Here is a 109,049-nt window from a genome sequence, read left to right as displayed (position 1 = left end):
AAGAGCTGGATTTCTGTGATTGTGTTTAGAGTCGATTAAACTTCCTGAGCAGCAATCTGTAAAAAATAATGAATTGTCCTGCACTGTTTCTAATGTAAGCTTGACTAAAGAGTACTAACAAACTCGTGGCTTAATTTTCTGAATGAACTGTACATTACGTATTTCAACAGGATGCATTCACACGCAAAGGCATCACTTTGTATATTATTTAAAGAATTCTAGCATAGTTTAGTCTTTTAATATCATTTTTAATATTTAATAATTTGCTTAATGTGTTACTCTGGTCAAAAGACATGATGTGGAGTGAATATATTGTGCCATCTGCTGGTCATGTCTAATGTCCAGAGATATCATTAAGACTAACTAGTCATCCAATCATACCATATAGAGGAGGCGCAAAAATGAATAAAACATATGTTCTAATGCCCCAGAACAGCATTCTTTAAGAATATCTAGAGATATATATATATTATATATAAGTAATAGTGAGCTACAGAGAAGTTTTGTCAATGAGATATCAGATGCGCAGAAGATTAATAAATTATCCAGCAAATTGGAAAAAACACACAACGAGCTTTGTGTATAAATTCCCTTTTTTATTAAGTTTCCCTTTTTGTTTAGAATTTTCTTCAACATACGTTTTTCTGAAATACACATGCATTACCCTCTTTTACAAACCCCTTTCAATATACATCACTTTACAAAGGGAAATATTAAAACTAATTGCATTGCTACCTACAGTATATCTTAAACAACTGAAAATCCCCAAAATATCTGATTGTCATAGAGCCAGATAGTGCAAGAGATTGACTTGAAATGGACCAACCCCAAGTGTCTTTTGGTGTTCCCTTTGTCTCAGGAGTTCAAAATACAACATACATATTTTTGGTTGTTGCATGCCTGACCTAATGACGGCTGTAAATGAGCTTCTCATAAAGCGTTAATAACAAATAATATACAGAACAAAACATCATGGCACCAGACCATTTCACAAGTACATAAGAAACCCCAGGCCTTTCTGCACTGTTGTGAAATACTACATGTGAAAGCCTCAAGTTTTGAGGTTCATGCAAGAGCATCAGGCTTTTCACATTGCAATCTTTCAAAGCCACATACAGCTAGAACAGTAGAGCTACATACAGTCTCTCAAAATCAAAAATAGCAAATTGACTGCAATGTCTAAAACAATTATAATTCAACACATTAGTGAGATTGTTTTGTTATCCTTTTTTTATCTCATTGCATGTCAATAATAAAAAGAAACGAAAAGGGTGAAAGGAAAAAAAGAAGAAAAGGGAAAAGGAAAAAAATAGAAAAGAAAAGGAAAAGAAAAAGAAATGAGAATGACAAAGAAAAGGAAAGCAAATAGAAAACAAAACAAAAAATGAAAAGAATTGTGAGAAAATAATAAAAAAATCAAAAGAAACAAGAACAAAAGTAAACTGGTCCATTGGTAAGCTGTTACTGCAAATAAAATATAAAACACTGATTTGTTTTAGACCAAAACCAAAGGTATTTAAAAAAAAAAAATGCATCAATACTTTCCACTATGGGCAAATGCTAAAAAATAGAAAAATGTAATAAAACATTAAAACAAAACAAAAGAAAATAAAATAAAAAATTTGACTTTGTTTCACTGGACAAAATACTGTTGAAGGTTAGCTAATTAAAAGCAACAGAATCATACTTTGGCATTAACACAGGTTAAACAAACAGATATTGGGATATTCCCATTTCAAATCTACAATAGCAGGTTCAGTTAAGTATTATTGCACCATCGGTCTTCAGCTTGTCCCTGGGTTACGATACAGTGTAAAAGGTCTGGCTGGTAGCACAGTAGTATTATAATTGCACATTATTAGTGTTGCTGGTTCAACATAAACATTATCACCAAATAGAAACCCATATAATGCTACATTGGTTAAAGACTTGATTTAAAATTCAAAGTCTATAACATGAATCTTCCCATAGTCATGCATAACTTTGAGAGATCATTTGGCTTTCCAAACACATTACATACACAAAATTGGACACTCTTAACTTTAGCTTGTATACTTCACCAAAGAATTACGTCTTTCTGAGAAAAGTGTAACATTAAACTAGTTCTGTATATTCCTTATGCTTTTTAGGGTTAATTAATCTGAAACCTCATGAGGACACAGCAGCACCAAGTCTTGAGTCTGTTTTGCAGGACACCTCTAGGAGACGCTGTCTATCACTCCTCATCATTTTATATTGATCTTGAGCGTGAGTCATGCTATTCCAACCAAGAGAGGGGGCATGATTGCTGGAGCCTCCTGTGACCTCACCTGGGCATAGAATGACAGGAAGAGTTAAATAAAGAATCACTAATTCTTCACTGTGTCTGGTCATTTGAGATCATAACAATGTGTTCCATTATTTAGATTAGAGACAAAACAAGAAAATCAAGTTGTTTACTTTCACGCTGGGCAAAGAGAGGACATAATTTTACATCATGATTACAATACTGTCAGCTTTAACTAATCACAGCATCAGACCGTATAGGCTGTGCACAATCCATCTGGTGTATGTTTCATGCAAAAATGGCTAAAATACTCAGTTCCAATCTGATTTGGCTAGCTTCTCTGCAGTTTCCAGAATTCAGAGAGGACAAGGTTTTATTTAGATGGTGGATTTTGACAATACCGATCACTAAGGTAGTGGAAAGGATTAATCATATGATAGTAAAAAAAATAAATAAAAATGTTTATAGAATGTTAATAGAATATGACGGGCACAGACATAGAGGCTACAAGATTCCAAATGTATAAAATCCCAGTTTATTATTCAACCAAAACACACCTGGGACAAACACTTGGCTCCATTACATGCTCTGTATTTAAGATATATCGGTCTACCTCTACCTCTAAGTCTCCTGGGAAAAGTTTGTGAGGTTCAAAACATTGAATGTTTGAAAGATATTCAAGAGTTTGAGACACTTGGAAGTGATAGTGACTTGAGCACACCTGTGTATTGCATTTTTCTTTAGGTCCCAAGGTCATGAAAAACCTGGAAATATCAGGACATTTAGAAAATATGTTTTCTAGTTCTGGAAAAGTCATGGAAATGAATAAAATCTCAAAAATGGTAGAAAGTTCTAGAATGAATAATAGAAATAGAGCTAGCTATTGCTCTTGTGTAGAGAAAAACTTGATAGCAAGCAATAGTAGTGTCCGATTTGTCAGTGAATCATTCTTTTAGGTCCATTCTTTTCCAATGAATTAGTCGAAAGGGGTTACAAATGATTAATTAGATACATTAGATTCGATTAGATACATGATTCATTAGCCAATTACCGGTAGTCAGAATCAGATTTTTTAAAATCTGTATCCAGTAATACAAATGCCTGGACAGGTCATAGAAAATTAATGGTCATAGAAAATGAATTGTTTTCCTTGTAAGTTACATCCCTGGAAGACAACTCCTTCCAATCTAAGTGGGTGGTTTTTGGCCAGAATAGGTTGCAATGTGGACCAGTCAAGCTCTGCGAGGAAATGCAAGCTCTGCATGCGCACATTGCTAGACAAACACATGCATCCACACTAACACTCAGGTAACAGGCACACACTTATGCCCAGACAAAGCAGGTCTGAGTGGTACCTCTATCAGATCAGGAAGGAGTGGAGAAGGAATAGAAGGATGAAGGGAGAGAGGTGCAGCCTAGAGAGGCAATCTTGAGTTCATTCTTCTGGAATAACTCAGAAGACATAGAGATAAAGGAAAGAGAAGGAATAACACGAATAACACGGTGAAAAAAAATATGACAATATTTGAATGTATGACTGTGGGAACAAACTGACATGAGGTTGTATAAGAAGCAATAAATGAATGGAGAGTAAAACCAGCATGCATACTACATTGGACTCACCTCTAGATTTGTGCGAGCCTGTTTCAGCACATCTCGTGTTCTTGAGACTAAAAATAAAAAAAGGAACTTTAAATATAGTTTTTTTATGCTTTATTTACTGTGTAGGATACAACGAGTCTAAAGACACCCCTTAAAGAAATGTAGCTTTTTTTATGGTCACAAAATGTATCAAGGTAAACAAAAATATATATATTTTTATTGAATATTGATGGAGCAACATCAAAAAAAACACACTTGGGTTAAAGGCTCCCTCCCTTGGGGTAAATGCCCCTAGTTATATAATAGTTATAGGGCACAATTTGTCAACTAATGCAAATAATTTTGAGACAGCAAGATCAAAAAAGATACTTTTTTGAGTAATAAATTAAGATGATGCTTACTCAAAATAACTACTTCAGAAAAAAGTCAACCATTTCCTGTTAATTTCAAACAAATTTGGCATTTTAATACATCTCAAGTATTCAATGAACAAAATAATCTCTATTATGATTGGATGAGTCAATGTGAGCCCACTTTGAACATTTTAATAACAAATATATTCGCCCCACTTAAGAAAAACAATGTGTTTATTAGGGGCGTTTAGCCCCTGCAACAGGGGGGCTTTTTACCCCAAAAACTATCCTTACACTTAAAGAAAATTTAGATTTAATGATCTTAAACAAAACTGAAAATAATATTTTGTCTCAAAAGAAAGGTGTTAATTTCAGGGATTTTCATTTGCTAAATAAATGTGCAACATTTAAAAAAATTATAAAAATTTGATAAAATTGCCTCAGAATCAATCTTTAGACACCACACGCAAAGATCTCATGTAAGGGGAACATTTTCCAATGTATATTGAGAAAAGGGTGTTTAGGAAAGTGCTGTGGTAGATTTATTGTTATTTAGTGTTTTGGGATATAATAAAATCAATGAAGCCTTTTACCCCAAGGAGCATTTAGCCCCGTTGTACCCAATATAGCCATCCGCAAAAAAAGCTTTGTCACAAGCGACAGCTCTATGAGGCCATTTAAGCAATTAATTGAAAAAAGCTGAAATGAAAGGGGAGTGGAAGGAGGCATCACTCACGCTGACCAACGATGAATTGCTCCATGCTGTCTTTAGTGAGACTGGAGGCTCTCAGATTCTCCATAGTGTCCCTGAGAAGCTGCTCTTGTTTGGACAGCTTACGCCTTAATGAAACAACTTCCTTTCTCAGAGACTGCTCCTATAGAAACACATAGAAACATTAATTAAACATGTCCCTTCCTGCCAATTGGCTACTAACTTATGTTCCAAAACCTCAATATAAGTGACTTGTTTACATTCTATGTGCCCTCTGACCTTTTTAAGCTGCTGGGCAGAGGCGTCACTACTGGGCAGAGCTGCCCTCCAGAACATTCTTAAGAGAGAGCAAGTCTCCTCCAGAATCTGCTTCAATGTCTTAGTGCTGGCGAGCAAGTTTCTCACATAGCCCTTCAGAGAGAGAGAGAAAAGTGTACAAAAAGTATTCAAATCTTTTAATAAGATGACCAGTACCAAAATATGAAAGTAGAGGAAATAACAATTTCAGATATTTTCAGATTCAAACTATGTCCACATGCAGCTTTTCAATGCAGCTTTTCCAACATATATACATGAATTAAAGGAATATTCTAGGTTCGATACAAGTTCACCTCGATCGACAGCATTTGCGGCATAATGTTAATTATCATAAAAATGTATTTCGACTTGTCTGACCTTTTCTTTAAAAAAAAAAGGAAAAACCTTGTTACAGTGAGGCCCTTACAATGGAAATGAATAGAGCCAGTCTGTTAATGTTAAAATACTCACTGTTTCAACTATAAAGCCAGTTGACGCAAACCTTATGCGCATTAACGTAATTTTTATGTTACAAAATCGCTAACTAACGTTTTCTGTGTAAAGTTATATTTAATTTGACAACTTTGCCATGACAAAGTAATGCTGTAAACCTTGTAATCCTGGTAAATGATGATTTGAACAATTTAGCAGCTCAAATAATACACAAGTTTTAACAGAAGAATCAATATTAGTGCTTTCAAAAATCACAAGCTTCACATTTCTGCCGTTAAACCTGCCAACAATTGGCCCCATTCACTTCCATTGTAAGTACCACACTGTAAACTCAAATTTGGCTTTTTTCTAAAGAAAATGAGGGATGAGTCGCATTTTTTTGATAATCAGCATCATGCCATAAATGTGGTTCATTGATCTTAGCTTGTATTGAACCAGGAATATTCCACTAACTTAAAATACAGCAATAACACATTTATTTATTCATTAAAACATTTATTACAAGTCATTAATAAAAATGATATTATGCTTAAGAAATCACAAGTTGATTCAGAGTGTGAACTTCAACATTTCTATTTTCTATATCTGAATGTACATCAACTATTGTTCTGTTAAAAATAAGTATTTTTTGCTGAAGACTAATTAATGAAAGCCATTATAAAGTGTCACCAATGCATTTATTTCATTAGAAAATTGTGGCATAAGGACATTTAATAATCTAAGTAAGTGTAGCCAAACTCAAATAACAGGAAATATTTTTAAAACAGACATTGTTTAAAGGCTTTTTTTTAACAGTTCCGCCTTACATCAGATAACAGTCAGTATACTGACCTGTGGTAGGTCATGTTCTGGGCTTGATTGCAGTGCTGATTCCATCTTGCGGATTACCACTTTCCCTTCTAGTAGCTGCTGCTGTAGAACACTAAAATCATCCATGTGGCCAATCACATGACGTCCAGTTCTGGAGGCGAAGGAGCCGTCAGGGGCCTCACACTTCAGACCTTCAGAGCCAGGCTTAGATGAGTCTAATCAGGAGATTGTATGTTTACATTAGAGGTGCATGTTTTTACATGACACAAATTGATAATCAGTATTTTGTGACTTTTTCTTTTTTTTCTACTATTGTGGCCACTTAATAGCAGCATTTTATATGAGTCTTACCACAAGCAGAAGTCTTCAGGTCATCTGGTTCCACAGCTGGTGAAGCAGGACTGGAGAACCCTGTATCTCGAATGGGAGGAGATGAAGACTGGTCTACAAAAGACAGAGAGACCAAGGTCAAAGCAGATGTCAAAGATTTGCAGGGGTGTTGCAACTATTATAACTGCAGGATATATGTACTTTATGTATTTCAAGAATTTAACTTTTTTCTTGGCAATGGTGCAGAGAAAATGAATAGCCCGCTGCTAAAACAATAGCTTCATTACGAAGCTGAAACATCTGCCAACCGGTTGCATTGGCAGTGCACTGATTGAACACGCAAACAGTAAACGGTCCTACAATGGATAGCTCCAACTTACCAGCCTTTCAGCAAATCAGCACAGCTGGTGGAACAGTTCATCACCTAATTAATATTCATGAGCCATGCTGATATGGTTTATAATACCCCCTCACTTTTACAATCATTCCTATGCCCCTTATGTTGGCCAATTCATGTAAACCAGTTAAAGGTACAGTTAAGTCATGCTTTCTCTTTCACTGAAAAAACAGTGGAAAGCGACAGTGTGTTTGAAAGTTATAAAACTTATGATTGATTATATGATAAGTTGTCTCACTATGGAAGAGCTGTTGCTTGGCTGAGGGGCGGGGCATACGCTGATCCAACCTCTCTCTCAACTGCTGCTCCAACAAATGTATGTTAGACTCCTGCAGGTCGAAGGTCAAACTCAGCCCTGAGCCTTAGATAGAAGTAAAAGAGTAAGATATGAGTGCATCAATCGATTATCTTTCTTAATACTCTGTTTATACAATCAGCAATTTAGGCTACCTATCCTACATCAAAGATAGGTTTAAGATAGATGTGTTTCTTTCTTACCTGTGCTGCTCTCAGTAGTGCCGCAGACTCTCTGGTATACCTGTAGTTCACACTGCAGAATGTGCACTAGTCGCTGACTCTCACCTAACTGCTGCTGGAGAACATTCACCTCATGCTGTAGCCTGTTAACAGATGATTAATCATACACATTGTCCAACACTGTCTGCCATAATCATGGTTAACGAGAGGGCACAAAAACACATTGTACAGTCACACTGTACCTGGTGTTGTTGTCCAGGCTGTTTTGATTCTCTTTTTTGAGTTGCAGTTTTGACTGAGTCTGCTCACTGATTTGAGCCTGCAGTCTTCTGCATTCATCCGCCCACGTTTCCGCCTCTAGCTCTGCCTGCTTCAACTGGCCACGCCCATATAGAACCGCCTCTCTCAGCCGCTCCAACTCTTTACTGCCATCTGAAGGTAAATAGTAAACTTCTTTTTTTTGTCTGTTCTCACCCATAATTGACTGTATCACTTCAGAAGACACTGAGTAAACCACTGGAGTCATATGAATTACTTTTATGATGCCTTTATTTGCTTTTTGGAGCTTTAAAGTTCTGTTCACCATTCACTTGCATTGTTTGGACCTACAAAGCTGAGATATTCTTCTAAAATCTTTTATTGTGTTCAGCAGAAGAGAGAAAGACATACACATCTGGGATGACATGAGTGTGAGTAAATGATGAAAGAATTCTCATCTTTGGGTAAACTACAACTTTCATATAAATATTAAAGCTGGTGTATAGTACAGCTGCTAAAGTTCCTTATGAACACAACTTACCTGTCCTGGCCTGCCGGAGTTGATTCTGTAGGGCATGATTGTCCTCTTTCAGCACTCGAATCTCATTGGACAGCTGATTGACTGAATCAAGCCCCTGGATGTAGATGTTAGTGGGTGCTCCACCAGCTAGTGCATTGCAAGAGAAAGTAAAGATAAAATGTAAACTTTTAAAGGTAATAGTAATAATAATAATAATAATAAAGATGCCCACATGCAAACATATACAATATACAAGTACAAATATTATAGCTTATTGCCTAAGGGTAGTTAACACAAAACTTTCTTATTTAATCAAAACTTTTAGGTTGAAATGTACATGAACGTATTAGTGAAAGTTTAGATTTTAGGTGCTCTAACTGGTCACCATTTAATTTTTTAAATTTTCAAAATTTTTAAACACCTTTTTATGTTCACGATTTTAAATGGTCCTGCACTGTAACGTGATTATTAAAAACACAAATATTACATACATTTTTTAATAAATATGAGGGCATAAAAACTGCGAGCATAATATTAATAATGACAATAATAATAATAAGCATGTAACACTGCAGAACATATCAACTTTCCAAAATACAGTATTTCAAGTTAACTACCCATAAACACTGACTAGATATATTTGATATTTATAAGACATCCTTTTGTGAGTTTCTAACCTCCATTTCGTGCAGAAGAGGCCAGTCTCTCCTCCAGCTGTTGTCTCAGACGGTCGTTGGTCTGGATAGAGTCTTCTAGATGCCGTCTGAGAGTGCGAATCTCCCTAAGGTGCTCCTCCATTAAGTCAGCACCTACAGCAGAGTATAAAAGAGCAGGAGAAAAGGGCTTAACAAAACTTATATCATATCTAATTTTTTTTACACACTCTACAAAGACAGAGCTGATTTATCAGAAATTAATAGCCTTTAATAGCATTTACTACATTCCAAAGCAAAAATCATATATTGTATTAGTCTATTGACAACAATCTTTAAGCAAGGAACTTTAGGCTGAGGTATCAAATATTGCAGTACCTGTATGGCCAGACTGATATCCTGAGGAACCAGAGGACACATCTCCATACGTGCCTGGTCTTAACTGTCTTGGGCCATACATTATATCACACATCGCACTGCTCTCGAGGAAGCTTGCCCCTGATTTCATAGCAGGACTGGCCTGGTGGCTGCTTATAGGTGACTGTTCAAAGGCATGATGGGATGTGTGTATGATGCTATGGTCTGGCTGAGTGTGGGAGCTCAGTGTAAACCCAGGCAGAGGCTTGACTTGAGGACCATGGTAGCCTATATAGGGATAAGAAAACGTAATATTAATTGACAAGAGTGTAAAAGTGAGAGTATGCTGTATAAACTGAAACATAGCAACAACCTAAATACTGGTTAAAAAAAGAATAATGGAGCGGCAAAGAAGGGGTTGAAGTTGCAAATGCAAGCAAATATATTTCATAATGACTGTTCACTCAGTCTAAAATAAAAGTCTGATCTATGAAATGATAGATCAATTCTAGTAATATTAGCATATTGACCAAATATTTAGTCTAATATTTAGAGCTAAGATTTATTCTTTCGACTTAAGATTTATTGTATACTTTAACTATTCTGATTTATCTCAGTTTATCACAAATTTGAAATGTTTCCTTAAGCTATAACTTTGCCAGTAGGTGTCATTGAAATTGAAGATAATTGTTCATATTATGAGTAGTTCACCCAAAAATGAAAATTCTCTTAACATTTCCTGACCCTCATGCCATCCCAGATGTGTATGACCTTTTTTCTGCTGAACACAAACAAAGATTTTAAGAAGAATATCTCAGCTCTGTTGGTCTTTACAATGCAAGTGACTGGGTATCAACATTTTTAAGCTCCAAAAGCACATAAAGCACACTAAATGTAATCCCTAAATGTAATTTCTTCAGAAGCAATATGAGAAGTGTGGGTGAGAAACCGATCAATATTATATATATTTTTACTATAAATCTTAACTTTCACTTTCTTCTTCTTTTGTATTTCTTCTTCTTTTGTATTTAGTTGATTCAAATTCTTTATGCATATTGCCACCAAATGGGCAGGGAGGAGAATTTATAGTAAAAAAAAAGGACTTAATATTGATCTGTTTCTCACCCACACCTATCATATTGCTTCTGAACATAAAGTTTTACCACTGGAGTCATATGGATTACTTTTACGCTGCCTTTATGTGCTTATAGGAGCTTGAAAATTTTAGTAATAACTCAATCTTGCATTGAATGAACTGAAACATTCTTCTAAAAATCTTTGTTTGTGTTCTGTAGAAGAAAGTAAGTCTGGGATGGCATGAGTAAATTAAAGAATTCTCATGTTGGGATGAACTATCCCTTTCACAGACTTTTCATTTGTGTGTTTGAGTTTGAGTTAAAAATTGTGAGTTGTGGAAAAAATTGCCAGTCATTTACAATACGCAGTAATGGCTGCTTCATAATAAACGAAAAGGTTGAGCCTCACTTCCTTTTAAAAATACACAGACAGTCACATTCAAAATATTATGATTATCCAAATCACTTTAGATCAAACTCTTCATCATGCACACAAAGAAGTTATGTATATTAGTGATATAATATCTATATGAAATGATTTGTTTAATGCATTCATAACTTCTAAGGTTTAACTTGACAAGATTATCCATGAAGTCAGTGTTAGTTTTTGCCTGAAGTACTAAACTTCACTCAGTGGTTCACACTCAAATGCATGCTCACTGTTTCCTAGCTGTCTCTGAAGCATTTGAAGCTCTTGGTGAACCTCTGCCAGTGAGAATCCCTCACCACAGTGGTTACGGGTTCTCAAGGGATGATTTTGAGGATCAAACACAGGTTGAGGGGGCATTTGAGATGAAGGGTGGAGGAGACAGTGGGGGGAGGTTGAGAAGGAAATGGAGCTGGACAGAGGTCCAGCAGAGAGGCCTGATGGGACGACACATAGAGAAAGAGCCAAATATGTTTCATTAGACACACCTGCCTAAAAACAGCCAAAATATAGCTGGTCTATGGCAAAATAAAAATAAAAAACAAAAACAAAAATAAAAAAACTTTCTATTCGTAGAATATTAATTTAATTAAAGTATAGATACTGATAAAATATCCAAAAGGAATAATTCACCCCTAATAGAAAATTTGGTCATTATTTACATTATTTACATTATGTTGTTCTTAACCCATATGTTGTTATTTTTAAAAGTTGCATGGACTGCTAAAATGGCCAAACGAGAGGGTGAACATATAATGACAAATTTAAACACTTATGAGAAATGTCTCATATCTGTGTAAAAACTGACTGAACTATGATTTAGTTCCTCACTCTATTTTCTACCTGTCTGTGTTTGGGTTTCCATTGGTCTTTGAGGTGTACAGTGCATCCTGGGACACGTGCTAGAGGACTGATGGCTGTGAGAGGACATGATGGAAGGAGGGATGGATGCATGTAATGCAGCTGGGCCTCTATGACTTTGTGAGTCTGAAAAAAAAAAACAGATGGAGAACGAAGATGAATGATGTGAATGTACTCACACATGACACACAAATCTGAAAATAAACTGTGTATATATGTATGTATATATATATATGATTATGTGGTTAAAAACCTGTGCCATTTCTTGTAGCCTCCTCTCGGTCATATTCACTGGCAGCATCCAGTTCAGAGCACAACTCAAGATCCTCATTGGTCGAGCCATGGTCATCTGACACAAAAGAAGTCCTGTCTGATTGATCTGTAGCTTCTGACAGGGCGTGGCTGCTGGTAGGTGTTTCTGATCGTGGTTGTTGCTGGTCGAGTTTGGAGCATAGCGAATCGATGAGTTTGTCTTTCTGTTGTAGCTCCTTACTCAGCCTGTGAAGACAGGACAGATGACATTTAGCATTGTAATCATGATTTATATGCCATAGGATGCCAATAAGGGACAATATTATGTCATAGTATATGTACATATATGTGTGAAAGAGAAAGATCAGAGAGACAGGTTTTTAGAGTTTCATGAATATATTGTGCACCTAAAAAGTGAATCCTTGAGCCGTTAATTACCATTAATGTAAACAGAAAATGCTCAAGTCCCACTAGTGTCTACATAAAAATTTGCTCTCAATTAGATGCACACACGGACATATGCACCAAGATTTAGCAACAACAGTAGCTGCACAGGTATCTAAAAGTCCTTTTTAACCACATTGAATATCAGGGAAGATTTGCGATTAAAACAAATAATTTTTTTTTATATAGAAATACAATAAATATTTAAGATTGTGCTATATTTCTAGGTCATTAATCAAATGTAAGCAAATTCATGGTATTGACCATGAGGTTCATTGTACCTAAATTTCACAAAACACACAGAAGCAGGGACATGGGATGTGGGGTTGCTGGGGGTGCTGCAGCACAGCCTGTTGACATGGGACTGTAAATGCAACACAAACATAGGGCTGGGCAATAGGACAATGTTAATCAAGAGGCTGAATCCAGCTTCTTATTCGACGACATGAAATGAGAAAACAATCAGGAAATGGCAAAACCCTTGAGCTGGGAACTCGCCAAATATATTAAATAGTAGCCCAGTGTTTGAAATTAGCACACGTGGCCATAAGTCGTGACCCGCCAAATGCGGGTTGTCTAATTCATGCAGTGGTTTGTAATTTACCCATCTTCCAATCACTGTGGTGGGTGACCTGCAAGATGTCTCAAAGTGACACATGACAAGATATGCTGTTAAACATAAGACACACGCTAGAAGAAACACTCCTTATTGAATTATTTCAAGAATAGATGATAGAAATGCTGTCTATGCATACATTTCTGATTCGCATAAAAGTAATCCTTAAAACTCCAGTGGTTAAAAACATATCTTCAATAGTGATATGATAAGTGTGGGTGAGAAAAAGGTAACTATTTAAGTCCTTTTTTCTATAAATCTCCACCTTTGACCAGTAGGTGGCAATATGTACGAAGAATGCAATCACCAATAAACAAAAGAAGAAGAAGAATGTGGACATGAAAGTGGAGATTTATAAAAAATCAAATATATATAATATAAAAAAAAGATTTAAATATTGATCTGTTTCTCACCCACACCTGTCATTTTGCTTCTGAAGTTGTATGGATTACTTCTAGGATTCCTTTGTGTGCTTTTTGGACCTTCTGAGTTCTGGTCACCTTTCACTTGCATTGTATGGACCTGTAAAGCTGATATATTCTTCTAAAAATCTTAATTTGTGTTCAGCAGAAGAAAGAAAGTCTGGGATGGGATGAGGGTGAGAAATGCTGCAAGAATTTTCATTTTTGGGTGAACTATCCCTTTAAGATATTTTGAAATTCATGCACTGTACTTTCATGTAATATTTTCACTCAAATTGTCATATATAAATTAGAATAGATTTTGTTTTATTAAATTATATATATATATATATATATATATATATATATATATATATATATATATATATATATATATATATATATATATATATATATATATATAGAAGCATTTTCACATGTGGTCTTAGACTTTTGGACCCCTAAATAATATTTTGCAAATATCACAGAAACAAGATACATAGATGCATCAATGTCACAGCTGTTTTACCATACACATTGATGAACCAAGTAAATAGTTTCTCTTTCTTCTACACTTTTTATTCATACACAATGGAACACAGAAGTAACTTTCTTAGTTCTCCTTTACATTGTGTAACCAACACCTGAAAAAAACATTTAGCAATTCTTACTTCTCCAACTGCCTGTGCAGGGCTCTTATCTCCCTTTCTGTCTGCTTCTTGAGAATAGCCAACTCTCTCTTCTTCACCTGCCATTCCCACAAAGAGAAGGAGAAGAGCGAGTCACGGTACAGGGGGCTGCTTTTGGACAGCATGGACCTCCAAAGAGGGGCCATGGCCCCACGTCCTGCCTGCCCACCTACGTTAAGTTGAGACCTGATTACAGACACTTCATCTTGACTTCCCAAACTCACGGCTGGCTGGAAAACACAGAGCAGCTGGTCAGGGGCCGCAGAACCGTTTGTCAGCTGGGTATCCGTGGTAACTGGGTTGTGATCATTTGTGTGACGAAAGCTGGGGGTTTGCTGGGATTGCAGGTAGTGGTGGGGGAGGAGTAGGGAATCTCCAGCAGGCAATCGTGTGAAGAGCAATGCAAATCCCGAGATTACACAGAGTGCTAATGCCGAGAGACCAATCTGTTTACTCTCAACCTCAACTAAGAGTTTTAATATGTATAAATATGCATTACTAATAGCAACAATCTGAGAATGGGAGTATACAAACTGTTGTGATATCCAGCATGATCTTGACCAAAGTCCAAGACCCTTCCACCAAGAACCACTCTGACAAATCCTTGAAGAACATTAGCGAAGCCTTTCTGAGAGTCTTCATTTTAAAGAAACAAAAAAACTCTGCTGTTGAATGCAGCTTCTGTATATCATTTCTCTTAGAGACCAGTCCCACTGGACTCTTCTGTTTATTCCCAAAGGAGGAAAAGACTTATCAGAGTGCCTTCCTGAAACATACTGTCCTTCCCCATGAGCTCCCAAACACAACAATCCCTCATGCTGAATTGTATGCATGTGTGGGACATCGGAAGTGGTGGAGTCCTTGCCGTTGGGCTGATGTGCTCCTCAGTGCATAAATACGGTACTTCAGTCATCCGACCTCTGGTAATTAAACACAGCATGTACAACCATTACATGCTTATAAAATCAGCCACGCTGGAAAAACCTGAATACATTTGCACACTGTCACATAGCTAGACAAACGTTCAGTCCAAAAATGTCTTCACGCACTCAGTCAACCTAAAAAACCTTTAGAGAAAAAAACTTGGCAAAACACAACCCGTCCTTTTTGTTAATTTTGTAAAAGTCTTTTCTGATGAACAACAGACATATCCATATTTCATCGTATCCATCCAAACGAAAGCATGTACGAAAAACGAAAACCAAAGAGGAATCCTCTTCCACAGGCTCTTCCTCTCGCTTTCTGGCATTCAGTCACACGTCTTCCACATGGTCTCTCTTGCTGTCCTCTGCTTCCACTGTCTTTTCATCACTCTTTCTTTCTCTCATGTGCCTTTATCTCTCTTTCTCTCCCTGCTATGTCTCCCTCTGACCTATTTCACTCATGAGGATTTAATAACTTAACCTGATTAGTACTGAAGTCAGCACCCAATCCAAAGCCTGGTGGTCACAGCACAGCTACCAGACCAGCTCTGTCCCAGGGCAAATGTTCACAAGAGGACACAGAAACACACATAAACACATAGGACATCAAACCAATACAAATCCCCTCCGTTTTTCACTCAATTACAGGCTCCACTAAATGAGCCGACTGGCAACAAAATACGGTTAAGTCCAGCTGTGTGGCCATCTGTGCACTCTTTCAACTCATTAACGGCTGCGATCCCAGAGAAAAACAGAGATGTTTTCAAAAGGAAATTACACACTGGAAATCATCCTTGTCTGACTGTGAACTTCCATTATGATGGAGTTGTATAAGGAAATATGAGAAGATGAAGTCACTTATAATACCAGAAAAAGCTCTATTCTGTAATTAAAGCCATTAATAAGATGGTAGATGAATTTTGAGAATTATCTTATTGGTTAAAGGGTTCTTAGAAATTATCCATGGTTTGGAGAAGTTCTCTCATCAGTATCTTTCTCAAATTTAATTTAAATTGAGTGTGTTCTCTCCTTCGATTATTCTCCACCTTGTTAAGATACCCAACATAGGTTTTCTGGAAGTATAATTTTTCTACAGATCATCAATCTTTGATGCAAATAATATCTCCAGGCACTGTGATGTCTTGTGTTTCTCCATTATGTTCAACACTTGATCAAAAGATGGTTAGATGATAGTAAGAATATGAGACTGCCAGCAAACCAACAAACCAATCCATCCCAGCTTTGCATGATTCAGACTGCCTCCAGACAGTGGGCTCCAAATGTATACAAAAAATAATTTGGAAGATCACAACCAACGTTTCAAGAGATGAGTGCAATGGGCAGTTCCATCTTAAAATCAGGAACGTTCTTGAAGTAAAGCCATTTATAGTGGTAAAAACAGGAGTAAAGTACCATGTTCTTGTTGCTGTAGAATATACAGTAATTTAGCTTAATACATAAAAACAAACAAGTGTTCTCAGGCAGACAGCGGCAGAGTGTTCACATTGCTCGCATGCTCAACTGCTGACTGCCTCCCAACAGAATGTATTATAGGGTGGAAATATTAGGGGCATCTCCCGCAGGGGTTCTGACTGAGGCTGCTGCCACAGAGACCATAGAAAGCTAGGGGGGTTGGAATGGGGGCATGAATTCTGTTAAAATGTCCTGTGAGTTCTAAACATGCTCGGGACACCCTAGAACCAGAGGTGACATTATGTAGCAAGCGCCTGACAGTTCACATTAGCATTAGCTCATAGCATTGCTCAACATGGCCCGCAGGCAAAGTCAAATAAGTGCACTTCATTGCATGAAGGGACAGAAATAAAGAGAGTGAATAACAGATGGAGAAAAGATTATGAAAGAAAAACCTAAAATAAAATATAAAATAACCTAATTACATCATATACTACCATATAATATAAATATTATTAATCTGCTTAAAACAGAGCAGAACTAAAGTGAATTATATGAAGAATAGTACTATACAGTTTAAGAACTGTATAGATTAGATGAAGGAACCCATATAAGGCTCAGTGATGGCTGGTATACCTACAGTGGCCTTAAAAAGTATTTTGGGTACTTAAGCCACACTAACAATGTATGAATTTAATTTAACTATCAAAAAAAAGAAGAAAAAAGGGGGGCATTTGCAAGCAAATGATGCAAGATGTTTCTCAGAACTAACACTTTTCTTAACAGTTTTTGCAATTAATTTTAACCAACTGGACTCATGGTCATTTTTAGTAGATGTGTGAGGTCAGATCCCCTCAAGTTCACAACAGGTCTCAATAACCACAGGGGTAGTACATCACATTAATTACAGTATGTTCTACTAAGTTTGACAACTGCAATGTGCCCATATACATTTTGCTGAATAGCAAATATATTGTTCTATAATTTATAAAGCGTGTTAGTACAATTTTTCTTTAAAATGAATGCCAATTGGTTTTATATTTTGTTATCAAATGCAATGACATTTATACATGTATAAGTATGGCTATAATAAATGTACAAATACTTTTTGGAGCCACTGTATATCAAAGCATGATTTATTCATCCATTAGAAATCTAACAACATTAACTAAAGGTACTATCAGATTATTGGGATTCTGTATAGAGCTATCTTTATAATGTATGCTAGATCTGAGAACTGCAATTTAACACAATTTGAAGGTGCTGTATAAAGCATGACTTATTACTGTAATGATCTGTGATGTTGATAAGAGATTCCTAACATAGACCAAATGTTTCCATGATGCTTCCAGAGTGAGAAACTCATCACAGTTGGTGTCCAAATCAATAGGATGCCACAAGGCACATTGGTCATTCTACCAAAAACATGCACTGCCAAAACTAGTCAATACATATCTGCTGATTACACTCAAAACATGTTCTTACTGTACAAAGAAAAAACAAATCATCATTGAAAAAATGCTGAGCTTAGACTCTGAATTACTCTTGATTGCGAAATTCTGAAAAGGTGTGTCAGTACAGCAGGTCTATTAAAATCAAACGTCAAAAAAATCAATACGGCTCATTTGCTGTGGACATCACATGTTCTAGCTGATTTGGCATTGAGACAACAAAAGAAAATCCTATTCAGTTTTGAATGGGTATAATGACATGGGGTGATCCATAACATCTAAAACCTTATTAAAAAGAACATGAAGGGCCCTATTTTAAGAGCGCTAGCATTAAGTGCTATGCAATAATTCATAAGGGCAAATCAGTGGCCATGAAGTTTTGGTATTTTCGTGAAATAATGCACTAAGTCTATGCGTAAGTAGGTTTGGCAAAATCACACGCACGACTCGCAAATGGGCTGTATAAAGTGCAATTTAATTCTGAGGCTTTCTCCGGTTTTTATTCCACCATCTGCATCCTATTATTTAGTTAATTCTCTCCAGCACCAGCAATATAAACCAAGACAGCACATTCATAAGAAGTTGGCACTGTAAATGGACTGTATGCAATTAATTAAAAAATTAAATTACGTTTCACATTAACTGTGTCCTTGATGATTGTCGGGCATATTTCTATGACAGAGACACGCTCTTTTCATACGCATGGAAAATGTGATTCTCATCATAATTTTTATGTATGCTCCGTTAAATTACAGTGATAGTATTGGCACTCACTTCAATTCCACCGGTCGGTTTTGATCAATTAAATTAATTAATTGAAACACAATAAAAATAAACAAACCAAAAATATTTCTTAATTGAAATTACACTTCAAACAAAATGATAATATAATCAAAATAATGAAGTGGTCGAAATATCATAGCCAACCAATTTCAAACATTTTACTCTTTCCAACTTCTTCCACTTCTTTTGCAGTGACTTAAAAATCACTCTACGACAACGGTGGAAAAATACCTTTAGACTTACAAATTAGAACATAAATACAATTTTAAATTTAAACAATAATAATCATTGAAAAGTAAACCATGACCTTTAGATAATTTAACACAACTACTACTACAACTCTGATCGTAAGGGACATCATTTCATATTCCAATATATTTTCATAGTTTGGCATGAACTTTATTACCACCAGCTGGTGAATCACCAAATTGAGTTTAAACTTTGCGCTAAGTTAACGTCTTAGCACAACAACCTATCCATCCATCCATCCATCCATCCATCCATCCACCCATCCATCCATCCATCCATCTTCAACCGCTTATCCAAAGTCGGGTCGCGGGGACAGCTGCTCCAGCAGGGGGCCCCAAACTTCCCTATCCCGAGCCACATTAACCAGCTCTGAATGGGGACCCGAGGCGTTCCCAGGCCAGTGTGGTGATGTAATCTCTCCACCTAATCCTGGGTCTTCCCCGAGGCCTCCTCCCAGCTAGACGTCCCTGAAACACCTCCCTAGGGAGGCGGCCAGGGGGCATCCTTACCAGATGCCCAAACCACCTCAACTGACTCCTTTCGACGCAAAGGAGCAGCGGCTCTACTCCGAGCTCCTCACGGATGACTGAGCTCCTCACCCTATCTCTAAGGGAGAAGCCCGCCACCCTTCTGAGGAAGCCCATTTCGGCCGCTTGTACTCGCGACCTAGTTCTTTCGGTCATGACCCAGCCTTCATGACCATAGGTGAGGGTAGGAACAACAACCTACAGTATTTCTCATGAAAATATCAAACTGCACTTTGCACCACTTCATTACCATAAAATACACCCACAGTTTGCGTGCATTCGCCCATAATAGAGCGAATACTCCCACCCACGGCCACTTGCAATTTGCGCTGGCAAGAAAATTGTGATTAGAATTAGCACTATCATGACAATTGTACAAGATATTGTGCCCGGTCATTGCGCGTAGCGCTACACTTTGTGCACTCACGAAAATAGAGTCCGAAATGTGTGTGCGTGGGTCTGGTTTTGATTACATTGTAGGTCCAAATGTCTCTACAATAACCTACATTATGGGGACCAGCCAACAGTTCCCACAAGGAAAACCCCTTAATAAATATACTAAATAATTATTTAATAAAAATGTATAAATACAGAAAGGTTTCTGTGAGGGTTAGGTTAAAGGGTAGGGTTAGGATTTGGGGATAGGAAATATAAATAGCTCAGTATAAAAAGAATAGAAATCACACTGCAAAACATATTCTTAATGATTATTTTTCTCTTATTTTGAGGTAAAAATGTCTATAAAATAAAAATGTATACTTATAAAATATTAAATCTTGTTTTCAGAGAAATTTCTTGTTTGGCAAATAGTTTTTTGTTATAAGCAAAAACATTCCTAAATTTTGTATGTGAAAACACAAAGACACTTTGTTACTTGTTTCTCAAGTAATTTTTTCTTCTTTTAAGAATGTTTATATATTTTACAGGAAAACAAGACAAAAATATCCTGTAAGAAAATGTTTTTTTGCAGTGCAATAGAAAGTCCCCATCATGATAGAAAAATACACAGCTATAGTAAAAAAAAAATAATTATTATGTTTATGGTTTCCATAAAACAATGGAAATATTTAAATTGTTATTTAATTCTATGGTATGTCCCCATTTAGTTGTGTGTGTGTGTGTGTGTGTGAGCGTGTATTTATCACTTTGTGGGGACCAAATGTCCCCATAAGGATAGTAAAACCCGAAATTTTTGACCTTGTGGGGACATTTTGTTGGTCCCCATGAGGAAAACAGCTTATAAATCATTCTAAATTATGTTTTTTGAAAATGTAAAAATGCAGAAAGTTTTCTGTGAGGGTTAGGTTTAAGGGTAGGGTTAGGTTTAGGGGATAGAATATAAAGTTTGTACAGTATAAAAACCATTATATCTATGGAAAGTCCCCATAAAACATGGAAACACAACATGTGTTTGTGTGTGTGTGTGTGTGTGTGTGTGTGTGTGTGTGTGTGTGTGTGTGTGTTCAGGCGACTAACCGAATTGCAAGCAGCTCATGGTCTGATTTATCATCTGAAACTTCAGTGTGATCACCTGTAATGACAATATAATTGAATGCAATGTCTTGTTAAAGAAAGGTCTTCAGAGATATTGTCAAATGCATGCAGAGATGTTTGCATATGTCAGTGCACTCACGGCCGCTGATCTTGGAGCTGACTCTCTGGGTGAGTGAAAGGCTTTGAGAGAGCTGGTCTCTGAAGCTCTGGCCCATGTAGTAATCAATGTCATTGGAGCGCAGCAACTCTTCAAAGGCCTTGGTGGTGTCTCTCAGATGCTGAATCAGAATGTGGCACACACCACGGCCCTCACGCACCCTCTGACGCAGATGAGACAGCTCGCGGGCCTGCGCTTGAATCAGCATGTCAAACTTACTGCATGGAGGGCAGAGAAAGAGGCATTTTTCTATCAATCTCATTACAGTGACAATGAATCCATAGGATTGCTTTAGTTTAAGGTAGTTTATATCTGATACTGTATATTAAAGCTGGTGTGTAATTTTTATGTTAGAAGTCATTCTTGAATCCCAGCTTGATATGCAAAGTCAACTATAAGTAAGCCGTTTGTAGGTTGATTCCATCTAAAATCGGTAATGTGATATGACTTTGGGATGTGTTTGAAACAACTATGAGCATTTGTTCTATTACAATGGTGAAATGTGTTCAAAGAGATATCAGTGATTCTACTCTATACTCTATTACTCACCCTGGCCAGTTTACAGTTTTGCCATCCTCTGTATGGCCTTTACCCTTCCTGAGCTGATCCTCCAGTGAAGTCACTCGGGAAACAAGCTCTTGCAGCTCTCGGTCTTGTTTGGGCTTGCGGGGAAGTGAGCCAAAGCCATCAGACGACTGCCAGCCCTCGTCTTCCTCAGTTGCACTCTGTGTCTCACAGTTATCCAAGCCCCAGTTGACCTTACGGGAAGTGCTGGCTGGGGTATGATCACGCGTTTGGGCCTGTGAGCTGCGAATCAGAGCCTGAGATTGGGACAGCTGACTGCGCAGGTCCTCCACTAGTCGCTGCAGGTAGGTCACGTCATTTTCAGTCTTGCCAGAGTTCAGTGAGCTGGGAGCACCCCACCACTGAGAGCCCCCGTCATGATAGGAGAGAGATGTGCACAGCTCCAGATCATCAAACTCTACAGTGGAGACAGACACATGTTTGGTTTAAGATATTTTTAGCTTGTTAGTTGTGAGTTAATGAATTATCAGGGTATAACTGATGACATTGTGATGGTTTGATAGTGATGTGTTCCAATGACTTAAAGTAAATGTGAATTGCAGTTTGCAACCCATATCCAAAGACATATTTTTGGGGTGAAATAGGATATTCTAAATAGGGTGGGATGCTTTTATCCTTAGACATTGATTGGATCTTTAAAAGTGGGTTTTACATACTGTCTCAGAATGAAGTCAGACCAAATGTGAGTTTGCTAAAACAATGCTCACAAAAGTATTTGGCAATTGGTTAACATTATCCAATTGCCTCTACAAAAATGACATAAGCTGAAAAGGGAAAGCTGTTTCAGGGCAAGTTATTATGCTTTGATTAAAGACTACATAAATGACAAACAATTTGTTTCTTTGGAATAACATTCACAGAATCATTTTAAGATGCTAATGCTCCCTTGTGGTAACATCTAATTGTCACCTGGACTGCTGGTGTCTTCTCTCTCTGCCTCGTTCTCACTTCGGCCACATGTCTCATAGCCCAGATCTTGGATGTCCACCTGGACCTGCTTACTATCCTGCTGCACTGATGTTTCCGCTAAATGAATAACCAGACAGAATGGCATTTTAGGAACTGAAACTAATCTTAAAAGTACAAAAATTCCATGTATTCTCTCAATCAATGAACTCATCAAAACTGCATGCATAATAATAATAATGTACATTATTAATAACAGCACAATAAAATAATATAAAAATGTATTCCTCATTTGTAAGTCACTTTGGATATAAGCGTCTGCTAAATGAATATATGTAACTCTAATAACAGATACAGAATTAGTTAAATGCTGTTTAAAATTAGTATAGCATGTGAAATCGCAGGAGAAGTAACTTTCTCAAAGCATTTCATTTCAACAACCCATTATTTGTGAAGGTTTACTCACTAAGCAGTTCTCTGTAGTCTTTGAGTTGCTCGGCCTGAGCATGAACTGTGGCCTCTGACACCATGAGTCTCTCCTGAAGCTCTCTACTCTCTTGCTGCACCTGCTCAAGATTAGTTTTCAGATGCACCGTCTGCTCTCTCAATGGCTCCCCTACAGACACACTCTCACCTGCCTAAAAAGTAAATTAGGACAAATTAAGCTTTGAGCATTCAATGAAATACTGAGATGCTCTATCCTGTGTAGACTGGGACAACAGAACCAAAATCCCAAATGTGGTGCACCTCCACCTGATTTAACATTGAGGGTGCAGTGTTTATCTACAGATGCAATGTGAAGGCCAACTCACCTTCATACCAGCTGAATCCACAAGTTGTCCATCAGCCCTATCTGCTGTGATCTTCTGTCCATCATTATTTGCCTTTCTTGCAGTCAGCATAATCTTGAGCTCATCATTCTCAGTGTGGAGTGCAAAGAAAGCCTTTCTGTTTCAGAATTGCACCAAAGAAGAAAATATATATATATTTTTTACATTATATTGCCTGTAAAACAGCAAATTTGGAACTCTATTCTACAATCCCCTCTTTGCTGAAAGTTTTACCTCATCTGAGAGAGAGATGAAAAACCAGCTATCTTTAGTTGAGACTTGAGCTCCATCAGCTCTCTCTCTACCACCCTTTTCTGTTCCACCAGTAGCTTGACCTCTGCCAGCCCCTGACCCTCAGCCACTGCATCCTGGCAGCCCCTGAATCCTCTATGCAGCTCACAACTCTGTATAAGAGGAAGGACTGTGATTAAGCAAACAGGAATCTTTCCAAAAGGAAAAGATAATATACGAGTGTAGCGACAGTATATTGGGATTAGAATTTGACATTTTATAAAAAACATATCTTTTTTTTACCTGTTGTTGTAGAATTTAGATATTTTACACTATGGGCCTTATGAATAAAACACAAGCAGAACACATTTCTGTGTAAATCGTTCCGAAATCCATTCGTATGTATGATGTCACATTTAATTCAGTGTACAATGATTTGTATGTACAATCTACGTAGAACTTTTTTGGGGGTGGATGTCTTCCACCTATAAAATGGGTAAAAGTTTAATCCACCTTGTGCCGCCAAAACAGTGCCAAACCGCATCTCAGAATAGCATTCACCACAATTGTAAAGATGGGTTATCTGAGTTACAGTAGACTTTGTCAGTTCGAACCGGTCTGGCCAGTCTCTGTTGACTGCTCTCATCAACAAGGCATTTCCATCCACAGAACTGCCCCTCACTGGATGTTTTTTGTTTTTGGCACCATTCTGAGTAAATAGAAGAGACTGTTGCGTGTGAAAATCCCAGGAGATCAGCAGTTACTGAAATAATCAAACCAGCCCATCTGGCACCAACAATCATCCATGCGATTATCTAATCAGCCAATCGTGTGGCAGCAGTACAGTGCATAAAATCATGCAGCTAAACATGGCATGATTATTAGTGCCAGATGTGCTGGTTTGAGTATTTCTGTAACTGCTGATCTCCTGGGATTTTCACCCACAACAGTCTCTACAATTTACTCTGAATGGTGCCAAAAACAAAAAAACATCCAGTGAGCGGCAGTTCTGTGGACAGAAATGCCTTATTGAAAAGAGAAGTCAACAGAGAATGGCCAGACTGCTTTGAACTGACAAAGTATACGGTAACTCAGATAACCACTCTGTACAATTGTGGTGAGAAGAATATAATATCAGAATGCTATTCTTAGATGAAGGTTGGCGCTGTTTTAACGGCATGAGGGGGAGCTACACAATATTAGGCAGGTGGGTTTAATGTTGTAGCTGAATGGTGTGGCATAGTATAATATAGTATAGTATAGTACAGTATAGTGCAACACATATAGTATAGTTTGTATAGTATAGTATAGTATATTTTGTGTATAGACAGTTTGTGTACTACAGTATAGTTTAGTATCGTACAATAGGTATATAGCATATTATAGTAGTACATAATACGTTTATATTGTATAGTTTAGTATAGTATAGCACAGTATAGTACAATACAGTATAGCATAGCATAGCATAGTATAGATCAGTATAGTATAGTTGACGGGAATTTTAGAAACAGGGAATAAAATGAAATGGTTTTTATTTCGGTTCGTTCTGAGCAGAAACAGTCGCCGCAGCCTCTTTTCCAACTAATTACCAGTTAAAAGAACAGTTAGTAGCATTCTTTTTTAAATGACAGTACTCTGTGGTAAAGGTGGGGGATTTACCAGTTGCAGTGTTTCAAGAACTCACAAGAGAATAGCATATACTGTATAAATTAATGTCTTTTCAATAAATAAATAAGCAGGAGGTGGTGTAATTCCAACAAATTACTGTTATAAACTCTTTTATCTTTGGTTTCACCAAAAAATTATCAGAACAAAATTAACCTGTTATTAACTGGTTACTAGTATTTAAAAATAATGTTTTCACTCCGGAACAATTGAAAGGGATTTCGATCCCATTTTCTGTTATGTTCTGCAAAAAATTAAGTTCATTTTTGGTTTTCATTTATTGAACCATAGTTAAAACCCCTGGTTTTAAGTCCCTGGTTAAAACCTTAAGAGTGTACTATATATATATATATATATATATATATATATATATATATATATATATATATATATAGATATATTTTATATGTGATTATATAATAAAAACTACTATGACCAAAAGACTTATAGTACCTTTATGTTTACATCATGTTGTCTTACTTACCTGCATGCTGACCAAAGACTGAGCAGTCAGTTTGGAGTGCTCCTCGTCTTCGGCACTGTCTGCAAACTCACTATTGCAGTCTTCATCATCCTCTTCTCCATCATCTGAGATGAAACCTAAAGAAAAAGTATTGCATTGTTAATACAGATATATAGGCAGCCGCAGTCACACATACACATAGACACTGTGCATTGACTGTTGCATGTACTGTATCGCTATGGAAACAAGTGAACATAATACTCTAATGAGGCTCATCTTACTCACAGTGGACTTCTCTCTCTCTCTGATTAGGCTTATGTATGCAAACTTTTCACAAACTATCCCACCCTAAAATTAAGCTAATCCAGGATAATTTTGACTCTTAGTTACAAAGAACGTTTCATGTCAGTATGCACAGAAAAGAAGGCACAGAAAGACAGGAAGAGCAAAAGTAAATAGATAAAAATACTCATTTCCTGAATGGCAGCACTGCCCCGTTACTGGTTGTCCTTGCCTTGTGTGGCATTCTATTAATGTTCAAGTTTATATGTTTAGAGTTATAGTTTGTTCTGAGAGCCAAATAGAAAATTGTACAATATTAATAATTTCTGCTGATTCTGTTAAATAGATTAGAAAATAAGAAAGTGTAAGATAAGAGTTCAAATCTTTAGCATTCTCCCACAATTGTGAACTAGATGACAAATAGAGATACTGAATTTATTTGTGTTTTGTTGTAATGTAACTGCAGTGCAGCTGGACTGAGGACAGAGGTGTAGACAGTTTTAGCTGAGATTTGACTATTAAATATCAAAATGGGATCATTTAAAAATTGAAAACTACTATACACACTATTAATACAGGAACACTCAAGGTAAAGCTAAGTAATGGTATGTTTTGCTTTTATTTACTAATGATGAGCAGAAAAATGTGAATGTATATAGGTAGAAATAAATCATCTACTGGCTTCTAATATGGTTTAAAATCCTTGAATGTTGAACATTAGTGACTGACAAGCTCTTCTGGCCTGTGCCTTCACAGGACTATCATAGCAATTATCTCTGATATGTACTGCTGTGTATTATATTACAACAGTATCTCTATTGCTTTCATCTAATAGTCTAACTACATACTATATGGATCTGTCACCTTAAGACACATACACAAACACATTCATCCTACAAAGGGCATGTGTTTTATCAGCAAAACTGTGTAGAATTTAAGCTTGGGCATAGATTGTGCTTATGACTTTGAGAAACGGAAAAGAAGAGAGAAAGATGATAGAAATAGAGCAGATCACCCAAGAGGCCCAATAGCTCATCATTAAAAGGAAAAGACAGGTTTTTATATCTCAACCATATCTCAACAGGGGAAGGAGTTTTGTTTGGTATTTTTCATCAAATAATTTACTGAGAGTCAAAATTACAATGGAATAAGACAACTTTCAAAGAAAGCACACATTCAAACAAACACTTTACTCATTTATAAAACGTCCATAAAGGCATCTGTTAGGTAGTCCCATGATGTATGCAACTCTAAATAAATGCAAACAGTCTACATATTACATGCTACAAACATCAGTTCTTGTTATTTTTGCATGCAGAGACATACTTATGTTATATCATCTATTTACATAAGGCTGAGATGCGCTCTAAACTTATACTTGTTCTAAAATGAAGACTGCAGTAAAGCACTTACTGTGAATACAAAGAAACGGTCATTTAAAAATCAAACAGTCATGCACACAAGCATTCTAGAGTCTATAGATTTCTACTGTTTTAAAGGTTAGTTCACACAAAATTTTAAATCCTGCCATTATTTAATCACACTCTTGTTGTTTCAAAGCCGTACAACTTTCTTCCACTGAACACAGGAAACGTTAGGAAGAATGAAAGCTTCAGTCACCATTCACTTTCAATGCATTTTTGCTTTTAATACAATGACAGTATACTGTGTCTGCAGCTTTTATTCTGCCTCATTTTCTATTTTACAGAAACAATTCATACGACTTTGAAACGACATGAATTTGAGTAAATGATGACAGAATTTACATTTTTGGTTGAACTATCCATTTAAGTTTACACAGTGACTGAAAGAATATAAGCCTTTCTTTAGCTCAAAATGAATATATTAAGTTAGTTTTTGCTTTAAAATCTTAAATTACAGTTAAACAAGTAACAACAATGACAAAAAAAGTGCAAAATGGTTAGCTCAATTACAGTTGATGTTACAAACAAAGTAAAATATATTTTTAAACATAAAAAAACCTCATGCTTGTGCACTCAGTACACACGTAAAACAGAAAATAAACAAGTAAACATCATTGTTAGAATCCTAAGACAATTGCAAAAGTGTCTACAAGACACTATAGTGACTTCAAATAGTTGAAAACGTATGGGTTTTTAACTATTACTAATTAAAATTTGTTAATCTCAGAGCATTCTTATCTACCTAGTAATAATGAGTATTTGATGCAAAGATAAATATTATTCTGCGCAATACACAATGCATCAATTGTCCTCTGAAGCTTGGGAGGCCACATTACAGACCAAACTCCAATCCATCCCCACCTCCAAAATCAGCATGAGGTTTGGCATCCAGTCCTGTTTCCATGGGCACCAATGTATCGAGGGCAGCCTGCTTTAAAAAAAACAACAACAAACATGCAGTACATGCATAAACTGTACAGTAAGAGATATGTCATAAAGTTAAATCATTTGCCACTATTTGCACTCGGGTATGTTTTTAGGCACACATACTAACCTTGTGATTAATGCAAGTGGGATCCTGATGTCCCAAACACTCTCTCAGCTCATGCAGCTCTTGGGTTAGTCGCTCGACTAGAGGCAAACCAGATGGCTCCACCAATTGCATCTGCAAGTCCTGACAAATAAATGTGACTAAATATACATATCCAATACAAGATACAATTAAACTCTCAGACTTACTCACAAACCTTGATTATTTCTTCTTTAATAATCAAAGTTCTGGTCAAGGCTTCCAGATCTGAGGCCTGGGCCTGGAGTTGGTCTTGGTGGCTGGACAGGTTGGACCGCAAGGCAGACAGCTGGTTCTGGGCTTCCATTTCTCTGCGCAGAGCCAGCTGGAGATCATCCTGGAGTGTCTGTGTGTCAGAAGAAGACTCTGCTGTGGTCTGCTGAGGGTCTGTTGACTCAAGCTGTCTGCGTAGCTCCTGCAATCGAGCAGTCTGTTCAGCCATCACCTGACCCACACGCTCTGCAGAATCCTAGGAAATTCAAGTAAAAGAACATATATGTTTGAAAGCCATATATTATTGGATAGTATGATGCATGAAGGTTCAAAATCAGTGGTAGAGAGTTACCTTGATGTACTGTTCTCTTTTGTTGATGGTGTTGAGCAGGTCCTGGACCTGTGAGTGGTGCTCTTGAGTCTGTCTGCTGTGGTCCGATAGCAGCTCCTGGAACAAACGCTCCTTCAGTTGCAGCCGAGACTTGAGTTCCTCAACCACCTCATTGGACCCGACCGACACCTTACTGAGTAGAATTGCAGTCATCTCCTGCAGAGACAAAACAGCACAGAGAAAAAGTTACAATAATGAAGATCGAGACAAAATCAGAACACATATATGTTGTAAAGTGGTGGTAAAAAGTTCGGTAACACATTAAAATGTATGAATGTTATTGCATTATGAAACCATGTGGTGCTAAACAAATTATGCTAAACCTTTTCCTGTAAAATGTTTTGCTTGAAAAGTGTGTTTGTGATATCTTTTCTTAAAATAAATTCCACTTGGTTTGATATTTTGTTATCTAATGCAACTATATTCATACATATTAAGTGTGATTTAAAGGGATAGTTCACCCAAAAATGAGGATTTTCTCATTATTTACTCGCCCTCATGATATCCCAGGTGTGTTTGACTTTTATCTTCACCAGAATACATTTGAAGGAAACAAAATATTCTTGGCTCAGTAGGTCCTTAAAATGCAAGAAAATGGCAATTTCTCTTTTGAAGCTCTAAAAGTCCAAGTCAGTATAAACGTTATCCATACGACATCAGCTGTTAAATTGATGTCTTCTAAAGTGACTCGATCATTTTTGGTGCGAAAAAGATAAATATTTAAGGTTTTTTTTTACTCTAAATCATGCTTCCGGTCAGCGGCATTAAGCGTGTGTGACGTAAATGCACTGGCATTTGAAACATGTGAGAACTGACACACTGCGTCACAGCCGGAAGAGCAGAGCTGTTTACAAGTGAGAAGGAGGAATGCTTTAAAGTAGCTTGGTTGGTTTTGGTTTAGATCAGTATTTACTGGTTTCTTTACAACCAATGGCAGGGTAAAATAAATGTAAGACTTTTTAAGACCTTTTTCAATACCTGAACAAATACAAATTATACCGTATCCCCATACCAAAACAAACCAACACAATCTCAAAATGAATCATGTATCACAGACTCTTCCTTAAACAGGCAGGGGCACACATTCAACATGGCCTTAACGTTGCTGATCAGTAAAACAGGGTAGGATATATAAAAGTTTAAAATGCTCAAGACATGTTTTCCACATATATATCACATTAAAATTGGTTTATGTACCATTATATAAATAAATACAAATTAGAGGTTGACCGATATTGGATTGTGCTGATTCGATAATGTGTTAAAAATTAGCTAGTAATAATATATATACAGTGGGTACGGAAAGTATTCAGACCCCCTTAAATTTTTCACTCTTTGTTATATTGCAGCCATTTGCTAAAATCATTTAAGTTCATTTATTTTCCTCATTATTGTACACACAGCACCCCATATTGACAGGAAAAACACAGAATTGTTGACATTTTTGCACATTTATTAAAAAAGAAAAACTGAAATATCACATGGTCCTAAGTATTCAGACCCTTTGCTGTGACACTCATATATTTAACTCAGGTGCTGTCCATTTCTTCTGATCATCCTTGAGATGGTTCTACACCTTCAATTGAGTCCAGCTGTGTTTGATTATACTGATTGGACTTGATTAGGAAAGCCACACACCTGTCTATATAAGACCTTACAGCTCACAGTGCATGTCAGAGCAAACGAGAATCATGAGGTCAAAGGAACTGCCTGAAGAGCTCAGAGACAGAATTGTGGCAAGGCACAGATCTGGCCAAGGTTACAAAAAGATTTCTGCTGCCCTTAAGGTTCATAAGAGCACAGTGGCCTCCATAATCCTTAAATGGAAGACGTTTGGGACGACCAGAACCCTTCCTAGAGCTGGCCGTCCGACCAAACTGAGCTATCAGGGGAGAAGAGCCTTGGTGAGAGAGGTAAAGAAGAACCCAAAGATCACTGTGGCTGAGCTCCAGAGATGCAGTTGGGAGATGGGAGAAAGTTGTACTAAGTCAACCATCACTGCAGCCATCCACCAGTCGGGGCTTTATGGCAGAGTGGCCCGACGGAAGCCTCTCCTCAGTGCAAGACACATGAAAGCCCGCATGGAATTTGCTAAAAAACACCTGAAGGACTCCAAGATGGTGATAAATAAGATTCTCTGGTCTGATGAGACCAAGATAGAACTTTTTGAACTTTTTGAAAAGGCAGTAGAAAAGAAATTGTACACGGATCTTGTGTGTATTTACACTATTTTTGTCGAATGTGTGAAAGTGAATGTGATTTTAGGGCGGGTCAGTCTTCCGCGCCCTCCTTGCAATACGTCCTATACTCGTAAATTCCTCATATGTTCTGATGATTGTGAACTGCTCTGAAAAGTGCCATGTTTTCTCTCTGAAGAACGCAGAACATACATTTATTTAAATCATATTCTTTTGAAGTTTGATATTCATTAGGTCATATCATGGTTCCTATCTTTCTGCCCGCAAATTTAAGACCTCTTTAAATAAAAAATAAGACTTTTGTTGTATCATTTAAGATATTTAAGACTTTTTATGAATTTATATTTTGGAAAACTGAATTTAAGACTTTTTAAGGAACAGTGGGAACCCTAAACAGTACATTTGTGTGCTTAACCTGGATGTCTCAACCGAGTGGAGAACGTGAGATTATGTCTGTATCATGGCAACGTGAATACGTCACACGAGAGACTGCTTGGACTCCACCCTCTTGATGAAGCTTGCCGGAAGCATTTGTTTATAATTAAAAAGTACTTAAATATTTTTTTTTCCACACCAAAAGTGATCGTATTGCTTTAGAAGACACTAATTTAACCACTGGAGTCGTATCTATGACATTTATGCTGGCTGTCTGTGATATTTGGAGCAAAAGATAAATCTCCATTCACTTGCATTTTAAGGACCTACTGAACAATTTTTTCTTCAAATGTGTTCTGGTGAAGAAAGAAAGTCATACTCACCTGAGATAGCATGAGGGTGAGTAAACAATAAGAGAATTTAAATTTTTGGGTGAACTATCCCTTTAACTGTTTTTGGGGCAACAATATTATACGAAATCTGTGATTTACCTCAGACTCTTTGGTGTGTGTACGGAGTAATGTCTGCAGCTGGCTGATCAGAGTGTCTCTTTCTCGCAGACTACGTGTGTGTGACTCCTCTCTTTCACGCTGAACACACTGAGCACTGCGCCAGGCCTCACATACCTGCTCCAGCTCTAAACCTTTACCACGCAGAAGCAACTCCAGACTCTGTGAAAATACCCACGCAAAAATATATGTCAAACAAAGAATCATAGCTTTGCTATTCACAATAATATTTTATAATAATAATTTTAGCATAAGTCTCTAAGAGTATGTATTTTAAGCATATAAGTGAAATCATTACCGTGATGGTTTCCTTGTTATTGGACAACACACAGCAGAGTTTCTCCAGGTCTCTCTCTTTTTCTCTCAGCACCAGCTGCAGTTTAAGCACCTCGTCTTCTTTCTGTTCCATGCACACAAACTTCTCATCTATTGCTCTCTGAGAAAGAGAGAAAAATCTATCATTAAACAGTTAAATATATTTTATAAATGAGTCTGTGTGTGTGTGTGTGTGTGTGTGTGTGTGTGTGTGTGTGTGTGTGTGTGTATGTGTGTGTGTGCGTGTATTTATCACTTTGTGGGGACCAAATGTCCCCATAAGGATAGTAAAACCCGAAATTTTTGACCTTGTGGGGACATTTTGTCGGTCCCCATGAGGAAAACAGCTTATAAATCATACTAAATGATGTTTTTGAAAATGTAAAAATGCAGAAAGTTTTCTGTGAGGGTTAGGTTTAGGGGTAGGGTTAGGTTTAGGGGATAGAATATAAAGTTTGTACAGTATAAAAACCATTATGTCTATGGAAAGTCCCCATAAAACATGGAAACACAACATGTGTGTGTGTGTGTGTGTGTGTGTGTGTGTGTGTGTGTGTGTGTGTGTGTGTGTGTGTGTGTGTGTGTGCGTGTGTGCATAAGTGTGACAAATTTGTTCCCCCCCAAAAATTATCTAAACCAGACAAAACTTCCCTTTGAAGACAATCGGGATTGGAAAATTGGAAAAGCAATTTCTGATAAAAACAAGTCTATAGCATGTTCTCCTTGGATAGCCCAGGAAATATTTCTATATGTCTGTGTTTATTACAGTACCTCTAGTGCTCTATTTCTTTCCTGAATGCGTTGTTTTAGCTTGTGGATGAGATTGTCTCTATTCCCGGTTGGCTCGCTCTGGCCATCCACCAGTTCACTGTAGTCCTGATCAAAAAGAATAGAGTACTTCAGAGATTAATATCCTTAATGTAAATCTGTAAATTACTGCAACGGCATATTATATATAATCAATGTCTTCAAAGTGTTTCTGTGTTTTACTTGTATCAGGTGCTCTTTGTTCTCTAGTAAGGTCTTCAGCTCTCGGATGGTCTTCTCTCGTTCTTCGACCTCTTTCACTCTCTGTCTCCCTTCATCTATATATTTTTCCTCCATTTGCTGCAACTCAAAGCGAGCCCTCTGGAGAGCAGCCAGCAGATCCTGGTTGTGTCTTGCTGCCTCCTGCCGGTGCTGCAGGGCTCCCTGCACGTCAGCTTGGAGATGCTGGTTCAAGCGGGCCAGGTCATCTTCTCGTCTCTGGCCCTGTTGCCGTGCTCTTTGGAGGCCTTGTATCTCCAGCTGAGCGGTAAACAGAGACCCATGGAGGTCCAACAGATCGGTCTGCAAACGACTCGGAGCCACTCCAGACATCTGCACCAAAAGCAAGAAGAAAAACAGTAAGGCCAGCAGGAGAGAGAATCAGATCAAATTAATTAAAAGGGTTTATCTGAACCATACTTTTGTGGCTATAAAAAAAACTGCAAATAAAGGAATGAGATTTCAATAAAAAATAAGACTAAAATTAGCAAAACATATTACATTCAAATGAACTGATCTGAAACTAAAATGAGACTGTGAAAGAGTGTGATCATCAGCATTCGTGATTTTCCACCTGCTGCTCTTGAAGCTGGTAATGGCTGTTCTGTTGCTTCAGAGAGCACAAAAGCTCCTTCTGTTCCTCAATGAGCCGGTGGAGATCAGTGATCTAACAAGAACAATGAACATGATTCTCATTAACTATCATTTCAATCCCTGCTTTACAAAATAAACTTACATTCAGGGGCGTAGATTTCACCCAATAACCAAAACAAGCAAGTAAAACCTCCCCGATATTTATACCATGATCAATGGAAACATGTAAATGCTTCACGTTGCAACCCCCTCAAAGTTCAAGCCAAATCTACACCCTTACTTACAGTAATTGTAAATTCAGGATTGCAAATTAGTAGGGATGCACTGATATGAACATTTTCAGCCGATACCGATATTTGTCACTTACCTTATTTTGTCATCTGATCACTGACTACATTTACATGGACACTAGAGAGACCCGCTTTTTATTTTTATTGCGAGAAAGCAGCGTATAGCGAGAAAGCAGCGTTCAGGTTTACATACACTGTATAAGTGACACTTGTGTAAATAACAAATATGGTATCTGAGAAAGACTTCACTATTTTATTCTCTGTTGCTTCGCTTTATTTCCAGATATTCCAGAGTTGTTTCTGTGTTTGTTTCCTTAATTTTCTATCGCAACCTGTAGCGGAACTGTGCTTCAATAGTGGAGTTTCCCTTTACGTAAAACTCAAGGATTCTGTCAATGTACGAGAGCATATACGCAAATGTGAGGGACCGTCGATATTTTACAGTGATGTTTATAAATGGGTATAGTTTATAGTTTATGTGCTTTTCCCACTGTACTTCCAGAAATGTTTTATTGACTTGTTGTTGAGCTCCATCCTAAGACGTTTGTTCCCTGGTCTGTTCCACGCACATGCGCACTCCTCAAAAACCTGTTAGAACGCCTCTTATGTGTTTACATGGCCACATAAGCAGTTTTCTCATGGAGAAACCTAGGTGTGTTAAACTGCTTTCTCTTAATCCCTGGAAAAGTGTAAGGAAATTGTCATTCTCGTTTACATGACGTTTCAGAATGCCACTTTCTGCAAAAACCTTGGAATAAACCATTTTCTTAAGTGCATGTAAACGTGGTCACTGTTTTGCTTAGGAATTACACTTTAAAAATGCACAAAGTGGTATAAAAGTTATTGTTAACTGAGATTCGTCCTCCGCAACCCAGATTGAGGCGAGTCACTATGCCACCACAAGGATTTGAAATTGGGCATTCCAAAGTTGGGGAGAAAAATAAAGCTTTCAAATAAGTTTTCTTCCCAAAAATGGAAATTCTGATGAGATTTGAGAGCTTAGGCAAAGTGCAAGATTTTCAGTGAATAGTGACATAAATATAAGTGGGTTCCTTCCACAGAGTTTTTGCATGGCATCATAAGACTTACACAGAGTTTTATGGACTACTTATGGTAAACTTTTTGTGTTATACTAAAGAAAGAAAGTAATCCAGATTTACACGAGGTAAAGTAAATGTTTTTTTATTTTTAGAGCGTTTTGCGATATTATTTCCACAATGACTGATTATGAAAATGTCTTAATATTGACATCCATAGCGCAAGATAATTAAGAGTGATCTTTAGTTGAAGAATGACCATTTGTCCAATGATAGCTATAAGGTACATGTGGCAGCGGGGGCGCTTGACCATGCCCCCCTCTGCCACAGTACATATTAAACTACCTTTTACCATACATGTTTTTACAATCCAAATGCCAAGCAATGTCTCTCAAATCTGTCAGGAATGCCTATTTTCCCCTCACCAATTTTAGCTTTATAGGTGGATGTACCTCAGAGTCTTTAGTGTTCAGTGAGTCACTCAAGGTCTGTATTGTTCTCTCTTGACCACATGCTGCTTCTCTGACTGAACGTAGTTCACTTTCCATTTCCCCGATCCTCTGCTGTAGCTTCTGTGCACACAGACAAATAAATGATCAGTGCCTCCTGAGACATGAATACACCATGGCAACACAAAAAGTAAACAACAGTGCACAAGGATATCATTAGAATAAATTAATAAAGCATAGGACCCTGATAAAACACAAACCCAGTGATTTAGCTTGCACAATGGAGGTTAATTAGGCTATACCTCATTGTTGGCTTCGCTCTCTCTTATCTTGGCCTGTAGAGACTGGACCTGCTGTTGGGCCTTCTGCAGCTCGCTCACACACTGACCAGCTGCATTCTCATACTGCACCAGCTGAGACTGCTGCTCCTGGATCAAACTCTGAAACACAAACAGATCAATATACAAGCATTTTAGGGATTTGTAGATCTCCTAAAAATCCTGTCATCATTTATTCACCATAATACTGTTCCAAACCTATGACTTTCTTTATTTGGTGGAAAAAAGGAGATGTTTGACAGAATGTTGTCTTTAGTCAACACTGAGATTCTGCCTACCATCTACTTGTGTGTTCCTTTTCAAGAAAGTCATTCATGTTTGGAACAACATGAGCATGAGTACATAATGCAAGATGGCCCATACAGTGCTGATCAAACAGATATAACCATAGCCTCACTCTACAACTTCCTCAGAAAGTCCTATTTTTCCAACACACCATGGTGGTGTGTTGTTCATTTCCTTGTTTTTCATTTTCACTCAGTATCACTTCTCTCTGATGTGTCCCCATTTTTCAGCAATCTTTGTGCCTTTTGTTTTCAGTGCAGCCACTTTACTGTAAATAGAGACTTAACTGAGCTTAGTAACAAAAATTCATATATTACAATAGCAGTAGTTGTGCATAGTACAATGCTGCTGCCTGTGACCTCAAAAAATCAGATTACTAATCCTGTCTGTTTATGTTACATACATTATGTGTTCATTAGGCAGCCAGGGAAGCAAGGGAATAAAGATCCTTCTGGAATTGTAATGTAGCACAAATTACTGTTGCTCATAACAACAGTTGCTATGAAATAGTTGCTCAGAAGATGATGAGTATCCTAGTAATGAAATGTGATGAAAGGCTGAAGATCTCTTGGAGGAAAACTGATGAGACTTAAGAGACTTCTTTATCTAGCTTCTTTAATTTTCTCCCCATTTATTCCTCTTATGTGTCTCTTAATACAGTGATATAAACCTTTTTCACTTCAAGGCCCCCCAAATATCCCAGACCATTTTTGAAGGCCACCATCCCCCAGAAACTAAGAGTGTCAATAGATTAAAATACTTTTTTAATTTGGATTTGTATGATTTCAAGAACTTTCATTGTATATGATATAAGCCTGTTTCAGGCTTTTTCAACTGGCAGCCCGCAGGCCAAATCTGGCCTGTTTGAAATTTTCATTTTCAGAATTTCAGATAGACTTTGTTCATTTAAATTATTAAAAAGTCAACTTGTGGCCCCCTTGGAAGTTTGCTGAGGCTAGTGTGTCACTGCCCCCTGGTTGAGAACCACCATCTTAGTACATTATGAACAAACTGACAGAAATGTTCAAGTTCAAATTTTGTCTAAACAACCATATGCACTCATTATTTCCTCATTCTGATCACATTTCAATCCTTCAATACTTCAGATGCGGCACACATGTCCAAGGGTTGTAGGGATCACATGTGTACCTTTTGAATGCCCAATGGCCTGTACTGCATGTAATCATCCAGCCACAGGTCCTCCATTTCTGCCAACTCATGTTGCAGATCCTGTTGAAAGTGGGGAAGTATGGGACACTCCATCCCAGTGGAAGGCACTTGTAACAGAGTATAAGGACCTTCCATGGGTATAGTGTTAGGTTTGATGGGCACCGGAATCCGACTGCCTTGGGGACTCTGGATGGGGTGATATTCAAAGTTTCTAAGTAGACTAAGGGCCAATTCTAGTCCACACACAGAGCCTGGTCTGGAGGTGCTGCCAGAGAGTGACTCAGGTCTCCTGGTAGAACTTGGTTCCTCTTCTGCCTCTGTGTGTGTGATGTTAGGATTGACTTTTGGGCAAGACTCTAGGGTCACATCTACAGCAGTGTCCAATGACTCCACAGATGAAGCAGGACTCACACTGGTGTGCTCTGCATCACTTGGATGTCGAGTCTGGTTGTTCTCAGCAGGCTCAGATTCTAGGGGTTGAGCAGATGGGACGGACTCCTCTGCACTGACCTGAACACTACTGGAGTACCGTGTAGGAGGACCACAGGAGGTGCTCCGGTCTACTTTTCTGGGAATCTTGCAGACCGCTTCATAATCTGAATCAGTCACTCGCAACGCAGCACAAACTCTGCACTTCCTGGGACGGGAGCCAGAACTGGCATCTGCTGCTGCATGGCACTGATGGTGGTGGTGGTGAACAGGGTATTGGTGATCTTGAACCTGCTCTGGAGTGCTTTGCTCAGCCCAGGACTCATATACTGAGTACGTCAGGTCTTCCTGCAGTAGAGCTGTATTTCGCCTCAGCCAAGCCAGAAAAGTCCACTGCTGGAGAGTCTGCGACATCACAGTCCACTCCCGTGACGACCCCAATGTCATCAGCATTATTTTTACGGTAGAGTCCACCGATGCACTGTCTGAGCCTGTCTTTCTCCAACAGGAGCTTCTGCATCCGTTCAACAGAAAGTGCCTCTACCCTGGCGATCACAGTGTCAAAGCGGTACATGCGGTCTAGCATGAAGGCACACTTGCTGCAGGCAAACTCTCCCCGACCATCTCGGATCATCTCCTTGCCCAACGCATAGGACAGTAGCACCTGCAGACTCAGCTTGGCAGTTGGGTGGAAGATCCATCGCCGTTGGTTACCACACAGCTCCCTTGCACATATACGACACAAGTCCTTCATCTTCGAGTCCAACATAATTTATCTTCAATTGAATAATATCTACAGTAGTTTGTGCCAAGATATCAGGGGTAGGCTATGCTAAGGTTAGAAGCCCAGAGAGTGAAAATAATGTCATGCAATTTGAAGTTCTCATATTTCTATCCTTGTTTAGGGCCAAGGATGATGTTTGGGAAGAAAAACGTTTTTGGATATAAAAAATTGTATTATTCAAATTTCAAATCAGTTTGTATATCATAGATGAGCTTTGATTCATTACAAACAATATTGTACTTAAAAGTTGTTCAATTGGCCTTATTCTCGACCTTCACATAGTTCTTTCTATAGATCCGTCGCTGGAGGTAAATCTCCAACCATTAATATAGAGCGATGACAAAATGTTCTTTCCTCCATGGAAATAAGGGCAAGTGTTTTGTCCTTCACTCGTGCTCCAGTTTATGTTTCATTCGCTCTTCTCTGAAGACGCCGACATGACAGGACCGCTGTGACATCATTTAAAACCCACCGCCCGACTCCAGCTCAAAAACAAAGCGTCATTTCCAAATAACCAACGTAACATACACTCAACGCGTTATACAAGAAAATAATGTCATATTCTATCATCAGAGGTGTATCAATTATTTTTGTCTAGCCGGGTTTCAAATGTACAGTCGTTCGGATCAACGATGTAGCAAGAGCGAGGTAAGGAAGAAAATGGCGCATACCACTTTCAAGACAAAGAGGGGCGTCAAAAATCTGCCTTTCTGCCACATATATCAGATGTTTCTACAATCATTTTAACAATTTAATAACGACGAAACGGCTGTCAACGGGGGAATACGTAAATATATTAGGAACAGCTACCATACAAATAATTTATATATTGTAAATTACATGTATATTTCTTTTTTATGGAATTCTCCAAACACCCCTCGATTTATAACAATGGTCTCGGTCGAACACAGGGCAACAATCCAAGTCAAACTGACACTACATTAGACTTATTTTTATCACAGAGAGAGAGAGAGAGAGAGAGAGAGAGAGAGAGAGAGAGAGAGAGAGAGAGAGAGAGAGAGAGAGAGACATGTCTGTCATATTAACTGATTTTGTTTTTCAAATGTCATGGTATTTATTTAATTATTTAATTACATCCATTATAACACATTAACAAGTGTCAATATATTGCAATGGTTCAATGATTGTAAATGAAACTACATAAGTGACAGCAGTTATGTTTGTCACTTGACTGTTTTGCAGAGTTTAAAATAGCCACATTTGTAGTCGTCAACCTAATAGCATCTTTGTGGACAGACTTATGTTGAGACAGAATAATCTCAGTTACACTTCAAAATAAGGATCCATTTTTTATTTTTACATTTGTTAACAACATTAGTTAGCATGAACTAACAATGAACATCACATTTAAAGTATTTAATAATCTTGGTTAATATTAATATCGACATAAACAAGCACATTTTTAAAATGAAAATGTTAGCATTAGTTAATGCACTATGAACAAACAATGAACAATACAAATTTGTATTAACTAACATGAATATTAATAAATACTATAAAAATATATATATTGCTCATTGTTAGTTCAAAATACCTCATTCTTTACTGTTGTTAACAAATGTAACCTCATTATAAAGTGCTAGCATAATCTATTATTTAATTTAATTGATGCAATTGATGAAAGAAAAAAAAACCTGGGAATGAAGTTAAATGTTTTCTGGGGATATCTACACATTTTGGTGGTCTGTTTGGTGTCCCTGTTTGTCATAGGAATGTCTATAGAATGTAGACAAAGTAGACAGAACACTATAACAGCACTGCAACACAAACCACCCTTAATCAAAAACCTATTTATCCTAATCAAGCAAATGCAGCATTATCTCATTGTTTATGTCAAACAGTGACAGAGATGGCAAAAGTTTGTTGAGAGATTTGATAGTTTGCCCCAAAATGAAAATTATTTCATAATTTACTCACCCTCATGCCATGTTTGATGTGTATGACTTTCTTGTACAGAACACAAACTAAGATTTTTAGAATGTCTCATCTCTGTTGGTCCATACAATGCAAGTGAATAATGACCAGACCATTGAAGCCCCAAATATCACATAAAGGCAGTATAAAAGTAATCCATAAGACTTCAGTGTTTAAATCCATATCTTCAGTAGCATTATGATAGTGTGGATGAGAAATAGGACAATATTTAAGTCTTTAAGTCCTTTTTTTTTATTTATTTTTTTACTATAAATCTCCACTTTTACTTCCACTTTCAGAATGTCAAGATAAAGAAAGTAAAAGTTAAGATTTACTTAAATAAATAATTGTAATTAGTTCGGGCCACCATTCACTTGCATTGTAAGGACCTACAGAGCTGAGATTTCTTCTAAAAATATTTGTTTGCGTTCTGCAGAAGAAACAATGTCACACATCTGGGATGGAATGAGGGTGAGTAAATGATAAGATCATTTAAATTTTTTAGGTGAACTATCCCTTTAACTGAAAAGGTTTAAATTGTTATTCTGTTTACATTACCAGTGTTATGTAACTGATTTTTTCAACTGTACAACATTGAAGTTTTTTTTAATTATCATTATTTGATTTTATTAAAGATAACTCTATTCGTTGATGGAATTTTATGAAATTGAAATGCATAAATCTTTCAAATAATGTTTGAGTGTATGAAATAAATGTTTTGGATTATTTGTTGGCATTTTTATGCAACGTTCTTTAAATAATTAACTCTTTTAAATTGTAGTTGTTGTAAATGTGTGCTTGTGTGCAGTAATTGCAATCTGTATCATGGCTTGCTATGACTGTATACTGCCACTAGATGTCTCTATCAGCGCACTGGTGATATTAGCTGTTTGGGCACAACAGAACAAACAATATTGTTGATTCAATAACATGCTCACTCTTGTTTATAGTAATATAATAAAGTGTTCGCACGTTAAAACATGTGCTAAATAATTTTTGATAATAACATCATTTATAACACAATAAAACAATAATACTGTATAAATTATATGCAAATACTTTGATAAAGGATTAATTTGAGATAAAAACAATGCGAGAAGAAAAATATATAATTTGCATACTTGCATATCCTGCTGTGTGCTGCTTTTTCCATATGTCAGTTCTTCTCTTAAGGTCTAAAAAATACAGGGAGAAAATTGTTCAGCCCACTGCTTGAAAAGTCTAGCCGTGTCACACAATCTGAAAACTAATATAAACCTGCATATTTGTTCTATTAATTTGTGTGTTAGTTTACTAAACTGTGTTTGGCTAAATTTGACTGTTTGTTTGTGTATATAGTGTTTAACAGGCACATCTACACAGATGGCTGTAACTGAATTTCATATATCTCAGTTTGCATATCTATATAAGTTAAGGTTACATAAATCTAACTGTTGTATATGCGTTGTGTATGTGATTAATTACAACACTGTAAATATACTAATCTGGGGAAAACAATGATTCACTCTGCATGTGCCATGGTGGCATTGACCTATTTACAATGGTGCATATGTGTGTGTGTGTGTGTGTTTATAAATACAGTCAGATATCTGAACCCATTTTATCTTTGGATGTTGAATAAAGGCCAAAGGCCAAAGTGACCTAGTTAGCTGCTGGCCTTTGGCCAAACAGCCTGAGTTACAGTAGAGCCAGATCTCATCTGCACCTATAACACAGTCCTGGATACTCCTCATTTTGATCTTCACCAGGTCATAAATCAGAGGCATTGATTTAGTGAGAGTCATGAGGGCAAGGTCCCCACCAACATGTGAGGGCCATTAAACAGACATCACCAATAGTTTTGAATGTTTATAAAATAAAAGCATGGCATCATGAATGTTACAACCAAACTCTTAATTAATTATTTTTTTCAACAAAGTCTATGATTTACACTTTATGATCTAAGAAAGTACCTATATTTCAGATTGCCCTAACAACCCTAAATCTGAATGATTAGTACAATGATCAATCTAAATGATTGATCAACTACGTCAGGGCCGTAACATCACAGATATAGAAAGTGACATGTCTCCCCCAATATTCAGATTGGTGCTTGATAAACAGGTTGTTTTAAATGGCAAATTCTTAAACTTGTACATTTGGTCCTCTCCAATTCTCAACATTTAATTAAATCCTTGATCTAGGTCATAAATAATGTGCCAATTAATGGCTGGCACTATTACTTCTGAACAAACATTATCATATCTATTCTTAGTACAATATATCAAATGCATGTTTATGTATGTGAGTTCTAGTTTGTGTGCTGTATGACATAAAAGCACATTGGTTTGACACATAAGGCTGCTGCAGGGGGGACATAGATATAGGTAGGTTACAAATTGTACAGATGTATGTGCTGTGGTGTATTGTAGGTATTGTAGTATACAGTGGCAGCTGAGAGTCTTGTATAGCTACCTGCTTTTCTTTCTGTTGGAGGGAAAAGTTCAGGCTCTGCACTTGTTCTTCCAGCTGAGTTACTTTTGCATTAAGGACGTCCCTATCTGCACTTAAACCAGCTGCCTCTTGCTCTCTTCTGCATAGGTGTTCATTCAGTTCTTCTATCAGCCTGGTAGAAAGAATGAGAGAGGGAAGGGGATTATAGATTATTATGGTCAACATAACTCAGAAACCTTGCTCAAATATTATCATGCTGTAATTAGATATGTGAATGCCTTTCTGTATTAACTGCTTACCTATCTTTCTTAGCCAGAACTTCTTGCTGTGCCTTGGCGGACAAGCTCTCATCTCCGTCCTGCATCTCCATCATCCTCTCTAGAGCCAAACAGCGCTGGGATTCTGAGTCAGCCAGGGAAGCCATTTTTTCTGCTTCACTCCTTGCCAGCTCAGCCTCCTGAGTAATATAATGTATTAAATAAACCTTTGTTATAGTATATAAAAAAAAAATCACAATATAAGATCTTAAATTTACATTTATGCATTTAGCAGACACTTTTATCCAAAGTGATTTACATTGCATACAAGATAAGTGTTTTTTTTTATGTTTTATCAGTTTATGTGTTCACTGGGTATCAAACCCATTACATTGGTGTTGCTAGTGTCATGCTCTACCAGTTGAGCTACAGGAACAATTCTCATTCCCATTTGAATGAATAAAATGATGAATCAGGAATCAATAGCAGCAAAAAAATATATGTCAGGGGAAAAACTTATTTTCAATGTAGTCAATTTATAAAGTGCAACAATCTGGTTCTGGAAGTAAAAATCCCATTCATTTTCTCTAAAGGCAAATAGATTTTTAACAATAAATTATAAATCTTGGCCTTGAGGCTGACCTATAGTTCCGAGGGTGTTAACCTATGGTTCATGCTTCCATAGGCGGAAATCGCGGGGGGGTCGGGGGTGTCAGGACCCCCCCTATCTGAGGGTTGTCCCCCCCTAAAATATCATTAAAATATGTGTATTGTAAATAATATAATGATATATTCTTAAAATAATTGTTTAAGAAATAAAAGAATAGAAATGCAACAACAAAAAACCCCTTCAAAAATTGCTCTTGAGAATTGTTATGTTTATTGTCCCCCCCCCCAATATTTTGATGAAATTTTCGCCCCTGCATGCTTCTGTTTATGAATACAGTCTGTGATATTTAAACTTCCTTGTTTAATAGTGCAATTTCTGGTGACGCACTACAGTTGTTACGATCCCGTGTTGTCCGCCCCGTGTTTTCTGTTTCACTCATCACTATTCACATTCCATGTCACGTTTTCCTTGTTATCCTCCCTGTGTTTCACTAGTCTATTGTCTTAAACTACAATTCCCAGCTTCCCTCACTGCCTGCACTCAACATTGTTCTCACCTGTGTCTCGTTTAGTCATTATTGTGTTTGTGTACTTAAGCCCGTGTGTTTGTTGAGTCTCTGTTGATCGTTGTTTGCTCATGTTGAATTTTGACGTGTCATGTTCTTTGCCGAGGTACCCTGTTATTGCTGTCTTCTACTTTACCCTTCGTGGATGTTTTACCCAACCTGTGTTCTCCTGTGTGTCGTTTTGTATTTGAGTTAGTTTTCCCATCATGGGCTTTTCCTTTGTTCCTGTGTTTTGTATAATTACTATTTGTTTGTTAAATAAACCGCGTTTGGATCCGCACCCCCCCCGTCTGCCTTCTCCTGCTTCCCACACACGCATAACAACTGTACCCATGATCCAGCAGAGAATGATCTACCAATCAGAGAATCGTGGCCAACAATGTGTGGCAAATGAGCTCAGCAGCAACCGCACACTTTCATGGGCAGAATGATGTCATAAACCCTATGCTCTCAAATGACTTAATGTATATATTTATACATATCTGAATATTTTATCTTAACACTTTAAGTCAATAGTTTTATATTTCTCTGTCACATTATTCATTTGATTATATAATTTGCAATGCATTATGGGATTGTAGTTAATTTCCTCATGAAAGACGCTAAGAATGTAGTCTTGCACATTTGTCTTTTTGTCTGATCTTTTTGTGTGATTTACCTCATAGCTGATTGTTTGGTTCATGGCTTAGAACTTTTTTGTGAAGTATTTTATGAAATCCATATGGAAAAATTAATGGAAAAAAATACTTCCAGAACCAGGATGGCTTTAAAAGTGGACGGGAACTGTTGCACTCCATTTTAGAAACATAGAGTGCACCTCCTGCAAAAGCTGGATCTTTGTCTCCAGGATCTCTTGCATGTGTTTGGCCTTCTGCTGTCTTTCCTCAGATTGATGCTGCACCTCCACATCATTCTGATTGGTCAGACTCTCTGATGTGCTTCTGTGAAGGGACAGATTAAACACAAAATAGGTTTAGTGAACAATTCAGAAAGAACAAACCTTCCATGTGCTTCCCTGTTACCTTGTACCTGATGTTTTTAAGCTCTCTAGGTACGTGGCTTGGTCTGAATTCTTCCTCGGATATGCACAGAGGGTAAAACAATAAATAATAGATACCTGCAGACCTTTGAAATACACAAAACCTCTATAGGTTTTCACAAGCATATAATTCACTTTCATTGATTCAATACTTAAATAATAAGAAGCTGAAAAGGAATTAATGGAAAGGAGGACCGGCGAGAACTAAATAATATTTAAATATAAAACTGAAACAAAAAGACAAACACACAGGTGTCGGACAGCTGTCCCTAAATCTCTCTCTCTGTCCCACTGCAGTCTCCATTCGGCCTTTATCACTCTCTGAGGCTTGATTAGCCTGATTAGGGTCCGGGTGCGTAGCATCATGACCCGGCCCCGCCCTTCGCCCTGTCACATTCCTCCCTCATTCTCTCAGGCCAGGGAGCGCCCGGCATGACGTACACCCCCCCCCCCTTTCCCTGGGGAGGGGCATGCCGGCAGGTCATCCCCATCTACCAGGATGAGGGAGGGGACAAGGGGAGGGAAACCAAAAAAAAATTGGCACCTATACCCTGTAACGGCGATGGTGCAAATTAACAAAACATTTTAAAAAAGAGAGGGAAAGGCCAACACGGAGCGGCAGTGGGAGAGAGAGACAGAGAAAAAAAACACACTTCTCGCCGGTTCTCCAATACACCGTAGCTTGGTCCTCGGCCACTCCTCCACCCTCTAATGGATGACAGCCGTGCCTCCACGGACCGATCGGAAGGCAGACCTCCGGCCTGTGGGGGACGGAACGCCCCGCCATGTTTTTGGTGGACGGTAGGGGTCTCCCCCGCCCCTGGCAGCAGTAACCGCTCCAGGCGGTTGATTGGGAGCCCCTCCTCCCCTCGCGGTCGGCAGCCGTTCCTCCACTTCCAGGTGGCCGGGCTCCTCCGTCCTCCGGCAGATGGCCACGGCTGGATCCATGGTCATCCACTCTACTACGTGCATCCCTCCTCCTTCCCGGATTTCGGCACCAGTGTAAAGGAATTAATGGAAAGGAGGAGGCGAGAACCAGCTTGACAATATAAATAATATTTTTATATAAAACTGAAACAAAAAGACAAACAAACAAAGGTGTCAGACAGCTGTCCGTAAATCTCTCTCTCTGTCCCACTGCAGTCTCCAGTCGGTCTTTATCCATCTCTTAGGCTTGATTATCCTGATTAGGGGCCGGGTGTGTAGCATCACAACCCGGCCCCGCACTCCACCCTGTCACAGAAGCTCTCGAGAGGAAGAAAAAATAATGTTTTTGGGTAGATATTACCAAGCAGAACAACCTTAGTTGACTAATATTTATTAGTATATTGTGGAGCGGAGGGGGGCGGGGCCGGTCGGAATATCGCGCGCCCGGTCCCCAATCAGCCTGATGAGGCGCGCGAGGGATAAAGGCGGCCGGTGACGATGGTTCGAGAGAGAGAGAATTACGGACATGTCCGTCATGTGTGTTTGTTTATGTGTTTTTGAGTTTAAGTTTCTCATTAAAATATAATTTATGTTGACAAGCCGGTTCTCGCCTCCTCCTTGCCCATCCTTCAACTGTGTTACATATATTTTAGGGGGAAAATCAAATGAGAAATTACTGCTATACTGCTTGATTTATTTAATGTGTTGTTCCTGAGTATATTCATACTTTGTACTCTGTAAATAGAGCTTATTTCATTTTTCAATTTCCAGAGGAGCTATCATGTATTAAAGCAAAAGATCTATGCTCTCCTACATTATTATATGTGTTTCATAGTTCTTTGTGTGTGCGAAGGGTGTTGCTCTGAAGCTTTAAGTATTCTTGAGTGTCTGTGAAAGCCTTGCACTCAACGAAATGCTGTAGAACTGAAGAGTGGCCCTCCTGAGGGCCTCCTAAAGGCTTCTCCAGACCCTATGCTCCATTGCCACGGAGCTGTTTTTAAAAGTGACGATTGCTGTGGCTCTGACCTTGCTGTAAGTGTTTGATCCAGAGCAAATAGCACCTCTGGGTTTTGGACTGTACCTTGCCAGGACATCCAAGAACTATCGTCCCTGTTAGTGTTAGTAATCACAGCCCACAGATGTAATTTAGATCAATAGGTGATATCATTGAATTCTGTTCAGTTTTAGTCTCTAGAGAATTATTTCTGAGGCTTATAGGAAAGCAGAGAAGAGAAATTGTGAGGGGAATTTTGCTTGGCTGCTAAGATTCAGTCGATCAGCAGACACATCATCAGAGCTTTGTGATGGAAATGACACATAGCAACCAGGGCTTTAACAGACTAATGATGTCACCTGAATAATAGCATAAGCAAAGGGAGTCTCATTTATAGGTGATCCATTTCTAATCCAAGTCCAATGAATCCTACTGTAAATTTAAACACATTCCTGACACACTTGCACCCAACTGGAAAAGAAAAGGCAAAACTTCAGTCATCAAGCAAGGAACTCAACCCTATAGTAGAATGGGACATTGAATGTGTAGAGATAATAAAAATGTCTGGTGTTTTATAGCCAGATGTACTATATAGACAGTTGTGTGTGCAACTAATTATGTACACTCCCTCGTTTAGCGGAAAAAAAAAATGGTGCACATTTCAAAGTGCATCATAGCAACCTCACCAGCTGCCCAATGATCTGGTCTTTGGCATTTGACAGGTCATATAGATTATTGTGACATGCCTGTTGCCTATCGGAAGCAGTTATGCAGATAGTAGAAGGCATTGGGCCAGCATTCTGAGTGTCTGAGTGGTGAACAAGAGCAAGTATCACTAGACTGAAAAGGAGATTTGGCTCCACAGTCTGTGCTCTATATCCCATCAGGACATAACGACTAAATATTATTATTGTATGTTCTGTTCTTATAGCTACATAGTTGAACAACTCTTATTGCAACAGACATGAAGAATGTGTCAACAGTAAAGAGTAGACATAATATAGTTTCTAAAGATGGAATAGATTAGTGGTGCTTGATACTTACAGGGCCTTGTCAAGCTGCTCCTGTTTTTCCTGGAGTTCCTGTTTCAAACTCTCCACTTCAACTTTCAGCTCAATGTTCTAAAAAACAGTTGTGTAAATGTCATTAAATCACATTTTACTGTTTTCTTCAGTCAAAACTGACACAATATTGCAAGATATGGAGAATAAATATGTTTTGGTGTTCTTTTGCATACTATTGTTTGAAGGTTTCTTTAAACACCTGGTGGAAAATGTGATTTTTAAAATGCATGAAGAGTTGGGAGAAACAAATGTCCTCTCAAGGATAGTAAAACCTGAAATTACCTACATGAGGAAAACAGCTTAATAAAAATCCTTAATAATGTCTTATCATGCTAAAAAGACCAGCTTAGCCTGCATGCAATTCAATGCTGGTCTGCTTGGTTAGTGCTGGTTTGGTGCTGGTGAAGCTGTTTGACCAGTATGGATTTTGAGTCATGAGTCTTTCTGATAATGCTGATTAAGCTAGTTTAGAGTTTTTCTTAATATATTTTATCCATTTCTCCAAACTATAGTCAAGGCTCTCAAAACAATTCACACAGCCAACATGTGAAGACTCTTAATTTTGCAGAACATTTCAATTTCACTGCATAATGAAGCGCTGTCTTCTTTTATGATAATGCATTTATTAAAAAGAAATACTTACATCAAAAACTAAATATCTCCTCTGTTAAATTCAAAACATACTCAGCTATACACAACTATATTACTGAAATAAGATAAAGTACCCATAATAAATACATTTTCCGTGTTTTTCTTCTTCTTCTTTTCTCCCCAAAATGGAATGCCCAATTCCCAAACCGTAGTGGCTCAGTGACTCGCCTCAATCTGGGTGGCGGAGGACGAATCTCAGTTGCCTCCGCGACTGAGACCGCCAATCCATGCATCTTATCATGTGGCTTGTTGAGTGCGTTAAAGTGGAGATGTAGCGCACGTAGAGGCCCACACTATTCTCCACCGTATCCAAACAACTCACCACACGCCCCACCGAGTGTGAGGAACACATTATAGCGATCACGATGAGGTTGACCCATGTGACTATACCCTCACTAGCAACCAGGCCAATTTGGTTGCTTAGGAGACCTGGCTGGAGTCACTCAGCACACCCTGGATTTGAACTCATGACTTCAGGGGTGGTAGTTAGCATCTTTACTCGCTGAGCTACCCAGGCCCCTTCCATGGTTTTTTCTAAATGTACATATTCATCAAGCCTCTCTTCTGAAGCTATGTTTCCAAGGAAAGCCTCTTCACTTGGAGAAGAAATCTCCAAGCGGATTCAGAAAAGAAGCATATTGAAGAAAAAACTCTATCACAACTTATCAAATCACCCCTGAAAGAGATGAGAAAACCTTCCCCTTTCCTCATCACATCTTCCTCCTATTTCCTCTTACTCTACCCACTCTACATCTTCTCAGTCTACACCTCTTCTTCATCTTGTTCTTCCAATTCTCCATCTTCTTCCTCATTGTTTGTTTGTTCTGGGTTTTCACATTTGAACCCTTTTAAAGATTGCAAATTCATGATAGTTTTGTGATACATTTTTCTAAAGTTTTTTGCTGTTTGCATTACTAACACATCAGATATCTGACAAACCTGACATGTGCATTTGAGAAAATGGTTTTACTGTAATTCAGTCACCTGAACTTCCATCAGCAAGTACTTCAATCATAATAACCTTTTTAGGCACTTCATCATACGTTCCTGCTACCAGTAGTTTGGCTCCAACATTACATTACTCAGATGTACTCTCTTTGTTATGAACACAATTCACCAACAATTAATATGCTAATAAAAAAAAATGTTAAAGGAATGTTTTAAATATTTTATTGATCTTCTTTGCTGAGTCTGCGCAGTCCAGCGTGAGCTCTTTGCACTCATGAGAGTGAGAAAACCCTAAAATAGAACTGCAGACATGACCACCTGCCTTTTCACTCTCCATGCTGTCTCTCTGATATGTATTCAAACCAGCTACTCTTGCACTGGGCCAGATAATTTTTAAAAACATTCAACATCAGAGACTTGGTGTAACTGTAAATTGTGTATGTATTTAAAATTATATTACACACACACATCCCTTTATAACCATAAGAGAAGTTTGCAAGAGTAAAATTGTGGGCTCAGGAACAGCTCTCATGTATCAGTCCCTGCGTATCTGGGTCAGTGGGACTAATATTTGTTTTATCCTTGCAGGTAAATTGAGAAGGTCAGACAGAAATATCCTTTTCTTGGCACTAACACCGTTTTCTGTCTCTTTGGGCTTTGGGCGCACGCACACACACACACACACACACTTCAGCTGTGAGTATTATTATTACTAATACAGTTAAGCTAAGCTATTGTAAATTCAAGATGCATGTCCATCCATAATCAAAATGATTTTTCATAATACTTTTTCTGCAGAATATGTCGCACCGTAAAATAACACTTATGAAGCATTAATAAACCACAACTATGCTCTTTAGGGATAATGGGCCTTCACACTGTATATGAACTGAACTGTTTGCATAGAAAAAATGACACTACATGTTTAAAGCAATAGCTTACCCAAAAATGAAAATTCTCTCATCATTTACATGGCATCCCAGATGTGGTTAAATCCATATCTTCTGAAGCAATATAATAGGTGTGGGTGAAAAACAGATATTATTCTTTTTCATTACAAATCTTCACTTTCGCATTCTTCTACTTTGTTTTTGGTGATTCACATTCTTCGTGCATATCACCACCTACTGAGCAGGGAGGAGAATTTATAGGAAAAAAAGGACTTAAATATTGATCTGTTTCTCAACCACACCTATCATGTCACATCTGAAGACATAGATTAAGCCACTGGAGTCGTATGGATTACTTTTGCTGCCATTATTTCCTTTTTGGAGCTTCAAAGTTCTGGCCACCATTCACTTGGTGATCAGGCAGGCGGTATCGCAGCATCAGGACCCGCACCAGCCGACTACATGACAGCTTCTTCCCCCAAGCAATCAGACTTTTGAACACTTGATCTATTAGGATCAATAATTAGCACTGCACTTTATTAATCTATAATCTCACACTGGACTGTCAAATATATTCTCCCCAATTCAACTACTGTATATATATTTTATATACCCTCACCCATATTTTTTTATTTGTATTGTATGTGTATTCTATAGTGTGTGTATGGTTTACTGTACATTGTATATTGTGTTGTGTAAGTATGTGTACATTTGTTATGTAAATTGTGTTGTGGAAATATGTTGTTTATTGTAAATGGTACTGCTATGTTATTCGGAACTGCACATTCTAGACTTTCACCTACTGTTGCACTTGTGTACACAGTAGTGTGACAATAAAGTGATTTGATTTGATTTGACTTGTATTGTATGGGCCTAAAGAGCTGAGATATTCTTCTACAAATCTTTGTTTGTGTTCAGCAGAGGTAAGAAAGTCATACACATCTGGGATGGATGTGAGTAAATGATTTGAGAATTAAAATTTGTATGTGAACTTTCACTTTAAATATGGTGATGCATAGTGATTGACTCTCTACTTTTCTTGTGTTCCATATTGGTATAGTACATGGCAGCTGCTAAAGAGTGTCACATTGTCTTCCCCATGGTAACCAGACCCAACCAGAGCCAGCCAGTCAATCACCCATAATCTAGTTTTCCTACTACCAATGGTCAGTTTCAGACAGGTGCAGGAGATCCATATTAATGTTGCTTATTTAAGTAGAGCCTTCGGTACCACATATCCAGGCAGCAGTTGTTCACAATCCAACTCATTTATTATGCTTCTGCTTCTCTATCTATGGGCTATTTTAGGCTCTAACATTTGCCAAGCCAGCAAAACAAATGCTTTTGCATTAGAATATACTTGCGGGAGAGCATATTGTCACTTAAACACACCCTTGAGAAGAATTGTACCAAAACAGAGGAAATTTACAACAACGTAACAGAAATTGATAAAAATGTCTTGCTTCATGTCTGATAAACATATTATGATTATAATATATTACATATTTTTTTCTGGCTAATACTGGTTAAAAATTGGGTTGCTTACTTTTTACCAGGCTTCAATGTTACGTTAACAGCTTTACTCAGTAGCAGATTTACCCATCACCTCTCAAACAACATTACCCCATTGACACTCACCCTGCGGTGGACATCCTCACTGCTGCTGTCCTCAAATTTCTGCTGGAAACGCTCCTCCAGGAAGTAGATGCGAAGCTTGAGGCTGAAGTTTTCTTTCTTCAGGTCATTGAGGTGCTGTGAAATAGTACGGTAGCCGTTAAACATGTCGCTTGCTTCACCTCGGGGGTTCTCAGACCCCTCATTCCTGTGCCATGCTGCTTCCAGTTAATCACACACTCACAACAAATGCAACTTAAAGGTGTCTAAAATAAGCAAACTAAGATTTAGAGGTTTTCTAGCACTAGGACTACAACATCAACATGAATTGAATGAACTGTAAGTGACACAGTGAGGGTCCTCCTCCTAGAGGGGTCTACACCATGCGTTGTGTGGTGAAAGGAGGGGTGTCAGAGTGAATCTTTTTTTTACTTCAGCATACACCAGTAGGATCACAGGCACAAGTAATATGTTAGCTGATATAGATAATGAAATAACAGAGAGAAGGGGGGGCTTACATGCTCAAAATCACAGAATACTCGTCAACAGTAGATGATCCAACTAGATTCAACTGGATCGAAACTGTCCTAAACCTGATGCTCAAGTGTCTCGCAAACCATTTTATTTTTGCTGTATGCTAAAGTGTGCGTGTTTGCTACGTGACTTATAAACACCATCTGTTGAGTTCATGATGTGTGGCTACCTAAAAATGCACAACAAAATGGTCTCAGCAGAGAGAACTCACCTCTGTTCAATTCATTTCAACAATAATTAGATTTTATATGAGTTCTAAACAGACTTTGTTTAGAAAAGAACTTTCACTTTAAAAAGAACTTTCACTTTAAAAATGTTTAACTGCTGCATTAAATGTTTAAGTACAGTCAGAATAGTGCTAAAGTTACAACCTGCAGGAAGTTAATAGCATTTATATCCAAATACTTTGATTGTTAAAATTCTTAAAACTCAAAAAATCAAGTAAAACATTACATAAATTACTATTATAGGTTAAATGGATGGATTTGTTTTTGTTTTTTTACATGGCTCTGCATTATAAATAACAGCTGGTCCATTTTGTGTACTGGTTTTGATGTTTGAGCACATACAACAGTACATCTACTGCTTACAACATTCCACGAGCACATACAACAGTACATCTACTGCTTACAACATTCCACCTCAGTCAATCTAATTAATTCAAGTTTAATTTATGGCATGGTATAACATAAGCCAATTTCAGCTAGCAAAAATATGCTTTGAGATTTGCTTACATGTAAACATGCACACTATGTGTTTATTTGTGATTGTTTAACCATATGAGGGCAGTGTGGCTCTAAACTCTATCTATGTGAAGTGTGTTTTAGTGGAAATCTGAACTGAGCAGGGTTATTTTTGGGATGTATCCTGTACCAGCTGTCACTTTGGAATTCTGGACCGGGATTACTCTCTCATTCTGGTGACAGTCTCCTCCACAACACACATATATCAACAAGACAAACACTTTACATGTGGATCTACCAGTCATATTACCATGATCCCCATGGCCACCACCATTGTGTCCTTGAGCAAGACACTTAACTCCAGGTTGCTCCAGGGATATTGTCCTTGTAACAAGTGCACTGTAAGTCGCTTTGGATAAAAGTGTCTGCCAAATGCATAAATGTAAAATCAGGGTTAGGGAGTAACGGAATATATGTAATGGGATTACGTATTTAAAATAGAAAATATTAGTAACTGTATTTCACTACAGTTACAATTTAAATAATTGGTAATTAGAATACAGTTACATTCAAAAAGTATTTTGATTACTGAAGAGATTACTTTGCATTTTATTGTCATTTGCTTCATTTAATATTTAGTCCTTTCAGATGGAAAACATTTATACATATAAATGATGCGATTCAAAGTGCATTTGAACAGCGTTGAAACAATTTCTTATGATGCGTTTCATTCATACAAGCAAAATTTGGAAGTAAGTTTGGAGCAGAAGAAATAGAATAAAGCTTGTGTAAATTGTCAGTTTTACGCTAAGTTAAAATGCTATTTCTAGCCATTTTACATGCACATGTTACCAGGCACAATCATATTTATTTATCAAGGAAATGAATGTGGGATCATAATTTCTTTTTTTCTAGTAAGACCTTTGATATTAGGGGAAAAATTGTTTTCTTGATAATAATTAAGTTGGCTTGTGAGAGCCAACTTACTGAAATCCTATTTAAACTTATTATTATTATTATTATTAAGTTGGCTTGTGAGAGCCACAATTACTTACTTAAGTACATTACTTAAGTAATGCATTAATTACATTAATTAGTAATTACATTATTTACTTAATTAATCACAATAACTTATTATTCTTCTGAGACTAAAATTACCAAGACTAACTCCTCCTAGAGCTTTTAAGCTACAGGCACCAAACTCGGCACAGACCTTCAGACTAATCCCGAATAGTGTGCTATATCTTTTCTAACTGATCGGACTTACGGTTTTCCTAAAAATGATGATCAAACTCGGAAAAAACTCCCATTGACTTAACATTGCGGAATGTTCAGAAATTCAAATTCCAACTGACATTTTCACACACACAGACAAAAAGGGCCTGTCAGCCCTGCATCTCTCCTCTCTCTCTCCCTCAGAGGATTTCTTTTATCAAGCAGCCAAAAAGTAATGACCTAAAATCTTCCTAGCCACACGCTAAAACATGCTAAAAGCGTGCTAGCATCTATCTGAGGGTCAATATCTATCTACCATCTATCTATCTATCTATCTATCTGAGGGTAAATATCTATCTCTCTCTCTCTATCTATATCTATCTATCTCTCTATATATCTAAGGGTAAATATCTATCTATCTATCTAGCAACTAAGTTAAACTTTTTAAAACTACACTGTAGAACTGGCTCATTAGAGTCATTCATTTGGGAATCAGACTACACTGGTCACACTGTATGTTTCACACTGTAGATTCAAAAGAACTGGCTCATTAGAGTCATTCATTTGGGAATCAGACTACACTGGTCACAATGTATGTTTCACATTGTAGATTCAAAAGAACTGGCTCATTAGAGTCATTAATTTGGGAATCAGACTACACTGGTCACACTGTATGTTTCACACTGTAGATTCAAAAGAACTGGCTCATTAGAGTCATTCATTTGGGAATCAGACTAAACTGGTCACACTGTATGTTTCACACTGTAGATTCAAAAGAACTGGATCATTAGAGTCATTCATTTGGGAATCAGACTACACTGGTCACACTGTATGTTTCACACTGTAGATTCAAAAGAACCGGCTCATTAGAGTCATTAATTTGGGAACACACACAGACAAAAAGGGCCTGTCAGCCCTGCATCTCTCCTCTCTCTCTCCCTCATTGCATAGGGATTTTGTATTGAACATAGCTCTGGATCACAGTGTCATAGAGACAAGGGGCGGGCTCATTTTACTCAGACGACCAATCAGTCTCTCGGGATCATTGTGAAGCTATCAAGCCACGCCCTAGCAACAATTTAAAGCACCTTAGCAACAACTCCCATAGACTTCTAATGAAAGATATCAAAGGGATATCTCCGGATAGAAGTGTCATAGAAACACAAGGGTGGTCTCGTTTGACTCGGGGCAGCAAACAGCCAATCATGAATCACCTCAACACTTCCTAGCCCCTCCCTAGCAACCATTGTCGAGCACCTTAATAACCAAAATCCATAGAGGGATATCTTCCATTCTGAATGCCACAGAGGCATGGGAGTTGGTTTATATCATTCATACTGACAAGCAGCCTTTGGAGTTTCATGATTGGCAGCTGTCAAGCCACTCCCTAGCAACTAAACAGAGTACCCTATCAACCGTTTAGCAATAACTATATCTCTGCACCAGAAAATCAGAGAGACTTCTGGGTTCATTTATTTCAATCAGGATGGCAAGGAGACTTGATAAGTATCACTATGGTAACTGCCTAGCAACCACATGGGGTTACCCTAGCAACCGAGTAACAAATCACATATCTCTGCACCAGAAAATCAGAGAGACTTCTGGGTTGATTTATTTCAATCAGGATGGCAAGGAGACTTGATAAGTATCACTATGGTAACTGCCTAGCAACCACATGGGGTTACCTTAGCAACCGAGTAACAAATCACATATCTCTGCATCAGAAAAGCGTAGAGACTTCCGGATTGACTTATTTCAATCAGGATGGCAAGGAGACTTCATTATTATCACTATGGTAACTGCCTAGCAACCAGATGGGGTTACCCTAGCAACCGAGTAACAAATCACATATCTCTGCACCAGATAATCGTAGAGACTTCTGGGTTGATTTATTTCAATCAGGATGTCAAGGAGACTTGACAAGTATCACTATGGTAACTGCCTAGCAACCACATTGGGTTACCCTAGCAACCGAGTAACAAATCACATATCTCTGGACCAGAAAATCGTAGAGACTTCTGGGTTGGTTTATTTCAATCAGGATGTCAAGAAGACTTGATAAGTATCACTATGGTGACTGCCTAACAACCAGATGGGGTTACCCTAGCAACCGAGTAACAAATCACATATCTCTGCACCAGAAAATCAGAGAGACTTCTGGGTTGATTTATTTCAATCAGGATGGCAAGGAGACTTGATAAGTATCACTATGGTAACTGCCTAGCAACCACATGGGGTTACCTTAGCAACCGAGTAACAAATCACATATCTCTGGACCAGAAAATCGTAGAGACTTCTGGGTTGATTTATTTCAATCAGGATGGCAAGAAGACTTGATAAGTATCACTATGGTAACTGCCTAGCAACCATATGGGGTTACCCTAGCAACCGATTAACAAATCACATATCTCTGCAACAGAACAACATAAAGACTTCTGGCTTTGTTCATGGGACTCAGGGTAGCAAGGATCAATCAATCAATCAATCTATCTATCTGAGGGTCAATATCTATCTATCTATCTATCTATCTATCTATCTATCTATCTGTCTCTCTGTCTGTCTGTTGTCTATCTATCTATCTGAGGGTCAATGTCTATCTATCGATCTATCTATCTATCTGAGGGTAAATATATATCTATCTATCTCTCTATCTATCTGAGTGTCTGTCTATCTATCTATCTATCTAGCAACTAAGTTAAACTTTAAACTACTTTAAACTAATTTAAACTAATTTAAACTATAAACTACTTTAAACTATAAACTAATTTAAACTAATTTAAACTTCAAACTAATTTATACTTCAAACTAATTTAAACTACAAACTAATTTAAACTTCAAACTACTTTAAACTTCAAACTACTTTAAACTTCAAACTACTTTAAACTTCTTCAAACTTTCTGGTCCAAACTTTCACAAGCCAACTTAAAGTTTGTCTCGACGAACTTTTTTTTCTAGTTTTTGTATTGTTTTCCTGTAAAAATATCTAAAATTCCTTAAAAAAAGATACATTTTATTTTTCTTGTTTTAGAAACAACACTGCATAAGATATTTTGGTTTTTCAGAGAATGTATTTTTAACATGTGTATTTTGTCTTACTGAGTTTTTATAGTCAAAACAAGTGAAACAAATCAGTGAAATTCTTCAGTGCTGAAGAAGTAATCCAAAGTATTTAGAATATGATACTGACCTTGAGTAATCTAACGGAATACATTACAAATTACATTTTATGCATGTATTCTGTAACCCTCCCAACCCTGCCTATTACAAAGAAGGAATAAAGACAGATCTAAATGAAGACTAAGCATCGCTGATTTGAGTGCCACTATCTATTCCTGTGATTCACAATTGAACCTTAAAAAAATACTACATTGTGTTTCTGTCTATGTATGACATATTTAGGCAAATAATAGGAATCAGTGAAATAATTGTGTCATCAATCATGGCTGATTTCACTACAAAGGGAAAACTGTATGTGTGCAAAAATAATTGAGAAATAAACCTTATAGTGAATGAATGAACTTCGAAGTGTATAAGTATGTCTAATTCTAAATGAAAATTAAAGGCTTTGACAAAGATAGGACATTTAGTGCAGCGTTTGCTGTGGGTCTGGTGCTGGGTCACAATCCAAAAATGGGTTGCAGGTCTGTACTGATTGGGTTGTAGACATCAGAGAAAAAATAATGCTAAATGCACATAATAAAATGCATATGACCATACACATATGTATGATAGCAAAATAAATAATGCTTATCAACTTTAAAAGGGAGTAGAAAACACTTCCCATATATTTGTTGTTGTTGATGTCAAATTCTGTACATCTAGTCAAACTGTGCCATGTTAATAATTTTAGATGCAGTCAAGTCTACATCTATATTACTGTAATTTGAATACATTTCAATGTTTGGTTTAAGTACATTTTGGTTTACCTCTACCAAAAGGTGCATCGTTCTTGTAATATATGCATAATATAATGTGCTATATTAATTTCATTAGCCCTACCAACACATTTTTACAGCTATAGGTAGTGAAACTTGATTACATAAATGCCATACTTCTGTGAATGTGATTTCCCCAGTGTTTGCTCTCAGTGCCTTATCGCAAGTTGACTGTGCTGCTCTGTCTGTCAGCGAGGAAACCTTGAGTTCTGGAGGTCTGAGGTTTTCCGTTGTGGGAGGAAAATGGGCGTTTTGACAGGCTTGTAAAGAGACACATTGACGTCTGGACACTGTCTTTCTGTCACTGTATGAGGGATACAGTTCTGGCATGAGGAGACCAAAGACATGAATCTTCTGTGTGCCATACTGAGGTACATACACACATTCTCTATTCACCATCAAAGCTGACATGGCTTACTGATAGACCATTTGCTCAGTACTTCTTTGGTACGGAGCAGTTCAAATTGTAGTTCTAAAACCCAGAAGAAAATTTGCATTTTCGATCCACGAGTTCACATTTTGCTCTACAACATAAACATTTTGCTCTAAAACACAATCATATCATACCTCAAATGTGAATTCTGGCTGGATAAGACATTGTATTTATGTTTTGGAAACATACCATGCACCTACATCTCCAAGGTATGCCCACCACTTTGTCGATCTGACCATAATGTTGTTTTACTTCTACCCTCATACAGACAAAAGCTGAAAACCGAAAAAGTACAAATAAGAAACATTCAGGTATGGGATTCTTAATCTATAGAATCATTAAAAGGCTGTTTTGAAGCTACAGATTGGGACATATTCTTTTTGTGGGAATAAACCAGAAGTCACTTAGAATTCATTGCTCTGATCCTTCCAGTTTTGCACACATTTTATGCATGTTTTAATAATACAGACTTAGGACTTAGGTCCACTAGACCCCTCTGAACCCTCTAGCTTTTCCTCACATAAAAGTTCAAGAAGGAACTCTGGCAAATGTTTTGACTCATGTCAAGACCCGCAAGGCACCGGGGCCTGATGGAATACAATTTTGGACTCCCACAGGGCCGATTTATCTCCAGTCCTCTTTTCCATTTAAACCAACAAAATTACCTGCAACAGCAACAATCTGCCACTCATAAAACATGCAAACGATATGACCACTGGTGGGGTGTGTGAAGGATAGACATTGAACAATTATGTTAACTTTTTACACAGCCTGGACTGAGGAAAGCTCCTTGGAGATAAATATCAGCAAAACAAAATAACTGTGCTGTGGTGCTGATAATGGTCACCCACTTTTTAAACCAATCGAGCTTAAGGGAGAGGTTGTTGAGCAGGTGGACCTTGGCACAGAGATCAGTCCCCACCTCACATTTGCCAAGCATGCAGAGACTGTTTTTAAAAAGGCTCAACAATGCCTTCAAATAAAAGGCATTGTTCTTCAAAGGCTGCAGAGTTTTAATATCTGCAAAGACTTTTTAACAGTTGTGTACAAATCACTTGTTGAATCAGTGCTCACCTTCAATATTTCATCCTGGTTTAATTCCCTTTCAGTTTAATGTAAAAACAGGCTTTCAAGGATTACAAATCAGGCAAATAAGATAATAGGCACACAGCAAGCACCTCTTTCAGAATTGTACACACAGGCATAGTGTTGTCACTGTACCAAACTTTCAGTAATTGTTACCGATACCAGTGATATTTTTTAACTGTTCATATTGTACTGTTGCCTTGGTGGTTTTAGTATATGTAAATTATGTATTTTTAATGTAATGTATTGTTTTATTAGTTCAAAGAAAAAGTTCTATCCCTGTGGGATAGACAATACATTTTGTAATTGAACTGAATTGAATTCTTAAACTGTATGATTTTTAAGTTCCTAACAAGAAACTACATTAGGACTAAAACGGATATCAGATTAGTCAAGAACACAAGTTCACATCCTTATGGTAGTTGTAGTCCTCATAAGGCAGCTTCTTGCAACTTAAGTTTTTGAAGAATACACCGGTTTCCAACTAATGTTTGTTGTATGAATGTGTGTAAATTATGTTGTAGAACAAAACATGAAAATCTCCTATTGTTAACCACAGACCTTATTCAACTCATAAATCGAAAACTGCTAATCTAAAAAAAACTTTCAAATTCCATAAGGAACCTAGAGCAGAACATTAGCCTTTTATACAATTACATATGCCTTAAAAACAAATGCAAATCAAAGGATTTGTCAGCCACAATATGCTGCAAGACAAACTGATCCATATGGAGTTTTGGTTAGAAAATAAGAATGGCTTGGAGTCACTTGGAGTAATTAATCATAATATTAACTATATACTTTGTCTTTATACATAATATTAACTAGGCTATGCATAAAGACAAAATAGCAACCAACAGCGATCTCAGCAAGCAGGTCCTACAAGACAGGCATGAAATAGTATGATATATGCCAGGTATCCATTTCAAATCCAAGCTTCATTAATCAAATTCTTCTTGCTATGATTGCAATCTTATCTCAATACACCAGAACAACTAAATAACAAAGCATGGATATTGTAATGAAGCACATCTAGTTACTGAAGCCAGAGCTCGTTCTTGTTTCAGTGCAGGAATGTTTTATAAACAGTTCTGTGGCTCCCTCATTTGCATTTACTGTAGACGGTTTTAATGTTGCTATGGTGCCCTGTATTGGAGGCAGTTGCTTCCTGAGTCACAAATGCTGGTTTTATTTCACTAATCCAACCAGTTTTATGGAATATTGCACTGACGGATTTTAAGGGCTGTAACGTAATGTAATGTAGTGCACTCAATAGAAGAATTTTTAGGTCACAGTTAATGAAACATTCAATGAGAACTCTATTAAGTCTCCTGAGCCATGAAAGATAATCCTCTGAGCAATATCTTTTTCCTCTGGGAAAATATGCTATGATTATATACAAATACACACATAAACATAAAGAGAAAAATAGGACAATAATAGGCATCAATCAGAATCTGCCACCCTTCATGTACTGAAATATTTCATTTATTAGATGATAAATGGGACAGAGGCAAAAGAAAGCACCCCTCGGCCAATATGGTCCTGGAGCTCAGTAGGAATTTTTTTTAGATATGCTGTAAAAACATATTAAACAGCCTGATGTGCTATCAAAAAATCAGAAGGTCGGCAACGTCTCTCATCTGATACAAAATAAATCCAGTACAAATTATTTTAACTACAATTTTACAGTTCAATAAAAATGTCAATTTTATTTGACTATCTGTGTTTATTTAAAATGTCCAATCGTGTAATTATGACTGAAGAGCATGGCTTGTGTGTTTGTGTGAAACTCAGGACCTCAGAGTCTGCACTCTATTTAACACAGACATAAATCAAGCAGAAAATCAACAGTCATGGGCACTGCACACACGGATGGAGACCGTGCACAGCCAAATAACATTGGATTCTATGACTGCCGCTCTGTCGTCTCAAGTAATGGTTGTATTGAGTCACATTACAACAGTTTGTCAGTCTCATGGCCTTTGTTGTCATATGTTTTGTGCCTTACAGAGGGTTTCCTGAAGCTGATCTTGTGGAGGCCTAGATTCATGAGCCAATTCCATGGGACATTATACTTGTGCTGGTTGCCATGGAAACAAAAAAGAGAGGTGGAAATTGAGGAGATCAGGATCCTTCTCTTTTGGGTTAAATTCAAGCCTTTTGTTTTCATGAATATGTAATTGATATCAGTAAAAACAGGATGCTTACACACAAGAGAAAGCTCTAATTGTGTTTGCTGGATAGAAATGTGCAATATGTGTTATAAGGGTTTGGAAAAACAGGGTTTTAAATAAAAGCAGGAAAACAGGGAAAATTGGATTTCCAAATGCACAATTGGGCCCGCCTCTCTGAAATTTGACATTCTACATCAGAGCGTGTTGAAGCAAAAGTTAATATTCTTAAATTTTATGAATGCCTAATTCCCACTATTTGGTAAGTCCTCGTGGTGGCGCAGTTACTCAACTCAGTGTGGGTGGTGGAGGACAAGTCTCAGTTGCCTCAACTTTAGAGACAGTCAATCCAAGCATCTTATCACGTGGCTCGCTCTACATGACACCGCGGAGACTCACAGCATGTGGAGGCTCATACTATTTTCCGTGATCTACGCACAAATTACCACGTTCCCCATTGATAGCGAGAACCCTAATTCATGACCACGAGGAGGTTCCCCCATGTAACTGTACCCTCCCTAGCAACCGGGCCAATTTGGATGCTTAGGAAACCTGGCTGGAGTCACTCAGCACGCCCTGTAGTCGAATTCGTGACTCCAGGGGTGGTAGTCAGTGTCAATACTCACTGTGGTACCCAGGGCCCCCACATAAAGGCAGAATAAAACTTATACATATGACTCCAGTGGTTAAATCCATACCTTCAGATGCATTATGAGAAGTGTGGGTGAGAAACAGATCAATATTTCTTTTTTAACTATACATATCCTCTTTCACTTTCTTCTTTTGTTTATGGGGATTCACATTTTTTCTGTGGGGTTATTCAATGTCAAATCAACCAAATTTCAGAAAATTCCCAAGCTGAAATTTGTGATTGTGTTAGTTACATTTTGTAATTGAAATCACCACCTCTTGTTGCATTAAAAAACATTTTAAATTTTACTGTTACATTTTACTTTTCCAAAGTTAAAGTACCTAAACTCAGCAAAAAAAGAAACATCCTCTCACTTTCAACTGCTTTTATTTTCAGCAAACTTAACATATGTAAATATCTGTATGAAGGATGTCTTCCCTGTAACACACAGTGTTGCTTCCAAAGTTGCTTGCAATGACAACACGCTCAGTCCAATGATGCTGTGACACACCTCCCCAGACCATGATGGACCCTCCATCTCCAAATCGATCTCACTCCAGAGTACAGGCCTCGGTGTAACGCTCATTCCTTCAATGATAAACGCAAGTCCGACCATCACTCCTGTTTAAACATAGCCGCAACTCTCCAGTAAAGAGCACTTTTTGCCAGTCCTGTCCAGCGAAGTTGGGTTTGTGCCCATAGGAGATGTTGTTGCCGATGATGTCTGGTAAGGACATGCCTTACAACAGGCCTACAAGCCCTCAGTCCAGCCTCTCTCAGCCTATTGCAGACAGTCTGAGCACAGATGGAGGGATTGTGTGTTCCTGGTATAACTCGGGCAGTTGTTGCTGCCATCCTGTACTTGTCCCGCAGGTGTTATATTCGGATGTACTGATCCTGTGCTGGTGTTGTAACACGTGTTCTGCCACTGTGAGGACGATCAGCTGTCCTTCCTGTCTCCCTGTAGCGCTGTCTTAGGCATCTCACAGTACGGACATTGCCACATCTGCAGTCCTCATGCCTCCATGCAGCATGCCTAATGCCCATTCATGCAGATGAGCAGGGACCCTGAGCATCTTTCTTTTGGTGTTTTTCAGAGTCAGTAGAAAGGTCTCTTTATTGTCCTAAGATTTATAACTGTGACCTTAATTGCCTACCATCTGTAAGCTGTTAGTTTTTTAACAACTGTTCCACAGGTGCAGGTTCATTAATTGTTTATGGTTCATTGATCAAGCATGGAAAAATTGGTTTAAACCCTTTATAATAAAGATCTGTAAAGTTATTTGGATTTTTACAAAATTATCTTTAAAATACAGAATACTGAATAAGGGACGTTTCTATTTTTTTGCTGAGTTTTATATCTCCAGAATTCTTAAATATATCTTAATATCCTTTTAGATTCTGGTTCACAACAGACTTCCTTTCTTTCTCTTTCTCCATCTTTCCTGCATTCAACCTCTCTTTTTTCCATTCACCTTTTCCCACATTCCTCACCCTCTCTCTTTCATTGGGAAATCTTTTGCAGATGTGATGGCACAGGGGTGTGCCAGTGGTATGTGTACAGCAGAACATCTGTCCATTTGCCAACATCATACAGAGGCATGGTGAGAGCTTTTCCATTGACTGTGCCAGCTCTACCGTGTCTAGCATGTAAGCTAAAGCACACAGAAACATCAAAGCCATATACAGGACACACATACGTGAAACACACACTCAACACCCTAACACTTTTATACAGAAAGTCACTACCCTGGTTACCTACATTGGTGACTACATTGGAAAGTGAGATTGTGTGAAGAAGGCAAGATCACATGCAAAAGCTTTAGCAGTTCATCAGCAAAACAGGCATCATTTATGAGGTAAAGCTGACCTGGGGGGTAATGGTCAATTAATGACATTAAATGTAAAGGACACATAAAATAAAAGTGTCAACAGAGCAAAAGCTCCAGAACACAAAGTTTGGTGTAGCTATGCAACATAGATTTAACAGGAGTGCTTGTTGAAACAATCCAAAAGACATTAGGCACTGAGATACTGTTAAAGTCAACATCATACAGCTTTCACAACCCATTTTACTTCTGCAGTTTGACTTACTTTTAATAAATAGAACCTTTGAAACATGCATAATAATGTGATGCACTGAATAGGGACATATGTATAGTGATGTTTAGGCCTATTGCAAAGTTGTTTCAGATCCGGAGCAAGTTAATACATTTTGCTGAAATATTACAAAAACTTTTGAAAACAATAAATTGTTCACAATAGACTAGGAACTTGTACTAAAAATGTAAATAGAACATTTTGATTTCATGTTGACTCTCAATGCAACTAGGTTGGTTTCCAGCACAGTTTTTCAACTGCATTCTTTTTTGCTACTTCTGCATGAAAAAGAGTCAACATTACACCCTGGTGCAATTTAAGTATCCAAAGCCAAACATTTTAACAGTCAAATTACTTTTCAGGTTGACATCGAATACCAGACCAGAGCCTTCTTGGCTGAAGATCTGACGCCCCTGCCGGAGTTCCCCAGACCTAGCAGGATTGTGAAATTTCACCCAGAGAAATGTGTACGTCCCTGGGTATGGAGTGTGACGGATGGCCCTCTAAGCTGAGCTCACATCCACTCAGCATACTAATACTCCCAATGAGAGTATTGGGCTTCAGTTTTAAGGGTACAGTACAACGACAGCTTCAAAATTATTGTGTCAAACTGCACAAGAGGACTATTTTTCTTAATCTTACTCTTTATCTTTGATCTTGTCTTTTAATTTGTTTACTCGCTCCTTACTTTCTTTCATTCAAATAAAATTCACATCAATCTTTATCTTGCTCCGATATGGCTCAAAGGAAGAAGACTATGTCGTAGATCATACCTTATATGACGGCATATAAGTTACACTCTGATAACACAAGATTCATTATTTCCACATATGTTTTTAGTAATGAGAGAAGAACGGTTTTTAAAGTAAGTTTCAGCTGAGTCAACAACACAAGCTTTCAGAAAAACAAAACAGGGATCAATTCATCACACCAAGCCAACAGGAGGGGTGATTACTGTCTTCAGTCTCTACTCTGTTCTTTCAATCTAATATTACAATATGAAGGCAGCAGGTAAACTAGGATTTGATGGATTTCTGATTGCCACATAGTCAAAAATTCTCTGACAAGAGAGACTGAATGAGAGAGAGGGCATAAAGAGATGGATCGTCTTGCCAGGGTGTTACTACACTGGTGGAATCTCTAAGGTATGGTGCTGTCTCTCATTCTTTAATTCCTTCCATCTTTTCAGAACACATTCAGAGGTGCAAGAAATGACCTAAATATCCCTAGTGGGAACAGAGGAATAAAAGAAAGTGTGTTTAAGTACATATCATTGGGAGGATAGAGCATTTAACATGATCACACAGGAAATCGTCATGTTAACAGACACAGTTTCTGGTCTCGTGGAAACCAAGAAGTAATCATGTTGGTGATCAATTGTGAGCATGATTCGGAAGCTGTATTTTCATCTAAGATTACATTTTGACTGCAATAACAGTTAGGTTTAGGGTTTGGGTTAGGACATTAGAGTTAATAAAATATCCATTCCTGTTGACTGTATAACATTTACAACCAAAAATACAATACGCTTTTAATACCATGCTGTGGACATTTCATTGGATACGTTCAACAACACTTCCAGCTTCGACCATTTGGGCCAGTGATACAAATTTTGGTTAGTACTGAGCAATTTCAGCAGCAAAACTTTCTACCTACTTTTGTTGAATACACAGACTGGACCGTCTTAGCACTTTTTTCCTGGCAGGTGGTCAATGTAACATGGCATGGGGAACTACAAAATCTGATTGGAGAATTGGTGTGTCACTGGTTGTAGATCTCTAAGATGCCTCGTTAATATTTCTGTCCCCTACTTTATCAACTCTAAAGGAGAGATATGGCACTCTATTTTGCAATAGCCTGCATAGAGACTATGAAATAGAAATATATTCCTCCATCGTAGCTTTCAATTCTCATTCACGCTTCAGCATATTCAAACTTGGTCTCTCAAAGCCTGCTCTGAGACACGAGAATCAAGAACACCATTAAAGGAATAGCTGAACTATCCCTTTAACAGTCAGCTTCTTATGTCTACAGCAGAATTGAACAAATCACTTAGTGAAAGAAAAATCATTCATGTTTATGTACACGTAAAAGTAATTGTAAAACAAATCAAGTTACTCTGATTATACTGACTTTCCTAAATTAAGTACTACAAAACGTGTTGGAGATTGACTACTGTGTGATCTGTGCTGCAGGTGGCCTGGCTAGGCATTTTCCCAGAGCAATTCATAAAGACCTCATCAGCAAAGAGACCTCCTCAGCAAAAGTATTTCATAGTTACCATCAGAATTCAGTTTGAAAGAGGCAAAATAAAACACTGGTTTCTCAATCACACTTTAAAGACTAAAGCTGCTTTCAATTCAGTGTGTTTATGGTGAGACTAAATTATAGGATCAAGTTCAACAAACACCGAAAACCTCTGCCAATTGTCATGGATTCTTTTGTCCATGTGTGGCATGGAACAAAATTTCCCTCGAACATTCTTTGTCTTTCTGTACATATCTTTCTTCATCTAGCTGTGTATTTCTGCCTACATCTGCTTTGGTTTGTTGTATACTACCATTGGGGAAGTTGCTTCAAATCAAACACAACTAAGAAACAAAGAATGCAGTCTTTCTTTTGAATCAAAGTAGAGGGTAAAAAGCCCAGCCAACAACCAGGCCACCACAGGTCATTATAATCATCCAGCATCTGTCCGTGTGGATTCACTGCCTAATAAGAGAAATTACAGACCTTTGAAATGGTGACAAGCATTTGGAACAAATAGTACAGGGTAGGGCTGTCCCCAATCAAAGATTTTCCTAGTCGACTAGTAACATTAGTTTAAGCCATTAGTTGACTAGTTGCTGCACATTTATGATATTAATTTAATTACTTAAATATCTTATGTGGGGGGCATCAGAAAATGGTTTGAGTTCCAGGGCTGAGAAAGAATGTTATAAGTAACATTGTTAACACTGTTCTACATTACAGAGAAATAATAAAGTAAAGTCAAGTGAGCTTTATTGTCATTCTGCTATATGTAGAGACATACAAGGGAATTAAATGTCGTGTCTCACAGGACCACAGTGCTACATATATAAACATATTACACATAGACTTATCTAACTTATATACTTTACATCTACTTTACATATATTTTCAACATATACTTTACAGATAATTAACCGACAATTAACACACATAATGCAACAGTTCAGAACAACATTGCAAACATTTGCAAACAGTGCAAAGAAAACATTCAGGGCAAACAATACAGGACATTAAGGGCATGAGGACATTAATACTTAATATATACAGTAAATATATATAGATGTAAACATATGTGTTTCCCTGGTGAGCCTGGGTAGCAGCGAAGATGTTAAAGTGTCCAGAGTGTATAAACTGAGAGAGAGAGAGAGAGAGAGAGAGAAAGAAAACCCTCACAATATTGCACATAAGAATTGTAAACAGTTCTTAAAAAAGGAACAGTCCTTGTAGAAGAATAGAAGCAAGAGGTTACGTGTCTATTGAAGTGAGATGTGATCTGATCTGAGTACCTGAGGTGGGGGCAGGGGACAGCCATGTTGCATTTTTTTCCAGTTGTGTAAACCAAGTCCAGTGTGTTGTTTACCCTTGTTGCAAAGTTCACATAGAACTTCAGCAAGACTGTCTTTAAATTTACATGGTTGAAGTCATCAGATACAATGAAAAAGCCATCAGGGTTGTTTGTTTGTTGTTCACTGATAGAGCTGTACAGATCGCAAAGAGCATCCCTGGCACAGACACAAGGGGGAATATACACAGCCACAATGATAATGGCTGTGAACTCCCCCAGTAGATAGAAAGGGCGACATTTCACAAACATGAACTCCACCAGTGATGTACAGTGTTTGGAGACTATCACAGCATTGTTACACCATTCTTTGTTAATATACACACACAGGTCACCTCTGCGAGTCTTACCAGACAGTGTTGTGTCCCTGTCTGCTCGGTAGCAGTTTAGACCGTGCAGCTGAATGGCAAAGTCCGGGATGTTGTTGTTTAGCCACGTTTAGTTGAAAATGAACACACAGCAATCCCTCATCTCACATAATATAGATCAACAGAGTCAAATATCATCCAGTTTATTGGCCAGTGAGCATACATTTGAGAGCAGGAGTGTTGGAAGAGCCGGTCTGGTGGGGTTAGCATTTAGCCTAGCTCATACACCTCTGTGCTTGCCGCGTTTCTGTCGTCTCCTACACCGCTTGCGACGACTCCTTGTCCTTGAAGCACCAGTGGGCGAGGCCGCTGTCTCAGGGTCTGGCATCTGCAGTAGGCAAAGTCTCCATGGCTTCTCTGTAGTCACCAAGCAGCCATGCTAAGTTGCTAACGTTGGGCTACTTACAGTACATGTTTCAAATGATAAGCCATGTTTGAGGTCGATGAATGATTTTGCATGTCACCTTCTTGGGTCATCCTTTACCCTCTAGAATTGATTCCACACTTTGGATTTCCTGCCCGACATAATTAATTACCACATGGCCCAGCCATGTAAACGATCATGTCTGTCCAACCGACCAATCAAAACTTGGTCGACCAAGACTCTTCTCATCAACTAAAGTTTGGTTGACTATTAGGGGGCAGCCCTAGTACAGTGACTTTAAAGGGGTCATGAAATGGAAAATACTATTTTTCTTGATATTTAGACATATAAGAGGTAACTGTATTATAAAAACATACTGTAAATTTAATATCTCAAAACTTCCTCCCCAGTCTAAAAAGAGCATTTATAGTTCCCACCTGTTTGAAAAGTCTCGTTTTAAAAACTGTCTTTGTGATGTCATGAGACATTGCTCAATTGTATTTACACACCCCACAACATGTGGCATCACACCCTCAGCCCCTCCCACTGGTGCTCAGTTCATAACATAAACAGAGAAGGAGAGAGACAGGCCTAATGTGACCAACTATTTCTGAACACCAAAGGGGACACATCTGGACTGCTTAGAAGTTTTTTTGTCCAAATAACATGCATTACACAGACATCTTTAACCGTTGTCATGTTTATCGTGCCGCTATTTAAAGACACTGTGTCAGGTTGCATTTCTGAAAAGGATATACCACTCAGTTTCATTTAGCTGCTCTGCTTGCTGTTCTTGCGCTATTTTTATTTGTTGGAGTATGTAAGCAAACACTAGCTGGACATCTTTGACTGTTTGCATGCGTTTCTGGCGATCAGTACACCTTTGTGTGAGTGTCATGTTTCACCATGCTAAGGACTGTGTATGTGCAAATATCAGCGTGGACTGCTTGTGAACCAGTCAAAATACAATTCAAGTGATGCAAAATAACTGTTATTGAAGAAGAATGGGGGAGTTAAAAACACTTGGACTTAACTGCAAATCTTGAATAATATGTCATGACTGTTTGATAGTTATGGTGCTGATGTGTTTGAGGTAACATTTTAATATATTAAGATGCAATGTGCTGGAAGTGCGTTATGTGTAAACCATGAAATTAGTTTTATAATGTTGTGGGGAGCTTGTTTATTCTCTTCAGATTGAGTTTCAAATATGGCTGAATTTGAGGGGCTGCAAGATGTTAGCCAATCTGAACAGACGGTGTTTACTTTGAAGTTTATAGGAGACCGAGTGTTTCAGACATAGGGCCAGAAACAGAGTGGAAAATTATCATTTATTATTTTTGGGATCTCAGAGACCCCAGAAACAAAGATGCTTTATGTGCTAGCGTTTTGAGTGTATACACTGTAGCAGTTCACTCCAGTTATTTGCATTTGTTGTATTTTTCTACAATTGTTTTTTTCTGAGGTCAAATTGATCCCTAACAGAAGCAACGTTACTATACTGTACAGTAATCACATTTTTGAATAGAAAATGTGATATAACAAAGGGTTAAAAACGTAATTAAAAGCTGACAAAGGGGCTTTGAGTCAGAGGAACATGAAAGAATTTGAAAAGACATACAATTTTGAAATTACTTTTATTATTTTTATGCATAAATAATTTGGGTTTCTGTGATCCCAAACATAAAGACATTAAGGTCAATCTCAATAGAGCATGAGGGTAAAATAGGTTAAACTGCACAAATACACAGTGCTTGTAATTTCTTAAACCTTCAGAACACACGGTTTTAAGTACACTCTAAGGACACTGACAAAAAACAGCACCACATTTGGAAATTGAAAAATTGCTTGGGTACATGAATCTGTGTTTGTGAATGTGCATGTACCAGCATGCTGTCTATTTAAATTTGAGTGAATGGCAATACGCACGCTCAGACCTCCCTTTAGGGCCGAAGTTAATGCACTAACCTATTATATCCTGACTACATAAGATCTATATAGAGAACAGGATGATTAGAAAGACCTATATGACCTCTAGTATGCTAAATATGCTAAATGAACATAAATACATTCGCAAAAGATAACAAAAAAAAATAAACACAAATAAATTGCACAGAATGATGGTTATATTTCAAAAATCCTAACCATATACCATTACATATAATTACAGTGCAATGAGGGCTCCACTGTCAAACACTGTGCACTCAACAGCACAAGAGAAGAGCCTGACATCTGAATATTTTGTGGTTTCTCTCTCTTATTTATGAGGACCAGCAGTCAACACATTCAGCCAAGTGCTTCTGGCTTTCACCACAAAAATAAAAGGCTTGTTTTAAACCAGGGATGTGCAATGCAACCCATTATGATACTGTAGTAGAGATAGAATCTCTCCAGCTGGCTATCTAGCAAAACTGAAAAACACTGTTTATAAGAAGTATTTACATTGCTAAGCTACATTCAAGTTTGTTCCATGGTCTGTACACAAATCCCAAAAACGGTCCAATGTGCAGTGCAAATGAAAAGGGATGCGGCTAAGATCCTTGTTAATTTTTAAGCTTAAGGCAATCATTTTCCTACATTAAAACATGGTATTAGACTACTTATCTTACTGGCTTTGGATTTAAGTAGTTAAAACCATAAATGTTTTCTTCTATTTTTTCTGAAATTAAAAATCTTGATCTGATTATTGCATCTCAGTTAAATACTTAATTTAAGAAACGTGGAAAAAATAGTATCAAATCCAATTAGAAAGAGTATAAGTCCACCCCCGGCATTTCCTGAATGGCTAGATGTTTGATTATGGCCTTCAAAAAAATCAACAAATATAACACAAACATGCTGGCATCAGAGAGCTCCATGAGCTCCATGACTTTGTCTAAAGCGGAGAGCCTTGCTCTTCTTAATTTTTCCTTTTTGACAAATTAAATAAACATTCATCTGGTTCCTATTAGTGATGCATTACCGATAATTGGAGTGGTATTTACAAACACTGTTATTCAGTCCTCCCAGGCCTCTTAGACCCATCGTTTCAACAGAACAAGCCAGAACGCATAATGGCCTGTGCTTCAGCTGCACAGCATCATCCACTGAGCTCTGAGTGCTTTAACAAGGGTTTGATGGTTCAACTCTTGTATTTCATAGGCAGTTAGGATATTTTGACAGGGGGTATGGGGCACTCAAGTTAGCTCATTAAATCAGACGTAAGGTATATTTTCAAAATCGGATTACGGCCTGAAAACACGCAGGCCTGCGCTTGTCAAAACTGGACAGAGATCTTAGAATATGATGTCACAGCCTTTAAGTTTCCCTCAGGTAAGAGTGCCCCCAGTGAAATTAGTATTATTACCATTCCAAATTACCACGCAAGAGCGCAACCACAGCACAGACAGAGAAACTAAAGAACATTGGAGTATTGGCAAGATGTCAGAATATATAACAGCATTAACTGCAGAATCTGAGTGGGCCAACAAAATAGAACATGGAATGAAGAGGCAAACCACGAAAGACTGGAACAAAACAGTGCTGTTTGAAGAGTCCAACAGCTAAACATCTGAAGGAGAAACAAGGATTAAACATTCATATAAAAAGTAAGAGCCCAATTCTGCTCCATCTAATTCAACAATGAGTCCATAGATAACAAGCTAAATGTTAGGTGGGATGAGATCATTAACAGGCACAGAAAAACAAACAGTACACATGCAATGCTCTGAAGCTGCAGTTTTATGTTTCAGCATAATAGGAGAAATGTAACGGCAAAGTGCACAGGGGCCAGTGTGCAGGGTGCAGCACACATATTTGGATCGCAGAGTTCTCACTTTCTTTTTATAAAAATGTGGACTCATGAATCAGAGAAGCAAACTGTTCATCAAGAACTGATTGAAGAGGCATGAGCTTTTATGCAAATTTAAAGGAATATTCTGGGTTAAATATCTCTTCTGCACTGTTAGCACTAGTTGTGGCGTGATGTTGGTTACCACAGAAGATAATTTCAACTTGTCTCTCAGTTTGTCAAAAAGAATGGAAAACGTGTTTACAGAAATGCATTGAGAATAAATGTGAACTATGCACCTTCTATTTTGTTCATTTTATAAACTGAGAAGGAACGAGACAATATCATTTTCTGTGGTAATCAATGCTGTCGATAGAGCATATAGTAGCGATAGATTTAGAGGGTTAGTTCACCCAAAAATCTAAATTCTCTCATGATTTACTCACCCTCCTGACATCCCAGATGTGTATGACTTCCTTTCTTCTGCAGAACAAAAAATGAAGATTTTTAGAGGTCCATACAATGAATGGGTGTCAAAATTTTGATGCACCTAAATCCACATAAAGGCAACAAAGAATGTAATCCATAACACTCCAGTGGTTAAATCCATATCTTCAGAAGCGATACGATAAATGTGGGTGAGAAACAGATAAATATTTAAGTGATTTTTATCACATATTCTCCTCCCTGCCCAGTAGGGGGCGATTTGCACGAAGGATGTGAATCGCCAAAATAAGGAGAAATTAAAAGTGAAGGGAAAAAGTCTTGAATATTTATCTGTTTCTCACCCACAAATATCAGAAGATATGTAACCACCAGAGTCATCTGGAGTACTTTTACGTTGCCCTTATTTGGATTTTGGAGCTTGAACATTTTGGCACCCATTCTTTGGCACTTACATTGTATAGACCTACAGAGCTGAGATATTCTTCTAAAAATGTTTGTTTGTGTTCTGCAAAAGAAAGAACATCATACACATCTGGGATGGCATGAGGTTGAGTAAATGATGAGGGAATTTTCATTTTTGGGTGAACCAACCCTTTAAAGAGTGAAGTGTACCTCTACCATTACCAAACAGAATTGCAAAATATATGTTTTCAAAAAGGATTCAGAATACTCCCATCTTCAATTGGATAGACAAACAGATAGAGGTATGAATCAGGATTAAATAGCATTAAATTATTTATTTTTAACTAATCAATCCCTAGCCTATAACTAGAACCACAACAATCTGTTTGTTGGTCCATGATGGCTACATGAGAAATCTGTTTCTTTGAGAGTGCAGATATCAGCTTCTTTCCACACCACAGGTGATAGTGAAGTGACACAAATATCGGGATTGCTGCTTAAGAAATCATTCAAGAATCTCATTTGCACATTGTTTCGATGAGCGAGAGACCAGCAATGAGCAACAGCCAAAGAAATAGAGAGTGCAAGAGCAGAGAAAGTCATTGGTAAGCAGGGGACAAACAATACAAATTTAATAAAAATATCAACCATGTCTCCCGTACCGCTTTATCATCATTATTTCATCAGCTGTTTTTTCCCTTTCTGGAAGGTCAGTGCCATAACGGATGCAAGCCTGTCTTTCAAATAGCTTGTTCGCATGTTATCAAAAAAGAAACTCTCCTGTTACTATGTGCTTGAGTTTGTGAATGAATTTCGGGATCATAATTTCAGTTGGTTCCGATGGTCGTGTGGTTGATACATCCAGTCTGCGATCAGTTCTGTAGAGTGCATTTGGTTTTAGTACTGTATATGAAACATCTGTCTGCTGCGCACATCAATTCCAATAGAATATATTTGTTATTCTCCCACCTCTAAAAACAGATAGTCTCAGCCCAAACTCACGCAATTGGTTGGGCTAATGTTGCTGTGTTGGGCTTGTTTGGATGCTCAAACAAACAGCAATGTTTGATAGTGCCAAAGAGCCACAGTTTTACAGAACTTTTCAGTGCATTTTATCTCTCTCTCATAGATTTGGCTTACCTGTTAATTATTGGTGAATTCCATTTAGAACAGTCTATTAGGTTTGCACTATTGGCCCTACACTATTCATTCAATTGTTTAAAAAAATAAATAACTGTATTCGCTAAAGGTGTCATGTTAAATGTGTCATGTTCTATTTTTAATGTAGGTTACATTGATGATAATGCAAGGCAAGCACGTTACAGATAAATGCCCCTTTTCAGCAGAATTTAGCTTCGGATTTGGAATAGATTAGCCTAAGTATTTTAAATGTGTCGCATAAACAATTTTTCCGATTGTTTTCTGAAAATTGATTTCTTTTAAGACTAGTCGACTCCAAAGAAATGTGTTTAAACATCAGTGAAATTAGTCATTCCGCACATCCCTAATCTGTACATACAGAAACACGGGTGAAATAAAAGAAAATACTTAAAATGCCTTCTATTCAAAGTTCTTGTGCTATTGCTGCTGTAAGGGTCAGAGCACAGAGATTTGTGTAACAGGTTGGCCTACAGCACTCATTCCTATTTACAGAGTGATTCATTGCATTTATATACGAGTACAGCATGCACAAAAGACAGGTTACATTTAATAAAAAACAGCTTGCTAGATGTTTTAAGAACCTTTTGAATAGGGAAGAAACATTTGGCCAATCATTCTGTTATTCAGGAATCCGGCTGCAATTCATTCATCATCCGAGGTCTCATTAAATCTGTTTCTTCATTTGTTTTTTATCCAGCCCTGCAGTGCAATTTGGCCAGCAAATTTTAAGATTTACAGAGTATTGTTTGCTTTACTGGTTCTTTGACCTCATTAAATGTCTTTGCTTTATTGTACAATAATTGCGGCATTAGGTCTACCAGTGCTGAAGTAATTCATAAAAATATAGCTATTCTGTTTTTTTCCTCCCAGGATATTTTGTTTGTAATTGGTCCCATATGGCCATGGGGAATAGTAAAATATAGAAATGCAGATGGCTTATGTATTTAAAATGCACAGCCTTATATGCCTATATGCACACACGATACTTGATCACACACAATATCATTTTCGCTTGTTTATGTTACTGGTTTATACTTAATTTGCTTGAATGTCTTGAATCTATAATGTTAATTGTTAAGTTTCATTTGCCTTTGTATTGCATTTTTGATGCTGTGATATTTTTTTAGAATTGGTATTATTGGCGGTGTTGTATGATCTATATTGTAGGTCACTGATTGTTTAGGATAATTAACTTTTTGTACATTGGATAATTGTTTGCAGCCCACATCCACTGCCAGATATATGTATATAGGCCTTCGATACCTGATGTTTTTTACTGCCTGACAAAGTCCCAAGTGGTTGAAACATTGTTTTTCTATATTACATGAGAACACTTTTTGTTTTTTTGTCAAATTTTGATCACGCACCTGCCTTAATGTTTGGATGTGCACATACTACTTCTATACACAATACTATCAGTGAACAATGTGCATATGGCTTGGAATGGACCTGCTTTCACAGTAGAAAGTTTGAAACCTGATCCATCAGCCAGACCTCAGGCTACATCAAACATTTATAACATTGATTCTCTGAAAAAGCTTTTTCCTGCAGGGATTCTAATTACTTTGTAGCATCTGGTGACCAATGAAGTCATTGTCTATGCATCAGGATTATTATATAAGGGATGTCTGAAGTACCATTTTCTTAAAAGTCACTATAAAAAAAAATTATGATACTATACTATACTATAGATGCTCAAATGTGTTGTGCAAAAATATATCTGAAATGTAAAAATAATCTAAATATAACATTTGTGCATTAGCCTAATAACCTATTTAATTACATATTTTGTTATTAATAACGAATTGACAATATTGACAAAAACTGAAAACCTCTCACTGCTATTAATTTAATACTTTGTTCTTTATTATTAAATGTTTACTTAATATTTACTTTGAAAATTTTATATTTTAGCAATATATACCTGACTGAAATAAAACAAAGGATTCTTGCAACAAGTGTTTTCAATTAATGTATTAATATTTTTTAAATAAAATGTCAGATTTCATGAAGAAAAGTGTTAAATAGCATATTAGTTGCTGTTGAATATTGCGGTGGTATTGCAACTGGCATAGAGAATATTATAAACAAATTTCAATGTTATTGGTATTGACTACTCCAAATTTAGTATCAATACTATACTATACCTAACCAGACTAAACAACATATGGGGTGATCTGTGGTATATAGTGGTAGGACGTCAGCAGTAGTAAAAGAAACACAAGACACAATGCATGGCACAGATTAGATCCAACATACATTATTATTACCAACCATGACTTCATAATTTACTCAGCTCTGTTGCTCTGATGTGAACCACTGATTCACTAAAAAGATCTGGCTCGAATTAAGCAGTCTGGCCCTGCTCTCTAACTTAATGTTTGATAGTGCTGATCAGTGGGGAGAAACAAAGAAAAGGGGTCAGAGGGTGAACCATATTCATTATAGTGAAACAAACCAGTAGAGGGCAGTAGTGCTAGACAGACATGAGGCTTGCAGCCTCCCCCACCCCCCACCCACACACACACAGAATACCTCCCACACAAGTTTCAGAACCAATGACTAACCTTCTCTCTCCCCATATCCTCCCAGGCTCTCTATATTTAAAATGAAAGTAATTTAGAGTAACTGTATCAAGTATCACTCTCATGTCAGAGAATAACAACCTGACAATCCAGATGAATATAAGTGAGATGAGAGAGAGACAGTGACTGAGAGGAGAGAGAGAAAAAATCTAAAGATAGCTTTCCAATTCCATATGTATAGCTTAGGAGAGGTTCCACAGAAAGGCCACATGTACGCCGTTATACCCTTTCTTACTGAACAGATATGAGCCATGGGTCTAAGATATCCATCATGGTTCTGCTGGCACACCCATCCGCTTGGCTCCAAAGATTCACTCAACCACAACTGCCTTGGAAAACAGAGCTTTGCTCCAAATATCTGCAGTAGGGACTGCTCTGTTTTGGACAGCGGGGTCCATCCAACAACTAACATATTCTAGGGAGAATTCACTTAAAATGGGGTCCTTTTTTTTGTACATGCTGTCTGTGTTGTTGTAATGGCTGATTCACTGTGTGGCATTCTTTCAGGTTTAATACATCAATTTAACCATTTAATTAACATAAACAAGAGGTAAAATGCATTACTGTGCCTAGAATTGTCAGGGTTCTGCCCTTTGTGGCAGAGCCCTGACATGTAAGTGTTCCACGTCTGTTTTATGTCTTGTGTGTGGATTCAGCCACTTCAGCTGGTTTGGTTTATTTACTCTGTGGCTGAGTCCAGACACTTGTTTTTTCTTATGGTATGCAAATGCACTTGTTTTGTATTTTCTCATTTCCTTGTGCATTCGTCTGTCTTGTCTTTAGTGATAACCCCGCCCTCTTGTTCGCCTTGTTACCTGTTTGATTATTAGTTTATTAGTTTCACCTGCCTTCCTCGTTTCCCTCCTGATTTCTCTTCCTTTTTAATCTCCCTTTGTGCTCTGTCTGGTACCAGTTCGTTGTGGATTTTTCCCTGTTAGGTGTCTGTCAGTCGCTTCCTGTTTGTTTGATTCCAATTCGCTGGGGGCGTTTCAGTAAGAAATAGCAATTAGACCTTCAGTGAATTTGCCTCTGTGACATGAATCAGACATGGGGAGCAAAAAAGCAGGTATCAAGGCATTCAAGGCATGAGTTGCTCTTCATGCAGAAAATGTTGACCTATTTTCTATCGGAATGAAAAAACTAAATGAAAGAGTGCAGCAGAGAATGAGCTCACAAGCTCCCGAAAGGCATCACTGGCTCTTGTTTTCTGTTTGCTTCTGAATTTTGGTGACTGGTCGCTGAAAGGTACATAGAGGGCCAGGCCACAACGGATGTACACAGAGGGCTAGGCAACAATGGGACACAACAATCTTGTCTTGACAGAGCCTGTAAAATCTCCACAATCAAGTCTTCAAAAAAAGGGCAAAATAACTGACAAGTAATTGTAATTTGTCCTGAGGTTTTAATAGCTCAAATTACACAAAAAAATAATTTTCATAACAATGTAAGTGCATTTGAGGTCAGTATGAATCACGTCACAGGCAGCCATATGCTTTCAATTTCTCAAATGCAGCAAATGGGGCTTTCTGAAGAAGTGTGTTTTGATTTTTTTCTTACTTTTAACTCATTCACCTTTTTTAATAGTTGTTTGACAGTTACACATTATATTTCATTGAGTGAGTGCGGAATGGATCAGCTTTTCAAACTGACAGTTCTGTGGAATACAGGTTGAGTTCAAAAGTACAATCATTTAATCTGTGGCGAAAAGATACACAACACTGAAAGCATACAAGTACAGCCAAAATTAACCACTGATAAGAAAAACCCTATAACGGTCATAACAATTGCAACAATTAAGAGGATAATGAGATGAGATTCCTGTTGTGGAAGCTAATATGCTGATTCATGGAAATTAAGATGAACATAAATGTCTGAGAAAATAAGATGTGAATTAAATGGGCCACTTAGAAAACAATGGCTAAATCAGTGGGGATTTCTTTAAGACTGCAAGGGAAGCTCAGCTTCCCCTAAAATGTCAAAAAAATAATGGTCAAATATGTACTATTGTGTAAACAATTTATTGACTAAAAATGCGTTAGAACACGTTCATCTCGAAGACGAGTTCGTTCAGAATCAGCTACATTAGATATAGCAGGTCGGCTGACTCGATTTACTTCTCATACATTCCCGTAGCATCAGTGCATTTCCCTGTTGAAGCCGAGCGTCCATTGACTTCAATGGGGCTGCTCTGAACAGTTTTTTTCAGTGCTCCGAAAATAGACGGTCATTGGATAAATGCTGCGATTATGTCCCGCCCACGGACGCTCAGCGTCTCTGGGAGTGAATGAGGAGTGGGCTGGCCCGGACTCCGGGCTTCAGCGTGATGATTGGAGGATCTGCCGAAAGACTGCATCTCCTTTTGATTGACAGCTGAATCTGTACTATAAGAAGTCACTGAAGCTATTTCGCGCTCAGTCCCATCGCGGATTTCTCAAGTGTAGTCGAAAGACAAACTGCTGCAACCTATTTCTTTATATTTGTTTGGCTGAAATTGCTAGTCAATTTGCATAATACATTTCACACAATTATACACCACATTCCTTGTTTCAGTTTTACCAAGTTTAATATATTTTGTTTTAGAGCGTTCGTTCGTTCGTTCGTTCATTCATTCATTCATACAGTAGGCTAGGCTAGCGTCGTACGGGTGAAACTGCGCACGATGGCAGACGGTGCTAATATTGTCGACCTGATTTTGGCAAAGCCATTTGAAAGTCTTCCTTATGAGGAAAAAATTTGAATTAAACAGCAGGGCAGATCAACACCTAAGATTGATTTAGTGCAAAAAATAGGGTAAATAAGTTTATAATGTAGGCCGAAAATGAGCTTCCCCTCTTTGAAAGACCAGCAGCCGCCACTGGGCTAAATCATTAAGCAAACTTCAGATTTAACTTTAATCTTTGTTATACAGCAGGGGTCTTTAAACAAGGGGTCCTCTGTAGTATTGTAGGGGGTCTGCCAATTGTTTGATCTCAAACAATTTTTGTGTAAGAAAGTGAAAATATGCATTAAACAAATATATAATATTAAGTTAACTGCAACCAACACTAAAGAAGCCAAAGTTTGGTTAAATAAGTTAAATCGCAATGATCAAAGGCATCAATAATAATGAATTTAATGGCTATGCAGTGTAAGCCTTCAAACAAAATATTCAAATAGATCAACATGGTACTATATGTATATACTTATCATAGACCAGGCCTAAAATACAAAACCTCAGTTTGATACACCAAGTGGTTCTTGACCTGAAGACCCTTTTTATAAAGTCTAATGATAATATGTCTACCGTCTCAAGATCTTTCTCTTTTGCTTCTCAAAGTGATCTTTACAAAACCCAACACACATACTGTACACATCTGAACTCTTCACAAGAAGAAAAAACAGCAGTCTTTCACAGAGGCCTCTCGTAATTGAAGGTAGCAAGACTGAAGTTATATCACAGGCATAATAGGTTGGCTTTCTTCCCAGAAAGCCTTTCACATACAGATTGACCACAGCAACGTGTGTACAGCAGACATTCCAGATCGTACTCTGCTACAGAGTGTGTTTTATGGAAATCAAATAAAAAAGCGACAAAAAACATATGAAATTGTACTCGATTGTGTGCGTACACACATAGCCGTTGGGAAACTTGACAGTGTGTTTACTGAACAACAGCAAGAATAAATCTGATTAGAGCAGACAACAGACTGAAAGAACATGTCAATAGTGATGTTGTTCAAAATGTTGCCATGCCAGAATGACACGAGACAACATGTGAGCATATTAACATGTCAGAACTGGCACACTCAACTATTAGCTGAGCAATCAGAGGATGGTTCTGATTACTCAAACCATTTGTGGACAACAAAGTAATAGTATTTGGATCTGTGTTTAAAGGGATAGTTCACCCAAAAATGAAAATTCTCTCATAATTTTCTCACCCTTATGCAATCCCAGATGTTCACGACTTTCATCAGCTGAACTCAAATCAAGATTTTTAGAAGAATATCTCAGCTCTGTAGGTCCACACAATGCAAGTGAATAGGTGCCAACATTTTTAAGCTCCAAATTCCATATAATGGCAACAAAGCGATATGATAGGTGTGGGTGAGAAACAGATCAATATCTAAATCCTTTTTTTCTTCACTTTAAATTTCTCCTTCTTCTGTCTTTGATGATTCCCATTCTTCGTGCATATAGCACCCTAATGGGTAGGGAGGAGAATCTATGATACACAAATTACTTAAAATATTAATCTGTTTCTAACCCACGCTTATAATATTGTGTCTGAACACAAGGATTTAACCACTTTTATGCTCCCTTTATGTGGATTTTGGAGCTTCACAATTTTGGCACTCTTTCACTTGCATTGTGAGGACCTACAGAACTGAAATCTTCCTTTGTGTTCTGCAGAAGAAAGTCATACACATCTGGGATGCCAAGAGGGTGAGTAAATCATGAGAGAATTTTCATTTTTGGGTTGAAAGTTGGCTCTCCATTGGTTTACTGGATTACTGTTTTTGTAAGTAAGCACCAAAGATCCACATTCTCAAACCAATGAACAGTGCTCAGAGTCTTGATAAATGTTTTTCACAGACTAGCAGCAGAATGCAAAAGCTCATTTCAGGGAAACAGAAGCAAGCACCTACCTGCTCAAACTCTCTGAGGGTATGTGTCTGCAGTACAGAGCTCTTTTCTGTGTCCTCACTGGAGGAATCTGTTAAAATATAACCTAAAGTTAAACTTTTAACAAAACTTTTAACATAAACTTAATAAAGTTTAATAAAGGCCACTAATCAACAGTTTTATATTAAAGAAATATCACAAGCCCCAAAACTTACGTCAAGACCATTTTCACAGGCTAGATGTGATATTCAGTAATGGTGAAAATATTCAATGAATGAGCTTGTTTACATGGACACCAGAAAGCTGTTTATTGCAAGAAATCTGCTTACAGCTGGAAAGCGGCATCCCATTTACATGCGCTGTGTACGCAACTTTATGTTTACTCCCATACTCATACAGTTCATTAAGCAGCTTTCTCCACAGCAATGTAATTTCTCAGCGACGCTTGTGGGATCCAAGGTAGACTTCACTATATTATTCCCTTTTGCTTCTCTTTATTTACAGATATTCCATAGCTGTTGCTGCTGTGTTTATTTCCTTAACTTTCCATCACAACCTGCAGCATAGTGGAGTTTCCCTCTTATGGGGTTTTTCCACTGCACGGTACAGCTCGACTCGACTCGCTTTTTGGGCGTTTTCCACTGTGGATAGTACCTGGTACTTTTTTTATTACCACCTCGGTCGAGGTTCCAAGTGGGTCGAGCCGAAACTAAATGTGATGTCAAAACCACTCACTGATTGGTCAGAGAGAATCGTCACTACCAGCGGCACTGGATTTGCGACACGGGACATCAACCTGCTAGTTTTAAAGTTAGCAATAGCGATAGCAGTATCATTTGTTCACGCAACTTTTGAATTGTGAAAAAAAATGGCTGTGCACAAAACTACACTGTGGTCAATAAAAGAGGTGCAGATGTTCTTCTCTTTAGTAGCCGAGGAGAGGATCCACCGAGCACTGGATAGGGCGACGCAAAACGAAAAAGTCTTTCAGGAAGTGTGTCAGCTGTTGGCCGCACACGTCTACCACCGGACCAACCAACATGTAGGGAAAAGTAAAAAAAACTTAAGTGACTACAGAACCATCAAGGACCACAACAGCTAGAGTGGTTCAAACAGAAGAAAGTGGAAGCTAACTCACTCTCTATCTTCAAAAAACGGCTAAAAACACATCTTTTCCAAAAGCACTAAAAAAAAAAAAAATTATTATTTACATTTCTTGTTGCACTTAAATCTGTTTTGTATACTATTCTGATGATAGTGAAACTTTGTAATATGGCACTTTTTGTACCACTGTCTCCCTAAGATGATTCGCTGATGTTCTTCCTCTTTTGTAAGTTGCTTTGGATAAAAGCGTCTGCCAAATGAATAAATGTAAATGTAAATGTAAGTGGTTCGAACAAATGGACGCTATCTGTGGCAATAGATCGGCAAGCAATGGAGAGAGAGTGCCCTGTTGGTGGTACGTTACCTCTATATTCTGCTTGAAAACTTCACTTTATTTAGTTGACCAGCTACTGGAAAGTTTGCTTCTAAAACAAGCAGGCCAATTTAACTGTTACACTTGTGTAAAATCACCATGCAACAACTGCTTTATGCAGAACAATGAGCTAGTAGCTAACTAGCGGTTGTGCTATTGTTTATGGCCATTAATGTTCTTGAGTTGTTGTTGCTAGTTTGGTTTGTGTCACGTTTAAGATGATGTCACAGGAGTAGAGGCTGCGCAACTATGATGATCAGCCTATAATCCCACCCACGTTGAGACGGCACTAAACTGCAGTGGAAAAGCAAGCTTAGAAAAGTAAAGCGAGCAGATTTGAGTCGAGTCGAACTGTAACATGCAGTGGAAAAGTGCCATCACAGTACATCAAACTCTGGGATTCTCCTCAATGTACTTGTGCACATGGACATGAGGAAAAGCAGTCAATATTTTAAATTGGTATGTATAAATGGGTGTATTTCATAGGATCTGTAATTCATAGTCTCAATGTACTCCCAGAATTCTTTCCGCTGTTTTGACTTGTTGATTTGAGTTAGGGCTCCAACCTATGACATTTGTTATCCGTCTGTTCCACTTGCATGCGGTAATGCATTTACGTGGCCACATCAGCCGCATTCTCCGGGTATGTTAAACTGCTTTCTCTAAATACCTTTAATGGCATAAAGAAAATGTGTTCTCATTTACATGACTTTTCAGATCGCTTTCTGCAATAAAAATGTAATAAACTGTTTTCTTAAGTGCATGAAAACGTGGTCAATGTGTACAAAGCATGAGTTGTATGAACCACTTTTATGGTGTTTTCTTATCAAATTAACTGTTGTTGTATAGCAAGATGTGATTAATTAACACATAAACTGAAGTGGCAATACTTTTTTTTACATTCCACAGATAAAAACAGCATACAGATTGAAACGACATGAGGTCAGAATGTTCAATTTTGTGCAAACTATTCTTTCAAAAATGAACAATTATAATTATAAAATACCCAATAATTAAGGCACACATACATATATAGGCCTACAAAAACATCTACATGCATGCTTAGAACAGTGCCAAACCATTACAGAAAAAGTAGTTACCAGGACATTTCAAGGACCAGGGCTAACAAATGTTTCTTTTTTCCCCAGTATTGGAGAGGACAGCATACACAGGGCATACTCATAGCAACACTGGCACAGTTTAAACTTCTGGCAGTTCTTTAAAACCATGGCATGGCCTCATTCAAGCTTATAAAAGGACTTTTATTTAATATGTGCCAGTGATGTGTATTTGAAGTGAGCCTGCAGGCATACTGAAGAAGACTGCATGGCACAGGACTGTTGCACTAAACAGAGACATTTACCATGCCAGAGAAATGTCATGTCTGGGGGATTTGTGGAACTTTTACTTAAACATAGTTTGGCCATTAGCCTTGTGTTTTTATTAGTAACTCATAAATATGTGCTTAAATATACTGTATGTGTGTTTTTCTGAGGAGATGAATATGGAAAGGATGAGAGAGCGGCATTTTAACTTCTTTGAAAATGTTTTCTACCAATTTGTCTTCAGAAAAGGGCAACACATCAAAGCAACGGGGCTCAGAGGGATTTACCAATTTTTCAGAATTTCATTTCCATGCTTTTTCTACAATATCACTTCATAGAGGGGACACAAGGAAGAGTTTCTCAACATTTTACAACAGCTCATCCAATCAGAACTATCTGTTTATTAAGGTCAATTATACATCACTTTGTTCCGGTCCTGGAAAAAAATCCAAAAGTGCGGATATATCACATTACAGCACTTGAATGCTTTCCTGTTTGTGTCAAAAATAACCAAAATAGTGTTTTAAAAATGTAATTTACTTTATATGAACTTCTTATTTGTAGAACTGTGTATACAAGCAATATCACATTCACAATCATGATGTACTCAATATCAACACGTTGCTGTTGTTTGTGTGATTTTGCTTCAAAATAAGCAGACATTTTCAAATCTCTGAATAACTGGTGCATCTATCCTTCACAACAATGGAAGTCATACCAGTGGAAGTATACACTTACCAACCATGTTGATCATGCTTCTAGGCCAGTCTGCTTTATTTCCATTACAGTGCCTGAAATATACAACAAAAAAATTGACATTTGCCCCTTGCTTCTTTTGAATCGTTTCTGTATTACAGATTAGACAAGTCCAAGGACATTTCAGTCCATGAAGGTGGAAACCATGTCTTTGTCTCTATTAACTTTCATTGCATCTTTTTTTCCATACAATGAAAGTACTGTAAATGGTAACTTGTATGGTTTTTAAGCAACATAAAATGGAGTAAATTAACAGAAATATGAACAGAATGTTCATATCCTTCAAGGTATAGTTCACCCCAAAATTTCATGCTCTGTGAATGTATCATGCACTAGTAAGTGTAATCGAGGTTGATATCATGATGGTGCCAAGAGACTGCAATGGTAAGATGTACAGTGAAAAAATAGAGTTAGAGTTTGATCTGTTCTCACCCAAAACCAACTGGATTGCTTTACAAGACATGTATTAAACCACTTGAGTCTAATGGGTTACTTTTACGCTGCCTTTAAATGCTTTTTATGGAGCTTTAAAATTTTTGGGTCAAATCAAATCACTTTATTGTCACACTACCTTATAAGACACTAGTCTTATGGACCTACAGAGCTGAGATATTCTTTTAAAAATCTGAATTTGTGTTCTGCTTATGAAAGAAAGTCATACACATCTGCAGTGGCATGAGAGTGTGTAAATGATGAGAGAATTTTCATTTTGTGGTGAACTATTCCTTTAATAAAGTGATGACAGCACACCTGGTCATTATTACTGCCTGTCTCTGGTGTTAATAGATGACAAATACTCAAACCTTTGTACCACCTTACACAAAACAGATTAATGGCTCTTATTTCATACATTATAATGTACATTAAATGTACATTAAGTACATTAAATATTGCAGCTTTGACTGAGACAAACTATATAGGCAAAGTGTGCAGTGCTCAGTCAGCAGACTTCCTCCAAACATTAATATTTAACCTCCAAAACCCATTCTTATTGATTAGCACCCACCGGCTCTACAATGCAGCTCAGATTACAAATAATCAGCTCAAACTGATTCACGAATGACATTTGAGACTAATTTTCCACATGCACTCAATGCTTGAGCACTTATATATCCAGAATCCATCCAGCCAGCCAGACAGATTGATAGACAGACAGACAGGAAGTTAAGCATGTATTGTGTTTCCACTGTATATAGTAGCATGACATTAACTTTTGTCATGAGACGGCTAAGAATCAGCTGTTTGTTTCTAAATTAGTTTATGACTAATTTTACACATTAAATTTGACACAATAGTGTTGGCTCATGTTTTCGCATATCTCAAATACCACAGGCATCCAACTGCAATTGTCTTGTTTTAAATGGATAACTAAGATCTAATCTGAATTTGAGAAGGACAATGCCATTGTCACTCTTACTGCTTTGCCAGAAAAAAACACCCATGTCGAATCCAGTTAAATGTCCGTGCATACATTCAATACCATGACCACAAGATATACAGTCCCTTCCTAAAGACCCATTAAATAATTAGTATCACACATGAGCTATTAACCCTTATCAGATAAATGGGCTCAGACAATAACTCAGGCCAGTCACAGTGTGATAGTTGGGGGTGTTAAATTTCCTCACTTTGATCTCTGAGACAAAGAAGTTGTTTTAGAGCATACCTAATTTACATGATGCACATCAAATCTCTTAAAAGGTCTCCAAATCTCCAAAGAGCAAAATAACATGAATCTCACATTATGCCCTGAAATCATGCATTACAGCCCCACAGAGACATCTTCAACAGAAGGGTTGAGCAGGCAAAGGGAATATTAACAGATTGGTTTCTATTCACAGCTGACTGAGGAGGACTGCTGAGGGTGTCAACAACTTCACCATGTCTGCAAGATCCACCCACTAAGTTGCACATTATTGAGGGGGATGGGCCTATGTTAATGAGTTAGTAGCATTTCCCCCTTTTGTTTCTGTAAACAGGCACAAATGCAAAAGGATTTCCATAGTAAAGGATTGCTTTCCATCCAGCTTCATCACATGTACAAAAAAAACATGGCAAGTTCAAAACCTTCAGACACCAAGATCCCTGAGTCATGACCACCTGCTCTGAGTCATCCATAGTCACAATGGTGAAGGACCAACCCTGGTCAGCTGAAAAACCAACTCCTCTACACTGACAAATGGTCAAAGCTTTTGCCCAGATGAGAATGTTGTTATTTAAACAGAGGTATTACATAAATGAAGGTTCATAGTCTAGATTAGAGCAGTTTTTCCCAATTGAGGTCCAAGAGTACCCACAACACAGCACATTTTGGATGTCTCCTTTATATTACACTCCTGATTCAAATTATTAGCTCACTAGTAGAGTACTTATAAATCAAATTGGGTGTGTCAAATAAGACAGAAATACAAAACGTGCAGTGTTGGGAGTACTCCAGGACCAGAAATACAGTAGGAAACACTGGTCTATAACATTTCCATTCCTTAGGAGCTGCATAATAAACAGCCGTTGCAGTTCTACAGCAGTAGAATCCAACATTATTTACTTCTGTATATTGTGCCAATGTAATGATTTGAGGTTTAATGTGAGTCAAGTAAAGCAGTACCAGAGATAGTACCTTCACATTTTTTAATTACTGCAAGTTTTGTAATGCCTGGATTCATATTATAACATGTAAAAGCACAAAGTTTCATTCAAAACAGAATGCAAGCTGTTTTCTTTAAAATCTTGCAACTTTTCAGAAGTATATAGTTCCTGCTCTGTCAAAAGCAAATGCCTTACCTGCTACGATACAGAAATCCACTCATCTTCACTGCCTCCAAAACACACGAAAGTTGAAAAAGAATAGACAGGAACAAACTCCACTGCTCAGCTTCTAAATAGGAAAACAGCCAGGCTCTCTGTAGCTCTGATCTCAATCCAGCCTTTTGGAGAAGAACTCTTCATTTCCATAGACCAGACTGGTCAGGAGTCCAACCAAACACAAGCGCACACACATGCAAAGCTGCTATTTTTCTCTGGACAGCAGGCAGGAGACTGTCATTTGACGTGGCAAGGCCAAACTAGGAGTCAGCAAAACACACACAAGGTTGGTAAGTGGTAAACAAAGAGGTAAGGGTACACACACACACACATACCAAGTGTCACTGGCTTGCCCTGAAAGACTGATCTGTTCTTGCAAGCTCAAAGACAGGTTTCTCCGAGTATGTGTGAAGAGGAGGGTGTACAAACCACACATGGCCTTCTTGACCAGGCATGAGGAGCATCATTTAAGTTGGAAATGGGCTATTTGCCCCCAGCTGTTAGTTGTCTATGGGAGATGGCTGAGAGGAGGAGCCATATTTCTGAGTAAGGGACACAGGTTCAGACAAGTCTTTAGGTAAAACACATGATAATATAAGATTATCTCTTTTCACTGAGAATAGGGAATCTTGCATTGCTAAGTTGAAGAATGCTTTAAAAAAATCCAGTCAAGATGAAGACATTCAAAAGTATGCCTATATACAAAGCACAAGCATAACTGTGAGCTCCTGTCTTGCCTCATGATTATTTTGAAAATCTTGAGTGCGTGTGTTTCAATTCAAAGTGACAAGAATGGAAATTCCATCACATATTTTCCAGTCAGATGGGGGGTGGCTGATGAGTTGCATAATAAAAGATTAGTTGGAGGAATATTTACATTATTTTCATCTTATTACCAGTACATGCATTCTCACTGAGAATGTGACTGATATAGCATGTCATTTTATGCATGACTTGTGTGTCACCTATTTGAGAGTTTAAGAAACACACACACACACATGCATGCACACACACACACACACACACACACACACACACACACACACACACACACACACACACACTTTAAACTAAGTTGAAGAGCCTCAGACCAGTTATGAGACATTTCTTTCAGAGGTGTAGAATAACTCCAAGAGGAGAGTGATAAATACCATTCAGTCTGACTCAGGATGGGCATTCTGTTTTGAGCTAACCATGTTATATAATCACAAAATCTTCTTCCCTGTTAAATAGTTTACACTGGAATAGTTTGCTCACCATTCATAGTCAGCTTAATTTATTCATTATAAAGTCTGTTATGACTTCTTGCAATTCCAGGGAAATGTAACACATTACTCTTTGTAGAAAAGCCAGCATGTGACTGTGTTTGATCATATAATCTTGATCTTCAGCTAAGTATAATTATTTAAAGGGTTAGTTCAACAAAAAATACAAATTTTAGTTTGTAGTTTAGTTTAATTTAAGTTGTCAATCACTAACATTCTACCTAACATCTCTTTTGGTCTTTCACAGAAAACAAAAAGTTTTGGAGAGCATGATCTCATACAAATTCTGTGACATTGGCGACATTTTTGCTAAATGATATTATGGGTTACACGTATTGCCGCAGTTCCAAAGTGCACGTCCACTGAGTGCCGCCAAAAGCGAGTTAGATGCTCTCCCAAACAGTTGAGGTTTTTAAGGTTTTGGCTTGAAACATTCTGAGGGACTATTCAGAGCATCCCAAGCAGCGGCATCTCTGCCTGGTTTGGGACTTGCACTGACGGGAAAAATGCAATTGGTGAAGGACTCCAGTCCTGTGCATCTCAACTGCAATGCTCTATCAGTTCAGCTACAGCGCAATTTGATCACACTCATACAAACTTCAAAAAGTAGTAGTTAAAATCATGCAATATAATAAGTACTGGAAATGTTTTGTTTTGATGTTTGAAGCCGTTGCACACCAGGACGCGAGCGGGGGCCGAGTTGGGGTTGCAAAGTTCATTTTTAGGGTGGCAGCTGCCACATCATGCCACCCTTCTGGCCCCGCCCCTGCATTGGGGGACTCCCAGAGTTTTACATTAGAGAGAAGCCCCACTATTGCAGTACATGATGACAGAACAATCCTTTTAAGGTGCTTTGAGATTCAAGGTGACAACATCTCCATTTATTAAAGATGCACTCACTAAGTTTTTGCTCATGTCATCTTGGACTTACAGTGACACCTACTAATTTAAAAATCAATAGTTTTCAAGTACAGATGCAAAACATCATTATTTACATTCAGCCATGATTAATTTAATCCAAGAGTGAACGTGTCAAATTACATAACAGTTACTGAGATTAAGCGAGTATTATCCAGCTGGTCATGTGATTCTAAAATGACTGCCTCCATGAGGGCGCCTCTGCCCCTAAACAGCTTTTATAAGGTTACTGATATGATTAGAGTCCTCATCTCATGTAAGTGGTCATGATTTTATAAATATGTTTCAAAATTACAATTAATTTCTTTTGGATTAGAACTTTTTTAATGGGGAAACCATTCATGAGTACACCTTTAATAACATTTCATTTGACAGATGCTTTTTATATTCAAGGTATATATTTCACCAGTAGGCCTATGTATGTCCCCTGGCAATCATAACCATAGTGTTGTGTCTATCACCATCATTTGAAGTCAAGGAACAGTAAATAATCAAAAGTCTTTGAAACGGAAGATACCCAAGCAAAATGTCAAATGTGTGGAAACAATCACACTACAGTTAAGTGTATTTACAAAAACCGCAAAAGAGGTAGTGTGTCTAACCCAGGAGCCAATGTGACTCTGTAATTACCACTGAGACTACACAATGTTCCCACCTTTCAATCTAAAACCTGTATGAACAGCTGCCTAGAGACAGCTGCTGACTGTATGACCGATGCAGAACCACAAGTCATACAGGACTCTAGAACTAAACCACAAAAAGTTAGTTTCATATAAAAAAGTGGATTGTTTCATAGTGAACATTTCACCCCAGAGAGCAGGTGAAACACCGTAACAGCTACAACATCTCTATTTATAGACTATTTTAGACATATAAAAACTGAGCAGTCTTTTTTCCTCATAATACTTTCAAAACATAAACTTACGTGAAATTTGGTAAACAATACATCTTCTTTTGAGAGGCTATGACCTCATAATAAACATGTTATGGTTACATTTACTGGCTATTTCATGGTGTGTGAGAGGGCACACACTACCTGTTATTAAGGCTAATAATTTAATAGGTGGAATTGTTCACTCTGCTTTGTCTAATATACAATGTATTTCTAGCATGATGAGGACATTTTGGGTTACCATCTGTGTGGAAAGTATCCCAGGCAATTCTCTCATGTGAACAGACAGGCTGATTGGAAACAGGACACATCCTTTATTGTATATATACATGTGTATGTGTATGAGTGTCAGGGGAGGAAAGTGATGGACTCTGTAATTAACACTGCCACATTTTTACATGCTGTCAACGAAATTGTTTAACTCCTACAATTCCTTTCTAAGAGTCCAACTGAAACAGCAGAATTAGAAGCAGACACAATATTATGTCATTTACAATTAGAGCATTATTAGGAAGCACATGCAATTTTAGGAAAGTAATGATCGAGGTCATTTTTAACATTCATCCTCATCAAGCAGAACAAATCTCAACAGAAGTGTAAAACGGCACGGAGAGCTGATTGTTCTGCTGCTCTCACACATGCTTAAACATTTACCAGCAATCTTGACAAGAAAATGAATGTGCTCTATAATCTCTTGAAACTCTTACTGAAGCACACAACACTTCTGTTATGAACACAGTAAAGTCCTATAATCTATTATACTCTTCTGATAACTTAGTTTAAACATATTTGAATTGTACATTTGGCTCTTTGGGTGGTCAAAACAAACGTGATGATACAGATGGACAGGTGATTCATAGCAGATCCCTGCATTTACTTGTGAACACATGGAGCAGAGAGGTCTGTTGTGATTCGTATGGACATTATTTTGTTCATTAACCCTTTGTAGCTTATAAAACAGACAGTCTTTAACTGTGTCCTTATGGATGCACACGAACCAGCTGTTCACGATTACAAACCATGTTTAATATAAAATATTAATATATAGCCTACGTTTAAGACCAATATGGATTTTAAACTTATTTCCAGATATCATCGAGGACTTATAAGGACTGGTCATACCTCTCAACATCTCTCATGTATCGCTCATTAGACGCTGCCAAGTCCATATTTGTCCATCTCTCAGGCGCCTCCGTGTATCCACAAAGTCGCGTGTGATCAAACCATCAAAATAAGGTCAAATTAATCACATTTGTCATCATATTGATGATGCCAGACTCTCGTGGTTTCGAATGCAATGGATGGATGCGCAGTTCATTGTCAGTGGTTTGATGTGCATAACCCCCCGCGGTCCAACACAGTGGATATCGCACGCGTCAGAAGATGAGCAGCAGCGCGAGAGCACCATATATCGAGTCTCGTGCTGATGCTTCAGATGGATGCAATGCAATCATCATCTAATGTATCATGTGCTTTTGTTTGCAGCTAATATTTGCACCTACTATTGCGAATTATCTATAGGTTTTTAGTCAAAATCATGTTGAAAAGATTAAAATATTTGGCTATTGTGTAGGCTAGATAGACTAATGTATTGTTTCTATGGTGGTAACATGGACCGCTACTATCATTAAATAATAATCATAATAAACATCTGAAATCTTCTTACACCATTTGAAGTATAACCCATATTAAAGAATTATGATTTTACAGGAATTAAAATGACTGGAGTAAATATTGTTTTTTGGAAAAAGCTATGTTGCCATGGGACATTTGTGAAAGACTAGCATTGACAAAGAGGTGGCCATTTATTTACATTACTTAATTTGATTGAAGTAATGTGTCAGGTTCAGTACAAGTTCAGTTCAATTGGCAGCATTTGTTGCATAATTTTAATTACCAACAAAGTCTTTTAGACTTAATTTTTTTTAGACAAGATATATGAGGCACTACTGCAATGGAAATAAATGGTGCTAGCGTTTGAAGCGTGTAGAGGGTGAAATATGTTTGCTCATATTTTTTGTTAAAGCTCTCTCATGAATTATTCCTTAAAAGTTTATTATTTAACCTTTACAGTTGTCTTAATATTATTTCTTGCAGTGGGACTATTCTGGGTGGAAGCACTTCTTCCACCGACATCATTCTTGTTCTCACAGGTAAAATCATGAACATCATAAACGTATGCAAACAACAGGGAGACAGATTTATGTTCTGCTGATTTAACACAACTGTCCAATAAAATCCCCAATCAGCAAAAGCCTTTTGAATAAATTCCATGTAAACGAGAAGATTGTTTTACCACCGTTTTTGGAATACTTATGCAGACATCGTGAAAAAGTTGTTCTCGGTGTTATGTCATCATAACAATGAAATATTGCATAGATAGACATAGTTAGTAAGTGATTTTATCACACTAACATCATGTTAACGCATCCATCTCCCAGGTCGGCCTCTTCGGTCTCTGCGGTGAAGCAACAAACGGAGGCCATCCAGCACATCTTGCCACAGCGTGGCTCAAGAGTGCGCACCCAGTCAGTTTGCCGAGGGCATCCCCCTTCGGCGACACAAACCCAAGCGGCTCCGCCCCGGGCATAGAGCCCCCCACAGGATAGGGACGCCCCTGCCTCTCGGTCGGCTGCAAGGACCCCCAATTGGGCTCCAAAGCACCCCTGAGACTGGAGACCCGAGGATCGAGACGTCTGCGTGAACTCCGGAACTGGTAGTCAGACCACTCCATCCCCTGGTGGAGGGCCGGGAGGAAAACCCTTTGTTCCCATTTCCTTTTCTGTTCACCGCACCTTGTATGGGCTGCGGTACCCACATTGTCAAAAAAAGAGCAGTTTCCTCTCTCCTCAGGTCACACCACCGGTGCCCATGGTCACTGCCACCGCTGCAACTGGATACCGATAGCTCGCAGCCAGGGCCTCACGAACACGGCCCCCTGCCTTCATATGCCCCGCTGCATCACATAAAACACACCCAGTGGTGATGAGTCTCAAGGACGGCGAGGCCCTCCTCCTCAATCGCCAGCCTGCGCTCCCCGATACGGCACTCTGTGCTCCCCCCCGCCGGATGCAATCCTTCCGTTAGTGCCCCTTGCCAGGAGTTTGGAAGCGTGGCTATTGCTTTCCAACCCGTCACGCTGGTTGGCCAGAACCACCCGACACGGCTATGCGATTCAATTCACCAGGCACCCAATTCACGTCTTGATTTTACCTTGACACAGACCCTTCCTACGGTTTGTGGTCTACAGTTGGGTGTATAGGTACAAGGTCCTCCCCTTCGGCTTGTCCCGTCCCCTTGCATCTTCACGAAGGTTGCAGAGGCAATCCTTGCCCCATTAAAGGAAGTGGGCATTTGCATACTCAACTACCTCGACGACTGGCTGAATATAGTGCACTCTCGAGAGTTACTGTGTGTACACAGGGAGCTGGTGCTCAAGCATCTCAGCCGTTTAGGGCCTCGGGTCAACTGGGAAACGCGTAAACTCTCCCCGGTTCAGAGCATCTCTTTTCTCGGCATGGAGTTAGACTCGGTGTCAATGATAGCGCGCCTCACAACCGAACGTGCAGTCAGTGCTGAACTTCCTGAACTTATCCAGGCAGGAAACGTCGGTTCAACTGAAGTTCATTCAGAGGCTCCTGGGGCATATGGCATCCTCAGTGGCGGTCACACCGCTCGGGTTGATGCCTATGAGACTGCTAAAGAACTGGATCCAGTCCCGAGTCCCGAGGTACGCATGGCGCCAGAGCATACATCGCGTGGCTCTCACGCCTGCCTGCCACCGCCTTTTCAGCCATTGGACTGGAGTCCCCATACAGCAAGGGTCCAGGCACGTTGTGGTTATGACAGACCTCCTGGACAGGACCTCGCCTGCATTGGCACATCAACTGCCTTGAGTTGCTGGCAGTACAGCTTGCCCTGCGGAGGCTATTGCCATTGATCTAGGGCAAGGACTAGTTGGTCCGGATGGACAACATGACAATAGTGACTTATATAACGCTCTCATCACATGTCGCAACTGGCCCGTCACCTCCTCCTCTGGAGTCAACGGCGACTCAGGTTACTGCGGGCCACTCATATCCCTGGCAACATCAACACCACAGCAGATGCTCTGTCACAGCAGGTGACGCTCAGGGGAGAGTGGAGACTCCACCCCCAGGTGGTCCAGCTGATTTGGAGTCGATTCGGCAAGGCACACGTAGACCTGTTCGCCTCCCGGGAATCCTCCTAATGCCCGTTCTGGTATGCCCTGACAGGAGCTCCCCTCGGTACAGACGCGCTGGCACACAGCTGGCCCCAGAGGCTGCGAAAATACGTGTTCCCCCCCAGTGAGCCTACTTGCACAGGTCCTGTGCAAGGTCAGGGAGGACAAGGAGCAGGTAATTCTCGTGGCTCCGTATTGGCCCACCCATACCTGGTTCTCAGACCTCACGCTCCTCGTGACTGCACCTCCCTGGCAAATTTCCTTGAGGCAGGACCTTCTTTCTCAGGGACGGGGCACCCTTTGGCACCCATGCCCAGACCTCTGGAATCTCCATGTCTGGTCCCTGGATGGGACACGGAAGACCTAACTGGTGTACCGCCCGCAGTGGTTAACACAATCTCTCAGGCCAGAGCTCCTTCTACATGGCAGCTGTATTCCCTTAAGTGGCGTATCTTTGCTAAGTGGTGTTCTTCCCGTAGCAAAGACCCCCAGAGGTGCGCAGTCACATCAGTGCTTTCCTTCCTGCAAGAGAGGTTGGAAGGGCGGCTGTCCCCCTCCACTATTAAGGTCTATGTAGCTGTCCCCTCCACGAGGTGAATCCGTGCGCTCTTCTCTCCCATGTGTGTTCACAATCTGTGAATCCTGGATGTTCCCTCTGGCTCACGAATTCGTAGTTGGACCCAGTACGTGTGCTAACATGCCCTGTACTGGGGTAAGTGCTCCACAGGTCTCGGTTACCCCTGTAACCTCCTGCGATGTATCTCCTGCAGTACTGTCTCCCTTTCGGTAGACCCGCGTCTCCATTCGCAGAGCCCTTTCTTCCCCGGTCGTTGCATTTGTAGAGCTCCTCCCCTACGAAGGACAGGACCTACTGCCGCAGCTCTTCCATGTGTGGCCTAGGGCTCAAATTACTTATACATTTTTACCCTCCCTTCAGGGCAGGGTGTGGTCTCTGTGGGGTCTTTTCCCCCTGAAAAAATAGGAAGGGAAAAGAACACCTTCCCAGGTGCATTTTATGAGCATTTAAAGGCCCCAGCCAAATCTAATACTCTGTGGAGAGAAAAACTTAGAGAGAAAAGGACGCGGCTGGCGCAGCCTGCTCCCATACTAGAAACGTCTCCCCCCCGGGCTGCTGGGAACCACACAAAATTTTTGGGGCTTCTGGGGAGGATATGTACTGTCCATGTGTATCTGTTCCTATGCTCACAGTAGTTGGCCCACACCTGCATTGGCAGTTCATGTAACAGTTCAGCCATGTGGCATTTCGTATAGGGAACCCTAGTTTCACTACATTGACACAGCGTTGAGTGAGTGACAGAAGGGGAACGTCTCGGTTACTGTCGTAACCTCCGTTCCGTGATGGAGGAAACGAGACATTGTGTCCCTCTTGCCACAGGCTGTACTACATTGCTATAATGACTGGGACCTCGTCTCGGCTCCTCAGTGCAAAAACGGAATGAATCTGCACTCCAGCTCCCTTTTATACCCCTATATTGGGGTGAATGGCATGCAAATTCTACTCGCTAATTCTCATTGGCCTTTTCTCAAAGATCTGATGGTGTCTGGGGCTCTCAAGATAGACACCTAGGGTCAATACATCGACAGAACGTGAACGTGGTATTTTTCTGAAATCGTTTCTCTCCATTTTTGAATTTGTGGGGTTTTAAGACAATTTTTTGTAATCTGTTTCAAAGCTGCTATTCTGATTACCCTAAATATATTTTGTTCAGTTTTACTAATTTTACCCAAAATAAGTTTTTCTGGATATTTCTATTTTGCAGTTAAATATTAAATTAACCTTTCTAATCACTTCATTCCAGTAAGTTGGTAATTAAGGGCACTCATATAGAATTTGACTGTAATGAGCCTTTTTTTCCCTCCACAATTTCTCCATCAATCCTCTTTTACCATGCTATTATATTTCTATTGAATAACAGGTGTTATAAAAAAAAAATCTTATTTTGTATCTTCCAAGAATATTCCATCCAAACACTGGATTGAGTAGTATGGAATGTATTATATTATATTATTAAATCTAAAATATTGCTGACAATTTTTTTAGTTTTAATTCATCCTTCTACATATACTTTTATTCAGCATGTCCTGTTAATCTCTTTCAAGTGCACTCTTTAAAATTCAAAAAAGAAAAAAAAAAAAATATATATATATATATATATATATATATATATATATATAATTAGTTGTAACAATTATATAATTTATTAATGGATGTATTTCCTTTTTTATTTCTTTTACTTTAACTTCTATTAATAAAGATCTTCTTACTGGTAAATAATAAAAAAACTGTGAATTTGGAAGCTCATACTTTTTTGCAAGGTTTGAAATCGTATCAAATCCTTTATTAGTGAACGGTTGGTGATATCTTTTCAGACCTCCATCTGCCCAAAACTTAATTTTATTATCTAATCTATTTGGCAAGCAGAGGGTGGAGAAATGGTCAGTTCTGGCAGTAGTTTGATGATGGAGGACAAAAACCTAAAATAAAATGTTATGCTCTGCCATACACATTACTAGTGTGTAATCATGAAGTTCTTACATGAAAACAGTGAAAAAAAAATTATGAGTTACATAACTGAAGGAACAGCAATGAAGTGACTCAGTTATCTCACAGGAAGATGGAAAGGTGTAGGAAGGAAGTGGAAAAATGAAGTATGAAGCCACCTTGCTTCAACAGATCAACAGTCATTGGTTTGGTAATAGAGGTAAGTCCGGTTCAGTTCAGGTCACATCTGGCACCTGAAGATTTAGAATCCATGCAAATGCTTTCTTTTGCATTAGGTCATTATTACATTGAAAGTTGTTAAGACCTCTCTTCATGATAATTACAGATTGTGGTTTCACAAGATGAGATTTCATCTTATTTCAGTTCCTCGTTTATCTCTTTGGTAAACAAGGACACAATTTATGCTACTGGAGCAACACTTTTCTTGAAAAGCATAATTATGTGTTACTAGATACCAGAGCATTTATAAAGCAAGCTCAACCTTCAAAATTTGTTGTCACATGTTATGGGGTCACAGAAACACATGGTACCTGCCACCCACAGCCCTCTTAAACCATATGTTACTGTAAGAATGCAAGACTTGCTGATTTGCTGAGCATGTTAAGGCCACCTTGTGGCCAGAAGTAGGTAAAAAAACATCATTAGATTCACTGTGATACAGCTGCACAAGTTAATGTCCCAAACTGCAGTGTCTCTATTACTAATTTCAAATGACCAATTTAAAGTTCACCATATTAGTTTCCAGTAAGAGAAAATGACTCTTTGTGGGTGCAGAGTTGAGCACGGAAAAATTGGACGCTCGTTCAAGCTTCACATGTTTCTTCAGGTTTAAAGTGTATGTAGGTTGTTGAAATGAAATGATGTATATGTGCAGAGTTTACATGTACTGCTCTTTTAGTCTACATTACTACTCTACATTTTTTTAAAGCATTTTGCTAATTGTTTTACAATTGTTATGCATGCAGCTTTTATGACATCTTATGTTAATTGAGGCACTATGGAATATTTGTACTTTTAAAATTATTTTGTCAAACAACAAGACCTTTCAAAATGACAAAGTATTTGATTCAAAATGGTGAAAAAACAGAGAACAAATGGCAACAATATATACAATTTCCTTATACAATCATAGAATTTAAACTTAAAATATTGATGTCTGGTCCATGGACACATTTTACACAAGCTGCCCATGTTTGTCTGGGTAACATCCTTACACATATAGAAAACAAATTGTTTTTGACTGAGTGAATGAGTAAGAGTGTTTTTTGGATGAGGGTGGTGTCATATGGTAGCCTCTCCCTGTCTCGCCCAGTCATCACTCTGTCCCTCAGTCGTCCCTTGGTTTGTTTGGAGCTGTCATAACAGTCTATAATTCGTCAGCCATTCCTCAATGTGTTAATAGTGCACTCTGCCCTCCACGTCCACAGCCTTCCAATTTTTGTTTTTCTAATTATCAATTTGCTCGCTCTCATGGTTACCCCTGAGGGAAGAACCCATGTGGAGGCGAAATGGAGCCCAGAGTTGGCAGCGAGCGAACAAGTCCAGCGCACGAAAAGGGGAAATGCACCAAATTCCAGTCCACTCCCCTCAGAGCAGCAGGGCTGGAGAGCAAACTGTTGTTCCCTACATGAGAAAAGCCTTATCTGGCAACAAAGCTCATTTTTCATTTCTCCTTTTCTTTTTTCTTTTTTTCATTTCAGTGAAAAGAGTATACCTCTCCTTGTCTGACATAGCACAAATTAAGTATATTTATTATTATCAGTCCTGATCATGAAAGATTAATATCCTCAGTTAAAGAAATCCATATGACTCCAGTGGTTTAATCCATGTTTTCAGAAGCGATATGAAAAATGTGGGTTAGAAACAAATAAATATTAAAGTCCTTTTTTACTATAAATCTCCACTTTCACTTTCTCATTCTTATGTTTATTGGGATTCATGTTCTTTGTGCATATCACCACCTACGGGGCAGGGAGGAAAGTTTGTAGGAAAAAAGGACTTAAATATTGATCTGATAAATATTGATCATAAACATCTGGGATGGCTTGAGGGTGAGTAAGTGATGAGAGAATTTAAATTTTTGGGTGAACTACTAACCTGTTCAGTTAGATTAATCCTTTCTTATTTCTGTGTTTGAGGTTGAGTGGGGTAAAGAGCAACAGTTGCCTCTGTTCTCAGTTTATTCTGTCATTATTGAAATAAGCACACAGCCTCCACATGCAACCGCAGTATTTTAATACTACCACAAATCTATTAGAATAGACAGACAAGATGTTAATCTAACACAGGCCAGTGAATTGCTATGTGCCGTTCCTTTCTAAATGCAGATGTGAGTGTGTGTTTGTCTCTGTGTGTATACAGTGTGTTTTCTTGTCTCAGATATCACACCTCTAATTTATATTAATTGATTACTGTGAACAACACAAGTGTAAGAGTGGTCATGGTTTGTAAACCTGCTATTTCTCTTGAGGAATTTCCCATAGTGGGATTCCAATTGAAGAAAGCAAAATGTGCTAAATGTATCAATTTGTCAAACACTTTTAGCCAATGTGACTTAAAGTGCATTCAGGGTATACATGAAATCAAAAAATATGTTCCCTGGGAATTTAACCTTTGACCTTGATATACCAGTACTAGCGGCATGTTCTACCAGTTGCTGGAAGAGAAGCTTAATTTCTCGTAACATCCTACTAAAAATAGAGATTACTTTTTAAAGATTAAATTCTTCCCTCTCTGTGAACCTGCACGAGCACACCAAGCTACTGCATCTGCGAAATAATATTTCTAACACAACACATGAAAGTGACAGTTGGATTTCCTGTGTTCCTAAAACCGATGAATCGGGGGATACTGAAGGATTACCAAAATGTCATAGGCCCATTGCAGCATAAATCCTGCTATTTGCTTGAAAGATATGCTTGAACAATGCAGCGTAATATTTCATTAATATTTCACAAACGGAGGAGGAATGTTTTTATTCAATGCAGACAGATGGTTACTAGGTTCTCTCTTAGTCTAATAGATGAATATGAACCGAGACGTCATGCTCACCTGTGGATTGTGGGGACCCTCACTTTCAATGAATGCCAATATAAAAACATCAACAAGTACTTCCGCATTTCTTTATGAGCCAAAGGGTTTACAAGCCTTGCTGCATCCTTGTTTAAAAATGTGCTTTTATTTATTCATAGACCCTTATAAAGAGCCAGTCCTAGATATACATATATATACCTTTTTGATTAATAAAGTTAAACAAAGATTAATAATATCTCACTTAGTGTGCTTTCAAAATTTTAAACAGGTTCCAGATGTTCTGGACATGAGTTACAATGATCAATAAACAGGAATTTGATACAATGTACAGTTACAGACATAGAGAATGTTATGGTCTTAATTACTGTGAAAGTGAGACCCCACTTTGAGCAGCGCAGTTCTCTACATCTGTTCTCTACAATGCCGTTTTTAAAATCCAATCAATCCCTGTTCTCAAATCAAAGCCTACATGCGGGTGACTGGATGTTTTTACAGTTACCCTGTTGATTGTAAATGATTTATTTGTTTGTGTGTCTACATTTCAAAAACAAATCATATCTTGTAGTCAGAGGCCAGTCAAGCACTCCAGAACAATATTTCAGCTCAGTAATCATACTGAGAATTGACTCTAAAATAACAGTATACAAAACATTATAAAGAGCATGAAATATTTGTAAAACTATCCACTTTACAATGTTTATTGGGTATGTGTGCCAAATGGGTTTGTATGTGCCAAATATTTAACTATATGCTGTTTGTGAATCTTACAAAAGCCAGATGGATGAGAGATGTGACAGAACCTCTTTTTGTTTTTGTCTTTAAAAGAAAAGTTTTCACACACAAACACACACACACACACACACACACACACACACGTTGGGTTTCCATGTTTTATGGGGACTTTCCATAGACATAATGGTTTTTATACTGTACAAACTATATATTCTATCCCCTAACCCTAAACCTAACCCTCACAGAAAACTTTCTGAATTTTTACATTTTCAAAAAACATAATTTAGTATGATTTATAAGCTGTTTTCCTCATGGGGACCGACAAAATGTTCCCACAAGGTAAAAAATTTTGTGTTTTACTATCCATACATGCTCACACACACACACATACACACACACACACACACACACACACACACACACACACACACACACACACACACACACACACACACACACACACAAAGACAAAGACAAAGACAAAGACAAAGATCCCCCATTTAGCCTTAACAGACTGTAGGGGCAAGTGCTGTTAGCGAGCGCCTATGAAGGCCGGAACAGTACACAAGGGGGTGGGTGGCCAGCATCACGCCCGACCGCCTTTGTAATTTGTGACATATTCTGTTAGATTACTCAAGGTCAGTAACGTATTCTAAATACTTTGGATTACTTCTTCAGCACTGGTAGATTTTTTCACTTGTTTTGATTATAACAACTCAAATACATTCTCTGAAGAACCTATTAATATTAATAGGTTCTTCAGAGAATGTATTTGAGTTGTTATAATCAAAACAAGTGATATATATATATATATATATATACATTTCAAAACATTTAGAATATATAGAAACCAAATTTATGAAAAAAATATACAAAAATAATTATATAAAAAATAAGACTTAAAAAGTTATGTAATTAAAAAACATTTACAATATATATATATATATACTGTATATATGCTAAAATATAACTATAAAAATACATGTATGAAATAAATAAACTAAATATATTACAAAATTTAGACTAGAAAAAAGATTATAATTTACTCAATCGATTTTATAAATTTTTCCAAACTATAGTAAATGCTCTCAAAACAATTCACACAGCTGACAACATTGACTCTTAATTTAGCAGAACAATTTATTTTCAGAGCATAATGAAGCACTGTATTCTTTTCTGATAATGCATTTATAAAAACTATACATTGAAATTATAACATATTCAGCTCTAGACACACAACTCTACAACTGAAATAATACATTTATCATAAAAATCCACAATAAAGACAATTTCCATGTGTTTTTGTAAAATGTATCTAAATTTCAAGTTCCTGCTCTTCTTCTGGAATGAGGATGAGGGAATTTACTGTAAAAAAAATCTCTAAAAATAAACATATTGTATTGACCTACGCTATACAGTAAGCAAAGATGGCACAGTACTGTGACTGTGGCATGCAGACCTATGCCATTTCTCCCTCTTCTTTTTTGTTGAGATTGATGTCACATTAGCCTGAAATATGTGTGTGTCTCAGAGAGACTGTGATTCATAATATGATCAATTAGAAGAACTCTCAGATCATTTGAGCCTCTTCTGCATTGAAGAGATTTAGATGAAGTTTTATAGTCTAACTTTTTAACTTTCAAAATATTTAGTTTTTGAATATATATCTATGGGGTTTGGGGTTAGGATTAGCCTACAGCAATTATAATTACTTTATATAAATGCATTGTTCTTATTTAGTATAAGTGTGTGTGATTAAAGCATTATACTTGCTCGCTCCGTTCTGCACTTGCTTTTCCCAGTGCCCTTTTACACAATCTCTCTCTCTCTCTTCTTTGTGCGCATCTGTGTGTGCATGTGTACATGTGCTTTGTGCGTGCACATGTCAGTGTGTGTGCCAGTGGAGAAAATTAAAGGCAGACTTTCTGTGGCAGGCGTCATCCCCAAATTGCACATTTGGTGTAGAATTTAACCTGGCTCGAGATGTGACAATAATATTCAATGTGTACCCCCATCCACCCCCACCACCACCCACACAGAGCTCTGCACAAAAACATAGAAGAGATCATTTCTGAAATAGAAAACCTACCTTGAATTAAGACAGAGTGAAAGAGAAAGTGTGTGTGAGAGAGAGAGAGAGAGAGAGAGAATTATTTCTCCCAGTGTTAGAAGATAAAAAACAGTGGTAAGCAGATCTAAGCATCGGCTGTTTGGAGAAGATATGATGGATTGTGGCTTTAATAAAGATTAATGACCAAATTACTTTCTCCCTGTAAAGCTAAAAGAATAGACTCTACATTGTAATATAAAGCGAACTGTTACACAGGGTGGAGGGGGATTCTTCAAACAAAGCTTATTTTGATATTTAGTCTTGCTAGGGATCTCCAGCTTACTTCATATGTTTCTTTTGACTTGTACCTTTTGTGTCTTTTCTACACAATTATACACAAGGATGCATTTAATTTTGAAATTGCACCGCGTTAGTCATAATATTCTGTTGCTTTATCCGAACAAATGTCTTCCTTAACTATACTCATGATGAAGAACCGATCGTACATCTGAATTAATCTTTATACATTTTAAATGATCCTCCCAAGAGCTGACCATTCTTTTAAAACCATGCCATTGCTCGGCGGAAATTGTGTGACACAACCTATTTGTGTTGTCCTGCGGGTCTAACAGGGGGATTTGGGAGCATGGTGGATGTCGAACTTTGTATTTGACTCGGATACAGCACTGCTTCCTCTCCAGCATGCCGGCGCCACCAAGACTTCTGTCATCTTTCCCATGCTGGCAAGAGTAATGCAAGCAGGAAGTTATCCAGCTCAAATTTGTGATAGTTTAAACATCAAGGTCAGCTTAAACAGGCCATACCACACTTCTTGAATATATATCACTTTATGTGTGACAAGTGTGAGGCCTCAGATTCTGTCCACTGGGTAAAAATGGGCAACTTTTAAACATTTGACCTTGTTGAGAAACACTTTTTTTTTCACTTCTTGTAATTTGCAAATGTATGCTAGCATTAATCAGAATAGGCCCTGTTATGAATCTGAAAAGGAAGTATACCTGTGGTAGAAAAGGCATCTTGGAATTGGTTATGTAGTTTCTACAGTAGCTTAGGTTAACTAAGGAAGAAAGTGCTGGTGGATCAAGTCAAGTAATAGTTTTTTTGCAAAGCACTTTTCCCAACACACATTGTTTCAAAGCAGCTTTACAGAAAATCATGTATTAACAGAAAATGAAACTGTAAAATCTATAAAGTCTTAGAGTCATAATTGTGTAGTTTAATTAAATATGATAAATTGTCCAAAAATGTTTTAAATTAAATAATAATTGTATTTAGAACCCCTGTGAGCAAGCTGTATGCGACTGTGGCAAGGAACTCCAGAAGATATTGGTTAATGGAGAAAAATAACCCAGGGAGAAACCAGACTCACTTTAGGGGCCAATTCCCCTAACCAGCATTAATATAATGCCAATATTAGTTATTTATGTGCAGTGCAGGTCATGGTTTAAAATGAGTAAAATAATAAGATTTAAGGGCCAGTATTTATACAACGATTTTGTATGAAATTTAAGATTAATGACTAATGTCTTTGAAGTTCAGCCTGGATTAACTGCAGAAGCTCACATAGATGCATTATCCTTTTTTAGTTGGCCAATGAAGGTTTTTGTTGGCAAATAATTTAAAGTATATGTATTCCATTTTAAGAGTGTAGTCCATCATTAGACCAATGTGATGCAGGCAGGTGATCAGTGAGCATATGATGTGTCCCATGTCTGATTGTTGGAGTTGGCATCAGTTCATCTTCTTAAGTCCATCGTAATTTAAATTTACATTTATGCATTTGGCAGACGCTTTTATACAAAGCGAATTACAGTGCACTTATTACAGGGACAATCCCCCCGGAGCAACCTGGAGTTAAGTGCCTTGCTCAAGGACACAATGGTGGTGGCTGTGGGGATTGAACCAGTGACCTTCTGATTACCAGATGACCAGTTATGTGCTTTAGACCACTACACCACCACCACTCCAATAGAATGAAGTGATGTCTGGCTGGCACCGGCTGCATCTAGTCATCATCACTCAGAGACACATAGCAGAGGAGTCAGACACAGGAACGGAGGTGGATCTGGCCAGCTCTGGTAATCTAACTAAAGCAGCTTAATTGTGAGTTGAAGGATAAATTAGGTGTATGCCTGGCTAAATAGGTGAGTCTTTAGTCTAGACTTAAACTGAGTGAGTGTCTGCTTCCCGAACAGTGTTAGGGAGACTATTCCATAGTTTAGGAGCCAAATAGGAAAATGATCTGCATCCTTTTGTGGATTTTGATGTTCTAGGGACTATTAACAGGCCAGAATTTAGCGAAAGTAATGAATATGATGGAATATAGCATGTCAGAAGGTCATTTAGTCACTAGACCATTCAAAGCTTTGTACGTAGTTAACACAATTTTTTAATTAATATGAAATTTAACAGGTAGCCAATGTAATGATGATAAAATGGGGCTAATATGATCATATTTCTTGGTTCTAGCCAGCACTCTGGCTGCTGCATTTTGAACAAATTGAAGTTTATTTATTGAACTTGCTGGATTAAAGCATAAATACTGTAAATGTTATTCATAACCACTTCTTTTAAATGAAAGTCTACTCAATAAAGGAATAATTCACCCAAATATGAAAAGTCTTAATTTACACACCCTCATGTTGTGAACTGATATCAGTATAGCTGAAAATGACTTAAATTTAAATCATATGACTTCAAAACACTTGAAATATGACACATGAGCCACATGGACTACTTATGATACTTGGGTCCGTTTTTAAAGCGAGGCACTACTATCCACTGCTAATGTGTTGAAAAGATGGAGTGTGATGTTCATAAAACATATATTTTTGTGTTCTGCAGATGAAAGTCATCCAGGTTTGGAAAATCATTAGGGTGAGTAAATGTTGACAATTTTCATTTATGGGTGAACTATTCCTTTAAGGAAAGTTTTTGAGTGAAATTGCATATTGCTACTGGTCTGAAAAAGGTCGAGAGGTCTGTAAACATTCCACAGGATGGTGCTGATGAGCTCCACAACATTCATACTACTTTCTCAACTTTCATACTTACTTTCATGTCAAATTTTTAATGCTTAGTTTGTTGAGCCATTTGGAGTCACACATTTAAAAGCATTAAAATCCATTGACCCCTTCAAGGTTGACTAAATGGTTAACTATATTCCATTAAAATGTAAAGCCAAGCCAGATTTTTTCTGCTCTTCAGTAATTTGGTGCGAAAAAAATGATGTTTTGGTCTGCGTTTCTTCTCTGTTCTTCACTCAAGAATGAGAGAGTTGAAAGCTGTCACCGGTCTGGGCCAGGGCTCACATGTGTTTTGCTCTGAGCCATATAAACCCAAATCCCAATCCACTTCTCCATTGCCCTAGTTATAAATAAAAGCCTTTTAACAGTGCATATTTTAAATAGTTCAGCTGTTGGGGGAATAGATGTAACTTTTCATGATGGGTGAAGCTGAGGTTGATTACATGGTGATGATGATGATGGGGACCAAAGTCATGTCATACAACAGGCTTGTGCACGTCGGTGGTTTATTTAAGAGATAGGAAATTAAAATACATATTCATCCAAAGCAGATATTTCCAAACTGCCAGTTAACATTTCTCAAATGTTTATTGCATAATAATTAGTATCCTTTGATCTTGTAGAGAAACCCCGTAATTACAGACAGTGGAAGTGCAGCAAAATAGAAAGCTGCATGGCTGCCACTGGGAGTTACTCTCTTTGCTTTCAACAGGTTTGTGTGAGGTCAGAATTTTAAAAATCCCCAAGAACACTGAGCCAGTAGTGTTTAACACTATTAAACACACACAAAGCAGTCAGGCAAGCAAAAATATATTAGGGAATCTCAGGAAAACATATACATTAGATGGATTGGTATAGACCAGAGAGTGAAGGAAAAAACCAACAAGCACCTAGCATGGGAACT

At 38.0% G+C, this 109,049-nt stretch overlaps 1 protein-coding gene across 1 annotated transcript; it reads right to left on the bottom strand.

The window, feature by feature from the left end:
- Positions 1-586: 586 nt before the first annotated feature.
- pde4dip (phosphodiesterase 4D interacting protein) lies at positions 587-93,844 on the bottom strand. Its single transcript, XM_052098309.1, is given in 44 exon segments — positions 587-2,309; positions 3,622-3,709; positions 3,890-3,936; positions 4,958-5,096; positions 5,213-5,344; positions 6,515-6,708; positions 6,845-6,937; positions 7,459-7,581; positions 7,719-7,840; positions 7,940-8,129; positions 8,497-8,622; positions 9,153-9,284; positions 9,507-9,773; positions 11,222-11,425; positions 11,832-11,975; positions 12,103-12,347; positions 21,074-21,128; positions 21,231-21,466; positions 21,798-22,230; positions 22,743-22,859; positions 23,206-23,377; positions 23,552-23,687; positions 23,804-23,973; positions 25,950-26,065; positions 28,496-28,565; positions 28,689-28,808; positions 28,882-29,172; positions 29,269-29,463; positions 32,372-32,551; positions 32,688-32,825; positions 33,476-33,580; positions 33,695-34,063; positions 34,305-34,397; positions 36,104-36,223; positions 36,403-36,540; positions 42,163-42,216; positions 43,496-43,646; positions 43,774-43,931; positions 45,724-45,847; positions 48,911-48,987; positions 53,058-53,171; positions 83,144-83,211; positions 86,661-86,713; positions 93,678-93,844. Coding segments are annotated over 44 exon segments (6,507 nt in total). The 5' UTR covers positions 93,725-93,844; the 3' UTR covers positions 587-2,148.
- Between the last annotated feature and the right edge of the window lie 15,205 nt (positions 93,845-109,049).

This window comes from Xyrauchen texanus, chromosome 30 (assembly GCF_025860055.1).
Source record: "Xyrauchen texanus isolate HMW12.3.18 chromosome 30, RBS_HiC_50CHRs, whole genome shotgun sequence".
NCBI classification, from domain to species: domain Eukaryota; kingdom Metazoa; phylum Chordata; class Actinopteri; order Cypriniformes; family Catostomidae; genus Xyrauchen; species Xyrauchen texanus.
This window is presented reverse-complemented; position numbering and strand designations above follow the sequence as displayed.